General features: G+C 41.3%; 1 protein-coding gene and 1 pseudogene across 6 annotated transcripts in view; both read left to right on the top strand.

The window, feature by feature from the left end:
- Nucleotides 1-1128: 1128 nt before the first annotated feature.
- On the top strand, nucleotides 1129-54464 carry LOC112255706 (annotated as a pseudogene).
- A 22585-nt stretch (nucleotides 54465-77049) lies between these two features.
- The window catches only part of LOC112256336 (glutamate receptor 2), a 64418-nt gene continuing 19571 nt past the window's right edge, over nucleotides 77050-121896 (top strand). For 4 of the 6 annotated variants that reach the window (XM_024429510.2, XM_024429509.2, XM_024429511.2 and 1 more), the window contains exons 1-3: nucleotides 77050-77460; nucleotides 77656-77796; nucleotides 104341-104580. In XM_024429510.2, coding sequence (XP_024285278.1) covers nucleotides 77328-77460; nucleotides 77656-77796; nucleotides 104341-104580 — 514 coding nt within the window. In that variant the 5' untranslated portion in view covers nucleotides 77050-77327. Of the gene's footprint in view, nucleotides 77472-77655; nucleotides 77797-104340; nucleotides 104581-121896 lie in introns of all 6 variants that reach the window. The other 2 variants (XM_024429513.2, XM_024429514.2) reach the window with 1 other exon arrangement.

The raw sequence follows: 121896 nt of genomic DNA, 5'->3' as shown, positions 1-121896 counted from the left end.
AGACAAACACTTTTTTACATTTAAACTGACGCTCTGACGACGTGTTAAATTCAGGCACAGCAGAAAGAACTCTATGGTTATGTTTACGTGTAATTTCGACTGGGTTAGGTTAAGGTACGGGATTGTGGGGGGGATTTGCCCCTATTGGCCAGTTTTGACAGCGTCTCCCAACGTTTGCAGTGATCCCTCTGGTGTGTGTGTGCGTGTAATATGTGGGCGTGCGTGCGTGCATGCATGGTGTGTGTAGGTGAAAACGTGCATATGTGTGTGGAATCAATGATCATGTGTGAGATAAGCTAGCAGAGTTTTTAGTTCTGAGGTACAGAGTGATCTGAAGTCAGGCACAGTTCTGCTGGAACTGATGATGATCAATGTTGAGGCAAAGAGCAGACCGGGATTTCCTTGTGCAGCAGCAGCAGCAGGGAGCAGTGTCTAGACTAGACAATGAACTGGAATACCTTCATTCTGGCAGAGGAACTGTCTGAAGATCGGGTTGCAATATCTTAAAGTAATAATGGGTCTAAATTGTGTCGGTGGCATCAATAAATACAATTGTAGATTTTCTTTTGACTAGTGCTTTAAATATAGTAAAAGTACTTTCAAACCAACCATTTCAGCAAGAGTAAGACGTTGATATTATACTTTAAGAATGCTGTGATATGGGTATTAAGCAGAAACTCGTATATGAAATGACAGCATAACAAATTTGAATACATATGCAGTAGGTGGCCTATGTTGGAATCAAACACACAACTCTTCTCCAACCAACTGAGCCATAAGATTAAGAATACACTCAAATGTATGAATCGAATCAGAATATATTGGATACAGAGTCTGTCATATCCATGGAGTACCAGTCTGCTGACAGAAACATTTATTTTCTACAGGAAAGGGATTTAAACCAGAGCATGCAAATATGTGCCTACTGTGATTGCAATGGGTTAGGAGAATGGGCTTTAGTTTTATATAACTAACCAATGTGGTAGCCTTGCTCCATATGTGCAAATCATCTTCAAGGTTCATTGGATGGGGAAAAGACAACATTTGTAGAGCGATCACGAATGTCAATGCGTTCGAGTCCGTTGAAGAGATGTCATTTTTCTTTTCTCTCGACTATTTTCAGGCTCAGGAGTTGACCTAGATGCGTGTCAAGAAGCTGGCCATCTTTCTCCTTGTCCTCTTTGTTTGGATAGATGGAGGATCCGCCAAAGAAAAAGGGACAAAGAAGGGAATGAAGGGGAAGAAAGTCTACTGTCCTTCGTAAGTGCAGAATTTCACCCCACCTCATGAGATTCCCAGCAGCATTGCCTATATTGGCCAAACTCAAATATACGAGTTACTCAGATCATTTGCAAATGCTTAGTCTTTGAGAATGTAGTCCAAGTAGAGACAAGTTTGGTGCATTAGAAATCAGGGAGTGGACAGCTGGCCTAAAAAAATTAAGAGAGTGAGATTTGTCATCCATATCCCTGCTGTAGCTTCAAAGCCTAATTTGTCATGCAATGTTTGATGTCTTACTCTATTAATTCTTAAAGGGATCAGACATACAAAGATGATTGAATTTGAAGGGAAACATTTAATTTCATTACAATATTCACTACATTCTGTACATTATATATGATGTTCTTGGAATAGGCCCCAGTGTGCTTTTGTGGACCCAGAGATCCAGTTGGTTCCAGTTTAGCTTTGGCCCTCTAGGTTGTCAGTGTACTTCAACACAATGGTGGAGCAGAGAGGATACATTTTGATCAAGGGAACTGCAAACACATGCACACAAATTCCTGCTGAGCACTTTTACTCATCCTTAGTGCCTGATAAGGTTTACAGAATCGTATGTAAAGTGCTTTTCGAGTCGAATTCCTTGGCAGAGTTCAGTTGCCACCCACGTGGAGCAGATTATCCCTCTCCTCTGCCAAGTTCTGCTCCCTCCATCCATCTCTCCTCGGGTCATTGTTCTTTCAGCAAATCAGTCTCAGAAAGCAGAAGACATTCCTTGAACATTGTAGGTGTTCCCTAGAAAATTCTTGAAAGGTCACAACTGATGTTGATCTTCCACAAATACACTAAGAACCTTTGCGATTTGACAGAAATGCAAATGCTTCTCACACTGTTCCAATAATGTCATGCAATGGTTGCTAGGAATGTTATGCAAATGTAATATTCAGCAACATTGGGGATGTTGCCATTTAGTTGCTGACATTAGAGCAACCAATCATTGTTTGCTGGATAGGTCCTATTACCAAAGCTAATTAAATCCCCAATAGGTAGTTCTCAGGTTATGGTTCAATCAAACAGTACTGTTCAATAGAAACGCATACTTCCATCTGTTGTTTATCCAGGAGAATTTGATGTGCTACGTAATGTGGTTTAGAGTTTCCTTTCTTCTTCTTTGTAGACAGCTGACACCTGAGGATCTTGCACGAGTCCCTGAGAATACAACCAGTAACATCTTGAACAGATTACTGATCATCTATGATCCCCGAATCAGGCCCAACTTCAAAGGTTATCCCTCTTTGTCTCCACTCCATGTTGAGGAAGCTACTTTAAAGACAGTTATTGGATTAGACCTTTACAGTAATTCACATTTTGATTCAAATCAATCTATACACACTGTCGAAAAAACCAACCCCCGCTCTCCTCCCCCCAGACTTTTAAGATGTTTTGTGCCCCAATAGAAAACCCACCGTATGATGTTATGGGTCCAGGTTGGTCGTCTTTAGATCATCGCAGGCCCATCCTCATCTCCCAGACTTGAATGTTTGATGTACAGAATGACCCATATGGATTTTTTTTAGGGCTGATACACATTTTTGCGGGTCTTAGAAGGCCGATGGACGATATTTGATCATTAAATTTGTTACTGACAACAGCCAAACAATGAATTTGACTTTGTTTTGACCAATCTAACTACATAACATAATGGTAATACTTTTATAAACTGGGTAAATTTAAGATGGCATAGGCCTTATCACCTTATAGGTGAATGCATATTCAAAAGGAGTGTGTGCATGCATTGAGTTATTGAGCTTGTTTTGACTGATCAGTGGAGTCTATGATGCTACAGATGGCCTTCCATTTGGGACATATTATCCTACTGATCAACAACATTTGCATAGAAGAATCACTCCAGCATGTCACACCTGTTTTGAAGGACATCATATCTGAACTGTTGTTTGTTTGAGACTATAAAATAACATTATTTAATGAAAATGGACCCAACGTAATGTCATGATTTGTGATCACTGATCACAGATGTTTATGAAACTAGTATTTGTAGCAATTTTTCGTGATGGGGATTTTATTTATTTCACTTTTTTTGTACCCCCTATTTCTCCCCAATTTTTGATCTTGTCTTATCGCTGCAACTCCCCAACGGGCTTAGGAGGCAAAGGTCAAGTCATGCATCCTCCGAAACATGACCCGCCAAACCGTGCTCCTTAACATCCGCCCACTTAACCCGGAAGCCAGCCGCACCAATATGAAGGAGGAAAAAAGGTTCAACTGACGACAAGGTCCTCCTGCAGGCGCCCAGCCTGCCACAGGGAGTTGCTAGAGCGCGATGAGCCATTTAATGACCCTCCCATCCAAACCCTGCCGTAACCCTTGACGACGCTGGGCCAGTTGTGCACCGCCCTATGGGACTCCCGTTCACGGCCGGTTATGACACAGCCTGGGATCGAACCTGGGTCTGTAGTGACACCTCTAGCACTGCGATGCAGTGCCTTAGATTGCTGCGTCACTCGGGAGGGCCCTGGGAAACTTTTTCATTTTCAGTCAGTATGCATCTCTAAACAACTCAGCTGCAAGGACGAAATTCTAAACATCTAAGTTGTTGAACTAGCCAACTTGTCACAAAATGGGCGGATTGTAACTTTATCCTACTTCTACAATTGGATAGAGCAAAGCTTTTAAATTAGCTCCCTTTCACATCTCCTCACATCTCTCTTCATTGTTCAAATCACTTGCTGCTGTTTACTGCTACTATGAGAACTAGATCATTGGCGATGCTATTTGCTGCCAAGTCATAAATGTGCATGATATCTAACAAGGAGAGTGACTGTAGAACCTGCATTGTCGTTTCATTTTTTTTTGTCTCAATATCTCAAAAATGCCCATTGTTTGAGAAGTGAGGGTGCACACACATGCACGCTGATCTACAGCTTTCTTGGTCTGTACACATGCAGGAAGATTCTTAGGTAGCTAAACCTATTGCCAACCTTTTTATTTAGGCATTTTAAAACACTTCCTCCTTTCCCTATTACGACAATCATCTAATCCGACAATCAACATTCAATTTACTGATACGATTGCGGCTGGTCAGGTCAGCACACCAGTAAATTGATAACGTTACAACACAAGTCAGATGGCCCGTTGCCGAAAATGGTGCATGTTCAAGATGATAAACAGCAAACGTTAGCTTCTGCTTGCTTCTGCTGCTGATTTGGCCAGCTAGACATTCCTCGGCATTGTACCATGCTCGTGGTTCAGGTGGTGACTAGCGGCTGGCTTAGCAGCAGTTTTGCAATGTAGAGGGACTATTGGCAAAGCCGATGGAGAAGGACAAATAGACTCAAAGGCCAAAATCGTTCTCTAGTTTGATGTGGTTCGTGCCATGTGAACTCTCTCTATGACTGCTTGCTTATTCCTCCCACTTATCCTATATCTGGATTTCATATCAAGGTGAGATGAAAGCTAGATCTTACATTAAAGCCAGCATTTTAATCTCAGAAATTTGAAGCTGTTTCTTTGGCATCCCTTCGCCCAGGTCCATGAAATATCGACCAGTTTTATGTTATATATATTTTATCGTGACACGTTAAGGTTTTCTGAATATCAACTGAGTTGGCTACAGTCACAGCTGTAGGCTGAAATTCTGAAATCTCTGTATACATGATTCCATGGATGGATACGTCTCCTGTCGAATGCCATGGTTGCCCTTAGTTGGAATGCCATGGTTGCCCATCTCCTTAGCTATTATACTCAAATTCCACTGATTTCAAAACTTGGTCCTCCAGAAAGTGGAGAGCAACACTTATGCAGTTTTACTTACACGAAACAAAAAAAAGCAGAGTTAGACAGGATTACCTAGACATACTGACCAGCTCAAATAGACAGAAGCGTGCTATATGGCAGACCAATCCAAACTCATCTTTTGGCATGTCCAGCCCACTCATTGTCTCAGCCAATCATGGCTAGCGGGAAGGCTGCTGACTTTTTCTGAGTCTTAACCACCTGGGTTCATAATTTAACAATTTTATTCGTATTTACAGATGGCATACAAGTTTGTTATTAAGGCACATGAAAGTTCACATGTTCCTGAAGGCATTTCTGCTCTCCTATGAAGCAGTGACCTGCGACATGCGCCTAGTTTCCTGAAATGGGTAACAATTGGAACAAAATAAATATAGTGAACCGGCGATACTCAATGTTTGAATTGATTATTGTGTGATGGCACCGGAGAGGATGGCTGCCATTTTATTGGCTCTTAGCCAACCGTGCAGTTTTTTTAAATTTTTTTCCGCATTGTTTGTAGCTCATTTTATACATAATGTTGCTGCTAACATTTCTTATGACCTGAAAGAGGTTCTGGACATCAGAACAGCGATTACTCACCTCAAATAATTGTTATTTAATGAGTCGGATGGGAAGGATTTACTCTAAACACCTAAACAGGCCCTCATCCCAGTCATTCGCAGGAGAAAGAAACTGAGATTTTGCGGAAGGAGATCGGGGTACCTTGTGAGGATCAGGCGACGAGTGGCTAATCAGCCTTTGCCATCCGTACTGTTAGCCAACGGTCAATCGCTGGAAAATAAATGGGATGATCTAAGAGCACGTATATCCTACCAACAGGACATTAAAAACTGTAATATCTTATGTTTTACTGAGATGTGGCTGAATGAAGACATTAACATACACCTGGAGGGTTATACACTCTATCGGCAGGATAGAACAGCAGCCTCTGGTAAGACACGGGGTGGCGGCCTATGTATATTTGTAAACAACAGCTGGTGCACAATATCTAAGGAAGTCTTGAGGTTTTGGTCACCTGAGGTAGAGTATCTCATGATAAGCTGTAGACCACACTATCAACCTAGAGAGTTTTCATCTGTATTTTTCGTAGCTGTCTACTTACCACCACAGACCGAAGCTGGCGCTAAGACCACACTCAATGAGCTGTATACCATCATAAGCAAACAGAAAAACGCTCATCCAGAGGCGGTGCTCCTAGTGGCCAGGGACTGTAATGCAGGCAAACTTAAATCAGTTTTACCTAATTTCTATCAGCATGTTAAATATGCAACCAGAGGGGAAAAAACTCTAGACCACCTTTACTCCAGACACAGAGACGTGTACAAATCTCTCCCATGCCCTCCATTTGGCAAATCTGACCATAATTATATCCTCCTGATTCCTGCTTACAAGCTCAACTTTAAGCTGGAAGCACCAGTGACTCGGTCCATTAAACAAAGTGGTCAGATGAAGCAGATGCTAAACTACTGTTTTGCTAGCACAGACTGGAATATGTTCTGGGATTCCTCCAATGACATTGAGGAGTACACTACATCAGTCATTTGCTTCATCAATAACTGCATCGAGGATGTCGTCCCCACACTGACTGTACGTACATACCCCCACGATAAACCATGGATTACAGGCAACATTCTCACTGAGCTAAAAGGTAGAGCTGCCGCTTTCAAGGAGTGTGACTCTAACACGGAAGCTTATAAGGAATCCTGCTATGCCCTCCGACGAACTATCAAATAGGCAAAGGGTCAATACAGGACAAAGATCGAATCGTACTACACCGGCTCCGACGCTCGTTGGATGTGGCAGGGCTTCCAAACTATTACACACGACAAAGGGAAGCACAGCTAAGAGCTGCCCAGTGACACGAGCCTACCAGACGAGCTAATTCACTTCTATGCTCGCTTCTGGGCAAGTAACACTGAAACATTCATGAGAACTTCAGCTTTTCCGGTTGTGATCACGCTCTCCACAGCCAATGTGAGTAAGACCTTTATACAGGTCAACATTCACAAGGACGCAGGGACAGACGGATTACCAGGACGTGGTCTCCGAGTATGCGCTGACCAACTGGCAAGTGACTTCACTGCATTTTCAACCTCTCCCTGAGTCTATAATACCAAAATGTTTCAAGCAGACCACCACAGTCCCTGTGCACAAGAACACTAAGGTAAACTTCCTAAATGACTACCGACCCGTAGTACTCACGTCTGTAGCCATGAAGTGCTTAGAAAGGCTGGTCATGGCTCACATCAACAGTATTTATCCCTGAAACCCTAAACCCATCCCAGTTTGCATACTGCACCAACAGATCCACAGATGAAGCAATCTCTATTGCACTCCGTACTGCCCTTTCACACCTGGACAAAAGGAACACCTATGTGAGAATGCTATTCATTGACTATAGCTGAGCTTTCAACACCATAGTGCCCTTTGCTATCTTGGGCTGTTTTGAAATATATAGGTATTACAGACTCGGTCAGTGAGAGGTTGAAAATTCCTATCGGCATTTTGAATGTTGATCTGTTTAAAGGTCTTGCTCACATCGGCTGCAGAGAGCGTGATCCCACAGTCGTCCGGAACAGCTGGCGCTCTCATGCATGCTTCGGTGTTGCTTGCCTCGAAGCCAGCATTAAAGGCATTTAGCTCATCCGGTAAGCTCGCGTCACTGGACAGCTCGTTGCTGGGTTTCCCTTTGTAGTCCGTAATTGTTTTCAAGCCCTGGCACATCAGATGAGCGTCGGAGCCGGTGTAGTAGGATTCAATCTTAGTCCTGTATTAGTGTTTTGCCTGTTTGATAGTTCTCTGAGGGCATAATGGGATTTCTTATAGGCGTCCGGATTACCGTCCCACTTCTTGAAATTGGCAGCTCTAGCCTTTAGCCTGGTGTGGATGTTGCCTGTAATCCATGGCTTCTGTTTGGGATATGTGCGTACGGTCTCTGTGGGGATGATGTCATCGATGCACTTATTGATGAAGCCGGTGACTGAGGTGTTATACTCATCATTGCCATTGGATCAATCCCGGAACATATTCCAGTCCGTGCTAGGAAAACAGTCCTGTAGCGTAGCATCTGCGTCAACTGACCACTTTCGTATTGAACAAGTCACTGGTATTTCCTGCTTTAGTTTATGCTTGTAAGCAGGAATCAGGAGGATAGATTTTTGGACAGATTTGCCAAATGTAGGGCGAGGGAGAGCTTTATATGGGTCTCTGTGTGTGGAGTTAAGGTGATCTATAATGTGTTTCCCCCTCTGGTTACACATGTGACATGCTAGTAGAAATGAGGTAAAACTGATTCAAGTTTGCCTGCATTAAAGTCCCCGGCCATTAGCAGCACCGCTTCTGGATGAGCATTTTTTTGTTTGCTTATGGCCTTACACAGAATGTTGAATGCTGTCTTAGTGACAGCATCAGTTTGTGATGGTAATGGCTATGAATAATATAGATGAGAACTTTCTTGGTTGATAGTGTCATCTACAGCTTATTATGATGTATTCCCAGGCAATCAATACCTCAAGAGTTCTTTAATATTAGGCGTAGATGCACCAGCTGCTATTGACAAATGGACACACACCCCTGCCCTTCGTCTTTCCAGAAGTCGCTGCTCAGTCCTACCGATGCACGGAGAAGCCAGCCAGCTCTATATTATTTGTGTCGTCGTGTAGCCACGTCTCGGTGAAACATAAGATATTACAGTTTTTAATATTCCGTTGGTAGGATAGTGTTAATTGTAGATCATCCAGTTTGTTTTCCAATGATTGCACGTTGACCAATAATACGGAGGGTAGTGGTGGTTAATGTATTCGTCTGCAAATCTTTACAAGGCATCCCGCCCTCCTCCACCTCCCCCCCCCCTTTTCTTGACACGAATGATGGGGATTTGGGCCTCGTCTCGACAAAGCAATATATCCTTTGCGTCGGACTCTGACAGAAAAAATCTTACACCAGTTCGTGTTGAGTAATCACCGTTCTGATAAGAGACGGTAGCAGCAACATTATGTGCAAAATGAGTTAAAAACAATGTGAAAAAAACGAACAAAATAGCACAGTTGGTTAGGAGCCCGTAAAATGGTAGCCATTCCCTCCGGCGCCATTATCGACATAGCAATCGATGCAAAGCAACCACCATAGCCTCTTACCACTCATGGCACCACTGTTTTGAATGACGACCCTCTGGCCGCAGGGTACTGGTGCCTTCGCTGGGAGAAGGCCCGGTTCAACAGGAGCTTCATCCCCACAACCCTTAACAGCTAATCGACTATATTCCAATGTTTATGTTCTGTCTGTTTTATCTGCTGTAGGGAAGTTTAGTATTGTAAATGGCAACACGTGTGGAAATGAATTTCCCTCCTTGCAGGATAGTACAATTTTATCTAATTTAAAACACAGGTTAAACCTGTACAGTTCAGTAGCATTGGGAATGAGAGGTCCTCAGGCTGCCTGTTTTCCATTTCTGCTACTCTAACTTTTCTTTTTTTCAGGCATTCCTGTGGAGGATGAAGTTAACATATTCATAAACAGCTGTGGGTCAATCCAGGAGACCAGTATAGTAAGACTTCTTCACTGTATTAGAAATTCCTCCTAGGCACGGAACTAGGGCTCTATTTTCGGCTGGCATTAAGGTGGCGCTAGTGTCAAACGTAAGTTCGTTTGCAATTTTGTCATGTGGAAACTAGCGCACTGGCATTTTCCAGCCCTTATGTCAGGTTTGGCAATTTACCTGTCTTATATCAGCTCGCTTGTGCTCAGATGGGCAGGGTGGAAATATTTGAGGTGTGTCCTTAAAAACGTGATTCAAAGTGCTAATTTCAGGAAGCGCTGATATGGATATTTAAGACCAACCAAAACCTTGTTATAAATCAAATAAAACCATATTTGTCAAATGCTCTGAATACAACAAGTGTTGACTTTACCGTGAAATGCTTACTTACAAGCCCTTAACCAACAGTGCAGTAACGCAGTTTGTTATAGCATGAATTATGACAGCGGAAACACAGCCTATCCAGCCATGACACATGCTGCCCATATGCAGATGGAACAATTGTAGCCTAATGTGCATTTGGTGCCTGTATACTTGCCTAAAAGCTCATGTTTTTTTTCCAATTTTGTTTTTATTTAAATGATTAAAAACCAAGCATAGCCTCTAAATGAAGGCTGCCCAATGCAATTTGCGAAATAGTCAAGACTGTCAACTGTAGGCCGTCATTGTAAATAAGAATTTGTTCTTAACTGACTTGCCTGGTTAATTAAATAAAAATAAATACAATTAAAATAAAGGGTTTGGCTGCTAAGACGATTTGGAAATAAATATTAATCACCAAAGCTTTATTAAAATATAAAGTTTGTGATGAGCGGACATTCCCTTTTTATCTATGCGTTGTAGGCAGGCCCACATTATTTTAGCTATGCAGGTCCTGCTTTGGATGTGCGTAAAACCCTCCATAGTCTGCGTTGTTTTAATATTATATGCCCGCGGGGAGAAATTGTGGTTCCTTTAAGTAGCCTATTTAAAACAACAAATTGTTGTTTTGTTTAGAATTTGATAAAATTATCTGTTCTCTTTTTAGGCCTTATCAATAATGAATTTAATCTTGCTTATTGACAATGTTTGCCATGTCCATGCTCAGCCAGAATGCAATTACAGTAGGCCTAGCCCCTATATCAGTGTGAATGCTATCGAAGCCATGCAATTACTTAGAACAATGTGGACTGCAAATGGTTTCAAGTTAACCTATTTAGTAAAGATGGGATATGTGTGCATTTTGTTTCTGTAAGCCATTTAACAAACTATAGCCGACTAACATTGGAATTGGAGTTGATTCCAAGGCAATACATAAAAGACCATAAGTACACAACCTGAAGCAATCAAATATTTTGCCATGCAGCACCCTCAGATTGGCCAGTGAGAGGCCAATCCTCGACACACCAACAACTTGTTTATTCATCATGCACTTTCGGTACAACGCCAGCAATAATTGTGATTGTGAAAATAGTACAAATATTTCACACACCACTGAACCTATAGCACTACCGTCTACGCTTAGATTTATCATTGCTTTAGTGTTTTTTTTAACTAGAGCCGCTAGGATCAGTTTACCCTCCCCAAATCCTGACCTTAACCATTAGGCTAAATCACAACCCTAATCTTAGATCAATATTTAGGGCCATCTTTAACCCACTCCAACCACCATGGTCCAATTCCACTTGATCAACATATAATTTCATCAATCGCCAACATAATAGTACATTATTAATCAGCATGGGGCGGCAGGTAGCCTAGAGGTTAGAGCGTTGGACTTGAAACTGAAAGGTTGCAAGATCGAATCCCCGACCTGACAAGGTAAAAATCTGTGGCAGTTAACCCACTGTTCCTAGGCCGTCTTTGAAAATAAGAATTTGTTCTTAACTGACTTGCCTCGTTAAATAAAGGTAAAATACAATAAAAAAAATATGTGAATTGGGAAAAAAAGCCTTCTTCCTACATGTTTGGGAAGATGCAGTGCAATGCATCAGATGATTTAATGTTGGATCGTTATTGGAATAGAGGCTTTCATGGCTCATTTATCTGATGGCTTAATTTTTGAAAGAACTGTGTTTCCAAATGCTAATGAACATATATTAAACTCAAGAACGAGATTTGACCCTGACTCACTTTTAGAGACATTAAAGAGAATGCTGTTTAAACTTCTTAATAACCTACCTACTTTCTTTTCAGTCTTTTGATTCCACATATGGGAGGAGCAGAATAGTTAACAATCTGTTCCTTAGCCACTCTGGGCCTACAGATGTAGGATCTTCATTTGATCACCCTGTTGCAGGAAACTTGTAGTGTATTTGATAGGGCTGGGCGGTATACTATATACCAATATTGATGCACGGACTGGTTTGTTTTTTTACTTTACCATCTATAACGGTATTAAAATGTTTGGTTTGTTAAATGTGATACGCTACATGTAACGTCCATTTTTATAGTTTACTCCGCTACTTGAGTCGTCCGCTCCCTCTCTCTCTCGCTCTATGCCGATTTACACACAGACCTAGCCCCGCCCCCTGTCACTCAAGGAGCGCAGTTGTTGTTACTTGAACTCAAGACCACTTGTGTATACAGTCATTGGTCTTCATGGTCAATGTAGTACATGCAACAAGATGTTGATAACAACAATGCTGTTTCTACTTTGCTTTTTAATATAAATCCACAAGGTTTCTATAATTACACGATTTGTTTGTGTTTCTTACGGTCTTCAAACAGCTAGTTTGTTTTTTCTTAGCAAATTGTGACTAAATCATGTTAGCTGCTAATGCTAATCCTGCCATGGAGCTGAGAGAAATGAAGTTTTACAGCTAATTTCCTGGAATTCTACAAAGTTTTCTGTAGGGTAGAGGCAAATGTTTGCAGTTTTTAATATGATAACTGATGTTCAATGGGCCCCAACCCGGTTGGTAATTTGACCATGCTTATTACAAGTTTAGATAGCTGGGCGCTAAACCAATGTACCAATCACAAAAATAAAAATGTTGACATGGGCTAAATGAGTGACTGATGTGACTAAATTGCACATTGTGTATTGTATTATTCTGACTCTCAACAATAAGTTGAGACCCCTACTGAGTTCTCAAAAACATTCTTTATAAAATACATTTTTGGGGGGTTTGAAATTGGTCTGCAGGCAGCCCAATCCTTGTTCTAAATCAGAGGAATAGGTGTGAAGCATAAATATTTCAGCTATCTGAAGATTATAGGGTCCTCTAGTAAAAACTGAGCAACACTTTGGTTCCTACATTACCCTGTATACATTACCCTGTCACAATAACGCTTCCCTGGATTTTTCATTTGTTTTATATAAAAAAAATATATACAGTTGAAGTCGGAGGTTTACATACACTTAGATTGGAGTCATTAAAACTCATTTTTCAACCACTCCACAAATGTCTTGTTAAAAATCTATAATTTTGGCAAGTCGGAGAGGACATCTACTTTGTGCATGACACAAGTAATTTTTCCAACAACTTAAAGTCAGATCTTTCCAGAACTTCATATGTGTGATTAGGCAACCCTCATGAACTGCAAATCGGTCATTTCTCCCATCAGATTTTCAAGAAACACACACACACACACACAGCAAGGATGGAGTGACACAGTGTGGGGCTTACAGACACACAGAGCCTGCAAAAGTTACCTTCGTTCAAACTATCAAAGAACCGTCAGACCTAGAGCTCTGAAACGTTAGAAACCTGTTCTAGAGCTCAAGTGTGAGTTATGTGGCTCTAGAAGGGTCTCGGACCGAGAAACAACCACTTACATTTGCAATAACTTAAATTTATTTTGACCATTGCGAAAATGACAACATTTAGAAAAGTCCCAGAGTCACAAGACTAGGTGCATTGAAACAGACTCGGCCCGCAGAGACGGACCCTAACATTTCTGTCCGATAGCTCATTCAAGGACGCCGTAGCAATGCCCGGAAAAAGTGGATTTTTCAGCACCAATTAAGGTCGCTGCTTGGGCTCCAAATGACCTATCGAGACGAAACTCGGGATTCAGGGTCGCCTCAGCTAGCCCTACACATAATGTCAACTGGACCCGTAGGTAGAACGTAACTACGTGGTTTATGTTTTTACTATGGTTAAAACAGAAGGCGCTGTGAATTCTGAGCCTGCTCTGAAATATGTGATAGTTGGCTTCTAAACCGAGTTGGACAAAGTGGGTTTGGTGTCAGTTTGTATTAGTTTGGTGTCAGAATCATATTTTATTGACTGATGGACGCTGACTTGCTGGCTGACTTTTGGACATAAATACTTATTTTCCACCATAATTTGCAAATAAATTCATAAAAAATCCTACAATGCGATTTTCTGGATTTTTTTCATATTTTTTTCTGTCATAGTTGAACTGTACCTATGATGAAAATTACAGGCCTCTCTCATCTTTATAAGTGGGAGAACATGCACAATTGGTGGCTGACTAAATACTTTTTTTGCCCCACTGTATCATTTGGCCAGTATTAAGTCCATTTGGACATGGTTCACTGACTTTTGGGTTCGGAAGCCAACTTCCTATAATCATATATGGCAAATGGACATAACATTCTGATTTGGCACTTTCAATACTTATATATTGCATTTGGACGTTTCGTATTGCATTTGGCAATGGTTCACTGACCTTTGTCTTTGACTTTCAGGCTTCCTAAGGGAGGTAAGGGAGGTATTCCCTTACCAATGTCTTTGCACTTCATGGGGAGTGACACTCATAACAAAGCCTTAGATTTTGTATTCTGGAATGTTTTGTCCAATGATCAGTCTTGTGTGTCTACGGTCTCCTGGCGCACTTAATGCTAACAGTGGTTTTTGCCTTTTTTTCTCCAGAGTTAGCGTTTGGCTTTTTGGGAGGGAAAAGAGTGAGAAAGACAGACAGAGACAAAGTCATAAAGAAAGAAGACACAGACAGGTGCTCATCTTTTTCTTTTCTTTCATATTTCCACTTAGCTATATCCAAGCATGGAAAAAGAGAGGATGGAAAGAGAGTGGGGTGAAGAGAGACAGCTGGTTCTCCATTTATCACTCAACGGTGCTTCTGATCTTTTTAAATACTAGTCGGTCATTTACACCTCGGCTGAATGCTCCTCTCTGCTGCACGCCCACCATAGTTAATACATCCATTTTCACTTTGAGGCACAGTTGCCTGGAGAAGATGACTAATTTGATGTTGCAGTGGACAATAAATTCCCACAATGTTTTATAAGGCATCTCCGACTCTAGTTTTCCTCTTTGATTACACTTGGTGGATGTGTTAAATCTTTGCCAAATTCATAGTGGCAGACGTGTGGTTGATACCCGGCCGTGGAGAATACATTTCATCTTTAGAGATATACAAAAATCAGGTGTGAAATTTGGAATGCAACAGATGTTGGTTGAGTTAATGTCAGGGTATAGTTAAAGATAGGCCTGTTAAACATACTATTATGGTAAGTTGTTAAAAGGCCCAGTGCAGTCAAAATTGTTATTTGCCTTTATTTTATGTACTGTATATTTCCACACTATCTGGTTGGAATAATACTGTTAAATGAGGATAATGCCCATTATTGTAAGAGCTTTTTGGAAAAAAAAACACCTGAAAGTTCAGCCTGTTTTGGTGGGATGGAGTTTTAGCCTGCCTTTACTTCACCAGGCTGGCTCTGCCAATGACAGCTAGTTTTCCCCTCCCCTTTCTGACCACTCCCTGACAGGCCGAGCAAAATTCTTGCTTTAGAAAATTGCTTTGAAGTTACAGTATTTTTGGTTTATTTTCGAACATTTTAATTGAAAACAATTACAGTAAGGTACTTCATTTTTACCCGGAAATTATATGTGACTGACCGGCTCGATTCACCATTTTGAAATTGTGTTTTTTACAATGGATAAAAGTAGGGACTCAGAGCTAGAAAATGGTATATCATACATTAAAGTTGAGGAACAATGGGAAAGTAATTCCGCTTTGAAAGTTGATAACTCTTTTGCAGTTTTACTATGTGATATCTTTTATAAAAAGCCTTGTTTGAAAGGATTACCTACACATACTGTCCAGCTCATGTTATAGACGACAGCATGCTACATGGCAGACCAATCTGAACTCATCTCTCGACATGTTCAGCCCATCCATTATCTCAGCCAATCATGGCTAGCGGGAAGGTTCTTGACTTTTTTCGTGTCTAAATTTACTAGGCTCGTAATTTAACAATTTTATTAGTATTTACAGATGGCATATCCTGTTGAGGCTAGGGGGCAGCATTTTCACTTTTGGATGAAAGGCATGCCCAGAGTAAACGGATGGGAATATATGCAAATTATTATTACTGGTGGATAGAAAACACTCTGAAGTTTCTAAAACTGTTTGAATTATGTCTGTGAGCATAACAGAATTCATATGGCAGACAAAAACCTGAGAAGAAATCCAAACAGGAAGTGAGAACTCAATTTAGAAAACAGTGCCATTGGATGTCCACCTTAGATATGGATGAGCATGCACTTCCTAGGGCTTCCACAAGATGTCACCGTCTTTAGATTCTGGTTGTATGATTCTACTATAAAGGTGGGGCTCATAATAGCTCTTTGAGTGGGTGGTCTGGCAGAAAGCCTCTGTCTCATTAAGCGCGGTCACGAGAGAGTGTCCTCCCATTCCTATGCTTTTCTTCAGACAATGAAATTCTCCGGTTGGAACCTTATTGCTGATTAATGTTTAAAACATCCTAAATATGGATTGCATACATAATTTGACTTGTTTCTACTACCTGTAACGGAACTTTTTGAGTTTTTGCCTGGAGGAATTGCTCATGCTTTTTGAGGATTGAATGCTGGGCTGAACAAGCTAACAACAAGTGGCTAAATTATGGGCGTTTTAGAACTTTATGAAACAAATCAGTCATTTATTGTCGAACTGGGATTCCTGGAACTGCCTTCTGATGAAGATATTCAAAGGTAAGTGAATATTTACAGTGTTTTTTGTAGCTTCTGTTGATGCCAAAATGGCGGCTATTTCTTTGGGTTCTGAGCGCCGTTCTCAGATTATTCTTTTTCCGTAAAGTTAAAAAAATAATCTGACACAGCGGTTGCATAGAGGATACATTTATCTTTAATTCTGTGAATAACACTTGCATCTTTTTTCAATGTTTATTGTGAGTATTTCTGCAAAATCACCTGATTTTTTGGGATCAAAACATTACTGCACGTAACGCACCAATGTAAACTGAGATTTTTTTTTTTTATATATATATATATATATATATATATATATATATATATATATATATATGCACATTATCGAACAAAACACACAATACATGTATAACATGATGTCCTATGAGTGTCATCTGATGGAGATAATCAAAGGTTAGTGATTCATTTTATCTATATTTATGCTTTTGTGACTGAAATATCGCTGTGTGTGTTTTTGAATTTGGTGGTCATCTAACAAATACAGTGCCTTGCGAAAGTATTCGGCCCCCTTGAACTTTGCGACCTTTTGCCACATTTCAGGCTTCAAACATAAAGATATAAAACTGTATTTTTTTGTGAAGAATCAACAACAAGTGGGACACAATCATGAAGTGGAACGACATTTATTGGATATTTCAAACTTTTTAACAAAAACTGAAAAAAACTGAAAAATTGGGCGTGCAAAATTATTCAGCCCCTTTACTTTCAGTGCAGCAAACTCTCTCCAGAAGTTCAGTGAGGATCTCTGAATGATCCAATGTTGACCTAAATGACTAATGATGATAAATACAATCCACCTGTGTGTAATCAAGTCTCCGTATAAATGCACCTGCACTGTGATAGTCTCAGAGGTCCGTTAAAAGCGCAGAGAGCATCATGAAGAACAAGGAACACACCAGGCAGGTCCAAGATACTGTTGTGAAGAAGTTTAAAGCCGGATTTGGATACAAAAAGATTTCCCAAGCTTTAAACATCCCAAGGAGCACTGTGCAAGCGATAATATTGAAATGGAAGGAGTATCAGACCACTGCAAATCTACCAAGACCTGGCCGTCCCTCTAAACTTTCAGCTCATACAAGGAGAAGACTGATCAGAGATGCAGCCAAGAGGCCCATGATCACTCTGGATGAACTGCAGAGATCTACAGCTGAGGTGGGAGACTCTGTCCATAGGACAACAATCAGTCGTATATTGCACAAATCTGGCCTTTATGGAAGAGTGGCAAGAAGAAAGCCATTAATTAAAGATATCCATAAAAAGTGTTGTTTAAAGTTTGCCACAAGCCATCTGGGAGACACACCAAACATGTGGAAGAAGGTGCTCTGGTCAGATGAAACCAAAATTGAACTTTTTGGCAACAATGCAAAACGTTATGTTTGGCGTAAAAGCAACACCCTGAACACCATCCCCACTGTCAAACATGGTGGTGGCAGCATCATGGTTTGGGCCTGCTTTTCTTCAGCAGGGACAGGGAAGATGGTTAAAATTGATGTGAAGATGGATGGAGCCAAATACAGGACCATTCTGGAAGAAAACCTAATGGAGTCTGCAAAAGACCTGAGACTGGGACGGAGATTTGTCTTCCAACAAGACAATGATCCAAAACATAAAGCAAAATCTACAATGGAATGGTTAAAAAATAAACACATCCAGGTGTTAGAATGGCCAAGTCAAAGTCCAGACCTGAATCCAATCGAGAATCTGTGGAAAGAACTGAAAACTGCTGTTCACAAATGCTCTCCATCCAACCTCACTGAGCTCGAGCTGTTTTGCAAGGAGGAATGGGAAAAAATGTCAGTCTCTCGATGTGCAAAACTGATAGACACATACCCCAAGCGACTTACAGCTGTAATCGCAGCAAAAGGTGGTGCTACAAAGTATTAACTTAAGGGGGCTGAATAATTTTGCACGCCCAATTTTTCAGTTTTTGATTTGTTAAAAAAGTTTGAAATATCCAATAAATGTCGTTCCACTTCATGATTGTGTCCCACTTGTTGTTGATTCTTCACAAAAAAATACAGTTTTATATCTTTATGTTTGAAGCCTGAAATGTGGCAAAAGGTCGCAAAGTTCAAGGGGGCCGAATACTTTCGCAAGGCACTGTATATGTTGTGTTTTCGCTGTAAAACATTTAAAAAATCGGACACGATGGGTAGATTAACAAGATGTTTATCTTTCATTTGATGTATTGGACTTGTTAATGTGTGAAAGTTAAATATTTCTAAATAATATTTTTTTTCAGCTGAATGGGAGGGGGTGTTCCCTTTAGGGAACTCCTTGTGCCCCCCTAGCCCCAGCATTAAGGCACTTGAAAGTTCACATGTTCCAGGAGGCATTTCTGCCCAAATGTGTTTATTTTTTTATTAAAATATGCTTTATGTTCGAATGGCTCACATATGATATTGAGATAAAAACGGATGCATTGGACCTTTAAGGCCATAATGTATTGCAGGGGTGTCAAACAAACTTTGCCCCAGGCGCCGCATTCGGTCTTCAACGAGGGCCACACTGAAAATTGGTTATACTTTTGTATATATAGTGTATGTGGACACCCCTTCAAATGATTGGATTCGCAATTTCAGCCACAACTATTGCTGACAGGTTTATACAACTGTGCACACAGTCATGCAATCTCCACAGACAAACATAGGCAGTAGATTGGCCTTACTGAAGAGCTCTGTGACTTTCAATGTGCCACCGTCATAGAATACATAATTTCCAACAGGTCAGTTCGTCAAATGTCTGCCCTGCTAGAGCTGCCCCGGTCAACTGTAAGTGCTGTTATTGTGTAGTGGAAATGTCTAGGAGCAACAATGGCTCAGCCATGAAGTGGTAGGCCACACCAGCTCACAGAATGGGATCGGCGAGTGCTGAAACGAGTAGTGTGTAAAAATCGGGGGTCCTAGATTGCAACACACACTACCGAGTTCCAAACTGTCTCGGGAAGCAACGTCAGCACAATAACTGTTTGTCAAGAAATTTGTTTCCAAGGTCGAGCAGCCGTACACAAGCCTAAGATCACAAATATGCTTTGCCAAGCGTCGGCCGGAGGGGTGTAAAGCTCACTGCCATCGGACTTTGTAGCAGTGGAAGCGCGCTCTCTAAAGTGATAAATCACGCTTCACCATCTGGCAGTCCGACAGACTAATCTGGGTTTGGTGGATGCCAGGAGAACGCTACCTGCCCCCAATGCATAGTGCCAACTGTAAGGTTTGGAGGAGTTTTCATGGTTTGGGCTAGGCCTCTTAGTTCCAATGAAGGGAAATCTTAACGCTACATCGTACAATGACATTCTAGATGATTCTGTGCTTCCAACTTTGTGGCAACAGTTTGGAAAAGGCCCTTTCCTGTTTCAGCATGACAATGCTTCCATTCACAAAACGAGGTCCATACGGTGTGGAAGAACTTGACTGGCCTGCACAGAGCCCTGACCTCAACCCCATCAAACACCTTTGGGTTGAATTGGAATGCTGATTGCGATCTAGGCCTAATCGCCCAACATCAGTGCCCGACCTCACGTGGCTGAATGGAAGTAAGTCCCCACAGCAATATTCCAACATCTAGTGGAGTCTGTTATAGCAGCAAAGGAGGGACCAACTTCATATTAATGCCCATGATTTTGGAATGTGACGTTCAGCGAGCAGGTGTTCACATACTTTTGTTCATGTGTATTTCCTCTCTGTCAGTTTTCGATACTCCCTGACTGTCTAGCTCTAATTTAGGTGATTATTAGTGAGCTGGACACAGTCAAACAGTATAAATGTAGGTCCATTATCATGTCTACACAGTTTCAAATTGGTTTTAGTCATTTTAAAGTATATTGAGTGAGCTCCCCCTCAAAAGAAAAAATCAAACCACCCGCTTGCCGCATTGAATACCCTACAGCTGAAGAACTATTGGACATTTTGTTTATGAATTTATACTGTTAATGAAGATGGTTAAAAAAACTGTTAATTAAACTGATTAAAAAATTAACCAGGCACTCATACATAGACACAGCTAGTGTGTTTGGAGATTATTTGACAGGTCATCCGTCTCCATGTTTTGCACTAATAGCCCCTCCCTACACCTGCTCTTCAACAGAATTTGGCATACACCACAACAGAATGTTACATAAAACGTCACTGAGTGAAATGTTCTCGTAAACAATTATGGTCTGAGCTCTTAATTAGGCTTTTGCATCATTCCTTGTTGCTGTATTGATAACCCTTTGAACCATTGCAACACCCCTACCTAAACAGTTCATTTCATGTTACCATTGTATTGATTGCTCTAAATGAAATACAATACAATTTCTCTGCATCTGTAGAACCTAAGAATATCAAGTTGAAGTAACTTGGTCTATGTTTACACAGGCAGCCCAATTCTGATTTTTTTTAATTCTCCCATTAATTGGTCTTTTGACCAATCACATCAGATCTTTTCATATCCGATATTCTTCAGAAGACCAGTTAATAAATAAAATATCAGAATTGGTCTGCCTGTGTAAAGGCAGCCCAATTCTTGTTTGTAATCAATTGGTAGAGTTCGTGGGAAGAAGTCAGCCATGTTGTTAGCAGTCTGAACTACCTGTTAACACTTCCAATTGACTAACGATGAATAGTAATCACACTTTTTTGACATTTAACTCCAGAAAGTCAGGTTTGCTTGTCAAATATTAATCAGAGCAAGTCTGACTACTTGTTGCTGCAGATTCTGGTTCAACAATCCGTGCCGGCCTCGACTGGGAGATCCATGAGATGACTGCAGGTTTTTAAAAAACAGAAATAAATCATTCAAAATAACAAACGGGCTTTATTTAGAAGTTAGTAACGTCTCACCCCATGTTCTTGAATGGCCTTTTTTCTCGCTCATTTTATGTTATTTGAAAACGAAATCTCCAAAATCTTGTTATTTTTTTAACTAAGTGGCTATTATTAATTTAGAATTATGTAAAAGCCCATTTGATATTCTCACATGTATATATATATTATTAACTCCGTTATTAGCAGGACAACAAATTCAGCAAAAAAAGAAACGTCCCTTTTTCAGGACCCTGTCTTTCAAAGATAATTAGTAAAAATCCAAATAACTTCACAGATCTTCATTGTAAAGGATTTAAACACTGTTTCCCATGCTTGTTCAATAAACCATAAACAATGAATGAACATGCACCTGTGGAATGGTCGTTAAGACACTAACAGCTTACAGACGGTATGCAGTTAAGGTCACAGTTATGAAAACTTAGGACACCAAAGAGGCCTTTCTACTGACTCTGAAGAACACCAAAAGAAAGATGACCAGGGTCCCTGCTCATCTGAGTGAACATGCCTTAGGTATGCTGCAAGGAGGAATGAGGACTGCAGATGTGGCCAGGGCAATAAATTGCAATGTCCGTACTGTGAGACGCCTAAGAGAGCACTACAGGGAGACTGGACGGACAGCTGATCATCCTCGCAGTGGCAGACCACATGGATTGGTACATCCGAACATAACATCTGCGGTACAGGTACAGGACGGCAACAACATCTGCCCAAGTTACACCAGGAACACACAATCCCTCCATCAGTGCTCAGACTGTCCACAATAGGCTGAGAGAGGCTGGACTGAGGGCTTGTAGGCCTGTTGTAAGGCAGGTCCTCACCAGACATCACCGGCAACGATGTCGCCTATGGGCACAAACCCATCGTCGCTGGACCAGACAAGACTGGCAAAAAGTGCTCTTCACTGACAAGTTGCGGTTCTGTCTCACCAGGGGTGATGGTTGGATTTGCATTTATCGTCAAAGAAATTAGCGTTATATTGAGGCCTGTACTCTGGAGTGGGATCGTTTTGGAGGTGTCATGGTCTGGGGCGGTGTGTCACAGCATCACAGCTTGTTGTCATTGCAGGCAATCTCAACGCTGTGCGTTACACGGAAGACATCCTCCTCCCTCATGTGGTACCCTTCGTGCAGTCTTATCCTGACATGACCCTGCAGCATGACAATGCCACAAGCCATACTGCTCAGTCTGTGTGTGTTTTCCTGACAGGAATGTCAGTGTTCTGCCATGGCCAGCGAAGAGCCTGGATCTCAATCCCATTGAGCACGTCTGGGACCTGTTGGATCAGAGAGTGAGGGCTAGGGCCATTCCCCCCCAGAAATGTCAGGGAACTTGCAGGTGGAAGAGTAGGATAACATCTCACAGCAAGAACTGGCAAGTCTGGTGCAGTCCATGGGGAAGAGATGCACTGCAGTACTTAATATAGCTGGTGGCCACACCAGATACTGACTGTTACTTTTGATTTTGACCCCCCCCCTTTGTACAGGGACACATTCATCCATTTCTGTTAGTCACATTTCTGTGGAACTTGTTCAGTTTATGTCTCAGTTGGTGAATCTTATTATGTTCACATAAATATTTACACATGTTTAGGGGGATACCTAGTCAGTTGTATTAGCGGGATAAGGTTTGGTACGGGCCTCATTTTCCCTTCATCACATAGTACATAGTCGGGTGGTTGTGGATGGGTTATTAGCAATTGCGGGCAGGTGTGGATGAGCAAACGGCTGACCCGCGCACCACTAACACACACACAGACACACATTATTGCAAGCATGCCCCCGCCTTCAGATGCCCACCATTTCCACTCTACCAGCTGGTTACAACTACTCTACTAGCTGGGTGGTCTTCCCTCACCCACTCTCTTTTTCTTCTCTCACTGCTAGTTTGTATTTTCCCACAGTACTCCACTCCGCTTCACCCAGCCCAAAGATTAGCACATTAAAAATGCTTTCCCCCACTAATACAGTCCGATGTTCATCTCCCCAGTCAGTTCTCCCTCTATTTGCTCCCCATCTGTCAAGACTTAGCCTCTGCTGAGTCCCCAACAACCGGATGTTCTGTTTTTTGGGGGAAATGTAATGGGAGCCTGTGACACGACTTCTACTTTTGGACGTTAACAAGGTGACAATCCATCTTAACAACCAATTTACTAGATTGGTTGAACAGTGCAGAAGTGAACCTCCTCCAACATTTGTCTTCTTGTCAAGACCAGTATGTTGGGGATCTAGTTTCAGTCGCTTCTTTTACGCCTGCTATGTTAGGGTAGTGTAGACATGACATTAGTATGTTCCTTATAAGTCACCTGACAAGGTGGCACTAGCTGTTGTAACTACAGTATCTGGGTAGGATGATGTTTAGTTTTGAACCTCACACTCATAAGTACTGAAGCTTGGCTGCTTGACTGCTTAATTCCGCTCCGATATTGGATGCCCCACTCATGTATTTTCATGTCACTCAGGGCTAAAAACTCGGAGTCACTCCCTAAGCTTACTGTGTATGTGATGATCTACTGTAATGTGTGTACTGTGTATAAACAGGATTGGATGGAGAAAGCTGTAAAAATACTAAAGTAACAACACCCTTTTCAGTGGTGTTGCATACCTCTAGAGTCTGGAGCACCCAAAAACAAAGCTTTCATGTGCAAATGGAAGGCTGGGAAATAAATATGCAACTCCGTCTCTGCTCATGCACAATAAAGGTGTCGCTTGCATAAAGAATTTATTTCCGGAGCCGACAAAAAAGCTTTTAAGAGAGGGAGGAACAGTAATTTTCAATCATTCAGCACTCTCCATTGTCTCTGAAATGATGAAATAGAGGCTCTAATTCTGCTGAATAATGTAGCTTTGCGGTATTCATGAACAGATTTTGAGGGAAAGAGTTTTAGAAGTCTGAATCCCCAGCAGCTCTATCTCCATCTAGCTCATACTTAAATTCAAGGACACTGACATTTTTTTATACATTTTTCACGTCAGTTTGACCAGTCAATACCATTTTAGAAACAATTGCAAGAAACAGACGATAATTCCATTTATTTGCATAATTGTGGTTCTGCATTTTCTGTTCCCAGGTTGTCTGTCACTCTATCCTGTCCCCTGGACCTGACCCTGTTTCCCATGGATACGCAGCGCTGTAAGATGCAACTGGAGAGCTGTGAGTAACTGATAATGACTCAGTTTTACATTACCATATATGGTATCCGTTAGAGAAAAAGCTCGCTATAGTTATTCCTGAATTCATGTGAAAGGAATCTTTCAGTTAGAGACAAGGGTATTTTACAAATGTTCCATCCTGAGAATAAATCACTTTCCCCCCGGTTAACCCGGTATTTCCCGCCAAAACCGTAAGTGTCATGAAAAAGCATTATAAAGCATATAAATAGGCCTATGTCTGGATTTGATTAGAGCTTTGATCGAAAATTCAAGCCTGATGCTAGCGGAGTCTTATGAGAAATACATTAAATATATTTAATGAGCCCAAGCCCAAAAAAGCCCAAATGATTGTGCCGTTATCCATTAAATACTGTATATGTTGTAGGCTACTGTACATAGTCTATCGGTAAATAGCCCACCCAATTTTACCTACCTCATCCCCATACTGTTTATATTTATTTACTTTTCTGCTCTTTTGCATACCAGTATCTCTACCTTTACATGACCATCTGATCAAATCAAATCAAATGTAATTTGTCACATACACATGGTTAGCAGATGTTAATGCGAGTGTAGCGAAATGCTTGTGCTTCTAGTTCCGACAATGCAGTCATAACCAACGCGTAATCTAGTTAACAATTCCAAAACTACTAATCTAAAGGGTTAACATAAAGATATATGAATGAGTCATAGGCAAGATGCAGTAGATGGTATCGAGTACAGTATATACATATGAGATGAGTATGTAAACAAAGTGGCATAGTTTAAAGTGGCTAGTGATACATGTATTACATAAAGATGTAGTAGATGATATAGAGTACAGTATATACGTATACATATGAGATGAATAATGTAGGGTATGTAAACATTATATTAAGTAGCATTGTTTAAAGTGGCTAGTGATATATTTTACATCAATTCCCATCAATTCCCATTATTAAAGTGGCTGGAGTTGAGTCAGTGTGTTAGCAGCAGCCACTCAATGTTAGTGGTGGCTGTTTAACAGTCTGATGGCCTTGAGATAGAAGCTGTTTTTCAGTCTCTCGGTCCCAGCTTTGATGCACCTGTACTGACCTCGCCTTCTGGATGATAGCGGGGTGAACAGGCAGTGGCTCGGGTGGTTGTTGTCCTTGATGATCTTTATGGCCTTCCTGTGACATCGGGTGGTGTAGGTGTCCTGGGGGGCAGGTAGTTTGCCCCCGGTGATGCGTCGTGCAGACCTCACTACCCTCTGGAGAGCCTTACGGTTGTGGGCGGAGCAGTTGCCGTACCAGGCGGTGATACAGCCCGACAGGATGCTCTCGATTGTGCATCTGTAGAAGTTTGAGTGATTTTGGTGACAAGCCGAATTTCTTCAGCCTCCTGAGGTTGATGAGGCGCTGCTGCGCCTTCTTCACGATGCTGTCTGTGTGGGTGGACCAATTCAGTTTGTCTGTGATGTGTACGCCGAGGAACTTAAAACGTACTACCCTCTCCACTACTGTTCCATCGATGTGGATAGGGGGGTGCTCCCTCTGCTGTTTCCTGAAGTCCACAATCATCTCCTTAGTTTTGAAGACATTGAGTGTGAGGTTATTTTCCTGACACCACACTCCGAGGGCCCTCACCTCCTCCCTGTAGGCCGTCTCGTCTCGGTGATATGGTCCTTGACTAGTCTCTCAAAGCACTTCATGATGACGGAAGTGAGTGCTACGGGGCGGTAGTCGTTTAGCTCAGTTACCTTAGCTTTCTTGGGAACAGGAACAATGGTGGCCCTCTTGAAGCATGTGGGAACAGCAGACTGGGATAGGGATTGATTGAATATGTCCGTGAACACACCAGCCAGCTGGTCTGCGCATGCTCTGAGGGCGCGGCTGGGGATGCCGTCTGGGCCTGCAGCCTTGCGAGGGTTAACACGTTTAAATGTTTTACTCACCTCGGCTGCAGTGAAGGAGAGTCCTTATGTTTTGGTTGCGGGCCGTGTCAGTGGCACTGTATTGTCCTCAAAGCGGGCAAAAAAGTTATTTAGTCTGCCTGGTAGCAAGACATCCTGGTCCGTGATTGGACTGGTTTTCTTTTTGTAATCCGTGATTGACTGTAGACCCTGCCACATACCTCTTGTGTCTGAGCCATTGAATTGCGATTCTACTTTGTCTCTATACTGACGCTTACCTTGTTTGATTGCCTTGCGGAGGGAATAGCTACACTGTTTGTATTCGGTCATGTTTCCGGTCAGCTTGCCCTGATTAAAAGCAATGGTTCGCGCTTTCAGTTTCACGCGAATGCTGCCATCAATCCACGGTTTCTGGTTTGGGAATGTTTTAATCATTGCTATGGGAACGACATCTTCAACGCACGTTCTAATGAACTTGCTCACCGAATCAGCGTATTCGTCAATGTTGTTGTTTGACGCAATACGAAACATATCCCAGTCCACGTGATGGAAGCAGTCTTGGAGTGTGGAATCAGATTGGTCGGACCAGCGTTGAACAGACCTTGTTTTAGCTTCTGTCTGTAGGCAGGGAGCAACAAAATGGAGTCGTGGTCAGCTTTTCCGAAAGGAGGGCGGGGGAGGGCCTTATATGCATCGCGGAAGTTAGAATAGCAATGATCCAAGGTTTTACCAGCCCTGGTTGCCAGCCCTAAAATGCTGATACATTTTAGGGAGTCTTGTTTTCAGATTAGCCTTGTTAAAATCCCCAGCTACAATGAATGCAGCCTCAGGATATGTGGATTCCAGTTTGCAAAGAGTCAAATAAAGTTTGTTCAGAGCCATCGATGTGGCTACTTGGAGGGGAATATATACGGCTGTGATTATAATCGAAGAGAATTCCCTTGGTAGATAATGCGGTCGACATTTGATTGTGGGGAATTCTAAATCAGGTGAACAGAAGGACTTGAGTTCCTGTATGTTGTTGTGACCACACCACGTCTCGTTAACCATAAAGCATACGCCCCCGCCCCTCTTCTTACCAGAAAGATGTTTGTTACTGTCGGCGCAATGCGTGGAGAAACCAGCTGGCTGCACCGACTCTGATAGCGTCTCTCGAGTGAGCCATTTTTTCGTGAAGCAAAGAACGTTACAGTCCCTGATGTCCCTCTGGAATGCTACCCTTGCTCGGATTTCATCAACCTTGTTGTCAAGAGACTGGACATTGGCGAGAAATATGCTAGGGAGTGGTGCGCGATGTGCCCGTCTCCAGAGTCTGACCTGAAGACCGCTTCGTTTCCCTCTTTTACGAAGTCGTTTTTTTGGGTCGCCGGCTGGGATCCATTCCGTTGTCGTGGGTGAAAGGCAGAACACAGGATCCGCTTCGCGAAAGTCATATTCTTGGTCGTACTGATGGTGAGTTGATGCTGGTCTTATATTCAGTAGGTCTTCTCGACTGTATGTAATGAAACCTAAGATGACCTTTGGTACCAATGTAAGAAATAACACGTAAAAAAAATAAAAAACTGCACTGTTTCCTAGGAACGCGAAGCGAGGCGGCCATCTCTGTCGGCGCCGGAAGTATATAATTTATCACTCCAGTGTTAATCTGCAAAATTGTAATTATTCGCCTACCTCCTCATGCCTTTTGCACACAATGTATATAGACTCTCCTTTTTTCCCACTGTGTTATTGACTTGTTAATTGTTTACTGCATGTGTAACTCTGTGTTGTCTGTTCACACTGCTATGCTTTATCTTGGCCAGGTCACAGTTGTAAATGAGAACTTGTTCTCAACTAGCCTATCTGGTTAAATAAAGGTGAAATTAAAAATTAAAAATTACGCACAACAGAAAAAACATAAAAGCCCATAGATGTAGCTAGTATATGCTCTTTTGTGTAAATAAATGAAACTACTGTAGCTCCAGTAGGCTAATCCTTTTCAGTGTGAACTGTATTACTGTACTAGATTGTATTATATGGACTGGAATTATGCACTGTTCAAACCATGATAAAGCACGGAGAGAAAGAACATGGGATTCTGGTACAGCACATGCGGCCTACAAAGTTACAAGTATAGGCTAGCAAATTTTAATTTCATTTTGTAATATAATAGGGCCTATTTGTATAATTAGTAGGCTGACGCATGTATAACTTTCATAATATTTCCCTTAATGTTATTAGTCTAGTAGGCTCTTTCACTCTTATTATTGCTTCATTCCATCCTTGCTTTCAACAGTTAAATGAAATCAGGTCCGTTGTCCTTATCTCCATCATTCAAACGACATCCTTGAATATTATAGGACTATAATTAGATGGAGAAGGCTTTAACTTCTCTTCACGATTCAATAGTTATGGGCCTGAATAAATAACTGCTATAGCCTAAAGCCATCGCATGTTCGCTCTTCTTTCAAAGTACCTGTGATTTCCTATTGGCTGCTGTTTTTAACATTCATCAAACAATCGTCTTTTGGTATAAGAAATGCTAAAAATGTCCTGCACACTATTCTAGTCTAGCTTTTCCTGCATGTGACTCCAAGAGCTAAGGAGCGTTTTTTAAGGAGAGGCCAGCGGAGCACAGGTAAATGCATATTGCTCAAGAGACAGAGGCATGCTATCAGTTAGAAGCCTATTATGCATAACTCATCATTAATTAGATCATTATAAGGCTAATACTGAATTGAATGGATTACCTGAAAGAGGTAGGCTAGGACATCGATATATAGGGCTATATATCAGTAGAACGTGATGCTCTATTTTGGATGCAATTTGAATGGAATTGATGGAGAGAGAAAAAGACTGCGAGAGAGTGCTCGTGCGTGCACTGATTTTAAAGCTACGATATTCGAGTGATAGGCTGTTTTTAAAACTCAGCAGCATCCATTTTTTAAAATTATAATCTTTACAACAACAAAAAAGATGTGACCCCCGAAAGCCAGACGGAGATGGGTAAATTAAATAAACATTCTGTCTTTATATTATAGACCAGGGATCATCTAGATTCACCCTCCAGCCAATTTTTCTTGAGCAGATGGTCGGGGGCCGGAACATAATAAAACAAATATTTTTAGACTGTAAATTGACTGCAAGAATTCTAAACAGATATTATATTTGACTAAATCATAATCATTTCAAACCTTGATTACATTTGGGGACATCGCCCTGTGTAGGGTGCTGTCTTTTGGACGGGACGTTAAAAGAAGTGTCCTGACTCTCTGTGGTCATTCAAAATCCCTTGGCACTTATTGTAAGACTAGGGGTGTAATTGCTAAATTTCCAACCTGGCCACATTCCATCATTGCCACCTAATCATCCCCCTCATTCCTAATTGGCATACACTGCCGGTCAAAGGTTTTAGAACACCTACTCATTCAAGGGTTTTGAATGAGTAGGTGTTCTAGAATAATAGTGAAGTCATCAAAACTATGGAATCATGCAGTAACCAGAAAAAGTGTTAAACAAATCAAAATATATTTTATAATTGAGATTCTTCAAATAGCCACCCTTTGCCTTGATGATAGCTTTACACACTTTTGGTATTCTCTCAACCAGCATCACCTGGAATGCTTTTCCAGCAGTCTTGATTTTGCACATATGCTGAGAACTTGTTGGCTGCTTTCCTTCACTATGCAGTCCGACTCATCCCAAACCATCTCAATTTGGTTGATGTCGGGGGATTGTGGATGCCAGCTCATCTGATGCAGCACTCCATCATTCTACTTCTTGGTCAAATAGCCCTTACACAGTGGACATGTGTTGGGTTATTGTCCTTTTGAAAAACATATCATAGTCCTACTAAGCCAAACCAGATGGGATGGCGTATCGCTGCAGATTGCTGTGGTAGCCATGTTGGTTAAGTCTGTCTTGAATTCTAAATAAATCACAGACAGTGTCACCAGCAAAGCACCCCCACACCACAACACCATCTCTTCCATGCTTTACATTGGGAAATACACATGCAGAGATCATCCGTTCACCCACAACACGTCCCACAAAGCCACGGCGATTGGAACCAAAAATTTCACATTTGTGCTCTAGACCAAAGGACAAATTTCCACCGGTCTAATGTCCATTGCGCGTGTTTCTTGGACCAAGCAAGTTTCTTTTTCTTATTGGTGTCCTTTAGTAGTGGTTTCTTTGCAGCAATTTGACCATGAAGGCCTGATTCACACGTTCTCCTCTGAACAGTTTATGTTGATGTGTATGTTACTTGAAATCTTTGAAGCATTTATTTGGGCTGCAATTTCTGAGGCTGGTAACTCTAATGAAATTATCCTCTGCAGCAGAGGTAACTCTGGGTCTTCCATTCTTGTGGCGGTCCTCATGAGAGCCAGTTTCATCATAGCGCTTGATGGTTTTTGTGACTGCACTTGAAGAAAGTTCTTGAAATGTTTCATTATTGATTGATCTTCATGTCTTAAAGTAATAATGAACTGTCATGTGTCTTTTCTTATTTGAGCTGTTTTTGCCATAATATGGATTTGGTAATGTACTAAATAGGGCTATCTACCCCCCCCTCCCCCACACACACACCTTGCCGCAACACCTTGGCTCAAACTCATTTAAGAAGACACACCTGTTAATTGTTATGTGTTCCAGGTGACTAAAGTGGTTCCTCCTTTAAAAGGTTTGTCATACTGCGGCACACCTTGCGGGCTGCTGCAGAATTCTATGGCACATTATTTAATTGTCAGCCATTTTGACCATTAATGCAAGTTAGTGCTAGTTTTACCACCAGAGGGCATCTTTGAGAAGCATTTGATAGTCTTCAATAATGGCATTACTAGAGAATTGAAAACCTTTTTTAAAAACTTTTATTTAAGTAGGCAAGTCAGTTAAAACCTCTTAGCGCCACACGACACCCAGGCGTCCCATCTAGCCATCAGGAAATGTAAATGTGCCACGCCAAATGCTAATAGCACTCGTTAAAACTCAAACTTTCATTAAAACACACATGCAAGGTACTCAATTAAAGCTACACTCGTTGTGAATCTAGCCAAAATACTTTTCGGCGAAAGCATGAGAAGCTATTATCTGATAGCATGCAACACCCCGAAATACCCAAAGGGGACGTAAACAAAAGAATTAGCATAGCCGGCGCTACACAAAACGCAGAAATAAAATATAAAACATTCATTACCTTTGACGAGCTTCTTTGTTGGCACTCCTATATGTCCCATAAACATCACTATTGGTTTTTTTTTTTTATTAAATCAGTCCATGTATACCCAAAATGTCCATTTATGAAGATTGTGTGATCCAGGAAAAAACACTGTTTCAAAACGCAACGTAATTTTTTTAAATAAAAAAAAGTTGTCTATAAACTTTGACAAAACACTTCAAACTACTTTTGTAATCCTACTTTAGGTATTAGTAAATGTTAATAATCTATCAAATTGATCACGGGGCGATGTGTATTCAATAGCTCCAAGTCTTCAAATGATGGTCGAAAATGTCTCCTCCAAAACATCCTGTCGTGGACCGGATGACATGGGGTGCCTCTTCTTCATTTCACCAAGGAACAAACTCAAGGCAATTGCCTAGACTGGCGACATCGTGTGGAAGCTGTAGGATTTGTAAACTGGGAGCCATCTATTTTGCCTTGCCATAGACAATACAGGGAGCTGGCGCATAGATTATTTTTTTTTCCTTTTTGGTGATCAGTTTTCCTTGGGTTTTTCCACGAAACACACGTTCTGTTATAGTCACAGCCGTGATTTAACCAGTTTTATAAACTTCAGAGTGTTTTCTATGCACACATACTAATCATATGCATATACTATATTCCTGGCATGAGTAGCAGGACGTTGAAATGTTGCGCGATTTTTAACAGAATTTTCAAAAAAGTAGGCCTAAGCTTAAAAGGGAATTAAGAACAAATTCTTATTTTCAATGTCGGCCTCCGAACAGTGGGTTAACTGCCTGTTTAGGGGGAGAACGACAGATGTTTACCTTGTCAGCTCGGAGATTTGAACTTGCAACCTTTTGGTTACTAGTCCAACTCTCTAGCATCTAGGCTACCCTGCCGCTATGAACATAGTATATGGTATTGATTTTAATAAATCTAGCTTAATGAATTTGATTAATGTTATGGTGTTTCTATTCCAAGAAAAACAAAAAACAAAACCCTCAGGGTTTCCGTCAAATGGAATGGAAAATGTGGCGCTGTACAACGTAACGGTCGGGAGTAGGCTACAGTACTAACAGCATAAGAGGATTCTAAATTCATATCCAAGGGGCATAACATTTCCACGCCCTAATTGTAGTCTAACCAATACCCAAACGGAGATTCAGTGAAAATAAAAATCGAATTGATTTATCAAGACCAGAGCACTTTGCTTCAAATCCTATTGCTTCTAACTTCAATATGCTTTTTAAATAAATATGGGTGGAACAGAAAATATGGCGCTGTTCAATGTGACGGTCGGGAGTAGGCTACAGTACTGGGCTATTCAGCTAAAGAATCCCCGTGTTGTGTGGGCACGCGCGAGACCGGGGTTCTTCCCCTGATTGTGAGGAAAGAGTAGGCTGTCCTTGTAAATAAGAATTTGTTCTTCACTGACTTGCCTAGTTAAATAAAGGTTACACTAAGAGCATAACATTTCAACACTATAATTGTAGTCTAACCAATAGCCAAACGGAGATTCAGTAAAAATAAAAATCTCTTTGATTTATCAAGACCAGTCCCCATGCTTGTCTCAGCGCAGCACAAAGCGGTGCTAAAATAGTTGTAGGCTATTGCTTTAAATCCTATTCCTTCTAATTCCAACGTGCTCTTTAAACAAATAAGACCTACACCACTTTTAATATTATAAGATAATATACAATGATACTTGAGGTTATTTCGTTGTTTTTTTTTATGAAAGTGAGCGATTGTAATATGAATAAAGGGTCAAATAATATTTGTAAGGGCCAAAACATTATTTCTGTTTTTATTTAACCCTAACCCAATGGGACTCCCAATCACGGTCGGATGTGATACATAATAATAATAATTATATTTTTGTTTTTTGTTTTATGTTTTGTTTTGTCTTTTCTGTTGGATTAAACTGAAATTTCAACCAATCATGGCCAGTTGTGATACAGCCAACCTAACTAAGAAATACATTCTCTCTCTACCTTTCTTCTATGCAAGTCTATTGTCCAGCTACCTGCTAATATCCATAATGGCGCTGTACAACATGACCGTGTGTGTTTTGAAAAGTATTTTCCAGTAAGCAACCATTTGTTTACCTTCATTAGACAACTTTGTTCCAATATTTGTGTAATTCATTGGTATTTATTACCTTAATAATTCGTTATGGATCCATAACTGAATAAACATCGGCATTTCGAAAGAGTATTTTAAAAAATAAAATATTAACGAAAGCATAAAGATTCTGATGAAGAAATACATTACTGTACAGTATATGCTTTTACATTTGGATAATAAAGCATTTAAAGCATTTTTAAGATATAAGCCACCTGCATTTGTTTATTAGCCTATAGCAGAACAGCATAACGGTCCGGACGGCTCTTGCTGTTCCTGGTGAGCAGTTGGTCAAGTTCTGTTGTTAGAAGAGGACTGGAAATTTCAGGGTGAACCGACGACCTGATGAACCCGCCAGGTATGTTGACTCTGCCTGTCGGAGTTGGAGTTCCAGAGCTCACAGTTGTGCCTGGCATGGATTGTGACTCCATCTCATTCCTCGCCCTCTTCAACGCGTCATTCTCTGCCTGGCTCTGGACCAATGGATCAGCTGTCACCCGTATCTCTGCCCTCAGATAATGTTTCTCTTTCTGCTGGTCTGCCTTCAATGACTTGATCTCGGTCTTCAAAGTTTGAATCTGATCCATGTGCAGCTTCATCAGATGAACAGAATGGTACCGCCCTGAGCCCCCATCTATTATAGTGGCCTATGATAGAAACGGTAGATCAATTAAGAATGAAATGTCACTCCAACACACAAATGCTGCATAAACATTTTAAGAGTCTAGGAAAAACAAACCTTTTTCTTGGCAATCATGCAGGTTTTTTTTCGGTGTGGCCCGTTGTCCAGCCCTTTGTCCACTTATCTCCACGGTTGGTTGTCGGCATGGCTGTATGCTCTGAAAAAATACACTTTCACACCTACAGTAGCCGGGCTATAAAGAGTCTATTAAGAGTCCTGCTAATCAGTCTACAAGTGTTTGAAATACCTGTTTTCAAAATGCCACCAGCTGTCCATCACTACTGTAAATAAAAACATAGCATCTTGTTTAATTTCTTTGTAACCACAATGTCACAAATAATTTGTATCTACGTTTCCAATCACTTTTAGAGTTTGGATTTAAGTATAATGTGACGCGTTTAGTGAGAGGTCTAATGAGCTAAAAAAAATATATATATTATTTGCTCTCCGAATTCATATCTAAAGGGCATTTTTCACACATTTTTCACACCATTATTAGTTACATTGTTTTAGTTTGAAAATGAAGACTGGCACTAAGAACAGCGGGTACATTTCCCAAGTCAGTGCCATTATTAGTGCAATGCCCCCTTAAAGTGTTGCTCTGTGCTACCCAGTGGGGCAGGGTGGGGTTCCACCACCGCCTGCTCTGCGATGCAGTGTCTTAGACTGCTGCGCCACTAAAGGCGCAGTACAACGTGACTGGCCGGGAGTAGGCTACAATACTACAGAGACACCGTAGTGCCTTGGGACCCAATAGCATAATCAGTGCTCTAACTCCCCCTTGCGCTGGTCTGGAGCAATGAAGCAGTGACGCAGGGTAACATACTAAACCACAAATTACCTCTCAGTCCCGCAGCATAATCACAAAACTTTTAGTGGAGCAACCACTGTACCTCCAAAAAAGCTGGTTGAGGGAATGCCAAGAGTGTGCAAAGCTGTCATCTAGGCAAAGGGTGGCTATTTGAAGAATCTCATTTATAAAATATATTTTGATTTAGAATTTTTGGTTACTACATGATTCCATATGTGTTATTTCATAGTTTTGATGTCTTCACTATTATTCTACATTGTAGAAAAGAGTAAAAATACAGAAAAAATGTTGAATGCGTAGCTGTTCTTAAATCTTTGACCGGTAGTGTATATTACTCCTCACCTCTCCACCTGATGGCTGATGTGTGGTGAGCGTTCTGGCACAAAATTGGTGGTGGATGAGGTGAGTTTCCCTCACCTATGTAAAGCGCTTTGAGTACCTCAGTTGATAGAAAAGCTCTATATAAATCTAATATTTAATTATTATTATTTCTATACGGTCACATATTTCTGTACTATGCGTGGGAAAACTTGGGAACAGAGTTTCCTAAACTAAAATCACTTGGAGCTGAAATCCTGGTGTTTTTATAGTATTTTATGTACAACAATGAAAATGGCCAAATAAAACCACACGCGGGCCAAATTCAGCCTGTGGGGCCACCAGTTGGTTAACCCTGTTATAGACTATGCTGCAGCAAATGTAGGCTTACCTGTCACAAGAAAAAAAGTTACCATGGTGATAGATCTACATGCATTGTGAACTGCGCTCCAATCTCAGATGGGCTGTCTGTCCCCCCCTGATGATTCATCATGCAGATGCCGTAGATAAGCCAGATTTAGACATTGCATATAATTTAACAGTTCCATTTCACGCCCATGCTCTCCATTTAAATAATTGATTATCATGCCCTGTTATCTCGCTGTTATTTATCCCAGGGAAAGGGAGTGGTTTTGGGTCTCGTTAACCGGGTTCCCGCCATTCACCCCGATTTAGAGACCAATTTGTTTAATTTATATCCAGTTTGTCACTGTTTTAGTATGCATTGTTGTTACTGTCTGTACTGTCTTATGTCTTGTGATGTCTTTCCTGTTGTCTCTTCCCTGTCTTGTTTTAATTATTTAGAGCTGCACTTGCCCTTCACCACTTCTCAGGCAGTAATCGTAAATAATAATTTTTTTCTTAACTGACTAGCCTGGTTTAAAAAAACAACACTAGTAAAATCTATAGGACATGTAAATCTGCCTATATTTCATGTTTGTACGTAATTGAAAATGACTACTGGAAAAAGCATCTTCTTAGCAGAGTGTGATTACTATTATTTGAAATATGTACTTCAAACAACATTGACATATAGTGTAATCATGCCTGGATGGAGATTTATATATAGTATTAACTGTTGTTGATGATGACGATGTGTGTGGGTGTGTTTGCATGTGCGTGCGTGCGTTTTCCTGTGTACGCGTGCCTATGGATGCTTCTCTGTGTGTGAATTTGTCTGTCTCTGTCTACAGTTGGCTATACAACAGATGACCTGCAGTTTATGTGGCAGTCAGGGGACCCTGTCCAGATGGAGGAGATCGCCCTGCCCCAGTTTGATATCAAACAGGAGGATATAGAGTATGGCAACTGCACCAAATTCTACGCAGGGGCAGGTATGCTCCTCATATGCATGCATATGTGAAACTGTGCTAACTACAGGTATAAGTCATGATTACTTGTCATATGCATATATGTATAAGTGCCTTTATTTTTAAGGAATATGCGAATGAAACCATATTGGTCTAATTGATTTTACTTATGCCAGATTCCCCCTTGCATTTGGTTGCACAGTGAGAAAGCCTTTGAACCAATGAACTTCAAGTCTCCTGATTAAGCTTTGCCATAAATTGGAGTGTCAGAGACCTACATGTGCTTGGCTTCAGAATGTAAAGGCTCTGGATTTTCCCTTTTCATCTATTCATTAATTATTCCCTGTGAGTTCAAATGTTTTACGTGGCTCAATACTAACGCTAATAATAATAATTTATTCAACTTTTATAGCGCTATTCAATAAATAAATCTCAAACTGTTAAAGAAACACAAAAGACAAGCAATATAGAAAAACAACGATATCATTCATGAGATAGAAGGTAATTGTGAGGGTCGGGAAAGTGCATGCTTGAGTGGTCAACGGCGGGAGGTGTTCAAAGGAGGAGAGCAACCAAAGATAGTCTCTGTAGCAAGGGGCGGGCAGGCAGCATGGTGTCATTTAGGTGTCTCTCCACCCTGTGTGGCTTCTCCATAGTAGGACTCAGATGAAGTTTGAGCTCAGCCACTGCAATTCATGGAATCCGTAGCTTTTGAAGAGGGCATGAAAAACCTATTCCCCCTAAGGAGACTGAAAAGACTTGGCATGGGTCCTCAGATCCTCAGAAGGTTGCATCACTGCCTGGTGTGGCAACTGTTCGGCCTCTGACCGCAAGGCACTACAGAGGGTAGTGCGAACGGCCCAGTACATCACAGGGCCAAGCTACCTGCCATCCAGGACCTCTATACCAGGAGGTGGCAGAGGAACGCCCAAAAAATTGTCAAAGACTCCAGCCACCCTAGTCATAGACTGTTCTCTCTGCTACCGCACGGCAAGTCTAGGTCCAAGGGGCTTCTAAACAGCTTCTACCCCCAAACCATAAGACTGCTGAACATCTAATCAAATAGCTACCCAGACTATTTGCATTGCCACCCCCTTCTCGCCCTCTTTTACACCACTGCTACTCTCTGTTGTTATCATCTATGCATTGTCAGTTTAATAACTCTACCTACATGTACATATTACCTCCACTAACCAGTGGCCCCACACATTGACTCTGTACCCACCTGTATATAGTCTCGTTATTGTTATTTTACTGCTGCTCTTTAATTACTTGTTACTTCTATTTATTATTCTTATCCATATTTTTTTAACTGCATTGTTGGGCTTGTAAGTAAGCATTTCACTGTAAGGTCTACACCTGTTATATTCCGTGCATGTGACTAAAATTTGATTTGATTTACTCCTTCACTTTTACCAAACTAAAGCACCTACTTAGTTGAAGCCACGGCAGTCACGTGGCGCCAAAACACAAACCACATTTCAATAATAATTCAAGAGTAGCCTTGTAACTTAGTATTCCATACGATCCTCATCACTGCATCACTGTATGTAGCTAACTAGCTTTGGCCAAAGCTTTATTGGTGTTTTTTTTACACTTGTCCTGCACTTGCACATGGAAGAAATATATAGTTGCCCTCATGCTCAATACCTGGAGATATTAAAACCTTGATAGGTCACACTTCTCTAATGCACTTTGAAAACCCAGGCCTTTTTTTCACTTGTCAGTGTGAGAACCAAAATGCTAACACTAAAAACAAAGCAGCGATTGTCACTGCAGACTAGCATAGCGCCAATAGCGAAAGGCCTACACAGTTAGCACTCAGTTTGAACACAACCCCAGCACACTCACACAGGGGAGCAACGCAGCTGGCAGTGAGGCTGACCTTTTTAATGGGATTGTTGTGACGAACCAGTGAGACACAAAGATTACCGTTGTCTGTGACCGGTGGGAGCCTGTTCTATGGCAGCCCCCCCTTAACATGGCATGAAGATCACACAGTGAGACTGGAGGTGGGTGAACAACCTCAGTCTGTCCTCCCGAAACCCCCACAGGGTCTCAAAGCCTGGTTCAAGTAGGATTCCTTCTCTTTCAAATACTTTGTTTGATTGAGCCTGTTTGAGTGCCAGAAGGGCAGGGGTTTGCACTTCTGTGACTATTCCATTGGTTCCATTTCTCCAGGCAAGCTACATTCCAGGCAAGCTGTTTGGACCCCAGGAAGAATAGCTTCTGCCTTGGCAAATGCTAATGGAGATCCTAATAAAATACTAAAAACAAGCTCTATTGAAGGGAAAGGTAGAGCGAGTAGCCAGGAAACAGGGTGTGAAAATTAATAGTTATGAATATAGCCAGCCTAGTCTCAAACTAGATATATCGTAGTAAATGTACATATGTGTCACTTAAATTAGTATTTTTTTATTTTATCTTTATTTAACTAGGCAAGTCAGTTAAGAACAAATTCTTATTTTCAATGGCAGCCTAGGAACAGTGGGTTAACTGCCTGTTCAGGGGCAGAATGACAGATTTGTACCTTGTCAGCTCAGGGATATGAACTTGCAACCTTTCAGTTACTAGTACAACTCTCTAACCACTAGGCTACCCTGCCGCCCCAAGTATGATGTGTTAAGTTTGGTATGGTTACATAAGACAAATGGTTACTTAAGCAAAGGGTGGATGGGTGGGCGTATAACGCAAACGTCAAGGAACCCAAAAGTTGCGAGTTCAAATCTCCTCACGGATAACTTTAGCATTTTAGCTAATCAGCAACTTTAACTACTTAATACTTTTTAGTTACTAAGCAACTAGTTAGCATGTTAGCTAACCCTTCCCATAACCTTAATCCTTTAACCTCAATCATAAACTTAACCCTAACATTAACCCCTAACCCAGCTAGCGTTAGCCAGCTAGCTAATGTTAGCGACCTAGCTGACCTAGCTAGAATTCGTAACACACTCATACGTTTAGCAACATATCATATAAAATGGGTGATGGACATCCACAAATTATTGCATGACATACAAACCTAACATATCATACTAAATTAAGTCTTCGATTTACATACAGAATAATACTAAATGCCTTGAGACCAGGTTGATATATATAAACTGTGGGGCCTTATAGACAGGTGTGTGCCTTTCCAAATCATGTCCAATCAATGTAATTTACCACAGGTGGAATCCCAACAAGTTGTAGAAACATCTCAAGGATGATCACAGGATTTACCTGGGCTCAATTTCGAGTCTCATAGCAAAGGGTCTGAATACTAATGTAAAATATTGTGGGAGGTCTTTTGTTAGACTTCAGTACGGCTTTTGACATTATCGATCATAGTCTGTTGATGGAAAAACTTGTGTTATGGCTTTACACCCCCTGCTATATTGTGGTTAAAGTGTTACCTGTCTAACAGAACACAGAGGGTGTTCTTTAATGGAAGCCTCTCCAACATAAACCAGGTAGAATCAGGAATTCCCCAGGGCAGCTGTCTAGGCCCATTACTTTTTTCAATCTTTACTAATGACATGCCAGTGTCTCTATGTATGTGTATGACTCAACACTATACACTTCAGCTATTACAGTGACTGAAATGACTGCAATGCTTAACAAAGAGCTGCAGTTAGTTTCTGAATGGGTGGCAAGGAATACATTTGTCCTAAATACTTCAGAAACTAAAATCATTGTATTTGAGACAAATCATTCACTAAACCCTAAACCTCAACAAAATCTTGTGATAAATAATTAGGAAATTGATCAAGTTGAGGTGTTTGTCATGGTCAAAACATGTTAATACAACAGGAGCTGAGACGGGTATAAGTCTGTTCATAATAAAGCATTGTTTTGCCTTTTTAACAACGCTGTCAATAAGGCATGTCACACAGGCTCTAGTTTTGTTGCACCTGGACTACTGTTTAGTCGTGTGGTCCGGTACCACAAAGAGAAACCTCAGAAAATTACAATTGGCTCAACACAAGGCAGCATAGCTAGCCCTTAAATGAACACGCATGTCAAGGTGGAGGAGAGATTGACTTCATCACTACTTGTTTTTGTAAGAAATGTTGACATACTGAATGCACTGAGGTGTCTGTTTTTAAACTATTGGCACCTAGCTCAGACACCCATGCATACCCCACAAGACATGCCACCAAAGGTCTCTTCACAATCCCCAAGTTAAGAACAGACTATGGGAGGCGCACAGTACCACATAGAGCCATAACTATGTGGAACTCTATTCCAAATCAAGACATACACACAGGCACAGACACACATACACATAAGATACTCTACACACACGTACATATGGATGTTTTATTGTAAAACTGGAGTAGTGGCCTGAGGGAAACACTAAATGTATTGGGTAAAGTGTTATATACAATTTTAAATATTACATTTCATAACTGCCTTAATGTTGAAGGACCCCAGGAAGAGCAGCAGCTAATGGGAGATCCTTAATAAATACAACAACAAAAAATACCAATCGTCATACCCTTGAACTATGCTCAAGTAGCCGCCACACCTCTGGTGGAGTGAGCATGCACACCGCTAGGCAACCCTTGTCATTTGCTGTCATATGCCCTGGGCTGATGACCCTCAGAATCCAATGAGAAAGACGCTGCTTAGAAAGCCGCCTACCCCGAGCTGGATTAGCGAAACAGACAAAAATCTGGCCAAGAACGCGGATATCCTTGGTTCTATCCATATCCGTGCATAAAGTGCATGCCTGACCCAAGCGAGGTGAGAATGGGAACAGCTCGAAAACAAGGGACCTGTAAAGACATAAGCATTACCTTGGGAACAAAAACTGCATTATGCCATAACATCCCTTTTGGAGTAACCAGGTGCAAACTCCAAACAGGAAAGGTGTACGTGTGGAGAACCCCCAACATGCTTGGCCGACACCAAGGCCATGAGAAAGGCAGTCTTGTATGAAAGGACTTTCAGGTCCACAGACTCCAATGGTTCAAATAAAGGCTCACACAAAGCGTCCAGGACCAAAGCCAGGTTCCAGATCAGTGCCATAGGCTTAGACACTGGTCTGGGCCGACGCACGCCTTTCAGGAACCACACCACCAGTGTCTGAGGCCCCGGGGTAGCACCCTCAATCCATACATGACAAGCTGAGATGGCTACCAAATATACCTTAAATGTGGAAAAAGAAAGGCCCTGTTCAAAGAGCTCTTGCAAGAACAACAAAATGTACACCAAAGGAGAAATTCCTTTTCCCTGACACTAACCCTCAAACGTGCCACTTATATGTATACAACACCCTATACACTGACTGTACCGTCGTAATCATATTCAAAGGAAAACCCTTAGCCGTCAAATTCAACCTTTCAGGGGCCAAAACCCACAGATTCATATCTGCAGTGGTGGGTGCCAAACTCTCCCGTGCCCCCGACACAATAGATCCCAATAACACAGAACCCTCCACAGAACCCCGCCCAACAGGTGGATGATCTCCGGGATCCAGGGTTGTCTGGGCCAACAGGAAGTCACCAGAATCAACAACAGACCCTCTTAACGTACCTTCCGTTCTAATATCCGGCCCACACCGTGGTCGGGGACTTCGGCAACCAGTAACTTGCCCCCATTGACACAGTAAATGCTTGGGGACGAGAGCGCCGAGAACATGCCTCCTACCTCGGCCTCCAGCTAGGGTCACAAGGTCTGCTTCTTCCCCCTGCGCCATTGAAGAGTCTACTTTCACCCTGCTCTCCTTTGACCCAGCATGGCATATGTGCCAAGATGTCCACCGCTGCCCAGAAGCACCAAAACAGTCAAAAACTGATCTTGAAGCCCCCCCATCACCCATCATTTTGTTTCTCCTCGAAACGGCCTATAAGGACTCCATAGCCGAGCCAAACAACCTTATTGGCATAACTGGCCCATCCAAATACATCCGCCTGTCGCTCCTCTGGAATCCGGGACAACGTCAATCAGGGGTGGCACTGAGCCACTACCGTCGCCCCCATACTTTCCCACAGCCAGGATAATACAGCGGGAAAGATGCGGCACTAAATCAGCCATAGCACGGATTGTGTCGGGTAGCTCTGAATCCGGCTTCTCCACCTCCATGGTCCAATTCAGCTACTGCAGCAAACCAATATGATACATCTGCAGCATTGTAACCACATTCAACATTCAACGACCTGGCCGCCAACGCTCATCCTGATACACTTTGTCCAGCTGATCTGCCGAGAACCGGCACTGTTTATTTGGAAGCACCATGCTAGGATTAGCCCCCTTCTTAACCTCTGGAGTTAAGTAAATTGCTTTCCATCCATCGGCTGTATGTAAACCAGTCCCGCCACCTCCATACCCTCTATATTCATGAAGTCTAAATAACCTGGTAGCATAAACATGGCTGAATGAAGGGAATCCCAGGTTGACTTTAGCTCATCAGGCTAAATCTTTAAACAGCGGTAAGCTACGCTTCACCACTGCAGGTCACAAGGTAAATACATTCCCCCAAACCTGGAGGAACTTCACTCTGGGGGAGAAGATGGCCAATCCGCCCCCAGGTGATCTGCTGCCCTATGACAAATCAAATCAAATCAAATTGTATTTTTCACATACACATGGTTAGCATATGTTAATGCGAGTGTAGCGAAATGCTTGTGCTTCTAGTTCCGACAATGCAGTAATAACCAACAAGTAATCTAACTAACAATTCCAAAACTACTGTCTTATACACAGTGTAAGGGGATAAAGAATATGTACATAAGGATATATGAATGAGTGATGGTACAGAGCAGCATAGGCAAGATACAGTAGCTGATATCGAGTACAGTATATACATATGAGATGAGTATGTAAACAAAGTGGCATAGTTAAAGTGGCTAGTGATACATGTATTACATAAGGATGCAGTCGATGATATAGAGTACAGTATATACGTATGCATATGAGATGAATAATGTAGGGTAAGTAACATTATATAAGGTAGCATTGTTTAAAGTGGCTAGTGATATATTTACATAATTTCCCATCAATTCCCATTATTAAAGTGGCTGGAGTTGAGTCAGTGTCAGTGTCAGTGTGTTGGCAGCAGCCACTCAATGTTAGTGGTGGCTGTTTAACAGTCTGATGGCCTTGAGATAGAAGCTGTTTTTCAGTCTCTCGGTCCCAGCTTTGATGCACCTGTACTGACCTCGACTTCTGGATGATAGCGGGGTGAACAGGCAGTGGCTCGGGTGGTTGATGTTCTTGATGATCTTTATGGCCTTCCTGTAACATCGGGTGGTGTAGGTGTCCTGGAGGGCAGGTAGTTTGCCCCCGGTGATGCGTTGTGCAGACCTCACTACCCTCTGGAGAGCCTTACGGTTGTGGGCTTTCTAGCTTTCTTGGGAACAGGAACAATGGTGGCCCTCTTGAAGCATGTGGGAACAGCAGACTGGTATAGGGATTGATTGAATATGTCCGTAAACACACCGGCCAGCTGGTCTGCGCATGCTCTGAGGGGGCGGCTGGGGATGCCGTCTGGGCCTGCAGCCTTGCGAGGGTTAACACGTTTAAATGTCTTACTCAACTCGGCTGCAGTGAAGGAGAGTCCGCATGTTTTCGTTGCAGGCCGTGTCAGTGGCACTGTATTGTCCTCAAAGCTGGCAAAAAAAGTTATTTAGTCTGCCTGGGAGCAAGACATCCTGGTCCGTGACTGGGCTGGATTTCTTCTTGTAGTCCGTGATTGACTGTAGACCCTGCCACATGCCTCTTGTGTCTGAGCCGTTGAATTGAGATTCTACTTTGTCTCTGTACTGACGCTTAGCTTGTTTGATAGCCTTGCGGAGGGAATAGCTGCACTGTTTGTGTTCGGTCATGTTACCAGTCACCTTGCCCTGATTAAAAGCAGTGGTTTGCGCTTTCAGTTTCACGCGAATGATGCCATCAATCCACGGTTTCTGGTTAGGGAATGTTTTAATCGTTGCTATGGGAACGACATCTTCAACGCACGTTCTAATGAACTCGCACACCGAATCAGCGTATTCGTCAATATTGTTATCTGACGCAATACGAAACATATCCCAGTCCATGTGATGGAAGCAGTCTTGGAGTGTGGAGTCAGCTTGGTTGGACCAGCGTTGGACAGACCTCAGCGTGGGAGCCTCTTGTTTTAGTTTCTGTCTGTAGGCAGGGATCAACAAAATGGAGTCGTGGTCAGCTTTTCCGAAAGGAGGGCGGGGCAGGGCCTTATATGCGTCGCGGAAGTTAGAGTAACAATGATCCAAGGTTTTTCCACCCCTGGTTGCGCAATCGATATGCTGATAAAATTTAGGGAGTCTTGTTTTCAGATTAGCCTTGTTAAAATCCCCAGCTACAATGAATGCAGCCTCCGGATAAATGGATTCCAGTTTGCAAAGAGTCAAATAAAGTTAGTTCAGAGCCATCGATGTGTCTGCTTGGGGGGGGGGATATTACAGTGCCTTGCGAAAGTATCCGGCCCCCTTGAACTTTGCGACCTTTTGCCACATTTCAGGCTTCAAACATAAAGATATAAAACTGTATTTTTTTGTGAAGAATCAACAACAAGTGGGACACAATCATGAAGTGGAAGGACATTTATTGGATATTTCAAACTTTTTTAACAAATCAAAAACTGAAAAATTGGGCGTGCTTGGGAGTGGTGCACGATGTGCCCGAGTCTGACCAGAAGACCGCCTCGTTTCCCTCTTTTTCAGAGTCGTTTTTTTGGGTCGCCGCATAGGATCCATTCCGTTGTCCTGGTTGAAAGGCAGAACACAGGATCCGCGTCGCGAAAAACATATTCTTGGCCGTACTGATTGTGAGTTGACGCTGATCTTATATTCAGTAGTTCTTCTCGACTGTAATGAAACCTAAGATTACCTGGGGTACTAATGTAAGAAATAACACGTAAAAAAACAAAACACTGCATAGTTTCCTAGGAACGCGAAGCGAGGCGGCCATCTCTGTCGGCGCCGGAAGTAGAGCTCCAACAGCTCCATCATAGGCGCATTAACCACCAATGGTTCACTCTCCCCCACCGAATCCAAAGCCAGGGCTTTAGGCTGCCCCGGACTGATGTCATCCAATTCAGACTCTGAAAACTCTCTAGAGCTAACCAGAGATAGTATATTATCACCAGAATCCAGACTCTGAACAGTGCCAGAGAAACTGGAATGAGCCTCACCTCGGCTGGGATGACACCCCTATCAACTCCGACAACCACTGCTGATCCCTCCTGGCCTCACTCCTGAGTGTGTTTTCACCCCAGGCAAACAGGACCGCACTCGCGAGTATCTTAAATTGTCATTCTGAAACCACATGCCCTAAGGCGCGGTTGGAGGTCAGCCTTTTTGAACTTAGTCTTACGCTGGCCATCTTACTAAAGTAAGGAAGCATTGGCTACACAAGCAGAGCAGCAATTAATGGGCTTTTAGCAAACACAAATCCTACCCAAGTAAGGAAGCTTTAGCTACACAAGCAGAGCAGAAAGTTGTTGCTTTTTTATAAAGCAAAAACCAATACACAACACTCACAACATCTAGGGCAGAGGTCTTCAACCTTTTCTAGCATGAGAGCTACTTTAAAAAAATTAAACATGTTGCAAGCTACAATATTTTTTCGAGACATTTAAATTGGCACATTCTTCTCTTCTATTCTCCCCTGCAACTCTTCCCCAGGTTCTTAGTGTACAAGAGAAAGTAGTGCACTATTTTCTGCCAATATATCTGGTAGAATAATGGTTAATTAATGACTCTAAGGGGGGCCCTATAAAATCTGTGGATTTTCTTCTCCCTAATTGTTATATTTTCCTAAATAGTTTTTTCAGTTGAATTTTTCCTGGTTTTATGTTGTTTTTGACTCTCAAAATTACAATTGTTCAGAGAGAAAACACTTGGAAGTACTGAGTCCATGTCAATGCTGAAATGCTGACTTATTTTTTTGTAGGTCTGGAAGAAAACAAAAATGTATTTTTGAGTGTAATTCCCCTTTTAATTGTGCATCTAGCAAGTGAGGAAGGTGCCATCTAATGGGCTAGTCTAATGATGAGTCTGAACTGCTACTGCTCATATCACGGCATACTTTGCCAATAACAAATAATAGATACAAATGATGTACTTACTCATGATATATTTCCGCCACGTAAACCTACTTTGCAGTTCACATTTAATTGCGAAGGTTTGGGGGAAAGTATTTCTGTCAATCCACAAGACCCTTATCACATCAACACACGGAGTGACAGACAAACGCGCGCACCACACAGACCGACAGGGGCAATATTGCTGGAAATGTATTTGCAGATATTGTGTTAGGTTTGGCTTTTTAATCCAATAGTGGCTAACTAGGGCTGGGATAATATCAATGTTGCATTGTTTAGATAGTAGCTGGGAGATTGCAGTGTCTGATACTGTACTTGTGAGATTTGTTAACAAAATTTGCGGTGGGACACGTGAAATTTGGATGTACTTTCAGAATTGTTTGGCGAGCTACTCATGGGTGGGCTGCAAGCTACTTGGTAGTTCACAATCGACATGTTGGAGACCCCTGATCTAGGGGGGGAGTACGCAATGTTCCCACTAACAGACAACTAAGTCGGAGCCAAATCTTGTTGTCTTCGTGTGCTTGAAAAGTTTGGAAATTGCGTGACAGGAGCTGAAGAGCGAAGAAATTAGGAAATGAGTGCGAGCCCTGATTTATTATAGCCATGAAGGGGGCGGGCTCGGCATCCATTGGGCGTGATTTCAGTTTTCTTAAGGTGAATACGATTGGTCGTTGACTCCCCTAGTGTGTTATACCGAGTGACCGACTGAAGGGGAACATGAGAGAGACGTGTTTCAATGACGTTACTCCAAAGCAGATAACAAGGGAAAGAAATGGTGAAACAGCAGTCTGTCTAGGAAGTGAGATACCATGGTTATTCACAAATGCAATTAAACAGCAGAGCTTTAGCAGATAGGGGGAAAGAGAGAGGAATCTGACAAAATGGAACACGCCAGGGGCTGCCCCTCCTGTTCTGCTTCTGAAAAAATATCCAAGAGGAAATAGCCTCCGGTATTAGACGAGTGTGAGAACATACACATTTAGCCTGGTATATAGGGTATCTTGATGATGATGCGTTCTCTCCCTCTGCTTGTCCTTAGTCAAACTCTTGGAAAAGACGTGTAGTTCATTATTATGATTTCATACATAGACCGATGTAATGCAATGGTATTTAGCAATTATAGTTAGTTATCACAACAGTCATTTAGTAGTCATATTATTTTATACCCAAATACATTTTTAGATTACTTCGTTATGAATGTGTGTTACCCTAACAGTAGCTTGAAAAACTTGGTACACTTTAGTTTGTGAATGTACATACTTATACAAGGGATGGCAAACATTAATCTGGTTGTGCAGGCTTTTCACACTCCTCTGCCCCCCCCCTTGTCTTTACTTCTCTAGGCTACTACACGTGTGTGGAGGTGATCTTCACCCTGAGGAGGCAGGTGGGCTTCTACATGATGAGAGTCTATGCCCCCACACTCCTCATCATGGTCCTCTCTTGGCTCTCATTCTGGATCAACCCTGATGCCAGCGCTGCCAGGGTCCCTCTGGGTAAGACCTCTGATCCCTATCCTAACCACTGACCGTAAAACCCCTATCCTAGCCTTACCCTGAAAGCAGTGATTTCTTGGTCCCTTTGGGTAACAGACAAGCCTGCTTTAGTCTCCCATGTCACTATGGTGTTGTCTGTGGTGTTCGCTTCCAAATCCAAACTGAATCACACCAAGTTTCACTATTGTTTCGCTTCACTAATTGAAGCAATAGTGAAACGTAGTGTGATTCAGTTTGGATTTCGAGGCTAGTCTTGACATATCGAGGCATCAAATGCAGCCTAATATTAGCCATCACTGCATGATGACATGATTGCTTTCCATTTTTTCATATAATCTAGTCTCCCATGTTACTTTTTCACTGTCTGTCCGAGGGAGTGCAATGTGAATGGGACCACCCATTGTCCTTCCACTGTCGCCCCTACATGATACATAATAGATAATGATACCTTTTTATTTTGTATGGGTAACTCGCCTGGTCCATTGTCAACAAGCCTGCATGAGTCGGAAATGTCAACTTCTCACCCATTTGACGTCACGTCACACAGTCCGATGGGTCTGGAAAGAGCTGTGTGGATAAGAGGACCATTCACCTCCAGCTGTTTGTCACTTTCATCCCATGTGTCATTCATTCATCTCTGTGAGCGTGTGTGTATGTTTGCGTACATGTTATTAAATGTATGGAATACTTCCATACATGCTTCCTACTATGTGGGTCGGTTTCAGACTCATTTTGTTCCCACAATAAAGCGCCCCATCGGGGGCCAAGCGTCGGCAAACAAAGCATTATGCTGTTTCAACAGAGCCAACATCTTCCTTGTCTTATGTAAAAATAGGCCATCTTACGTGCTGTGATGAAAATGATTTTGGAGCAACGGTGAACTCGAATGGGGTTAGATAATCATCCGAAATAAGGACACCGCTTTTATATGAAGATTTTTATCCATACAACAACCTAGATTAATTGTTCATTTGGAGAAAAAAAATCAGTGGCTATTTGAACCATCTTCATCACTAGAATGAGAAAGGTAAAGGAGGTTTATAATTGGGCCCTTTGTACTGTAAATCCTGGGATATGGGCTTGTGAGTGTTTCATTACCACTGCCTAGTTTAGGTGATTCATATATCCATTATTATGTACTGTATTCCAGGGGTATTCAATTCCAACTCTCAAGGGCTGCTGTGTCTTCTCCCTGCTATTTACCACTCACCTGGTTTAGATCAAAGTCTAGACCTCTGATTTAAAGGCAAGGATGAAAACTAATAAAATACTGCGATCCTCATGGTCTGAAGTTGAATCTCCTTGTCTGCTGTGCATTTTATGTCGCGCATTAGAGAGTCCAGAGGTCAAATGCTAATTTGAGATCCTAAGACAAATGTAGAAGTATCCCCAACGCTAAGCTATGCTCTCCTTCCTTGGATGTTTAATTGACAAGGCCACATCTTCACTCCCAGGGATCCTCTCGGTGCTCTCCCTGTCTTCTGAGTGCACGTCCCTGGCCTCAGAGCTGCCCAAGGTGTCCTATGTGAAGGCCATCGACGTCTGTCTCATCGCATGTCTGCTGTTTGGCTTCGCCTCGCTGGTGGAGTGGTGCAGGTGGTGCAGGTGATGCTCAACAGCCCCAAGCGCATTGAGGCAGAGAAGGCCAAGATGGCGTCCAAGGCAAAGGGGAAGGAGAAGGCGGCGGGCAGGAACAACACAGTCAACGGCACCAGCGGGACACCCTGTCATGTCAGCATGCTGCAGGTGGGTGAGGGTTGGTTGTGTGCGGCGGGTGAGGGAAAGGTGAGGAAGGGGATGGGCTTGTTTCTGGTGAGTGGGGGGAGGTTTGTGTGATTTTAGAAATAAGTTGCCCCCAGACACTGATCTAAGGTCAAGATGAAGTTGTCCCTAACCACTTCCCTCACAGTTGAATGAGGAATGGTTATTTAACCTTGCGTATATCTTTAGGCATGATGAGAGGGAAGTTAGAGATACCAATAGATGGCATTTATGAGTGATTGAATTGTCATAACGTCTCCTGCACTCTGGCCTTGCATGGAAAAAAGATTGACACAGGTACAGATTTAGTTTGTGAAATATTATTTTCCATTATACACTTCATAGAAATGTATTTACATCGTCATGTATGTTAGTCAAGACTTGTGCAGAGTATTGTGCTGAGCGATTTGCGAGAAGATGACTCTAGTGGAATATGTTCCAATCAAACGCAAATCGAATTAACGCCAATTAATGAGCTTAATGGTTGAGTGAAAAAGTAGCAACTGTATGATTAGTATCTAATTTCCCCTGTAGCCGATGAGAAAGATTGAAATGTGTGTTTTCAGAAGTTACTTCCCACTGATTCTGTTGTAACATAACAGCATGTTGATTCACCAAAGAAAAAAATAGAAAATCCAGATTACAGCTCCAAAACATCAACATTAGGGACATTCTGCCATGCATGAGGTAATTGTGTATCTGTTGCATTCTCATCTCTTCCTGAAAGAAACTGCCAGTTAGCATGAAAGTAATACCGTGGTTTGACAACAACACCACTGCACAACACCACTACACTGTCAAAATTTTGCACCCTTTGTATATGTCGAGATTTACACATTAGAGGTCGACCGATTATGATTTTTTTTCAACGCCGATATCGACTATTGGAGGACCGAAAAAAAAAAATCGACAATTTTTTTTTATATATATATATATATATATATATCTGTAATAAAGACAATTACAAAAATACTATTTGAACTTAATATAAATCAATTTAGTCTCAAATAAATAATGAAACATGTTCAATTCGGTTTAAATAATGCAAAAACACCGTGTTGGAGAAGAAAGTAAAAGTGCAATATGTAAAATATGTATGTCTAAAAGCTAACGTTTAAGTTCCTTGCTCAGAACATGAGAACATATGAAAGCTGGTGGTTCCTTTTAACATGAGTCTTCAATATTCCCAGTTAGAAGTTTTAGGTTGTAGTTATTATAGGAGTTATAGGACTATTTCTCTCTATACCATTTGTGTTTCATATACCTTTGACTATTGGATGTTGGCAAACGCAGAAAAGTGCTGTTTGAATGAATGCTTACGAGCCTGCTGCTGCCTATCACCGCTCAGTAAGACTACTCTATCAAATATCAAATCATAGACTTAATAATATAACAAACACACGAAATACGAGCCTTAGTTTCCAGATTTGACCATATTAATAACCTATCATTTTGAAAACAAAACGTTTATTCTTTCAGTGAAATACGGAACCGTTCTGTATTTTATTGAGCTGGAGGCATCCATAAGTCTAAATAATGCTGTTACATTGCATAACCTTCAATGTTCTGTCATAATTATGTAAAATTCGGGCAAATTAATTACGGTCTTTGTTAGGAAGAAATGGTCTTCATAGAGTTCGCAACGAGCCAGGCGGCCCAAACTGCTGCATATCCCCTGACTCTGTTTGCACAGAACACAAGAGAAGTGACACAATTTCCCTAGTTAATATTGCCTGCCAACATTAATTTCTTTAAACTAAATATGCAGGTAAAAAAATATATACTTGCGTATTGATGTTAAGAAAGGCATTGATGTTCATGGTTAAGTACATTGGTGCAATCACAGTGCTTTTTTCACGAATGCGCTAGTTAAATCATCACCTGTTTGGCGAAGTAGGCTGTGATTCGATTATAAATTAACAAGCACCACATTGATTATTTGCAACGCAGGACAAACTAGTTAAACTAGTAATATCACCAACCATGTGTTGTTAACTAGTGATTAATTTAAGATTGATTGATTGTTTTCTATAAGATAAGTTTAATGCTCGCTAGCAACTTACATTGGCTCCTTGCTGCACTCGCGTAACAGGTGGTCAGCCTGCCACGCAGTCTCCTCCTGGAGTGCAATGTAATCGGCCATACTCGGCATCCAAAAATGGCGATTACCAATTGTTATGAAAACTTGAAATTGGCCCTAAGTAATCGGCAATGCCGATTTAATCGGTTGACCTCTATTATACACATATATAGATATATGTACAGTATATATATGGACGTGCACGAGTGATCATCTCCATATGTCTCCATCCTACCCTACAACCACCCTAGAACCATAGGAAAAAACTGAACAGATCTGACCGAAACCACACCAAAGAGTCCTGACAGGGTTGGCAAAGCACCGCAGTCATAAATCAGCTCATGTCAGAATGGCACACGAATGAAGGCCTGATTCAATTGGAGGTGCTTGGAGGACAGGCTTTGAGATGTACAATGGGTATGGCAAGCATCATCACCATTCCTTTCCAAAGTCGAGTCAGGCAAGTCCTCAATTCTTCCATTGTCTCCTCTTTCCCCTGGTAATAAGGGCCAGGTGATCTGTGGCACCCATTTGCGTTCCTCCCGCGCTTCCCCGGCTCCTTAAATGTGAGACTGTGAGTCGCTGGGTATGACAGAAACAGAGCAGGGCATTTGTTGATTTTTTTTCTCCCCACGTTGAGTCAGGCTCCTCTCAGGTTGGCTTAACACTACTGTCGACGTCTCTCTGGCTCTGGCCGCAATGGCTCAGAGTTGGCAGTAAGCTGCCATCTGTGGCAAGGGAGGAGGAAATGGGATGTGATTGGAGCTCTAGCTGACTCCTGTTGCATTGCCTGCCGAGATGTATGTTGCCGTTAACTGAGAGAAATTCAGAGAGCTGGAGAGTGACTGGACAGGAGTGTTTGGAGTAGTGGGACTAATGCAATGTTTTCAATTATTCCCATCACCACCTCACCACCCACTGCCATTGTGCACTTGAGCACAGCACTTAAGCAGTTAAGGGGTTAAGGGGCACTGCTCTTTGGCTGACCCTCTGCTCCTCCAATGATTGTGCAGCTGTTACTCTATCCACTTTTCCCTTTTCCAGGTGGGAGAGACACGGTGCAAAAAGGTTTGCACCTCCAAGTCGGACCTGCGCACCAATGACTTCAGCATTGTTGGCTCACTGCCGCAGGACTTTGACCTCTCCAACTTCGACTGCTATGGGAAGCCTATCACCTTGCCTCACGGCCTTAGGAAAAGCCAGGCCAAGGCCAAGAAACCGCCACCGCCCAAACCCGTCACCCCCTCGACCTCTACGCCCGAGCCCTCTTCCCCTTCTCCTTCCTCTTTTTCAACATCACCTATTGGTCCGTGTACTTGTGATCATGGAAGGAATTTAAGGATTTTGGGCACAGCCAGCTGTGCTTGTAGACCACATTTTCTACTAATTTCCATCTTTGCCCTGTGATCTCGTATTTTGATCCATTCTTCCTTAATTCAAGTTGTTTATGTATTTATATGAATCTATATATTATTAACTATCATTATTGGCACTAGAAAAAAATCACATCGTCCATTAATTCATGATTGGCACTTAGGAAAAGAAGAAAAGCATCACAGGTGTATTTCATGAGATGAATAATATACAAATGATTTGACAATAGATAGAATTACGAAAAGAATAATCAATGAAAAATTGATCAAGAATTACGTTTAAAAAAAATGTTTTAAGTATAAATTAAAATAGATCTAATTAATTATTTATTGAAAATATTAGTGTAAATAGCCAGGTCCTCTGCTTTTTGGTGCTAATTTGGTGCTAACTTGCTTGCAAGTTTGATAAGATGGCATTGGCAAAAAGTTTACAATTGCATGTAAAAAATTGCTTATATGAATATAGTATATTAGATCTATCAATGTTTATTAATATGACTTTTTTTTTCTCCAGTACTCCTGTTGATATATGAAACACCTTATCCTTGTTCAGATGGTTATACGACATTGCCACGACGATAATTGTAACTTTTGACCATCTCTCACATGACTACATATCATGTGTAAATGGGTTAACAAACTGACCATATATATATATATTATTTACAAATGTGCAATTTACAAACTAACCAATACATGTTGATATGAATCACACATTTATGTATTTGTGATATTTGTAGTAGTCTAAATCTGTCTGTCCCTAAACACATTTATCACAGATTTACTACAATAACTAAAGAAAGTAAGATTGATCTCATTTTGGAAGACCGTATACCCATTCTTCATTAAAATAAACTCAAGGATTTTGTCAGATACCTGAAACATAACCCCCATCCCACTAAAGTATTCACATGGTATAAAAAGATTAACTTCTACTCATAAAAACAGTCACATTTGTGAAAAATCATTCCCAGTAAGATTGATAATTGGGGAATATCTATCCTTCTTTCTCCTCCCTCCATGGGCCGACCCATATTTTACCAACATGCAACCTGCACATTAAGAACGCCACACAGCTGTTTCTCCCCGTTAGAGTCTTGCCCCTCTCCTAATCCACCAACAAGCCATTAATTATGCATTGGGAATGTGTTTGGATATTGACCTCAGAGTATCATTGCGAGACTCCTCAATATAAAATCTGTCTCCGACTGAATGAACCAAGATACATACCGACCTCGTGTCATGACAAATGACAAGCCATATAAAGGAAGCAGAAGGAGCAGAAGCAGATCTGGTTTGTTGAGGATGGAAAGGATAGAAGAAAATGAGTCATTTCAGTGGATATATTTCTTGGGGTTGGATTAGCCTAGTGGTTAGAGTGCTGGACTAGTAACCAGAAGGTTGCAAGTTCAAACCCCCGAGCTGACAAGGTACAAATCTGTCGTTCTGCCCCTGAACAGGCAGTTAACCCACTGTTCCTAGGCCGTCATTGAAAATAAGAATTTGTTCTTAACTGACTTGCCTGGTTAAATAAAGTTTAAAAAAACATGTTTTGATTATATGCTTATTTACCAAGCAAATAAGTACCATCATGACGACTTTCCTGTTGCTGTCATGGTAACAGACATAATGGAGGGAACATTTCAGTGGTCACTGAAGGCAACCAATCTCGCTGACTGATGTTACTGGAATGAGGACACGTGCCTGACGATAAAGTCTAGACAAAACAATAACAGCAGGTGAGTTAAAAATGAGCTCAAATAATCTCCTCGTTAAAAGGTATACTTATACTACTCTGGAGATGCACGGTTTTTAGGGCCGAAATGTGTTGGTTATCGAAATGTGTTGAAAATCTATCGGTTTGTCGTTAAAATCAACTGGTTCCCATGGAATATCCTCCCAAGGTTTTTAACCTTATTTTGAATGTCTCAGAGAATAAGATTGACCTCTGCCGTGCCCGCTAGAGAATATTTCTATTGCTGCCTCTAATTCAAATGGTTGGAGGAGATTCATTCACTCACATGGATCTAGAGTCTAAAGGTTCCCTTGGAACAGAAAATAAACAAGTGATTCTGGGGAAATATGTAGTCAAATACCACACCAACAAATAAACCAGAAGCCAGTTGATTAAATAGCCATTTTGATCACCTTTTGTGTATGATCCTTTTGTCTTATTCCTTCACTACAAATCAACATGCAATCTAGGTTATGTTGGGTCAGTCAGATGCCTTGTTCCCATAGAAACAGCATTATGAGACAAGAACTTGCCTCGTTTATCACTATTCTTAAAAACAATGTTATTGTAGTCAATGGCATTTGAGATGAAGGAAAGTATTTATGCTACAGTACTCATGGCTCGTCTCCATTTCACATCCTCTTTCATCACTGACGTAACCGTGATAACTCTTGAGTCTCCACCGCCCCCCACCCTCCTCCACCCCCCCTGCTGCTAACACATCTCTGTATCTGCATCACCCCCACCCTCCTCCACCCCCTGCTGCTAACACATCTCTGTATCTGCACTACTCCCACCCACCTTCAGCCTCCATGCCGCTAACACATCTCTGTATCTGCACCAACCCCAGCCACCTTCAGCCTCCATGCCACTAACACGTCTCTGTTTCTGCACCACCCCATCCTCCTCCACCCCCTGCTGCTAACACATCTCTGTATCTGCACCACACCCACCCACCTTCAGCCTCCATGCCGCTAACACATCTCTGTATCTGCACCACCCCCACCCTCCTCCACCCACCTGCTGCTAACACATCTCTGTATATGCACCACCCCCACCCTCCTCCACCCCTGCTGCTAACACATCTGTCTCTGCACCACCCCCACCCTCCTCCACCCTCCTGCTGCTAACAGGTCTCTGTATCTGCACCACCCCCACCTACCTTCAGCCTCCATGCCGCTAACACATCTCTGTATCTGCACCACCCCCACCCTCCTCCACCCCCTTCTGCTAACACATCTCTGTATCTGCACCAACCCCACCCACCTTCAGCCTCCATGCCACTAACACAGCTCTGTATCCTATAAGTCACAGACTGTCTTCTAATCCAACCTGACCTTTCACAGAGGGACAACCCCCCCACCCCATGGGACACACAGGTAACCAGCAGACCTGAGTGACAGTTGGAGCTGATGAGCTAAAATAGGAGCTATTCCCACACTGGATCTTATCTTAGAATTGACATGTGGTCAATTACCACCCCCACATAACCCTATGAGTGTCAGGTTCACAAGATGGTACAAAGTTAATTGTGAGGAACCAGGATGATAGTTATAGCTGATTAGCTCAAACAGGAGTGATTGCTGAGTTGTCTCTTAAATGTACTGTACACTATGTTCAATTATTCCTTCCACTTCACTCTATAGATTCCAGGTTATGGAACGTAGGGTTAATTGTGCTTAAGCTTTCCTGGAGCTCCCGAGAGGCGCAGCGGTCTAAGGCACTGCATCTCGTCCGGGTTAAGGGAGTGTTTGGCTGGGGTAGGCCGTCATTCTAAATAAGAATTTGTGCTTAACTGACTTGCCTATTTAAATCAAGGTAAATAAAAATAGGTGGTAATTTTGAGGCATTAGATCATCTTCAACTCTGAAATTATTATTACATTTTTTTCTGTAGCTCATCCTCTGAAATGATAGAGATTAAACCACAGATAATACTAATGATTGATGCACAGTGCATTTGGAAAGTATTCAGATCCCAATACTTTTTTTCAACATATGGTTACGTTATAGCCTTATTCTATAATGGATTAAAAAAAATGTCTTCTCATCAATCTACACACAATACCCCATATTTACAAAGCTATTTTTTTATTAAACATTTTTTCATCCAATGGAATTGAGGAATACACCACCTCAGTCATCGGCTTCATCAATAAGTGCATCGATGACGAGCTAAAGGCTAGAGCTGCCGCTTTCAAGGAGCAGGAGACTAATCCGGATGCTTATAAGAAATCCCACTATGCCCTCAGATGAACCATCAAACAAGCAAAGCGTCAATACAGGATTAAGATTGAATCCTACTACACCAGCTCTGACACTTGACGGATGTGGCAGGGCTTGAAATCTATTACGGAATACAAAGGTAAACCCAGATGCGAGCTGCCCAGTGACACGAGCCTACCAGATGAGCTAAAGGCCTTTTATGCTCGCTTCGAGGCAAGCAACTTTGAAGCATGCATGAGTGCACCAGCTGTTCTAGATGACTGTGTGATAACGCTCTCGGTAGCCGCTGTGAACTAAACCTTTAAACAGGTCAACATTCACAAAGCCGCTGGGCCAGACAGATTACCAGGACGTGTACTCAAAGCATGCGTGGACCAACTGTCAAGTGTCAGTTTAGACATTTTCAAACTCTCCCTGACCGAGTCTGTAATAACTACATGTTTCAAGCAGACCACCATAGTCCCTGTGCCCAAGGAAGCGAAGGTAACCTGCCTAAATTATTACCGCCCAGTGGCACTCACGTCGGTAGCCATGAAGTGCTTTGAAAGGCTGGTCATGGCTCACATCAACAGCATCCTCCCAGACACTCTAGACCCACTCCAATTCGCATAGCGCCTATCGCCCCAACAGATCCACAGATGACGCACTCAATCGCACTCCACACTGCCCTTTCTCACCTGGACAAAAGGAACAGCTATGTGAGAATGATGTTCATTGACAGCTCAGCATTCAACACCATAGTGTCCACGAAGCTCATCACTAAGCCAAGGACACTGGGACTAAACACACCCCTCTGCAACTGGATCCTGGACTTCCTGACAGGCCGCCCCCAGGTGGTAAGAGTAGGCAAGGGTGTGTACTCAATCCCCTCCTGTATTACCTTTTCACCCACAACTGCGTGGACAAACACGACTCCAACACCATCATTGTTTGCTGACGAGACAACAGTGGTAGGCCTGATCATCGACAACGATGAGACGGCCTATAGGGAGGAGGTCAGAGAACTTGCAGTGTGGTGCCAGGACAACAACCTCTCCCTCAATGTGAGCAAGACAAAGGAGCTGATCGTGGACTACAGGAAAAGGTTGGCCACATTAACATTGACGGGGCCCCCATTAACATTGACGGGGCTGTAGTCGTGTGCGTCGAGAGTTTGGAGAGGCATGGATCCCCAGATCCCCAAAAGGTTCTACAGCTGCACCATCAAGAGCATCGTGACCGGGTGCATCACCGCCTGGCATGGTAACTGCTCGGCATCTGACAGTAAGGCGCTACAGAGGGTAGTGCGTACGGCCCAGGACATTACTGGGGCCAAGCTTCCTGCCATCCAGGACCTATATAATAGGTGGTGTCAGAGGAAAGCCCATAAAATTGTCAGAGGCTCCAGTCATCCAAGTTATAGACTGTTTTCTCTGCTACCGCACGGCAAGCGGTACCAGAGCAACAAGTCTAGGACCGAGAGGCTCTTCAACAGCTTCTACCACCAAGCCTGCTGAACAATTCATAAAAATCGCCACCGGACAATTTACATTGAGAAGCCCCCTTCTTGTACACTGCTGCTACTCACTGTTTGTTTGTTACCTATGCATAGTCACTTTGCCCCCACCTACATGTACAATTTACCTCAACTAGCCCGTAACCCTGCACACTAACTCGGTACCGGTGCCCCCTGTATATAGCCTCGTTATTCTTATTGTGTTACTTTTTATTATTACTTTTTTATTTTAGTCTACTTGGTAAATATTTTCTTCCTGAAATGCACTGTTGGTTAAGGGCTTGTAATTAAGCATTTCAAGGTAAAGTCTAGACTTGTTGTATTTGGCACATGTGGCAAATACATTTTGAAAAACATCCCCACAGCATGATTCTGCCACCACCATCCTTCACCGTAGGGACAGTGCCAGGTTTCCTCCAGACGTTACGCTTGGCATTCAGGCAAAAGAGTTCAATCTTGGTTTCATCAGGCCAGCATCCCAGAGTCTCCTCTTTTCTGTTGATGTTGAGACTGGTGTTTTGCGGGTACTATTTCATGAATCTGCCAGTTGAGGACTTGTGGGGTGTCTGTTTCTCAAACTAGACACTCTAATGTACTTGTCCTCATGCTCAGTTGTGCACCGGGGCCTCCCACTCCTCTTTCTATTCTGGTTTGAGCCAGTTTGCGCTGTTCTGTGAAGGGAGTAGTACAGAGCGTTGTACAAGATCTTCAGTTTCTTGGCAATTTCTTGCATGGAATAGCCTTCATTTCTCAGAACAAGAATAGACTGACGAGTTTCAGAAGAAAGGTCTTTGTTTCTCACCATTTTGAGTCTGTAATCGAACCCACAAAATAAGGCAAATGTTATTGCTTCTTTAATCAGAACAACAGTTTTCAGCTGTGCTAACATAATTGCAAAAGGGTTTTCTAATGATCAATTAGCCTTTTAAAATGATACACTTAGATTATCTAACAGGTGCCAATTGGAGCACAGGAGTGATGGTTGCTGATAATGGGCCTCTGTACAAATTGTTATTTACAACATTATTAATGTCTACACTATATTTCTGATCAATTTGATGTTATTTTAATGGACGAAAAATGAGCTTTTCTTTCAAAAACAAGGACATTTCTAAGTGACCCCAAACTTTTTAACAGTAGTTTATGCAATTAAGGTATTTCTGTTTTGTATTTTTAACACATTTGCAAAAATGTCTAAACCTGTTTTTGCTTTGTCATTATGGGGTATTGTGTGTAGATTGAGGATTTGTTTTTATTTAATCCATTTAAGAATAAGGCTGTAACATAACAATATGGAAAAAGTCAAGGGGTCTGAATACTTTCCGAAAGTGCTCTCTTTGGATTTAACAACCTCAATTGCTGTATTCAAAAAGGTTAACTCACCAATTACTGTACCTTAGTCTGAATTTGAGCAAGGTTTACTTGTTAATTAGATGCAGATCAAATTAAGGTGTCTAGATTATGTTCATTGCAAGACTCAAGGAACTGTGGCCACTATGACTTCCTGTCACAGAATGGGACCGGGCTTGAGCTGAGCTGACTGAAGCAATTGCCAAGGTGTCCATGACTCCTGGCTCAGTTACCATGAGTGAACCAGTTAGTTCTGCTCAGACCTGAGAGTGAAGAAAGGGAAGGATGAATGGAGTTTGAAGGAAAGAGTGTTTGGGTGTCTGTGAGAGAGAGCAAGTTAGAGAGGAAGTGTGACAGCGTGCAAGAAGGAAAGAGAACACAAATCATATTGGAAAATATTACTGGAGTCACACAGAACGAGAGAGACAGAAGAAAAATTGAAGAGAAGAACCATCTAGAAACCTGGAAGTGTTGTTAAAACATGTTATTAATAAACCGTGTTAACCATCTCCAACCTCAGCCATTTACGCCCCCTCAACTCCCTGAAATAGTCTCAGGGCTCTTCTAGATAAGGCCGTTACAATCATCTCAAGCACTATTTTACTGTGAACAAATGATATTATAATTATAAGATATTATAATTATCCTATCTTAGGCATATGTACACTGAGTGTACAAAACATTAAGAACACTGTCCTAATATTGAGTTGCACCCCCCTTTTGGCCTCGGACCAGCCTCAATTAATTGGGGCATGGGTCATTCTTCATATACACGGGAAAATGTTGAGCGTGAAAAACCCAGCAGCGTTGCAGTTAGTTGCAGTTAGTGACACAAACTTACTACCATACCCCATTCAAAGGCCCACATACACAATCCATGTCTCAAGACTTAAACATCCTTCTTTAACCGGTCTCCTCCCCCTTCTGTGTAGATGAAGTGGATTTAAGTGACATCAATAAGAGATCAGTGTGTATATTCTGAGTGTGTTATAGTTCAACTATCGCTAATGTACATATTTGAGAACCATTACAATTCCAAGCACAGGGAAATTACATTAGAAAGAGTACAGTATTACACAATCTCTAATGCGTGATGCTTTTGATCCACAGCCCAGAGACCATGGGTGTTAAAGGGTGACTAAACTTCCTAATTTGGCCTCGTTTTAGATCTGGTTCATTAACAAGAAATGCTAGCAGCCATGACTGAAGTAAAATGTGAATTGTGTGTGTTCGCAGGTGGGAAGAGTTCAAAAAACGATTTAGCCCATTAGCTGCAGCCAGTTGGTGTGCGATTATGCCAACGTTGGTTTCTCGGGGGCTAGTTAATAAATGACACAATGTAAATAAGACTATTTTTATGTTGCACACCTTTCGGGTTCTCATTAAATGCTTTCAATATTTGTTAATTCATTTTTACAATGTGTAGTTGGTTTTGAGGTTAAGTCATTGAAAATTGGAGCTATTGGAATTGTAACATATTGTCCCGTGTACATTGTGTAATTTACCGGCAGTCCCTAACTAGCCTCAGGGATATCCAAAGCCAACCTAAACTTACCAGAGGCATTACAATTGGGTTGCATGCAGCTGTACTCCGAATTGATGATTACTTGTTTACTGCCAGCTGTGGGCAGGATTGAAACTAACCCAACCTACATTTACGTTGTGATGTAGTCACGACCACACAAAATTCTGTTTTGGATGAGACTGACTTTATGACCAAAATTATTCTATACTTTCTAGTCAATTTTGACAGTAGAATAAATGTTGGACTCATATCGGTGCCACATGATATCCATGATAGGTTGGGTCATGGGAATTGTCGCTGTTTGTCATATGCTTGGCCTAACACATTTTTCGCCTCATGACTATTTATGGATTCATGCCGCCACCTTGTTGTATACAGTATATGCTCAAGGAGCATTTTCGGTCACTGAGGCATCAGCGACTGCCATTAGAAGACAGTGGCAGATGCAGTGTCCTCAGGTCCCTCATCAATTGACAAGGTTGCTGTGAACTAAATTCTCCAAGAAGCTCAATTTGAAAGGACATTTCCTCAAAAGTGGGCCAGGAATCATTATCTTGTCGTCATCCATGGTTGTTAGTGACAACCATTAATATGCAAATATTTCTGTTTATTCTTCTATGAAATTATTACTCAGGGTTACAGATGTTCTCATTGGATTTCAGGTTGGCTGTTTGGGGTTTGTTATAAGCCTTGGTTTTTCTGTTTAAATTTAGAGGTTGACGTTAGTGTGTTGGGCACACTAATTGGTGTCACTTCATTGTCAGTATGTGTTACACCTGTGGTGACTTGTCATCTCGCTGGCACAGGTGATATTTAAGAGCGGCTGGCCCAGTGCTCCAGTTGGCTTGAGAGATGGGGAGGGTTAACACCTTTAGTTGGCTCTCCCTATTTGATAAAAAAAAACACAAAATCCTTCTTCCCTGTTTTTTTTTCCACCTTTTGATTTCATTTTGTTTGCATCTTGTTGGTTAAATTTAGTGGGAGCTTTGTGGTAGTTTGTCACAGACATCCAACCAGAGTGGTTATATGATTGGTGGAATTATTTTGAGACTTCATAAACAAAAATGCTGTGGACTTTAAGTTGGAAGCATTTGTGGAAACGCCTACATGGGAGATGCTAGTTAAGACAAAAACAGGAACGTGAGCATGCCATTCGATTAAAAGAGATGGTGCTGGTAGCATGACAAATAGAGATCGAGAAGTACTCTGAATCAAGTCGGGCCATCCTGCTACCTCAGCAAAGTTTGATCTTGGTCGGAGCAGCCGGCTTATATCACCTTTCAACGAAAACTAAGTGGATGTATATTTTACTCTGTTTAAACGGATTGCCACATCCCTAAAATAGCTCCTCAAGTTATCTTGTGGGAGAAGCTCAAAGTATATGCCGCTTTATGTCTTGACCAGAGCTCAGATTGACACTGTTAAAACGGCTATTCAGTTTACGAGTTGTTCCCAGAGGCATACAGACAACAGTCCCGTAAATTGTGAAAGACCAAATCATAAAGCCATGTGGAATTCGCAAGGGAACTAGCATGTACAGTGGGGCAAAACAGTATTTAGTCAGCCACCAATTGTGCAAGTTCTCCCACTTAAAAAGATGAGAGAGGCCTGTAATTTTCATCATAGGTACACTTCAACTATGACGGACAAAATGAGAAAAAAAATCCAGAAAATCACATTGTAGAATTTTAAATGAATTAATTTGCAAATTAATTCTTTCTCATCTTTTTAAGTGGGAGAACTTGCACAATTGGTGGCTGACTAAATACTTTTTTGCCCCACTGTATTTCATTGTGGTTTGGTTCTCAAGAGGTCAAGGGCCTTCAGGATTTAAAGACACTCATACTTCTCGAGCACTATTACCTTCACAAAAGGGTTGCTACCTACATGTTATGAGCACAAGAATCTTACTCTTGAGAAAGCTGCAGTCCTTGCAGATGAGGTTGCGTTGACACATGGAACTACCTTCACAAACAAAGCACTCAGTAGTTATCCCTAAACAAAAAGCAACCCAGAGAAGTCTCCTCCTACTGCAAAGTTTCAGTCTTTTCCCCCAGTGACCAAAGACCAGGATTGTCAGAAAACCTTTTTTTTGTATCCCCCAGGTATCTTTTATCACGGCAGTAATGACGCACATCGTCTCTGTGTCCTAAGTTGAAACAGAAAAATCAATGTATTCTTGTGGAAGCCCTTCAGCCCATCAAGTGGATAGGACTGGTGTATCTCCTAAACAAGATGTTGAATTAGATCCTTTGTTTCAGTGTCTGAAGAGTGGCGATGCAGTTAAGCAGCCAGTGAAGACACTGGGGCAGCCAGCCACTTCTTCCTTAATTTTGGAGGGTGTTCAGCTTTTTTTCTGACACTTCAGAAACTGGTTACAGTGTCTTAGTACAAGGTTTGGAGATGGGTTGCATGTATAATGTGGAATTCAAGTCTGATCTTGTTTCTGGTTCCATTGTCATTGGGGTGAGGCCTAGCCTACCAGTGGAAGGGGTCTCATTCATTTTGGGAAATTATTTGGCTGGAGGGAAGGTTGTGCCATATCCTGTTGTTTGTAAGCAACCCAGAGTGGAGTAACCTAATGGATTATCAGAAACGTACCCTAGAGTGTTCTCAGCATGTGCCATTACACATGCTATGTCTAAGAAAGTTGTTGGGGCAAGTCTAGTGTTGAGGAGGATGACAGCGGTCCTACCATGTTCGATCTGTGTGATACTGATTTTGGTCCTGAGCAAGTTTGTAGAACCACTGAAGGAAGAGCGGATCCCTACAGTTGACACTTCAATGACTAGGAAGCAGCTGATTGCTCAACAGATTAAAGAGGTTTCCCTTTCTCCTCTTTTCGCTGAGATGCATCCAGAGGAGGAGTTTGATACAGTTTGTGGGTTATTTTGTAAATAGGAAATGGCATTCCTACGCCACTTCTGGACAGACAATTGTCCTAGTGTATCTGAAATTGTTGTTCCAGTTACCCTTCTACAAGAGATATTGAGGTTGGCTCACAATGGTAGGATGTCAGGCCATCTTGGGGTCAACAAGACAAATGACCGTATCTTGCAAAACTTCTTCTAGCCTGGTCTGTAACAGGATGTTGTGATTTACTGTAAATCCCATCTCGTTTGCCAGAGGACGGGTAAACCGAGTCAAGATGCACCGGTTGCACTTTTTGCAGCCTCGTCCTGCTTTTGATTAACCTTTCTGCAGGGTTCTGGTGGACTGTGTTGGTCCTTTGCCCAAAGAAAATACTGCTAACTAGTTTCTCTTAACCATCATGTGCGCTGCCACTTGTTTCCCTGAGGCCATTCCACTGAGGAAAATTACGGCTCCCAGTATTCTTAAGGCCTTCTTAAGGTGACATTCTTTTCAATGTTTGTACATCCGCAGGTAGTGCAATCGGACCAAGGTTTAAATATCATGTCAAAGGTCCACTTCCAGCAAGTGTTACAGCAGTTGGGTGTTACCCGTTGCTCCCCAAGTGCCTACCACACAGTCTCAAGTTGTTCTGAAGTCTATGTTGAGAGCTTACCGCTTTGAGTTAGAGAAAGACTAGGATGAAGGGGACCCTCTTGTGCATTTTGCAGTGCAGAGGTTGTTCGGGAATCTCTTGGTTTCAGTCAGTCAGAATTAGCTTGTGTTTGTACATCATGTCAGAGACCCATTGAGCTTGCTGAGAGAGGGGTTGTTTCAGGACAACGGCCAAAAAAAACCAAATCTGTTGGAGCGTGTTAGTGTCTGTGAGTTTGCCAGTGGGATTCTGGAGAAGGCACAAACAGAAATAAAAATTTGCTACGATTGAAAGGCCCAAGCTGCACGTTTGATGTGGCTGACCACGTCCTGGTTTTGTTGCATGTTCTGGGGTCACTGTTGCAAGATGGCTTTCCAAACCGATACACCATAGTGAAAAAAAATCAGTAATGTGGATTATGTCATCGCCACTCCAGAGCTCAGGGAAAAATATCCTGACTGTGTCATGTCAACATGTTGAAACCATACTTCTCCCACTACGATCGGGCCGAAACCGCTAGTAATCTTCTGCCTGTGGCCACTGCTGTCACCGTTGACTATAGTCTTCCTCAAGAGCACAAAGAAATGCCAATATATCCTACGCCTGTGTGCCGGCCTGTGTGAGTAACTCAGAGATTCTTGAAACCCTTGATGTCTTTTTGTCACACTTGTCTCCGGAGGACAAAGGCAACATTGTTGCACTTCTTTTGGAATGTCTGGGTTTGTTCTCGGATGTACCAACTCAGAGAAATGTACTAGAACATGACATTGATGTTCGGGACACTTCCCCAATCAAACAACATGCCTATCAAGTGAATCCTTAAAAGAGAGAACTCCACAGTGAGGTTGCACATTGTGGTAATAGTCTGTGGAACTCGCCCTGTACATTAATACCTAAGGTGGATGGGTCTCTGCGGTTTTGTTTCCGATTTTCGCGAACTCAATACCGTTACTAAGTCAGACTCTTACCTTTTACCCAGGGTTGACGATTGTGTGGACTGTATGGCCCTGCTAAGTACATTAGTGAATTGGATCTGCTGAAGGGATATTGGCAGGTCCATTTAACTGAGAGCGCCAAAGGGTGGTTTCCTTTCCTACCTTCGTCTCTCCTGTTCAGGTTTCAAAATGCTGGGACCCTTTTGGTCTCTACACCGGTGCTGGCTGCTCCGGATTTCCATTGTCCATTTGCTTTGTATACCAATGCCAGCGATGTAGGAGCAGGGGCTGTGTTCCTGCAGATAGATGATAAGGGGTACTTTTCAAAAACACTACTCAACTATCGAGAAGGAAACGGTCGCTTTTGAATCATTATTGTAGAATAATAGTGAAGACATCAAAACTATGAAATAAAACATGGAATGATAATAACCAAAAAAAGTGTTAAAGAAATCAAAATATATTTCATATTTGAGATTCTTAGTTGTCATGTGACAATGTATGGGTGGTATACAGAAGATAGCCCTATTTGGTAAAAGACCAAGTCCATATTATGGCAAGAACAGCTCAGACAAGCAAAGACAAACGACAGTCCATCATTACTTTAAGACATGAAGGTCAGTCAATTTGGAAAATGTCAAGAACCTTCTTCAAGTGCAGTCACAAAAACCCTCAAGCGCTATGATGAAACTGGCTCTCATGAGGACCGATACAGGAAAGGAAGACCCAGTGTTACCTATGCAGGGGATAAGTTCATTAGAGTTAACTGCACCTCAGATTGCAGCCCAAATAAATGCTTCACAGAGTTCAAGTAACAGACACATCTCAACATCAACTGTTCAGAGGAGACTGTGTGAATCAGGCCTTCATGGTTGATTTGCTGCAAAGTAACCACTACTAAAAGACACCAAAAATAAGTTGAGACTTGCTTGGGCCAAGAAACATGACCGGTGGAAGTCTGTCCTTTTGGTCTGATGAGTCCAAATTTGAGATTTTTGTTTCCAACCGCGGTGTCTTTGTGAGATGCAGAGTAGGTGAACGAATGATTTCCGTATGTGTGGTACCCACCGTGAAGCATGGAGGAGGAGGTGTGATGGTGTGGGAGTGCTTTGCTGGTGACACTGTCCATGATTTATTTAGAATTCAAGGCACACTTAACCAGCATGGATACCACATCATTCTGCAGGGAAACACCATCCCATCTGGTTTGCACTATCATTTTTTTTTCAACAGGACAATGACCCATCACACCTCCAGGCTGTGTAAGGGCTATTTGACCAAGAAGGAGAGTGATGACGCTGCATTAGATGACCTGGACTCCACAATCACCCTCCCTTAACCCAATTGAGATGGTTTGGGATGAGTTGGACCGTATAGTGAAGGAGAAGCAGCCAACAAGTGCTCAGCATATGTGGGAACTCCTTCAAGACTGTTGGAAAAGCATTCCTCATGAATCTGGTTGAGAGAATGCCAAGAGTTTGCAAAGCTGTCATCAAGGCAAAGGGTGGCTACTTTGAAGAATCCCAAATATAAAATATAGATTGATTTGTTTAACACCTTTTTGGTTACTACATGATTCCATATGTGTTATTTCATAGTTTTGATGTCTTCACTATTATTATACAATGTAGAAAATAGTAAACAAAATAGTAAAAAAAACTTGAATGAGTAGGTGTCCAAACTTTTGTCTGGTATTGTATTTGTTGTGTTAAGGGGAAGGTGTTACACGCCTTGTTTTTTCATTTATATTTAGAGTTTGGACTTTAGCACGTTGGGTGCACCAATTGGTATCACCTCGTTAGTCAGTGTGTGTTACACCTGTGCTGGTTTTTCATCTCGTTGGTCAGAAAGTGTTTCACTGTGGCTGGTCCGGTGCTCCAGTTGCCTCGAGAGATGTGGAGGGTTAACACCTTTAGTTGGCTCTCTCTATTTGATTTCTAAATAAACAAATCTTTTATCTGATCTTCCCTGTTTTAGTTTTCCTCCACCTTTTGGTTTGCTTCCTGTCTTTAAGCTTGGTGTGGGTTTTAATTGTGTTTGCCTCTTCTTGGGACTAATGTTGTGGGCACTCATGGTGGGTGTATTTTTGGTCCCAGTTGTTGCTTGTCAACTTTCAGTGAACAACCCCATGAGTGTCTCTGAACCCCTCCTAGAACCCCACCTCTTTTGGTTGTTGTTAGTGACTGTTAATTCCCCTTTCTGTTTGAGCCTTTATTTTTAGTTTCTTGCTGGGGAATGTTTGATGCTCAATCCTGTTAGGTTCTAATTCTCAGAGTAAAAAACTCTACGGACACTATGAAAGCTTAACCAAGTTTATTCTCCCAGAGGGTCAATATAGCTGCATCAGACAAAACATGTTTCCACCAACACAAGTATATATACTCCAATTTAGATGCACTCCCCCTTCTCGCAACCCTTACATCTTTTAGGGTTCGACGGGAAGATGAAGTAATGGGGTAATAACTGTTCCGTCTCCCTTAAGGTGACCTGACCTGACCTCAACCGCCTTGATGCCTAATCCAAAGCTCTCCGACCGGATCACCTATAGCAATCATGTGACTCCCTCCACTCTACTCATCAGTACATTCCAAAGCCATCTGGCTCCTACAGATAATCATTAACTTCTATTGTGAAAACCAGTCTCTATCACTCCTCATATACTATAGTATTACTCCTGATGTATCATGTCTCTAGTATAACAAGTCTCCAAGTTTAACCCAGAATCTAACAATCCAGTACCTCACAAAAGGTTATGATTTCACAAACTTGGTCAGTCTTAGGTTGGCAGTGTTACCCAATTCTTCTCAGATTGATTTAGCCTATTCCTTTCTCAGTCAATAAGGGATTATCTTGTTTTCTGTTTCATGCAGTTTCTGCCTAAGCAGACATCACATAGTTTAAGCTCTTGTGCAAGTTATTGTGTGTGTATCCATGTAATATCATCATGCAGCCATGAGCCTGAGGGAGTATGAACACTTCATGAAAATATCTGCTATAGAAGCTCAATTCACCCCAGCTACTGTACTGCCACTGTACCACTGTGTAACAGTGCAACATATGTTTTTATTGCACAACCCCCCTATCACAATTGTCTCACTATAACTAATATAACTAATAAGCAAAGATGGTTAGATGCCTCTTGTATCTAGTCCCCCTCTCAACACAAATTGCATGAACTGTCAGTCAGCGATCACTCTAGCCGCTTCTTGTTTTAGGAATTATCAACCAAAGTTGCATGTGTAAGCCTACTGAACCTTATGTCAGTTAATTTCTAAAGCTATTCCCTCTCACTTTTTAACATACAAGATACTGTACAGTATATTCCACCAGGCATTTAACTTGACCAATATTAAGTAACAGGCCAATTTGACCCCCCTCTCCCATAATATACCATGATGAGTTTGATTGGGGGGAAAATCGCCACTGTTAAGCGCCAGGCAGCTACTGGCTTTATGTTGCTTTGCACCACAGTGACTAATTTCCTCATTTTATGATTGCACCCCCCCGCCGCCAAATACACTTTTGATCCCCAGAGGCTGTCTGCCCAAAACGCACAATTTCTCCTCTTTCCCTTTTCAGCAGTCTGTGATGTATTGCTTCAGTCTGCAGTAACAGTTCAGCAGCGCACACTACGCGTTCTGTCGTCCTGGGGAAAATATCTATATTTTCTGGGACAGTTCAAACCCGACTCAGGGACAGTTAGAGAGCCAAAATTCATACAACCACTTGTTAAGGGAATTTGATTCCTATATGTTCATCAACCAATTCAATTAAAACACTCTGCCCATTGCTAAGTATTTTTAAGATAATTATTTGCATAAAATGGACAGAGACCAGTCTCAAAATCAATCAATAGCGTTTATTCTCGAGAGTACTCATCATAATACAATGTACATGGGTTTATATCACATTTCGTTATAGCGTTTTGAATGCTGCTCCTCCTTCTCTCCGATATAATGGCAATATAGTTCACAAGCCTTCCCACATTGTCTGCCACCTGTTAAACAATCTACCACAAGCCCAAGGTCTCTCCCCTCCCTGGGTAGAGACAGGATGTCCTGTAAGGAACACAGCATTCCAGCCAGTCTGATGAAAGCTCCATTCGTTTCTAGCAAGGAACGGACAGTCCTTCTAATTCTGGACAAAAACTACACACATTACATTCAGTCATATGATTATAATAAGATTCATACATCCATACAGTAACATAGTAGTATTCTGTTTAGTCATAGTTCTGATTTAAATGTATACGTAATTTAGTCATTATTCATAAAAATCCCTTAACACCACTGTACATCAAACAATGTTAAAAAGCAATGAGGTTGACGCAAAAAACGAGAATGTTTAGCTTAAATGTTGATAAACTATTATTTCTTAATATAAGTGCAGCAATGCACACATGTCAGTAGGATACGCGCAAATGTTCCAAAATGCCATTAGCAGAAACACACCTTCCTAATAAACAGCACATCACACATGCAAGCAGTGTATTTTTAAAAAAAAATATTTTTTTTTACCTTTATTTAACTAGGCAAGTCAGTTAAGAACAAATTCTTATTTTCAATGACGGCCTAGGAACAGTGGGTTAACTGCCTGTTCAGGGGCAGAACGACAGATTTGTACCTTGTCAGCTTGGGGATTAGAACTTGCAACCTTTCGGTTACTAGTCCAACACTCTAACCACTAGGCGAGAGATGAAGTCATCTGTTCAAAATGTAAAAAGAGGGGAGATCTAAAGATGCAATGACTAGCATGGGTTGCTTATATGACTAGGATTGTGTCTTTGGCTGCTGGACAATGAAGGAAAGTTGATTTGAAAACCAATAGAACATGAGAGAAATGCTGGTTTCAATGGAATAAGGAAGTGTTATTTCTATGGTCTGTTTTTGGCTAGGCTACTTTGAAACGAGATAAGACGTGCCTCCAGGTTTTAAATGTTATTGTCAAGCAGTTTCAAAATGCTGGTGCTGACTGCCTCCCCTCAGATTGTAAGGTGAGTGATATGCGGTACACAACAGGGCACTGGCCTTTCTCTCTTTTTGGACATTAATGTTAATTACCTTATACGCTGCGTGTACAAAAGGGTGAATGGGCAAGACAAAATATTTAAGTGCCTCTGAACCAGGTATAATAGTAGGAGCCAGGCATACTGGTTTGTGTCAAGAATTGCAATGCTGCTGGGTTTGTCATGCCCAACAGTTTCACATGTGTACAAAGAATGGTCCACCACCCAAAGAGCATGGGCCAGCATCCCTGTGGAAAACTCCTGTCACCTTGTAGAATCCACGCCCCGACGAATTGAGTCTGTTCTGACGCCAAAAAAGGGTGCAACTCAATATCATGAAGGAGTTCTAAATGTTTTGTACACTCGGTATACGTGTAAAACATACCTGGCATTTGTCCGGTGTTTGTGTAATTAAAAGTCTCATTAAACTTTGTCTACATGTTCCGGTGCCTCCCTCAGGTCAGCATCGGTGTGGGCATTTCACCTGGGCTACACTAATTATTTATGTACAGGGAATTGCTAAAGGAAACACTGACATAGAGTGTCGTAATAGGGCTCGGGCTGCCAGAACAGCTTCAATGCACCTTGGCATAGATTCAACAAGTGTCTGGAACTCTTGGAGGGATACGACACCATTCTTCCATCAGAAATTCCATTATTTGATGGTAGTGAAAAAAAGCTGTATCAGGGTCCGCTCCAGAATCTCCCGTAAGTGTTCAATTGGGTTGAGATCTGGTGACACACACAAATACACACACTTTAAACCCCCTATGCTCCTTTGAAATACCTCTTTCAAAGCCACTGAGATCTTTTCTTCCATAAATGGTAGCCAAAATAATGGGAAACTGGACATTTATATACTGTACATTACCCTAATAAATAAACAAAACATTTGAATTTGGAACAGATCATCTTCAGTTTGGGACAGTTGAAATTACACTTAATGACAATTTTGGGACAGTGATGAAAAAAAGTTTGTGTCGACCACTGGCGTAGCGGAACAGAGCGCTCCTGTGTACAAATGTTTTGAACGTTAAAAAAAAATGAATAAAGGTTCATTATCATTTCATAAATGCATTCCTGTGTTGTGTAACTAGCAAACTATTGGTGATAAGATAATCATAACCACCACTGATAATGTCATCAGTGCTCTGTTTGTGTGTGACTGACCAGTAACTTTGAGGGGCCAGGAGCTGATCTATGCTGCTATGCACATCAATGGGGCTCTGACAAAGACCTCACCTCTTGCCTGCTCACCAACTGTCGTCGAATTAGGTAGGTTTAGTCTGACTTGTTCAAACGTCAACATAGTATATGTTTTGTGTGTCAGATATTACCTATCATAATTGCCATTGGTAATATAAATGTGACTATGTGTTCAGAGAAACATGGATCTAACACATGACGACTGGCAAGATGATGTGATGAAGTCTAGACTGACAGACAGGCTTGATACTGATGTATCTGAATAAAGAGACCTGCCACTCATTTTCAACATTTTACCAGACTATTTTTACTTGTATTGTTTTAAAAAAAATATATTGTTGAAAAGATTTAGTGTCAGTTAATATGGGGATGGAGAAACCCTGCACGTTCTGCACCAAGATCAGGGAACTCATGTTGTAGACGGGCACACCACACAGGAAGGTATGTTTGCCAAGGTAGTCCCATTGAAACTAGACAAAATGCAGATAGGCACAGTATCTGTATCAGCAGGGAACGACAATGAAAGGTGCACATTGTTAAATTGACACTGGTTCTATGGTATTATGTAAAGGGTTGTTTATTTTACATGGACCTGTTACTACATTTGACAGTTATCAAAACCCTAGTTTAGAATATCTACATAAATTAAGCAATTATATTTTTCTCATATCTGCCTGTAGTTAATGTAACCAACCTGCAAGAGGTTTGTTTGTTGTGATTGATTGAGGGGAACCAGCTGTGGGCAAGGTTCTGAAAGATGGTTGTGTCATGGTGGTGGCAAGGACACGCTCAAATCAAATGTTATTTGTCACATGCACCGATAGCAACAGGTGTAGACCTTAGTGTAATGCTTACTTACAAGCCCTTAACCAACAATGCAGTTTTAAGAAAATAAGTGTTAATTAAAAAATGTAAATAACAAATAATTAAAGAGCAGCAGTAAAATAACAGTAGCAAAGCTATATACAGTACAGGGGATACCGGTACAGAGTCAATGTGCGGGGGCACAGGCTCGTCAAGGTAATTGATGTCAGTTATACAGCGCCATATTTTTCTAATGAAACCCCGAGGGTTTTGTTTTTCTTGGAATAGAAAGACCATAATTTTAATCAAATTAATAAAGCAACATTTCTTAATCAATCCCATATGCTATGTTCTTACGAAAAAAGCTTTGAAATTCTCTAGTACAGCCAATATTAAATAAGGTCAAATGCTTCTCAAAGATGCCCTCTGGTGGTCAAACCAGCACGAACTTGCATTAATGGCAACAAAGGCTGACACTTAACGTGCTGCAGCCCGCAAGGTGTGCTGCTATATGACACAACTTTTACAGGAGTTAAAGTGACTATGCATAGATAATAAACAAAGAGTAGCAGTAGTGTAAAGGAGGAGGGGGGAGGTGAACAATCCAAATAGTCTGGGTAGCCATTTGATTAGCTGTTCAGGAGTCTTATGGCTTGGGGTAGAATTATGAGATTTTTGTTGTTTTGAATTTGGCGCCCTGCACTTTCACTGGCTGTTGGCGAGATGGGACGCCACATATCCCAGAAGACTTTTGAACCTAGACTTGGCGCTCCGGTTCCGCTTGCCGCACGGTAGCAGAGAGAGCAGTCTGTAACTGTGTTCGAATACTCATACTAACCGCACTAACCGTACTATTTGTGACATAAATTGAGTATGTAGTATGCTTATTGGTCATAGTATGGATAGAGTTGGTATGCCAAAAGTTCCTGGATGTCGTACTACATTTGCCAAAATACGAAGTATACACGCAGGAGACACTATTTCTGTACTTGTAGGGCCCATAATGCAATTCTTCAGGAAATGGGCGTGGCTTTACAACGTTTTCAGATTTTGAAGAAAATCGTAGAAAATATGCAGCCAAAGTCCGAGAGAGGATACAAATTAATTTATTTAACTAATTATGACAAATGTGAAAATGTTGAGCAATGTAATAAAGTAATGACTTTTCAAATGATTTACACTACACGTTATGTTGGTTGGCAAAGCTAACTTTATGAACCGCATAGCATATCATTACAGCACTAGGTACTTCCGGTATGTTAGCTAGCTAACTCGTTAGACTCCCTCCACCTACCCAAGGACGTCGGAGTACAAACATCGGTTAACCACCAAACTGAGGATCTAAATTTAAATAGCCTAGATGTAGTCCCACCTCTAAAAACAAACAACATTTGTCACAAGAAATTAGCTCCCTGGTGTACAGAAAATCCCAGAGCCCTGAAGCAAGCTTTTCAGAATTCATCGTTGCTGAAGTGAGGCACATCCTTTCTTGAGGAATTCTGCTTTTTAGTTAGCTTTGCGACAGTATCAAAAATACATTATGTTTTTTGTAAATTGAAATTTACAAAGCTACAAAGCGAAGCAGATGAGAAAATGTGTCCTAAGGTCAATGACTTACTTGATATTTACTTGACAGTAACACTTGGGCATAAACCATACATGGGTGGCTGTGTAATGGGTCTTTTGTATAAAAATGAAATGTTCGGATTTGGCTTTTATCACAACACAGTGTACAGAGTAAAACCTCATCTGACATTTCTGGTTTATATATTTTCGTAAACACTGACTGGACTATAAACTTATTTGCATCTCTAATTAGGTCATGTTTTATGCAAAAACATAGCTTAAACTCACTAAACGTAGTATAACTTCATATCTACTGCTACAGTGTATGTGTGAACCAAACAATCCCTTATTTAGTTATGTGGAAGGGATTCAGATCCCCAGCTGTTGGTGACGATATATATGTAATGTAGTCAAGGAGGAACATGACTTAACACTATAAACACAGAAGTGCACCCATACACACAGAAGTGCACCCATTCACATCATAGACACCCATAGATACATCAACCCCAGCAAGGTCAAGTAGTTAGCGAGTGAACCACTATCCATATTGCTGAAAGCTATGAGAGAATATAATTTCACCCCTGTCCATGTTGCTGAATGATATGCGCCCATTTAATTTCCCCTCCCACTGTACTGCCTACAACATCCCACCACTGCCAACATCCTAACCTCCTGTACTCTCAATCTTATTAGCTTCTTACAACTAACATCTTGCAGCTCCCATTGATTAATATGTATATGTCTCTGGAAGCTGAGGTGTCAGCCAGGTCACCCGTGATACAATATTCAACATCTGAGGACGTCAGGAGATGACATGGAAACTGGCCACTAGGGGCAACAGTGAGCGCCGTTACCTTCAGGTAGGTTTCGGGGGGGCGTAAGAATCTGCCTCTGATTACAAAGGTTGCAAATTCAAATCCAGTGATAGAAAGTTGGATTTGTGATTTTTGTTTAAAAACCTATCCCAAACCTTAACCCGTTCCTTAACCATTCGGAGTCCATGCCTAGCCTTAACCTTAAACACTTGGAAATTTGACGTTTGCAACTTTGATATTTGAGACGTGGATGAACGTCTAATTCTGATGTAAGACTGTGAGAGAAAGTTGCAGCTATAGCCTGTATATCATAAACCGGAAAACAGGGATGACATTTATTTTTATTGACAGGAGGGAGCTCCTGTTCCATTTTACCCTGTGTAAAATGGCAATAACAAGCGCCACACAGATTCGGCTCCAATTAGTATGCATGGAATAGTGGAAAACAAGCAATAGATCAAAGGTAAAGAGCACATTCATTTGGTAGTTAATCCCAGCGAGATGGGAGTGGAAGGAAACACGTGTTCATGCACACACACGGGGCCGTTGAGCACACATGGACGCACGCACACCCGCACGCACGCAAATACACGCACACACATTTTCGCATGTATGTACACACACATACCTGCACACCCGCTCGCATATACACACACACCTTGACAAGATTCACTCGACGAGCTACAAGTGAAATGCATCTAAATGTCAGCCTGTACAAACCGTTATTGACTGGAGGGGAGCTCCTGTTTGATTCAATCTTGAATACCTTCAGTTTGTTGTTTGTTCCTTATATTTTGGTTGGAAGGTATGCAACAGTATTGTTTTTTTGGGGGGGGGACAAGCTAGATAAAGTGAATCTTGTTTAGTTCATCAAGTGCAATTTAAATGTCTCCGAGACATAGACAGAACAATGCATCAGTGTTTCAGGCCTAAGAAGCAGGCGTTGGATGGCACACACTACCCATGGAATAAGTGAGATGCCACTCAAACTGGCATGGCTATTATTCGCTTAACTGCATGATTTGTTTAGTTTTTTTTGTGACTGAGTCTGATTATCAGCAGGGCACACACAGGTTAATTAATACAAGATGTATTGATGCCATACTTTTCCATGTTAGTGCAGAGTGATACAGTGAGGGCTGAACCGTCAAATAATGACTTGTACAACACAAAGCAAACCCCTGAGATAATGAGATTGTCTCACGGTGTGCCATGACTCGTAGCAGCTTCAAAAATGTAAAGTCAAGGGCACATATTGCATCTATTATATACATGCTGAACAAACATGTACACACACACACTAATGAGTCGCGAGGCACTGAAGTGGAGCGCACGCTCGGCTCCTCTCGTGTCTTTACGCTTCTCATTCACATTCGTCACTTGTCCATGATGCTGAAAGGATCTCCAGCGCACGGAGCGAAGACGAGCATTGTTCCAGTGCTTAAAGGAGGTATCTACGACTCGCAGGCGGACAGCGCAAGGAGGAGGACCGGAAGAGACGGTTAATTTACATTATAGCATTCCTTCACTGCTGGACCTGGAGCAGGAGCCCTCGTTTTCTATTAAAAAAAACACCTGCAGAAAATACTCACCAGTGCATTTTTCCTGACATCAAGTCGCCGATATGTGTCGGATCTAACATAGACTATTGTTGAGAAACAATGAATATCTCCATTCTTGGGAGGATGTGGGCACTTTTTTTCATGGAAATGCCTAAGTTTATGAATTTATCGGTTTTCGTTCTACCTGTTTTATGGGGTTTGGTGCTTGGTGGCTCTCAAAGTGTACAAATTGGTATGTATCAAGCAAATTCGTTCATTTGAAGGATAGCCTATATTTTTGGGACATAGGTCCCGCAAGTAGGCTAGTGATTTTGCCAATGCATGATGAAAGCTGGTCATGCAAATTAAATCAAATAAATCAACAATATAACATTTTGGAAAATGCTATACACAAGTATATTGAGATGTCCAATTGTTTCTATTACAGGTGGACTCTTTCCAAGGGGTGCTGATCAGGAATACAGTGCATTTCGGATAGGAATGGGTCTATTCGGCACACCCGAATTCAGATTGACGCCCCATATTGACAATCTGGAAGTAGCAAACAGTTTTGCTGTCACCAATTGTTGTAAGTAACAAATGTAGCCTATGTCAGGTCTCTTTACAAAGTTAACAATGAAATCAATTGTCATCCCCTTCAAATATACCAATAGAAAACACAGCAAAACTATAAATTGATGGATTCAATTAGGCTACTTAGAAACGGTGCATGGAACCACTCAATTAGCGCGTAATTTGTGAGCTTATTTAAATCGGTGAAACCACATCTGTTGTGGAAAGACATGGACAAGTAGGCTGTTTGTAAAATAATATCTTAGGTGGATTAGTGTTCATCTTCTCTGTGTGAGAAATGACAAGGTAAAGTTGGTTTCCACAGTAACAGTAAGTCACAGTGATGCTCCATTGACACAGGCGCGCGTAATGTCTTGCATGACAAGTAGGCACTGGGAGTATCCATTGTAAATACGTATTTTAATCAAATTCAAGACAGTTCTATTATCTTTTGTCAAATATGGTCTCCATTTGCAATAGCTTTTCATCTCTGTGATAGACATGACCTAGGTTAAAATACATTCACGCCCGTTAATTGAAAATGAGTTTATTAGTTTATTGTTCCACATATTTAATAGGCATTTATTAACCGTATTTAGTAAAGGAACGAATCTGTATCAGGTAGCCTATGCATTACATGTAGTTCTGTGGATGAGAAAAATAGGCCAAGTGTAATAATTCAATCATTAAGGTTTCTTCCCTCTGGGTATTGAGAGGAGGTTATAGCCTTCTGGACCAGCCTATTGCCTACCACTTCTTGGCCCACATTCGTTATGTTATTAGGTTCTTCAACACAATTTCTTTATATATATATATTGAGAACAATCAACTGAAACAATATATATATATAAATATACATAAATATATATATATATATATATTTAAACTGACAATATGTAATAGTAAAAAAAATAGGTTCGATTTGATCTGTTCACTGAGCTATTAATGAGCGCAGCTCTAAAATGGATGGGCTCCCCATTTCATCTAGCTGTTGCCAAGCGACAGTTCGTTTGAAAAAAACGTCTCTGAGGTATTTTATATCAAAACTCAAGGATACTTTTATACCATGTGCATCGATTATAATCACCGTTTCCACACTTTCCATATAAAAGCTTGTTGTGTTGAAGAACCTCAACGCGTCAGATGCCTGATGATGCTGGATCAAGAGAACAGCGACATGTCAGTCACCGTTTGGGTTCTAAGCAACAACATCAATGCCCATAACTGTTATGCCAGAGGTTGTTCTTATGCAATAGTGTTACATATGGCTTCATTCAGTAAGTAGTCTACTGTAAATGAGAATCAGATGGAATCATTGTAACTTACACATTTGCCTCACTTATTATGCACATATGTACTTTACAAAAGAGTAACTTTTAGGAGAACTATTTCTAAACTCTTCGGTAGGGAAAAGGCTGAAAGCATGTTCTTTGGACATAGGCCTACTGTATCCTATTATTGATAGGTGTCATCATTTATTTGAAAAGAATAGGGACAATAGATCTCACAGTTGGCTGGTCACACCTTAGTTGGGAAGGACGGGCTCCTAGTAATGGCTGGAATGGAATGGTATCAAGGACATGGTTCCATGTGTTTGATACCATTCCATTCACTCTATTCCAGCCATTATTAGCCGTCCTCCCTGCCCCAACCTCCTGTGATAGATATGTGATAACCTTGCCTTTAGTCGACGAATTGGTCACACACACACACACACATATATATATATATATATATGTGTGTGTGTGTGTTTCCTGTATGCAAACATATGTTATTAGAGAGTGAGAGGCTCTTCTCAAGCGTTTGACTATATAGGCTACTCTTTTAATCCAATAGATGACACTATACATTAGAAGGCGTTACAGTAATTCCCCTTCATATTGAAAACATACATTTACAGATGAGATAGCACCATTAAAAAACTGGGCACAGAGACATTTATAGAAGCCATATTAAACATTTGATGGATCATTTTGCTTGTACATTAGCTGAAACAATGTATCCAGTCAATGGGACATTTTTTTCATGGATAGAACGAATGACATCCCTGGGATGAAATACACTCTGATTAGCTAAATCACCAAGCTGTATCGTAGCCCAAAGTACAGTAGAATCCAGGTCAAATTGAAGGCATAAGCTCCCCTTACACGTCTGCCTTGTGGGGATAAGCTAATTCATAAGGAAGTCGATTGACATTTTCTCAGACAATTCTGGTTACAGGTTATGCAATGAAACAGATAATAATTCCTTTACTCTGATATTGTTGGATATGCTTTTATAGTGACCATAAGAAAAGACAAGAACTTGTACATTTTTATTCAAGAAAGTCTTGTTGGGCCCCGAGTGGTACGTCTACGATGTATGAAAGCAATGCCAGGAGAACCTCCTCCTGCCTTAGCTACATTGCGCCATCATCGAGTGCATTTGGTACCTTCTGGATCTGCTGCCAACTCCAGGAGAGCGGATGGAGGCGGCCACTGTGTGTGACCTCTTTCAAAAGAATCCACACTCCCTCTCTGGGGACTCCTAGAAGAGATATAATGTTGCATGTGAGAAATGGTTGATTTAACCCATCAAAAGTCCCTTATTTGACTCATTGTATTGTAATTTCCTACATTTACCTGCATCTGACCTCGTTATGATGTACAGGTAACTGCCAAAATAATATACTGAACAAAAATATAAAACGCAAAGTGCAACAATTTCAAAGATATAAGAAAATCAATCAATTGAAATAAATTAATTAGCCCCTAATTTATGGATTTCACATGACTGGGAATGGAGATGGCCCTCAGGATCTCGTCACATTATCTCTATACATAAAAATTGCCATTGATAAAATTAAATTGTATTCATTGTCCGTAGCTTATGCCTGCCCATACCATAACCCCATCACCACCATGGGGTACTCTGTTCACAATGTTGACGTCAGCAAACCCCTTGCCCACACGACACGTGGTCTGTGGTTGTGAGTCCGGTTGGACGTACTTCCAAATTCTCTAAAACGACGTTGGTAGAGAAATGAACATTCAACTCTGGCAACAGATCTGGTGGACATTCCTGCAGTCAGCATGCCAATTGCATGCTCCCTTAAAACTTGAAACATCTGTGGTATTGTATTGTGTGACAAAACTGCACATTTTAGAGTGGCCTTTTATTGTCCCCAGCACCAGGTGCACCTGTGTAATGATCATGCTGTAATCAGCTTCTTGATAAGCCACACCTGTCAGGTGGATGGATTGTCTTGGAAAATTTGAAATGCTCACTAAAAGGGATGTAAACAAAAGTGTGCACAAAACTGAAGAGAAATACACTTTTTGTGCATATGGATCATTTATTGGAACTATTGTTTTAGTTCATGAAACATGGGACCAACACTTTACATGTTGCGTTCAGATTTTTGTTCAGTGTAGAAACACTTGAGTAAATGATGGCTACAAAGTATATTGAAAGCAGGTGCTTCCACACAGGTGTGGTTTCTGAGTTAATTAAGTAATTAACATCCCGTCATGCTAAGGGTCATGTATTAGAAATGCTGATCAGGTCATTATTTTGGCTACCATGGCTTCCAATTGGCTCATTCATCCCCTCTTCTCCCCTCTGTAACTATTCCCCAGGTCATTTCTGTATGTGAGAATGTGTTCTCAGTCCACTTACCTGGTAAAATAATGGTGACACAAAAATACCCCCATAGGATGACAATGCCCCCATCCACAAGCCACGAGTGGTCATTAAATGGTTTGATGAGCATGAAAACGATGTAAACCATATGCCATGGTCGGCTCAGTCTCCAGATTTCGAACCAATTGAACAAATTCTGGAGCTGCGCCTGCAACAGCGTTTTCCACCACCATCAACAAAACACCAAATGACGGAATTTCTTGTGGAAGAATGGGGTTGCATCCATCCCTCCAATAGAGTTCCAGACTCTTGTAGAATCTATGCCATGGTGTATTGAAGCTGTTCTGGGTTGTGGTGGCCCAATGACCTATTAAGACACTTTATGTTGGTGTTTCGTTTATTTTGGCAGTTACCTTGTTGCAATCATGCCATTTTATATGTTCCCTTATGATCAAATGCAAAAATCTCAATCATGCAGAAAGCATATTCCATGGTCAGTTTATTGTACAATCTTAATTAAATACATTTAAATGCCCTTTTATAGAAGACGCTGTAAAATATTAAGTAGGCTAGCAAGTTGGGCCTTTCATAAATCGAGGCTAGACAGCCCTCTGTGGACCTTAGCCTGCCCTGAATACTCTCCTTAACCTAGAGTGCATTCGAAATGTCACCCTATTCCCAATGTAGTGCACTAGAACCCTATGGGCCCTGGCCAAAAGTAGTGCACTACATAGGGATAAGGGTGCCATTTGGCACACACATCTCCTTTTAATAATCCTCCATCCACACATACTGTAAGTGGGGTGTCTTTTTAAAAACTACACAGAGCTGAAATATCAATTACACACTTGTTCAAAGACTTCACGTCTAGTCTAAGTCGTCTCCTCTTGTCTCATATCACATTGTTTAGCCCGCTCACCGCTTCCGAGGCAGCGAGGTCAAATCTATTCACGTTGATGTGCTCTATATGGAGTCACAGTGCATACACTGTATGTCACTTGTCCGTCAAAGAAAGTTAGATTTGCGAAACAATAATGAGCTTGATGTTATTGCTTTCTTGCATTTGTAGGCTGCTAGTATATGTTCAACTAGTGAGAGGACTCAGCCGTGTTTTGTAATAACCTGTAGCTCAAGTTAAAGTCGCAGATCTCAAATCATCATCCCCTTCCCCATTCCTAACCTTAAATAGTATAGGTGGAAACAGAAAACGGACCATACTGTCGATCAGCGTCAACTTCACCCTCTTCCTCGTTCCACACCACGTCAACATGTCACCCTTATCCCACAGGATGCGATCTTGATGTGTTCATTCAAATAAAGATGATCTTTAATCTGATCTAGGACCTGATAAAAAAAAACACGCCTGGCTCCTACGCACGTCCAGTATCGCTCATCCTTTATCAAACTGTAGCTAGGCTTACGGTACACCAAGGGCACTGTAGCGACACCTATTTACTGTTCCACTCGAGACTCTGAAGGCAGAAGATGGAGCACAATTATGATTGTGTACCAGCCGCCCTTGACATCTGAGACTTATCACCATTATAATAAATAGCTACACTTCAAAACAGCATCTACGACACAAGGTAAAAACAATGCGGGACTTATTGTCCTGCCTGGACCCAGTCGGCAAGACGGCACCAAACAAATCTAGTACCAGGTTAATATTGCCCACTTCACCTGATCGAATTCTGTCACAGTTGGGCACAGAGGTACACGTGTGGTGGACAGATCATAGCCCTATATTTATTTGAGTCCGTTGGTAGATTTTTGTGTTCAGAGCCACTTACGGTGAGTGATATGTAATACAATGCATGCCTTAAGTGGGTTCAGTCATAGAAATATATTCTATAGCTACGGGTTCAGCAACAGCATATTCATTATATGCATCATAATTCTCTGTCTGGTTTTACCCCTTGATATGCAAGGTAGCTCAGAATTTGGAAGATGCAGTGAAATCCTCAGTACTCCATTAAAAAGGTGTGGAAATGAAGGTCATAAATCAACAAGTAGGTGTCTTGTTATTTTTTAAATGTAATCTTTATTTAACTAGGCAAGTCAGTTAAGAATGAGTTCTTATTTACAATGACAGCCTACCCTGGCCAAACCTGGATGACACTGGGCCAATTACACACCACCCTATGGGACTCCCAACACTGGCCAGATGTGATGCAGCCTGGATTTGAACCAGGGACTGCAGTGAGGCCTCTTGCACTGAGAAGCAATGCCTTAGACCCCTGCGCCACTCGGGAGCCCCAATAACACAATATTTGTATAGTCAATTTGATGCTGGATCAATTTGGAAAACGCATATGATTTATTCTGTTTGTTCTAATCGGGATATTTGCTGTAGGGGTGCATTTATTAGAAACACTAGATGCCGAGCTCACTACCCCTCTGATGGAGAGGAATTTTTAGTTTTTATTTCTAATTAGTGGAGAGTGGGGTAAGTGGAGCCAAAGGGGTGTGTTAAGCCACCCTTGTTGCTAGGAAACCATACACAAAATGTATAATTTCAACAAATATTTTGGAAGATGTCCTCGTTTCACGGAGTCTGTGAAGGAAGAAACCACATGGAAAAAGTGGTAAGTGTTAAAAGTGTAAAAAAAACTAAAAAACAGGTACAATGTTGTTAGGTGTTAAGCCTGTGTTAAAATATGCTTAAAATTATTTAAAGACAAAAGCGATTGTGTTTGGTAAGTAAAGATAGACAAAAGGTAGTGGTAATATTTAATTCAGTGAAGAAATTTGTAGGCGTAAGATCTGACAAATGACCACTTTTTTTGGACAAGCTATGTTTTAAAAACGTCAAAACTTACATGAATTCTGATTATACACAACATCCTGAAATACTGTACATTTAAATATCTTTGTTAGAAATAATAATATATTTCCCTTGGCGGAGTGATGATGAATGTAAAAAATGTCTCAACTTAGCCCACTCTCCCCTACCTGTTCTCATCAAAAAGCCTGACATATTTGTGTGTGTGCATGCGCAAGAGAGAGAGGAGAGTGAAAGATCATGATGGGCAGAGAAAGTGGGCAATGGAGGATGGACAGAGCAAGAGGCAGTGAGATAGAAACCCAGCCAGACGTAGAAAATAATTGTGAGAATTGTGTTATTCTCTATTCAAGCAACCTATTAAACAGGCTTTACGTAATGCCACATATGAGATAGACAAGGAATCTGTGTGCAGCCGAGCAACCAAGGTCCATTAAAGGAGACAGGATGATTCATACCTATCCAAAACCACCATAAGAGGTCTAATCGATAGGGGCGGGGTCTCCTCTGTCACGATATGTTTATCTAACCAGCACTCTGCTCCCCTCCCCTTGTACTTGACAGTGATATTCAATCCTATTCAATTAAAGAGACCTTGGGTGTTCTTTTTCCTGTGGAACCCTGCAATGCCGTAGGTAGGCGGTAACTCTGTTGCATCTGTCACTCTAGTTGCGGGGAAAGATTTCTGATTGCACCTGCTGCGAGGGGAAGAAAGGGTGGCTGGCTGTGTGTGTGTGTGTGTGTGTGTGTGTGTGTGTGTGTTTGAGAGAGAGCGACAGAGAGCGAAAGAGTGTGTGTGTGTTCTGTTCTTGAAGAGGTACTGTAGATTTCCTCCGTTTGAGACTTCAGAAACATGTAGAAGCTGGAAGATATGTCACACAGACCAGTACAATGAGCTAGAGTGCATACATACAGTACTTTCATTCTGTCTATTTATTATAAGATCTATTTATTCTCCTTCTGTGGCTAAGCAGCGACTGGAGAGCGTGGGAGTTGGAGAGAGAGCGATGCATAAATTATCTGACAGTTCGATTTCCGCTCGCCTCTAGAAGTAATTGTGCTCCAGCCAATAAAAGGCTTCTAGTACGACTTGACCACAGTTGCGGTGGCAGACAGGGCATGCATGTAAAGGCTTGGTTGGAGGGGGTAGAGGACAGCCCTCTAAGCATGCTTCTTCTCACCATTCATTTCCAGTTGTTGTTTATGTTGTCTATCAATTGTTTATCAATGCAGTGGGACCCTTCGTCAGGGTTGTTTTTCATTTGGTCCTTGAAACGTTAGAGTCAAAACTATATCCGCCTGTTCTAACCCAAAACGACACATGCATGTATGGTTTGCTGTAACTTAAAGTTGATGGGTGGTACAGTATTTGTACTGTAGGAAAGGGAGACAACAAAAATCTGATGTCAGAGACATATACGACCCATTTCACAGTGTTTTAGTAGCTCGACACAGCCAAGTCTGCGCCACTGTTACCATAGCAACGTGGTGCCAGGCTAGCTCTCTGTTGATATATGAGTAGACTGAAGTTGCGTTCGTCTTTCTGTAAGGCTTATGCGCCTGAACGTTCCCTGACATCGGTGGTGTTGTTCTTCAAATTACCCAAAGCACAGCAAGTGGAATGACTGATGCACGATGGCGCAATCATCTTTCAGTAATGATCCAACATCATAATAACTTGATTAGTATATCTCTATGGTGACAAAGGGAAAATTAGCCTTTTGGAATGAACATATGATTTAATTTGTATCTAGCGATGTGTTGTGATCTATTCTGAACATTACTGCATGAAAATACTATATTGTATATGTGTTAAATGGTTTGACCAATTATATGTGGTTGGTGTCTTTACAGCACCATAGCAATGAAATGAGAATGCTACATCACGCATGCATGATAAACCAATTTGAGCAGGTATAATTGAGACAATGTGCCCTGAATGTAACTGCAATCATATCCAATAAGGCTTGGGGTTATTTTTGGTAGAATCGACAGAAAGAAGTGTAACACAGGACATATAGGTTAACAATGGGATACCGTTTCTTATTCTTACCAACCAATGTACGTTCTGTTCTAATAAACACTGCCAAATCATTGGACAACAGATATTGTCTCAAACCCAGAACGCAAGTGTCACGTTGTCCACAGTATGCCTTTCTATAAATTAAGCGGAATGTCTCGCCATTTGTCCATACATTATCCCTTTTCTTTGTGTTTGTAATGTTGTTGTTCCATCCTTTTATATGCACATATTAACAGACAACGCTGAAGGAGTAAGCTTTCACACACATTACTTACAGTATTCAGACATTCAGCGCAAGCAAACAGGGAAAGTGTTTGGTTTCCCTGGCAACCTGGCTATCTGGCTCATTGGATGAATCAGTCTTTCTATAAACGCAGTAGTGCAGTAGTAGCTAACATACCAACATGCCAAGACATCATTAAAGAGAGTACTGCTTGGCCAAAACCTATGTGTTGGTGGTATATGAATGAAAGGTAATTGTATATATAGTAAGTCAAAAGTTTGGACACACTTACTTATTCCAGAGTTTTTCTACATTGTAGAATGATAGTGAAGACATCAAAATTATTAAATAGTACATATGGAATCCTGTAGTAACCAAAAAAGTGTAAAACAAATCAAAATATATTTTATATTTGAGATTCTTCAAATTAGCCACCCTTTGCCTTGATGACAGATTTGCACAATCTTGGCACTCTCTCAACCAGCTACATGAGGTGGAATGCATTTCAATTAACAGGTGTGTCTTGATAAAAGTAAATGTTTGGAATTTCTTTCCTTCTTAATGTGTTTGAGCCAATCTGTTGTGTTGTGACAAGGTAGGTGTGGTATACAGAAGATAGCCCTGTTTGGTAACAGACCAATTCCATATTATGGCAAGAATAGCACAAACGAGCAAAGAGAAACGATAGTCCATCATTACTTTAAGACATGAAGGTCAGTCAATCCGTCAAATTTGTGCAGTCGCAAAAACTATCAAGTGCTATGATGAAACTGGCACTCATGAGGACCGACACAGGAAAGGAAGACCCAGAGTTACCTCTGCTGCAGAGGATACTTTATTAGAGTTACCTGCCTCAGAAATTGCAACCCAAATAAATGCTTCACGAGTTCAAGTAACAGACACATCTCAACATCAACTGTTCAGAGGAGACTGATGAATCAGGTCTTCATGGTTGAATTGCTGTAAAGAAAACACTACTAAAGGATACCAATAAGGAGGAGAGACTTGCTTGGGCCAAGAAACATGAGCAATGGTGAAAATCTGTCCATTGGTTTGATGAGTCCAAATTTGAGATTTTTGTTTCCAAACACTGTGTCTTTGTGAGACGCAGAGTAGGTGAACGGATGATCTCTGCATGTGTGGTACCCACCGTGAAGCATGAAGGAAGAGAGGTAAAGGTGTGGGGGTGCTTTGCTTGTGACACAGTCAGTGATTTATTTAGAATTCAAGGACCACTTAACCAGCATTGCTACCATAGCATTCTGCAGCGCCATCCCATATGGTTTGCGCTTAGTGGGACCATTATTTGATTTTCAACAGTACAATGACCCAACACACCTGAAGGCTGTTTAAGGGCTATTTGTCCAAGAAGGAGAGTGATGGAGTGCTGCATCAGATGACCTGGCCTCCACAATCATCGACCTCAACCCAAATTAGATGGTTTGGGATGAGTTGGACCGCAGAGTATAGGAAAAGCATCCAACAAGTGCTCAGCATATGTGGGAACTCCTTCAAGACTGTTGGAAAAGCATTCCTCATGAAGCTGCTTGAGAGAATGCCAAGAGTGTGCAAAGCTGTTATCAAGGCAAAGGGTGGCTACTTTGACTAATCTAAAATCTCAAAGCCACCACCAACTTCGTTTTAGAGAATTTGGCAGTACATCCAACTAAGCTCACAACTGCAGACCACTTGTAACCATGGCAGCCCAGGATCTTCACCTCAGGCTTCTTCAACTGCGGGATCGTCTGAGACCAGCCTCCCGTGCAGCTGATGAAACTGAGGAGTATTTCTGTCTGTAATTTTTTTTTTTTACTAATTAAAATTGGCTGGGCCTAGCTCCCCCTGGCTGCACCCCTGCCCAGTCATGTGAAATCTATAGATTAGGGCCTAATGAATTTATTTCAATTGACTGATTTCCTTATATGAACTGTAACTCAGTAAAATCGTTGAAATTGTCACATGTTGCATTTATATTTTTGTTCAGTATAGATAAGTGACACATACTCAGGGAAGCGCAGGGAACGGGTGCAGCTTGCAAACAGTGACAACCCCACTTTTCATAAAAGCCTTGTAGCCGTCATAAGGACAAAGATTCAGAAGGAGGGATGCAGGATTAGATACAAAGGGTGGTTGGTTTTCATTGCACAGTGCTGGTGATGGGACACATTTACAATAAAAACTGCTGACTTTAAAATGTCAGTAAACAAAATGTAGTCTTCAAAAGCAAAAACCCCTATAATCACAAAACCTGTCTTTACCAACAAGATGAGTCTACCAGGCTCCAATACAACCTCCCCTGGCAATTACCAAAACCCAAATGAGGATAGCATACCCAAATGGGCACGTAAATACATTTGGCCACACCTTTTCTGGCACACAGGCCAGGAGCACGCTGAATCAAATCACACATGTTCACAGTGACAAGACAGAGACTGAGAAGCTCCCAGGACTAAACAGCAAACAAATACATCTTATCAAAAAACAATTATCTTAACTTTCACCTTGTGAGTGTTGCTCATGTGCACTATAAACATCACGTCCACTCAGGATGGTAAGAAAAGGTCAATTAAAACGTAACAATGTAGCCTGTATCAAACATAAATCAGAAATGTCTTAAATGTTGCAATAAACGGTAAGGGAATGGTGAAACCCGAGCAACTATTGTAGTGTAGTATGGCATATGGATATAACACATATCCTTTAACTTGTGAACCCAACCGCAACTATTTCCATTGTGAAAACAAACTCTCTCAACTAGTATGAGTTTGGAGAGCACACAAGTGAAAAGACGTGCCAGTGCATCTTCAACCGAAAGTTTAAGTCCCCAGGCTTTCTCTGCACAAGTCAGAGCCTGGTTTCCCAAAAGCATCTTAAGGCTAAGTTCATTGTTAGAACCTTCATATGAGCATTGGTTAGAAAATTTGTAAGCGGTTTCCCCAAACCATTGTTACCAAAGTTTCACTTGAAAACGCTTGCTATTTACCGGCTGCCTCAGACCACTCGTAGAAAGGCCAAGTGTTTCCTTTGAGGCTTTTTTTTGTAGTTTATATAGCTACAGAAGATCTCCACTAAACACACAATCAAGATGTTCATCTGTCTCTTTGTGATCGCCGATAACTTCAGAACAAAGTTGACTAAAAATACAGTCATTACAAACAAGTGAAGGATAAAAAGATGAATCAAATGAAAACTGAGATGACTGCATTACGAAGAGAAATACAGCATAGGGTACATAGACCTTTATATTTAAATCATATTGAAATCCATTTCACATTCATTCAATTGAGCTCCATTTTTGCTAAATGTAGACTAGCCTACCGTCTGTAAGTTTTGCCTCAATATATTTTATGATTGACGACACCATTCTGTATACTTCTGGCCCTTCTTTGGACACTGTGTTAACTAACCTCCAGATGAGATTCAATGCCATACAACACTCCTTCTGTGGCCTCCAACTGCTCGTAAACGCCAGTAAAACTAAATGCATGCTATTCAACCGATCACTGCCCGCACCTGCTCGCCCGTCCAGCATCACTACTCTGGACGGCTCTGACTTAGAATAAGTGGACAACTACAAATACCTAGGTGTCTGGTTAGATTGTAAACTCTCCTTCCAGACTCAGATTAAGCATCTCCAATCCAAAATTAAATCTACAATCGGCTTCCTATATCGCAACAAAGCATCTTTCACTCATGCTGCCAAACATACCCTCGTAAAACTGACCATCCTACCGATCCTCGACTTCGGTGATGTCATCTATAAAATAGCCTCCAACACTCTACTCAACAAACTGGATGCAGTCTATCACAGTGCCATCCGTTTTGTCACCAAAGCCCCATACACTACCCACCATTGCGAACTATACGCTCTCGTTGGTTGGCCCTCGCTACATGCTCGTCGCCAAACCCACTGGCTACAGTCTCTGCTAAGTAAAGCCCTGCCTTATCTCAGCTCACTGGTCACCATAGCAGCACCCACTCGTAGCACGCGCTCCAGCAGGTATATCTCACTGGTCAACCCCAAAGCCAATTCCAATCTTTGGTCGTCTTTCCTTCCAGTTCTCTGCTGCTAATGACTGGAACGAACTGCAAAAATCTCTGAAGCTGGAGACTCATATCTCCCTTACTAGCTTTAACAGAGTTACACATTATTATAGGCAAGAACACTTTTTTCATGATTTCTGGTAGATCTCTTGTAGAAAAATCCTATCGGATTTTGCAACCAGTCCTGTTGGATTCCTATGGGATTCTACCCAAAATGATTTTATTTTATAGGATCCTATTTTTTATTTATTTTTTATTTCACCTTTATTTAACCAGGTAGGCTAGTTGAGAACAAGTTCTCATTTGCAACTGCGACCTGGCCAAGATAAAGCATAGCAGTGTGAACAGACAACACAGAGTTACACATGGAGTAAACAATTAACAAGTCAATAACACAGTATATAAAAAAAGAGAGTCTATATACATTGTGTGCAAAAGGCATGAGGAGGTAGGCGAATAATTACAATTTTGCAGATGAACACTGGAGTGATAAATGATCAGATGGTCATGTACAGGTAGAGATATTGGTGTGCAAAAGAGCAGAAAAGTAAATAAATATAAACAGTATGGGGATGAGGTAGGTAAAATTGGGTGGGCTATTTACCGATAGACTATGTACAGCTGCAGCGATCGGTTAGCTGCTCAGATAGCAGATGTTTGAAGTTGGTGAGGGAGATAAAAGTCTCCAACTTCAGCGATTTTTGCAATTCGTTCCAGTCACAGGCAGCAGAGAACTGGAACGAAAGGCGGCCAAATGAGGTGTTGGCTTTAGGGATGATCAGTGAGATAAACCTGCTGGAGCGCGTGCTATGGGTAGGTGTTGCCATCGTGACCAGTGAACTGAGATAAGGCGGGGCTTTACCTAGCATGGACTTGTAGATGACCTGGAGCCAGTGGGTCTGGCGACTAATATGTAGCGAGGGTTAGCCGACTAAAGGGTAGGCTACGCATTAGAATAAGACTCCTCAATATTTTCAGCCATAGTTGATAATATCTCTCTAGAATCTGATTCATCGTCAGTATAATGGAATTATTCTAATTATAAAGTAAGATTTGAAAGCGAGAAAGCTGATCCGAGAGCATCGCTGCCTGCCTTTCGATCCTTTAAATATCAACACATGCCTCAATGACGTACTTAGTGAACGTTTTCATTGTGTGGTGGTTTGCAAAGTGAATGTTACATCTCAAATCAAATCAAATTAAATTTTATTTGTCACATACACATGGTTAGCAGATGTTAATGCGAGTGTAGCGAAATGCTTGTGCTTCTAGTTCCGACAATGCAGTAATAACCAACAAGTAATCTAGCTAACAATTCCAAAACTACTGTCTTATACACAGTGTAAGGGGATAAAGAATATGTACATAAGGATATATGAATGAGTGATGGTACAGAGCAGCATAGGCAAGATACAGTAGCTGATATCGAGTACAGTATATACATATTAGATGAGTATGTAAACAAAGTGGCATAGTTAAAGTGGCTAGTGATACATGTATTACATAAGGATGCAGTCGATGATATAGAGTACAGTATCTACGTATGCATATGAGATGAATAATGTAGGGTAAGTAACATTATATAAGGTAGCATTGTTTAAAGTGGCTAGTGATATATTTACATAATTTCCCATCAATTCCCATTATTAAAGTGGCTGGAGTTGAGTCAGTGTCATTGTCAGTGTGTTGGCAGCAGCCACTCAATGTTAGTGGTGGCTGTTTAACAGTCTGATGGCCTTGAGATAGAAGCTGTTTTTCAGTCTCTCGGTCCCAGCTTTGATGCACCTGTACTGACCTCGTCTTCTGGATGATAGCGGGGTGAACAGGCAGTGGCTCGGGTGGTTGATGTCCTTGATGATCTTTATGGCCTTCCTGTAACATCGGGTGGTGTAGGTGTCCTGGAGGGCAGGTAGTTTGCCCCCGGTGATGCGTTGTGCAGAACTCACTACCCTCTGGAGAGCCTTACGGTTGAGGGCGGAGCAGTTGCCGTACCAGGCGGTGGTACAGCCCGCCAGGATGCTCTCGATTGTGCATCTGTAGAAGTTTGTGAGTGCTTTTGGTGACAAGCCGAATTTCTTCAGCCTCCTGTGGTTGAAGAGGCGCTGCTGCGCCTTCTTCACGATGCTGTCTGTGTGAGTGGACCAATTCAGTTTGTCTGTGATGTGTATGCCGAGGAACTTAAAACTTGCTACCCTCTCCACTACTGTTCCATCGATGTGGATAGGGGGTGTTCCCTCTGCTGTTTCCTGAAGTCCACAATCATCTCCTTAGTTTTGTTGACGTTGAGTGTGAGGTTATTTTCCTGACACCACACTCCGAGGGCCCTCACCTCCTCCCTGTAGGCCGTCTCGTCGTTGTTGGTAATCAAGCCTACCACTGTTGTGTCGTCCGCAAACTTGATGATTGAGTTGGAGGCGTGCGTGGCCACGCAGTCGTGGGTGAACAGGGAGTACAGGAGAGGGCTCAGAACGCACCCTTGTGGGGCCCCAGTGTTGAGGATCAGCGGGGAGGAGATGTTGTTGCCTACCCTCACCACCTGGGGGCGGCCCGTCAGGAAGTCCAGTACCCAGTTGCACAGGGCGGGGTCGAGACCCAGGGTCTCGAGCTTGATGACGAGCTTGGAGGGTACTCTGGTGTTGAATGCCGAGCTGTAGTCGATGAACAGCATTCTCACATAGGTATTCCTCTTGTCCAGATGGGTTAGGGCAGTGTGCAGTGTGGTTGAGATTGCATCGTCTGTGGACCTATTTGGGCGGTAAGCAAATTGGAGTGGGTCTAGGGTGTCAGGTAGGGTGGAGGTGATATCGTCCTTGACTAGTCTCTCAAAGCACTTCATGATGACGGATGTGAGTGCTACGGGGCGGTAGTCGTTTGGCTCAGTTACCTTAGCTTTCTTGGGAACAGGAACAATGGTGGCCCTCTTGTTAAAACACTCGTAAGCCCTAATGCTGTGTTTAGATGGTATAAGGTAGACAGCAAACCGGATGTTACTGTTTAGAATGAGAGCACAAGGATAAATGCAGTTGTGGCTGGCTGTGAATGCCGCCAGAGTTAAAATATTTAAACTTTGCCGTATGCCGTAGCGTTGTTTTCTTCCGGGTGTTGTTCGGCACTTTTTGTTTACTGAAATCACCATAGCTACGCATACCGTCGTGCTGACTTGCTTTTGCCGTCACCGTCTTTCTTGCTTTCTTGTCCTTCTATGCCGACTGGTATTGCGGCTCTTGCGTCCATCATCTAAATGCAGCATTAGTTCCATCACTATCGGGAAATCGGCCCAGAGTGGTAGAGCAGAGTTATATCTAACAACTATTCCGCTAGGACTGAACTGATGATAATGATGTGGATGAGTGTGTGTGTGTGTGTGTGTGTGTGTGTGTGTGTGTGTGTTTGTGTTTAGCGTGTGCGATGATAATCATTTGTCTCGTCAGTGCTGCTTGTCTGGGGCTAATTCAATCCCAAACACTTGCAATTAAAGGGCAACATGAACATATTCAAATGACAGGTAGATAGATATTTAGAAAAGCAACATCACATTGTACAACAATGCAGATGACAAGTGTGATTAATTTCAGATAGCAAAAGGAGCAATCGATTTGGGGTGGCCTTTTCATCACCACATCAAACAGAACAGGCCTAAATAAACAAATGTATTTCCCCATCAACTCAAAAAATTGTACTTCATTATATGCCTAGCTGCAGTCCATTTGAGCGAACTTCCATCTGTCAAGTATGATTGATCGTGATATTAACACAGTCCAACAGTCTGCTTCTCAAATCCAGTGGCTGAAAAGGGAAAAGCGACACTCTAAAAAGCCACACTCGTGGAGCAGGAAATGAGGCCAGTTAATTGGGACAGCTAAATATACTTCATAGGGTCTACCCTCTCCTAGTGTAACTGCTGAAGGTTATACAGTACAGATCGCTGGAGCCGGCATAGCACTGACATATTTTATGGTTCCTATCTATCATCAGTTATGAGGTGCTCATGGCCCTGACCACGGCTGACCAGCTCAAAAACACAATGTACAGTGCTGTTTTGTTTCCTGGGTGCAGATTCAGCCTAGGCCTGCACTAAAAAGCATAAAAATGTGTAAACTATAATTCAAATACTGAAAATATAAAATGTGTGATTCTGTTGTTTGTTTTCAATGATTCACAGTGATTTGTGTTGCTGTGTTTTGAAATACTGGACATAAACAGTTTTTTTCTAGTCCAGGCCAGTCAAGGTTCATTGGTTACCTTTAAAAAATGTTTGTAAGTAAATATAGAGGTATATACAATACTGTTAAAAAGTTTGAGGTCACTTAGAAATGTCCTTGTTTTTGAAAGAAAAACACATTTTTAGTCCATTAAAATAACTTCCCGACTCCGGGATGCTGGCCTTCTAGGTAGAGTTGCAAAGAAAAAGCCATATCTCAGACTGGCCAATAAAAATAAAAGATTAAGATGGGCAAAATAACACAGACACTGGACAGAGGAACTCTGCCTAGAAGGTCAGCATCCTGGAGTTGCCTCTTCACTGTTGATTTTGAGACTGGTGTTTTGAGGGTATTATTTAATGAAGCTGCCAGTTGAGGACTTGTGAGGTGTCTGTTTCTCAAACTAGACACTCTAATGTACTTGTCCTCTTGCTCAGTTGTGCACCGGGGCCTCCCACTCCTCTTTCTATTCTGTTTAGAGCCAGTTTGCACTGATCTGTGAAGGGAGTAGTTTATTTGTATTCTTATTTTATTTCAACTTTATTTAACAAGATAGGCTAAATAAACTGTCACATTTACAACTGTGACCTGGCCAAGATAAAGCAAAGCAGTGTGACACAGACAACAACACAGAGTTACACATGGAATAAACAATAAACAAGTCAATGACACAGTAGAATAATAGTAGCATAATTACAATTTAGCTGATTAACACTGAAGTGATAAATGAGTAGATGATAATGTGCAAGTATAGATACTGGTGCTGTCACGTTCGTTATAAGGATCGGACCAAGGCGCAGTGTGGTATGCGTACATTCTTTATTTAACGGAATGAACACTGAACAAACTAACAAAATAACAAAACGAAATGTGAAGCTATACAAACGAGTGCTCACTGGCAACTACACATAGACAAGATCGCACAATCACCAAAGGGAAATGGCTACCTAAATATGATCCCCAATCAGAGACAACGATAAACAGCTGCCTCTGATTGGGAACCATATCAGGCCACTATAGACATACAAATCACCTAGACCTACAAAAACCCTAGACAATACAAAAACTAGCATACCCACCCTAGTCACACCCTGACCTAACCAAAATATAAAGAAAACAGAGACATCTCAGGTCAGGGCGTGACAGGTGTGCAAAACCGCAGAAAAGTAAATAAAAACAGTATGGGGATGAGGTAGGTAGATTGGGTGGGCTATTTACAGATGGACTATGTACAGCTGCAGCGATCGGTTACCTGCTCAGATAGCTGATCTTTAAAGTTGGTGAGGGAAATATAAGTAGTAGTACACAGCGTTGTACGAGATCTTCAGTTTCTTGGCAATTTCTCGCATGGAATAGCCTTCATTTCTCAGAACAAGAATAGACTGACGAGTTTCAGAAGAAAGTGCTTTGTTTCTGGACATTTTTGAGCCTGTAATTGAACCCACAAATACTGATGCTCCAGATACTCAACTAGTCTAAAGAAGGCCAGTTGTATTGCTTATTCAATAAGGCACAACAGTTTTCAGCTGTGCTAACATAATTGCTAAATGTTTTTCTAACGATCAATTAGCCTTTTAAAATGATAAACTTGGATTAGCTAACACAACGTGCCATTGGAACACAGGAGTGAGGGTTGCTGATAATGGGGCTCTCTGTACGCTATGTAGATATTCCATTAAAAATCTGCCGTTTCCAGCTACAATAGTCATTTACAACATTAATAATGTCTACACTGTATTTCGGATCAATTTGATGTTATTTTAATGGACATTTTAAAAGACATACATATGTGTATATATATATATATATATATATATATATATATATATATATATATATATATATATATATATATATATATATATATATATATATATATATATATATATATATATATATATATATATATATATATATATATATATATATATATATATATATATATATATATATATATATATATATATATATATATATATATATATATATATATATTATATATATATATATATATATATATATATATTATATATATATATATATATATATATATATATATATATATATATATATATATATATATATATATATATATATATATATATATATATATATATATATATATATATATATATATATATATATATATATATATATATATATATATATATATATATATATATATATATATATATATATATATATATATATATATATATTGTGTGTATATATATATATATATATATATATATATATATATATATATATATATATATATATATATATATATATATATATATACACACACACACATCTTTTAAAATATATTTTCCTTTATTATTTTCCGCTAACACATCTTTTAAAATATATTTTCCTTTATTTTTTTCCGCTAACCCTACCACCCCTCCCCTAATTGGAGTAAACTAACAAACAACAATAAATAGGTTTCTACTTCCAACTTATACATACTATATACATTAAGGGCACAATCCATTTTACAATAGTTATATTTTGTTTGTTTTTAGCCTTGTCCTTCCTCTACCCTAAACCTCTCACCTCTATTTCTGATGTCCATCCAGTTTGATTTCCATTTGTCATATATTTTTAACTGTGCTGTTTCACAAAAGTTCTGAACCTATATAAATTTTACATACACACTATATTTTACGTTTGTATCTTGATTGCTACGCATTGGTTTAATTGTGTAGCTGCTGGGCTGGACATAAGCCTGCACTCCCTGTAGCTCTCCAGGACCTGAGTTTATAACCACTAACTGGTGTATCCGATCTGGAAAAATCTACAACAGCTTGGCTAAAGTCAACCTTTGAAAACATGCTTGCATGTGAATATCCTTTTTACTTCTATTGAGTCACACATCATTCACATCATACTAACATCTTTGGCTGTTATGAAGTGAATATCTGTGGTGACCTCCAAACTCAATTACCCATCATTACTATGAACGTCTAACAAGCTGAAATGAGATGACATGCTTGGGGTGTAGGGGAGTACGGGTCTGGACAGTCTTCACAGGGAGATGCAGACAGCTAATCAATTAGGGCTGAACACACAACTCTCCCTCTGCAGTTAGGGTAATGACTCAATTTTATAGATTACTCCTTAGCACTCAATCTCACAGAGCAAGTTTCCCTTCCACTGTCTGTGCCTACCTGCTCTGGGCACAGTTTACTGAGCTAGCAGATGTTGCCTCAACACTCTAGAGTGTCCTCCTGTCCTGGGCCCGGTTTTCTAAAGCATCTTCAAGCTAAGTTAATCGTGAAAACTATGTAATAGCGTCTTAAAACTTCCGAGCCGTTTCCCAAATCCGTCTTTATTAATGTTGCACTTGAAATCGCTCGTAATCTAGAATAGCTCAGTGTGTCGTTAGATCACCATTTTCCAGCCCATGTCACTTTACACACAGACACTCTCTAAACATAGAATGAAGATGTTTATATGTCTCTGTGATTTCTGAAAACTTGATCGTTGAATATAAATAGCCTAAAAAGTTAACAATGTTATAAACAAGCGAAGCAAGGATAAAATATTTTTTTTTAAATGGCAAATTATATTATAGTTAGATTATAAGTCTAAATATTGAAATCCCCTTCATGTATGTGGAATCAATAGACCTACCTAGTATTAAGCCTTTACACTACATCTGAGCCTCTTATATATTTGTATCTATTAGGCCTATAGGCTACTATTAACTAAAAGCTCACACATTTTAGTGTAGCCTAAACAATAACTTAAAGGTCAACACATTAGGTCTATGGCAATGTAGTTTAACTTGCTACTTCATGTTTAATTCTTTTAATTGTTTAATTATTTAATTGTAGAATATATGTAGGCCTACTTAAAGCGAGATTCCTGCCTGCCATTAGGCTATGATTTGCTGAGAAATTATGAAAACCATTGTCATCATATCCTATTTTTAGTTTACATGGATATTTTCTAAATAGTGAATGAGGGAACGAACGACTTTGGAATGATCAATTCTTGCTCACAGTTTGTACAAACTGAAAAAATGCAGAATTTACACAATCAAGCTTTGCATACAAAATAGCATGAGAATACATTCAGAATACATAAGGTTAATACATACAGTTGAATTCGGAAGTTTACATACACCTTAGCCAAATACATTTAACCTCAGTTTTTCACAATTCCTGACATTTAATCCTAGTAAAACATCCCTGTTTTAGGTTAGTTACGATCACCACTTTATTATAAGAATGTGAAATGTCAGAATAATAGTAGAGAGAGTGATTGATTTCAGCTTGTATTTCTTTCATCACATTCCCAGTGGGTCAGAAGTTTACATACACTGAATTAGATTTGGTAGCATTGCCTTTAAATTGTTTAACTTGGGTCAAACGTTTTGGGTAGCCTTCCACAAGCTTCCAACAAGAGGTTGGGTGAATTTTGGCCCATTCCTCTTGACAGAACTGGTGTAACTGAGTCAGGTTTGTAGGCCTCCTTGCTTGCACACGCATTTTCAGTTCTGCCCACAAGATGTCTTATTGTTGCTTCAATATATCCACATACTTTTCCTTTCTCATGATGCTATCTATTTTGTGAAGTGCACCACTCCTTCCTGCAGCAAAACACCTCCACAACATGATGCTGCCACCCCCGTGCCTCACGGTTGTGATGGTGTTCATCGCTTGCAAGCCTCCCCCTTTTCCTCCAAACATAATGATGGTCATTATGGCCAAACAGTTCTATTTTGGTTTCATCAGACCAAAGGATAGCTCTCCAAAAAGCATGATCTTTGTCCCCATGTGCAGTTGCAAACCATAGTTTGGCTTTTTTAAATCGTGGTTTTAGAGCAGTGGCTACTTCCTTGCTGAGCGGCCTTACAGATTATGTCGATGTAGGACTCATTTTATTGTGAAAATAGATACTTTTGCACCTGTTTCCTCCAGCATCTTCACAAGGTCTTTTGCTGTTGTTCTGGGATTGATTTGCACTTTTCATACCAAAGTACGTTCATCTCTAGGACACAGAATGCATCTCCTTTCTGAGCGGTATGACGGCTGTGTGCTCCCATGGTGTTTATACTTGCGTACTATTAAAACTTGTTTTTCAACCCCTCCCCCCCAAAAATTTAAACAAACTATAGTTTTGGCAAGTCGGTTAGGACATATATATATACACAGTGCCTTGCGAAAGTATTCGGCCCCCTTGAACTTTGCGACCTTTTGCCACATTTCAGGCTTCAAACATAAAGATATAAAACTGTATTTTTTTGTGAAGAATCAACAACAAGTGGGACACAATCATGAAGTGGAACGACATTTATTGGATATTTCAAACTTTTTAACAAATCAAAAACTGAAAAATTGGGCGTGCAAAATTATTCAGCCCCTTTAGTTTCAGTGCAGCAAACTCTCTCCAGAAGTTCAGTGAGGATCTCTGAATGATCCTTTGTTGCCCTAAATGACTAATGATGATAAATACAATCCACCTGTGTGTAATCAAGTCTCCGTATAAATGCACCTGCACTGTGATAGTCTCAGAGGTCCGTTAAAAGCGCAGAGAGCATCATGAAGAACAAGGAACACACCAGGCAGGTCCGAGATACTGTTGTGAAGAAGTTTAAAGCCGGATTTGGATACAAAAAGATTTCCCAAGCTTTAAACATCCCAAGGAGCACTGTGCAAGCGATAATGTTGAAATGCAAGGAGTATCAGACCACTGCAAATCTACCAAGACCTGGCCGTCCCTCTAAACTTTCAGCTCATACAAGGAGAAGACTGATCAGAGATGCAGCCAAGAGGCCCATGATCACTCTGGATGAACTGCAGAGATCTACAGCTGAGGTGGGAGACTCTGTCCATAGGACAACAATCAGTCGTATATTGCACAAATCTGGCCTTTATGGAAGAGTGGCAAGAAGAAAGCCATTTCTTAAAGATATCCATAAAAAGTGTTGTTTAAAGTTTGCCACAAGCCACCTGGGAGACACCAAACATGTGGAAGAAGGTGCTCTGGTCAGATGAAACCAAAATTGAACTTTTTGGCAACAATGCAAAACGTTATGTTTGGCGTAAAAGCAACACAGCTCATCACCCTGAACACACCATCCCCACTGTCAAACATGGTGGTGGCAGCATCATGGTTTGGGCCTGCTTTTCTTCAGCAGGGACAGGGAAGATGGTTAAAATTGATGGGAAGATGGATGGAGTCAAATACAGGACCATTCTGGAAGAAAACCTGATGGAGTCTGCAAAAGACCTGAGACTGGGACGGAGATGTGTCTTCCAACAGGACAATGATCCAAAACATAAAGCAAAATCTACAATGGAATGGTTCAAAAATAAACATATCCAGGTGTTAGAATGGCCAAGTCAAACTCCAGACCTGAATCCAATCGAGAATCTGTGGAAAGAACTGAAAACTGCTGTTCACAAATGCTCTCCATCCAACCTCACTGAGCTCGAGCTGTTTTGCAAGGAGGAATGGGAAAAAATTTCAGTCTCTCGATGTGCAAAACTGAGAGAGACATACCCCAAGTGACTTACAGCTGTAATCGCAGCAAAAGGTGGCGCTACAAAGTATTAATTTAAGGGGGCTGAATAATTTTGCACGCCCAATTTTTCAGTTTTTGATTTGTTAAAAAAGTTTGAAATATCCAATAAATGTCGTTCCACTTCATGATTGTGTCCCACTTGTTGTTGATTCTTCACAAAAAAAATACAGTTTTATATCTTTATGTTTGAAGCCTGAAATGTGGCAAAAGGTCGCAAAGTTCAAGGGGGCCGAATACTTTCGCAAGGCACTGTACATACACATACACATACATAAACTGGCATCACACTGCACAATAACAACTGCACTACATTGTTGGGATTACAGCATACAATTCCCCGAAATCTGTGTTACAGTTATCTTTCCTAAACTGATTACCCCTAAGTAAGTGTCCATTGAATGTTTCCCTCCAAAACAACAGAGATATGAAGTAGAAACTTGGTTGGAAAGCATAGCGAGTGGACAGCACTGAAATAATAGTGTGATTTTCATTTGTCTGAGAACAAACCTCTGTTTTTTGGGGCAACAATCAAAACCATTCTATGCTAAACCAGAGCAGAGAGACTGCTTTTAAACTTATTCTGACTTCCAAAGCCCAACTGCTGTCAAGACCTGTCAGTTAACTGCCAAAAGCCTGACAATGGACATACCCTTGAGAGACTCTGGGAGGAATCTCCTCTGTTCGAAAATGCTGTTTGTGGGTAATGGTAGAGTCAAAAAACACTTAAGAAACGATGCATCAATATCAATGGAAAACATTTACAGATCTCAAGTTAGAATTTGTCCTTCAATGATTTAACATTTCATCATCAATACATACATGTACATTCTTAGCCAACAGCATTGGATATTTTTTATCTAGTTGTAGCAAAAGCGTGGGTGGGTTTTACAGTACAGCACAGCCACTCAGGGCAAGATTACCGTAGTTAGCGTGTGATACAAATCGGATTTGATGAGTCAGGTTGCACCCGTGGAGGCCACATCAATGGCCTGCTGGCAGTGTCTTCAACTAAAAGGATTAGGTTTGGTGCCACAAATCGACAGTGATCAGACTGCCTTAACGATGCTCTCCCATTGACCCCTGAAAAACCTTTAATTGCTGACTTGACAGATCAGTCAGGATTTGGTGGGATATGAATGTGGGGCTGTTAATTGGAGGATTCAACTGAAGTGGCTTTTAAAGTGGTGTAAGAGATGTGAAAAAACGTCAGTGTTAAATGAAGTTGAGTAATTCTGTGGCAAGATACTTGGTGGTGTCACTGTTTTGCCTTGGAAGCTCTATATTTTCGAAGTAGCTTGGATGTCCATCTTTTCAAAGTAGCTTAATTATGAATGTCCACATTTTCTCAAGGCTTCGCTTTTTGCCCACTTGCAAGACATGGTGGGAATTGTATCTGCCAATAGATTATACATTAAATTGGGCCCAACAACGAATCACAAAGGCTTAACCTGATGCTATTCATGCCTGTCCAGCATGTTTAGATCAAAGATGGCCGTCACAGCCTATGTGGTCCCGTGTGGCTCAGTTGATAGAGCTTAGCGCTTCCAATGCCAGGGTTGTGGGTTTGATTTCCATGGGTGACCAGTATGGAATTGCATGCACTCACTACTGTAAGACGCTCTGGATAAGAGCGTCTGCTAAATGACTAAAATGTAAAGCAGCAAGGCGAGCAAGCTAATGTCTAATGTATAGACTCCAATCCTCCAGTTTCAGAGGGAAATTAGTCATTGGATGGATTACATTGGAGAGACATTTATGTCCAAGACAATAATCCTGATTAACCTACATTTGATCGAAAAGCATTTACAAGCGACACCTGATTTGGCTGACCTTTGTCGAAACGACATAGAAATACCACTTAGCCATTCAATATTCATATTTACCTTTGATCAGCTACAGTCGCTCTGCTGCGCATTAGCATAGTACAGGACTTGCGTTGGTAATGCATGTGATGATAGATGGATTATACTGTACCAATCGCTAACATAAGTGATTATACGAGCCAACTTACAAGTCGATCGATAGTTTTTAAAATATTTATAGAAACATGAGGGAAAATGAGACAGAAACTGCCACGAAACCAACAGAAACCCACCACAATAGAGAGTTAAGCAACGAAATCATAACTGTATATGAATAAAAGCCAGTCATTCAAGTTTTATGGTATCCCAGCACAAGATCTCAAAAGGACAATAGATATGTCACAGCTGAGCCATACGGGGTAATAGATAGGCCACAGCAGAGCCAAACAGAAAAATAGATAGGCCACAGCAGAGCCATACGGTGTGTATAGATCTCAGTGCCATAGTGTAGCCTTGTATTGTACTGAATCTTTCAACTATCACACAGGAGATGTGTTTGACCCTCAAACGGTCTCCCTATTAACGTAACTCAAGCAGAGACTACAATGTCTCAGAGTCTAGGACTTACATAGAGTGGGTCATATACATGACCTTAGATATAACCCTATTAACGTAACTCAAGCAGAGACTACAATGTCTCAGAGTCTAGGACTTACATAGAGTGGGTCATATACATGACCTTAGATATAACCCTATTAACGTAACTCAAGCAGAGACTACAATGTCTCAGAGTCTAGGACTTACATAGAGCGGGTCATATACATGACCTTAGATATCCAACATGAAGATCCAGCAATTGGTTGCACTGATACGGAACTTTCTTCTCCATACATTCCCACTGTATTGAATTCTATAATAGAAGTCCATTAAAGTTTAACAAGTAGCTGGCAAATATTTTACTGTTGGAAGTAAAAACTCCCCAGGCAGTGCTTATGGACATCAATAATACATTCATCAGCTAAAACCAGCTGCTCCAGTGGCAAAGGCTGCTTTAGATATTAATGTGCGATGCCAGACATTACAAGGTAGCAATAAAGTTCATGAACGTTCAAACTTTCATTTGTTACAGCACTTTTTGGAAGCCAAATGTTTCACAGTATCGGTCATTTCTAGTATCTTCCATTTTATGTCCTGGGATGTGCTTGTTTTAATGGCACAAAGAACATTTCTGTGAAAACAGACAATACATCTTATCTAAATGTCACACTGTCACCCAAGACTTAAGCATACATAACCCCATGAGTGTTTTGCATCTTCTCTCGTTTCAGTCTGTTCCCAGTTCTCGAGAGGAGTTTACGCCATCTTTGGATTCTACGACAAGAAGTCGGTCAATACGATTACTTCGTTTTGCGGGACTCTCCATGTGTCATTTATCACCCCGAGCTTCCCGCTGGACGGAACTCATCAATTCATCATCCAGATGAGGCCTGACATCAAAGGACCCCTACTCAGCCTTATCGAGTACTACAAGTGGGATAAGTTTGCCTATCTCTACGACAGTGATAGAGGTAAGAGGTACTACCTTAAAAAACAGAATCTACCCCTATTTAAATGAAAATGCCACAAGTATGGAAAGTTTTGTTCAAATCAAAAGGGGTGCGGTCATAGAGGTGATTGATTTCATGTGGAATGACCCTCAGGACAACAGGTTTGACTCATCAATAAATCAAACCCTTGATTGGTTGAGTCAGGTGTGGTAGTATTGGGTTGGAACAAGAGCTTTGACATTCTATAGGATTTATGACCTTCAGTCAGGACTAAACCCAGCCCTACAAAGCTCGCATCATATGATGCAAATATATTAACTGGCAGCAGTAGGCTACATCTGTGTCAGTGTGTCTTTCTGTGTTCTTCCTACCTTGACTGCACTGTCCTCTGCAGGAGTAGCTGATCTGTCTGTGCTAAACACTAATCTCTTACAGACACAGTCAGCACTCAGACCATCAGAACCAGAACTTGTAGAAAAAGTACTTTTAGAAAAGGAGTAGGTTAATTTCAAAAATCTAGCAGTGTTGAGCTATTTTTTGGCACCTCCTTTGTTTAAAAAAAAAAAGTTTTATCCATAATCTTGGCATAATAATGACAGAGTCAGAGCGGGTCTGTTGCTGATGCGCATTTGAATGTGAATTCACGCGACCTCAGAAAACCGCCATTGCCTACTGATCAGCCGAATGCTCATTAAATATTATTATGACAACAGAGAAATGGCACAAAAATCATAAAAATAATCTTAAAAGGCCCATGAGCCGCCGCCGTTCGCGTGTCCCTTTAATTTTTATTTTATATAGCAAAGTGTTGTTTTTTATTTTATGCCTCGTGATTTGTCAACTGGCGCACAATTTCTCTGTCCTTCACATCGGAGTGCTGCTGCAATCCCTGTGCATGGCTTGACCAATCTGGTTCATGGAAATCGCAGCTCGTTGGGGCAGGGCACAATGCACAAAGCTTAATGCGCGCCCTCCACTTTCCTCCGGTACTTAGCGAACGTGATAACATATCACTCTTGACAGACACAAGCACAACGTCTTTAAATAAATGTTGTAGCAGCCTACACCTAAACATTAGCGATCTGACATGTTGTATTGCACGAAAAAAGTGATGATTGTTTAGTGTAGTCAATTGTAAGCTTCTAACAAAAACAGTTGCATACAGTTTACTATGCTCTGGCCAGTAAACATAGCGGTAACGTTGTATATGTACAGCCCATTTGTTTGTGTCAGGAGACAATGTGAATGGGATCAAATTTCGTTTATATTCAAACTTAGGCTGACTAGGCTACCTAGACTTTTTCCAATGCAAAAGTATTGACTGGAATTAATCAAACAATAGTTGACATATGTAAATTCATTTTTAATTAGGCCTACAGTTGCAGAGGGCAAGTCTACACGATGCAAACCTGCATAAAGAAAGCTCAGCCCACTCCTGTTGCTGTCTCTGTGTCTGTGTAGAGTAAACCCCCTGTTATTCTAGCTTTAAAATATAATTATTTTGAACAAGTCTACATTTTTATGCTCTTTTACATGGTTTTCATCCTCCCCAAGGCCTGGAGTTTTTCTAAGATTTAAAAAAAAAACTATGTGACCTGATTAGAAAAACTGTGGTCCCATCATATCCAATATTAAACCTTTTTACAACTGATTAATAATGTCCTACCGTATAAGATCGAGAGTTTTAGCTGGTTAGTTTACCAGATTAGGCCCTAGATGCATTTCCCCCCACCACTCTGGGACCTGTGGTGCTACCGCATTTGCCACATGGCCAATCCACCCCCATTGGTTAAGTCTGAATCACAAATGAACTCTAACTCAAGTCTCTGTTTCAGTTGAGCAACAATGTCCAATGAAATAACATTTTAAATTCAGTTCAGTCCCACAATCCAGCAAGAAATCCCAAATGTGGTCCTTAGAAGCTATAGTCCACAGCGGAAACCTCTTGATAGTAAATACAATATCCCTTAAAGAAGTCTTTGAAAATGTTCTCACTTGTGTGGAGTTGAGAAAACTAGGCTTTAAAAATATTCATCATTTCCTAGTTACAACAGAAAGGAAGAGGCAAAGCGAAAGGGTTTACTCCACCCAATGTCTGCCAAAACGAATCCCATTGTTAGGGAGGAGACATAGTCAACGCGTCACCATATCCAGTATCACTAGTTACAAACATTTCAGTCAAGATGGCTTCCCCATTCCTAACACTCAAACCAGAAAGTGACTATGGGTGTGGCTAGGGACTGACCGGGGCAGAGCCCACAGCCTATATACATCTCAAGGAACTGTGGAACCGTATGGGTTTACAGATTTTTAAAAACACTGCTTTTTGCCTATATTTAAAGTTGACATTGGAGTTACTGTATATTCAAAAAGGCTATCAAAAACTGAAGGTTGAAGAGAAGACTACATTACAAGATAAAATTACATTACATTCAAATTACACCTCCACAGGTATTTGTGGAGCGACCGCCCTCTGGTCAACACAACTAAGGCCTAGATTCAATCAGATCAAGCGTTTACCGGCAATAACAGACACCCGCATAGCAGATGTTTTGGCGGTGTCAGAGGTGGAACTGTGTTGGAGCTGTCAAATCGCTGAGCAGCTGCTCTTGCGACCGTTGTCACGAAGCCACACCTGCCCCATTCATGTTAAAATTCATAATGAGAAATTGTAGGCTATATAGAAATAATTACGCTCAAATTGAATAAGCATTAAACAAAATAATGAGGATTTATAGAGATTCTAGAGTTCAAACTTGTAAACAAGGCTGCATGGGATATTTCTTAATGCGACTTCGTGCAGCCAATTGTAATGTCCGCTTTAGGTAGCCCTAAATCTAATTACAAAGCACTCAAACACGAGAGAAGATAAGAACGGTATATGCTCTGCAAAGGTTATGTTTCTAGGCTGTTTGCCATGTGCTGGATGTGACATGTTACATGCACATAAACCACCATGTTTTCTAGACAGAGGGTGTTCATATCAGTTCCAAACAGAGCAAGATACTAGAATGACACTTTGTACAGGTCATTGTGGTGCATGACAAACAACTTGTCAGATAGTATCAGCTAGGGCCATCGCACCTCCTGTGTAAGAGCTTATCATGGCTCGCAGCAAAGTAGGGGGGAAGTTACCTGACATTGAGGGATTTAGACAATTTGGCAGTGGCATCCACTGGTCCTGGGGAGCTGCTGGGTTGTGAAGAAAAAAAAGAGACTTTTAAACTTTTAGCTGTTCCCATTTTTTTTTACCTGCACAGCTGCCCATGATTATATCCGTTAACAAATTCCTCAGCAGCCTATCAAAGAGTTTATATCTACCACCCATTGTCATTTCTTAAAATAGGTCAACTTGGTCACCAGAGGGACAACCTCAAAATTCAAGGTTTACTTTTGTTCCCCTTGGTCTGTAAAGTGTTGTGTCCCAATATTAAATGATGAACCCTTGACTTCAAAAGGCACATTTTCACATATATGAGGAAAATCCCATGTTTTTGCACACCTTCACACACCTTCATGTGCTTTCACAGCAATAAAGATGTAGGAGGATTACACAACATGTACCTTTATATTCGTACATCATTAAAAAAAAGAGTCTAAGACACTTGTGGTCTTGTCAAATACCTGTAGTTCATCCCATTACTGCTTTCGTTAATTGGTGGTGTGCCCATAGATGGCAAGATATGACAAGATATGACAGCCGCAAGTTCTACTCCCCTTTAGGGCAAGGTTTTTATTTGAAGAAGAAATGCCCCACTGTTGATCCTCGAGTCAAATAACACATATGTGACAAAGTAGATGATTGTAAAAAAATAATAATAATATAAAACGTTGCATGCCTACATTTAGGTGTACACATCCATGTAGCCTATGCAGCATGCATATTAGGCCACAACAGTGTGTTTATCTGAATGGCTGTGCATTATTTTATTATTAAATGTATTGTAATCTTCATGTTCAAGCTGTTGGCTTTGCTTCCCTTCTCAACACACTAACAATAAATGTAATTCTACATTTCTAAGAAGAGAATACTCATGTGGGATTCAAACCCTTGCAACAATTACAGTGAGCCAGACGCTTGTTCTACACTGTGAGCCAGACGCTCGCTCTACACTGTGAGCCAGACAAATGCTCTACACTGTGTGCTATATGACCAGTCAGTCAAATGCATGTGATCTAATTGTTTTGATTAACAGATCGTGCTGTTGCACTTCTGTTAAGTATGCTTTCATGAAGTGTTGGATCACGTCCAACTACATCGACTATTTTAATTGGCTGATATGGAATATGTTACTGGATAAATCACGGCCAGCAATGCAGGTTAGCATACAGTATACAGGGCTAAATGTGGCAGGTTATCTAATGGGAACAGCTAAGATGTAGCATGTTATCACATGTAACTACGTCAGCCATTTTAATTGGCTGATGCACATTTTGAGACAGAGAAAAAGTGATATATTTTTAACTTTTTCTAATGTTGGTTCCTGTTGTGTAGAACTCCTCATTAGAACACTCGTTTTTAAATATCTTGCTAGAGAATGACTTTGCATTTGAATTGTCTAAAACTTGGGAATAGGTCTATTCACTCCAGAAATGTTCAGGTGAAGTGATTGTTATATCCCCAGCAATCTTTGTCTATCTGCATGGAGGCTTTCAGCCTTGTTGACGTTTTTCAGTATTCCTGTTTTCTGTTTCATGTAGTAGACTAAGTGTGATGCATTGAGTTGCTACTCTGGAGGACATTGCAATGTCAGACAGTATTTACCCATTTTGATGACACCACTTCGTATGACACTACTTTGAAAAGGACACATGTCTACACTCTTAGAAATAAAGGTGCTATCTAGAACCAAAAAGGGTTATTCGGCTGTCTCCATAGGAGAACCCTTTGAAGAACCCCTTTTGGTTCCAGGTAAAATCCTTTCCACATGGATTCCAAAAGGTTTAGCCACAGAACCCTTTTGGTGTGTAGATTTCCCCAAAAGGAATTAGATTTCATGTGACTGTCCTGATAGCAAGGTTACAAGGTCTAGAACAAAGAGTTCCATAGTCTCATTTAAGTACCGGGGGCAAAATTAATTAGCCTCGCAAGCCACTCTGATCTTGCAAGCTTACATGAATTGTCCCTGCACAGATTGTGAGATCAAGGTGTCTTGCGAGGCCAAATTGGAATATGCATAATATTATTGGAGTTGCATAAGGATAGTTGAAAGGTGAAATAAGATAAACGTTTCATTACATGATGTTATTAGTCTTCATTTCCAATATGACTAAATGAGAGTGAATTAGATTGGAAGTACCGGTAAGTGATAATACCTGATGATAAAAGCTAAAGGCAGGCTTGCCATAGTCACACAGTAGAATGCAAGACTGACCTAATAAAGAGAATAGGTGGGAATATTACCACTGTGTGTAAGGACTACGTTACAGGGTATTATAAACTGGGTTGTTTGAGCCCTGAATGCTGATTGGCTGACAGCCATGGTATACGGTCTGATATAACACGGCTGTCAGTCAATCAGCATTCAGGGCTCAAACAACCCAGTTTATAATACCCTGTAAAGTAGTATGACAAAACATTTATTTTACTGCTCAAATTACATTGGTAACCAGTTAATAATAGCAATAGGCACTTCGCCTGGACACACCCCTTACTGGCCATATACCACACCTCATTGGGCCTTATTGCTTAATTATACCAATGGAATTTTTGAATACTTGTTTCTGATTTGCTTGAAGGCTTTTTAGAGCCTGCGTTATTTCCCGATAACTCCTGGTATATTTGCATGGTAGAATTCAATGGTGGTAGTTCATTCTTACATGTTTGAGCTGCTTTTGAGAGCAAAAGTCGAATTGAAAACGTTATTGGCATTGTTGAATTCGATTTTCACAATGGTAAGCTAGGACTCATGGTTTGATTAGTTAAACTAGCAAGCTACTTCAGTGGATGTTGAACACATTTCTACTGGCAAATGTGTTAAATTACAGCCATGGTATAAAAGGGATAGTCAAATCGGGGCTCTACGCATGCTCTGGAAAATAATGCAACTCCGTGGAAGGTCAGTTCACACTTTCCATGTTGTTCATTATTTTCCATAGAACCCATAGCCCCTTTTTGATTCTCCCTTGCGTCGTGCCACTGGCTAATACAGGCTTTACTCTATTTCTACGTTTATTTCATTCACCGCCACCTCTCCCTATACTATGTTTCATCCCCCTTCATTTCATGATCTTATATTCTCTTTCGCTCTTTCTCACATTGATTCTCACATTGATCCTCTTAAGGTGTCCGCATACATGGGTTTGGTTTGCTCCTAGCAGAACTCTGCTAGGCGAAGTGAACGTCTGTGCTCGCATACTCCCATAAAACATAAGAAAAAAAGCAATATTACTTTTTGTCCCTCTGAAGACGTCGTAAACCAGTACACTTCTTCAAAATAGTCAGAATTAAACTAAGATGACGCAAGAAACACGTAGTTAATTTTGACGATTCTGCCGAGAAGGTTTTAGTCCTGCAATTAAGATGTTTGGTGTGGTGTTTCTGAAGTGAAAGAATGTGCATGAAAAGTAGTCATCTGTCTTTGAGTGACAAACATTTAATTGAAGAATCCCTCCTGTAGACCAATCACAGATGAAAGGGCGTAGATTCCGGCTACCCAACTTCGACTAGACTCAAGATAAACATTGCCGACGCTGCCAAACACCAATACAAACACAAACGTCACAAAATGTCGTCATAATATATGCCCAAACTGTTTCAAATCAAATGTTCTTTGTCACATGTGACTATTACAACAGTGAAATGCTTAAGGTACTTACAAGCCCTTAACCAACAATGCAGTTTTAAGAAAAATAATTGTTAACTAAAAAAGACAGATGTAAAAAATAAACGTAACATAATTAAAGAGCAGCTGTAAAATAACTTTAGTGAGGCTATATACAGGGGGTACAGGTACAGAGTCAATGTGTGGTGGCACCGGTTAGTCGAGGTAATATCTGTCACGTTCTGACCTTAGTTCCTTTATTATGTCTTTGTGTTAGTTTGGTCAGGGCTTGAGTTGGGGTGGGTAGTCTATGTTCTTTTTTCTATGTTGTATTTATGTGTTTGGCCTGGTATGGTTCTCAATCATAGGCAGGTGTCGTTGGTTGTCTCTGATTGAGAATCATACTTAAGTAGCCTGTTTTCCCCATTTTGGTTGTGGGTGTTTAATTTTCTGTTTAGTGTTTTCTGCACCTTACAGGACTGTTTCAATTCTTTTGTTTATTCACGTTGTTTTGTATTTCAGTGTTCAGTTAATAAAATCATGAACACGTACCACGCTGCGCTTTGGTCCACACCTTCTTCCATCTATGAAAACTGTTACAATATCTACATGAAGGTAGAGTTAAAGTGACTATGCACAGATAATAAACAAAGAGTAGCAGCAGCGTAAGGGTGGGCAATGGAAATAGTACTGGTGGCCATTTAATTAGCTGTTCAGGAGTCTTATGGCTTGGAGGTAGAAGCTGTTTAGAAGCCACTTGGACCTTGACTTGGCGCTCTGGTATCGCTTGCCGTGTGGTAGCAGAGGAAACAGTCTATGGCTAGGTTGGATGACAATTTTTAGCGCCTTCCTCAGACACCGCCTGGTATAGAGGTCCTGGATTTCAGGAAGCTTGGCCCCAGTGATGTACTGGGCCGTACGCACTACCCTCTATAGTACCTTGCTGTGGGATGCCGAGCAGTTGCCATACCAGGCAGTGATGAAACCAGTCAGGATGCTCTCGATGGTGCAGCTGTAGAATCTTTTGAGGATCTGAGGACCCATGCCAAATCTTTTCAGTCTCTTGAGGGGGAATATGCTTTGTCATGCCCTCTTCACGACTGTCATGGTGTGTTTGGACCATGATAGATTGTTGGTGATGTGGACACCAAGGAACTTGAAGCTCTCAACCTGTTCCACTACAAGGTAAAACATCTGTCGTTCTGCACCTGAACAAGGCAGTTAACCCACTGTACCCCAGACACTGATGAAGTGGCTGTCAATTAAGGCATCCCCCCGCAGATTCTGAGAAGTTGGGTTAAATGTGGAAGACACATTTCAGTTGAATGCCTTCAGTTGTACAACTGACTAGGTATTCCATTTTAGTTGGAGTGTCATGTCTGTCAGCATTGACTTCATTGAATAGAGCTAATGAAATTCATGTCCACAGAAGGTCCGATGTTATGAAGAAAGTTATGCTAATGCTACAATGCTAGCTGTAGTGGAATGTGTGCCAGCGGTGACTGCATTGAATAGGGCTCAAGAGAATCTCCATAGCCATAGACATTCCGGTAGAATATGCTATGATGAATGAGGATGCTATTGCTACAATGCTAGTTACAGTGGAGTGTGTGCTAGCATTTACTACATTGAATAGGTTTTACCATAACCATGGTCTCAGAAGGTCCAATTAGCACCTGGGAATGCAGATGCTAATGCTACAATGTTAGTTGGATTGGAATGTGTGCTAGCATTGACTACATTATATGAATCAAGAGAAACTCAATGGTCTCAGAAGGTCCAATTAGCACATGTTATATGTGGGAATCAAGATGCTGATTCTACATTGCAAGTTGAAGTAAAATGTTGTGCTAGTGTTCGCTACAGAAAACAATTTTAACAGCATGTTTTATTGAAAATGCTAATGTTATAATGCTTCAGTCCCTGGTTGAAGAGCCCTCTCTGGCTCTCTTTGCATATTTCATCATCACATTGCTATTTCTAATTAGGTCAAAGATGCACACATACAGTACGCATAGCAACCGATTGTGTAGTGCGTTCACTGGTGTGTGGTGGCTCGTTGGTGTGTGTGAATTGGCGTGTGTGTGTTTAAGGAAGAGCCATGGTCTCCATGGCCGGGCAGCCGCACACAAGGCTAAGATCACCATAAGCAATGCCAAGCCCTGGCTGGAGTGATGTAAAGCTCACCACCATTGGTCTCTGGAACAGTGGAAACGCGTTCTCTGGAGTGATGAATCACGCTTCACCATCTTGCAGTCCAACGGACTAATCTGGGTTTGGCAGATGCCAGGAGAACGCTACCTGCCCCTATTATGCATAGTGCCAACTGTAAGGTTTGGTGGAGGTGGAATAATGGTCTGGGGCTGTTTTTCATGGTTTGGGCCCCTTAGTTCCAGTGAAGGGACATTTTAACACTACAGCATACAATGACATTCCAGACTATTCTGTGCTTCCAACTTTGTGGTAACAGTTTGTGGAAGGCCCTTTTCTGTTTCAGCGTGACAATTTAAAAAATATATATATATACACTGCTCAAAAAAATAAAGGGAACACTTAAACAACACAATGTAACTCAAAGTCAATCACACTTCTGTGAAATCAAACTGTCCACTTAGGAAGCAACACTGATTGACAATACATTTCACATGCTGTTGTGCAAATGGAATAGACAACAGGTGGAAATTATAGGCAATTAGCAAGACACCCACAATAAAGGAGTGGTTCTGCAGGTGGGGACCACAGACCACTTCTCAGTTCCTATGCTTCCTGGCTGATGTTTTGGTCACTTTGAATGCTGGCGGTGCTTTCACTCTAGTGGTAGCATGAGATGGAGTCTACAACCCACACAAGTGGTTCAGGTAGTGCAGCTCATCCAGGATGGCACATCAATGCGAGCTGTAGCAAGAAGGTTTGCTGTGTCTGTCAGCGTAGTGTCCAGAACATGGAGGCGCTACCAGGAGATAGGCCAGTACATCTGGAGACGTGGAGGAGGCCGTAGGAGGACAACAACCCAGCAGCAAGACCGCTACCTCCGCCTTTGTGCAAGGAGGAGCAGGAGGAGCACTGCCAGAGCCCTGCAAAATGACCTCCAGCAGGCCACAAATGTGCATGTGTCTGCTCAAACGGTCAGAAACAGACTCCATGAGGGTGGTATGAGGGCCCGACATCCACAGGTGGGGGTTGTGCTTAAAGCCCTACACCGTGCTGGACGTTTTTCATTTGCCAGAGAACACCAAGATTGGCAAATTCGCCACTGGCGCCTTCACAGATGAAAGCAGGTTCACACTGAGCACATGTGACAGACGTGACAGTCTGGAGACGCCGTGGAGAACGTTCTGCTGCCTTCAACATCCTCCAGCATGACCGGTTTGGCGGTGGGTCAGTCATGGTGTGGGGTGGCATTTCTTTGGGGGGCCGCACAGCCCTCCATGTGCTCGCCAGAGGTAGCCTGACTGCCATTAGGTACCGAGATGAGATCCTCAGACCCCTTGTGAGACCATATGCTGGTGCGGTTGTCCCTGGGTTCCTCCTAATGCAAGACAATGCTAGACCTCATGTGGCTGGAGTGTGTCAGCAGTTCCTGCAAGAGGAAGGCATTGATGCTATGGACTGGCCCGCCCGTTCCCCAGACCTGAATCCAATTGAGCACATCTGGGACATTATGTCTCGCTCCATCCACCAATGCCACGTTGCACCACAGACTGTCCAGGAGTTGGTCCAAAGTTAGTCCAGGTCTGGGAGGAGATCCCCCAGGAGACCATCTGCCACCTCATCAGGAGCATGCCCAGGCATTGTAGGGAGGTCATACAGGCACGTGGAGGCCACACACACTACTGAGCCTCATTTTGACTTGTTTTAAGGACATTACATCAAAGTTGGATCAGCCTGTAGTGTGTTTTTCCACTTTAATTTTGAGTGTGACTCCAAATCCAGACCTCCAGTGGTTGATAAATTTGATTTCCATTGATCATTTTTGTGTGATTTTGTTGTCAGCACATTCACCTATGTAAAGAAAAAGGTATTTAATAAGAATATTTCATTCATTCAGATCTAGGATGTGTTATTTTAGTGCTCCCTTTATTTTTTTGAACAGGGTATATATTTTTTTCACATTTATTTAACCAGTTAGGCCAGTTGAGAACAAGTTCTCCTTTAGAACTGCGACCTGGCCAAGATAAAGCAAAGCAGCATGACACAAACAAAAACACAGAGTTACACATGGAATAACAAACGTACAGTCAATAACACAATAGAAAAATATATATATACAGTGTGCGCAAATGAGGTAGGATTAGGGAGGTAAGGCAATAAATAGGCCATAGTGCCGAAGTAATTACAATTTAGAAATTAAACACTGGAGTGATAGATGTGCAGAAGATGAATGTGCAAGTAGAGATACAGGGGTGCAAAGGATGAGGTAGTTGGATGTGCTATTTACAGATGAATATGTACAGGTGCAGTGATCTGTGAGTTTTTGACAGCTGATGCTTAAAGTTAGTGAGGGAGATATGAGTCTCCAGCTTCAGTTTCAGTTCAGTTAGTTTTTGCAATTTGTTCCAGTCATTGGCAGCAGAGAACTGGAAGGAAAGGCGGCCAAAGTAGAAATAGGCTTTGGGGGTGACCAGTGAAATATACCTGCTGGAGTGCATGCTACGGGTGGGTGCTGCTATGGTGACCAGTGAGCTGAGATAATGTGGGGCTTTACCTAGCAAAGACTTATAGATGACCTGGAGCCAGTGAGCCATATTTGTCGACGAATATGAAGCGTGGGCAGCCAACGAGAGCATACAATGCCCCCATGCAATGGCATACAATGCCCCCATGCACAAAGCAAGGTCCATACAGAAATGGTTTGTCGAGATTGGTGTGGAAGAACTTGACTGGCCTGCACAGAGCCCTGACCTCAAGCCAGTCTAACACCTTAGGGTTGAATTGGAACACCAACTGCAAGCCAGGCCTAATCGCCTCACTAATGGTGTTCGGGCTGAATGGAAGCAAGGCCCCCGCAGCAATGTTCCAACATCTAGATGTTCGACGAGCACATACTTTTCACAATGTAGTGTATCTTTAACTCTAGAAAAGGACCCGTAAGTATGCATTTCACTGTTAGTCGACACCCATTGTCTACAAAGCATGTAACAAATAACATTTGATTTAAATCCCTTCAAATCTATTGAAGTGCATACTACTGCCTCGGAAGCAGGGGCTAAATAAGGGTGTATTTGGAACTCATACCACCCTAGATCTGTAGCTGGAAAACAGATTTAAAGATTTGACTTGATGTATATGCAAACTTGTTCATGTAAGACTAACACTTGATCGTGATTTACACAGATTGTACCACGAAGATGTAATACACCCCATTTCTTATTGACTAAAGCTACAACTGGCATTCTTTGGAAGTCAGGGATAATCCTCTCACTGAAGTGTTTTGTGATGACATGGCTTTGTCATTGTAGATTTTGTTTCCCATCTCCCTATGGTTGCCTGGGGGCATTAACCCACCCTTTATCATGCCGTTAGTTGTCTTGTTTTGTGAAACACGTTTCACGTTTTAAAAAGAATGTCACCAAACCACATTGATGAGAAACAATAAGGTCAACACCTCCGATACATTACTTTAACATTCAAAATGATCCCGCAGTGCACTTTATCTCTATCTGCAATTGTTTGAATTTGAGCTTTAGTTGAGAGAAAGAGGTACTGCAAGTATAGGTGCACACCTTGAATACAGCATTTTATATTCTGACTGAACTCACAGCGTGGTTGCCTCTATTTACAATGGATTGAATATTGAATTAGTCTAGACTCTAGAGAGAGGTTCTGGATGTGTCTGTATGTTTTGTGGTTGAGAGCGCTTCTCTGACTGTCCTTCCTCACCCCCCTTCTCTCCGAGGGTGCTAGCTGTCTCCACAGCCCGCCTGTCAGCCACCAAATGACAGCTGACACACCATGATGGAAGGTGGCTCCGTGGGACATCTGCTCAGCTAGACATGCCCAAACTGTTTGGGAAATGAAACATGAAGGAGAAACTCCATTGGTCTATTGTTTTTTTTAGTTGGTGATGGCATACAAGGCTGTGACGATTTGGAACGATGGGAACATTTTCACAGAAATGTTGAATACCAATGTGTATGGTGTTTCAACTTCACTTACAGTATGTTACATAGAGATATACTATTGGATGATCTGTGTCCATTACAAAGATCAATACAGGAGGAGGAGAAAGAAGGAAATGGAGACCCTAATGTGTAAAAACAGTGAAAGTGTGAAGACAGTAGAGCTGCAAACATGTAAAACAAAGGGGAAAATACCATCATTACTGACCCAATATTTGACTTACAGTACCAGTCAAAAGTTTGGACACCTACTCATTCAGGGGATTTTCTTTATTTAAAAAAAACTATTTTCTACATTGTAGAATAATAGTGAAGACATCAAAACTATGAAATAACACATATGGAATCAAAGTAGTAACCCAAAAAGTGTTAAACATGTCAAAATATATTTTAGATTCTTCAAAGTAGCCAGCCTTTGCCTTGATGACAGCTTTGCACACTCTTGGCATTCTCTCAACCAGCTTCACCTGGAATTATTTTCCAACAGTCTTGAAGGAGTTCCCACATATACTGAGCACTTGTTGGCTGCTTTTCCTTCACTCTGCGGTCCAACTCATCCCAAACCATCTCAATTAACACATATGGAATCAAAGTAGTAACCCAAAAAGTGTTAAACATGTCAAAATATATTTTAGATTCTTCAAAGTAGCCAGCCTTTGCCTTGATGACAGCTTTGCACACTCTTGGCATTCTCTCAACCAGCTTCACCTGGAATTATTTTCCAACAGTCTTGAAGGAGTTCCCACATATACTGAGCACTTGTTGGCTGCTTTTCCTTCACTCTGCGGTCCAACTCATCCCAAACCATCTCAATTGGGTTGAGGTTGGGTGATTGTGGAGGCCAGGTCCTCTGATGCAGCACTCCAGCCTGGATGTGTGTTGGGTCATTGTCCTGTTGAAAAACAAATGATAGCGCCAACCAGATGGGATGGCGCGTATCGAATGCCAAGAGTGTGGTACTGTATAAGTATGTGGTCAGTATAAGATATCATCCTGTCCATAACGATTTTGATGCTACATGAGTTCTGTCATGTTGTTTACGCTTTATACATTGTGCATTCGAAGATTAACCTCTGACATTTGTTATTGAAAATGTCATATATGTTTGACTCCCAAGAATGCTTATGACTTCATACATTATGTTGGCTTTGAATTTCTCTCTCTTGATTGAAGTGTTCCGTTCCAACCAAAAGGGAATTCCAAGAGGGTTCTGTAGCATTCATTATGAATGGAGTGTGTCAATCCATTTGAGTTTGTTTTGCTTTGAATGTTTCTAAATGAGCTAGGGAATGTGTGTTTAATATATATTTGACGGATTAATTTGTTCTAAAGGTGGTATCCTATGACGGTGCCACGTTGAAAGTCACTGGGCTCTTCAGTAAGACTATTCTACAGCCAATGTTCCCCTATGGAGATTGCATGGCTGTGTCCTTGATTTTATACACCTGCCAGCAATGGGTGTTGCTGAAATAGCCAAATCCACAAATTTTAAGGAGTGTCTACATCATTTTGTCTGTGTATAGTGTATGTCTTTGATGGTAGAACGGTATCAATTTATGGTAAAGTTGGTGGTATGGTAGGGTGTGGTTATTCCTAACTATCCCAGGAAGATACAAGTCTTTTCTAAAACCATAATGCGTGAAAATGCTTCTCGCATGCAATGTTGAGTACCCTCCTTTGAGTCAGAACATGCAATACACATGCATCACGAAGGATAAACCAAATCCATTCTACTCTGTGAAGATGTTTTCTGAATACTGTATATTTCCATTCTACCCAACGCATCGGCCTAACAACTTGCCATATTGAGCAATAAACGATATTCTCTCATCACCTCGCATTGCCCGCAGCGCATGTTGAGCGGAGCTTAAAATCAGAAAAAAATCGAATTATCTTATTTTAATGGGCATCAGAGAAACAGTCAACCTTAACTGAGTCATAATGACCATACAGTAATCATGACTTACAGTGTGTTCTGAAGAAAAACATTTGCTCGATTTTCTATCTTCACAAAGCCCCCACACCACCTTCATCTACACCAAAGAAGACTCGAGGCTGTAATCGCTTCCAAAGGTGCTTCAACAAAGTAATGAGTAAAGGGTCTGAATATTTATGTAAAATGTGATATTTCAGTTTATTTTTAATACATTTGCAAAACTTTCTAAAAACCTGTGTTTGCTTTTTTATTTTGGGGTATTGTGTGTAGATTGGTACGAAACAAAAACATATTTAATCAATTTTAGAATCATGGTGGTAATGTAACGTATATATACAGTGCCTTCGGAAATTATTCAGACCCCTTGACCTTTTCCACATTTTATTAGGTTACAGCCTTTTTCTAAATATGTTTTTTTTTAAATGTCCATCATTAATGGCCTGCAGCATACCACCCTGCATTCCACTGCTTGCTTGCTTCTGCAGCTAAGCAGCGTTGGTCCTGGTCAGTCTCTGGATGGGAGACCAGGTGCTGCTGGAAGTGGTGTTGGAGGGCCAGTAGAAAGCACCCTTTCTTCTTGTCTAAAAAAATAAATATCCCAAAGCCCCAGGGCAGTGATTGGGGACATTGTCCTGTGTAGGGTGCTGTCTTTTGGATGGGACGTTAAATGGATTTCCTGATTCTTTGTGGTCACTAAAGATCCCATGGCACATATTTTAAGAGTAGGTGTGTTAATTAACCCTGGTGTCTTGGCTAAATTCCCAATCTGGACCTCATACCATCACGGTCACCTAATCATCCCCAGTTTACAATTCATCCACCCCTCCTATTCCCCAGATCTTTGGTTTAAATGAGAATGTGTTCTCAGTCAACTTACCTGGTAAAATAAGGGTAAAAAATATGAATAAAAATCTACACAAAAAAATCTATAATGTCAAAGCAAAAACAGGATTTTATACATTTTTGTAAATGTATAAAAAAAAAAAAATGAAATAGCACATTTACATAATTATTCAGCCCCTTTACTGAGTACTTTGTTGAAGCACCTTTGGCAGCAATTACAGCCTCGAGTCTTCTTAGGTATGACACTACAAGCTTGGCACACCTGTATTTGGGGAGTTTCTCCCATTATTCTCTGCTGATCCTCTCAAGCTCTGTCAGGTTGGATGGGGAGCTTTGCTGCACAGCTATTTTCAGGTCTCTCCAGAGATGTTAGATGTTAGATCGGGTTCAATTCCGGGCTCTCAAGGACACTCAAACTTGTATAGAAGCCACTCCTGCATTGTCTTGGCTGTGTGCTTAGGGTCGTTGTCCTGTTGTGAGGTGAACCTTCACCCCAGTCTGAGGTCCTGAGCGCTCTGGAGCAGATTTTCATTAAAGATCTCTCTGTACTTTGCTCCATTCATCTTTACCCCAATCCTGACTAGTCTCCCAGTCCCTGCCGCTGAACAACTTCCCCACAGCATGATGCTGCCACCACCATGCTTCACCGTAGGGATGGTGCCAGGTTTCTTCCAGAAGTGACGCTTGGTATTCAGGCCAAACAGTTCAATTTTGGTTTCATCAGACCAGAGAATCTTGTTTCTCATGGTCTGTGAGTCTTTATGTGCCTTTTGGCAAACTCCAAGCGGCTGTCATGTGCCTTTTACTAAGGAGTGGCTTCTGTCTGGCCACTCTACCATAAAGGCCTGATTGGTGGAGTGCTGCAGATATGGTTGTCCTTCTGGAAGGTTCTTCCATCTCCACAGAGGAACTCTAGAGCTTTGTCAGACTGACCATCGGGTTCTTGGTCACCTCCCTAACCAAGGCCCTTCTCCCCCGATTGCTCAGTTTGGCTGGGTGGCCAGCTCTGGGAAGAGTATTGGTGGTTCCAAACTTCTTCCATTAAAGAATGACGGAGGCCACTGTGTTCTTGGGGACCTTCAATGTTGCAGAAATGTTTTCGTACCCTTCCCCAGATCTGTCTTCATCACAATCCTGTCTCAGAGCTCTATGGACAATTCCTTTGACCTCATGGCTTGGTTTTTAATCTGACATGCACTGTCAACTGTGGGACCTTATATAGACAGATGTGTGCCATTCCTAATCATGTCCATTCAATTGAATCTACCACAGGTGGTCTCCAATCAAGTTGTAAAAACATCTCAAGGATGATCAATGGAAACAGGATGCACCTGAGCTCAATTTCGAGTCTCATAGCAAAGGTTCTGAATACTTATGTAAATAAGGTATATCCGTTATTTAATTTTACTAATGTGCAAAAATGTGTATTAACCTGTTTTATCTTTTTCATTATTGGGTATTGTGTGTATATTTGCTGAAGATGTGTTTTTTATTTAATACATATTAGAATAAGGCTGCAACGTATAGAAATGTGGAAAATGTCAAAGGGTCTAAATACTTTCCGAATGCACTGTATCTATTTGCATTCATTTAAAACCCTGTAAGGATCTGTATTCTCAGATGTACTATGGCAAATACTAAGTGTGTCCTATCCTGGGTCAGCTTCATTAGAACA

Source organism: Oncorhynchus tshawytscha, linkage group LG08 (genome assembly GCF_018296145.1).
Source record: "Oncorhynchus tshawytscha isolate Ot180627B linkage group LG08, Otsh_v2.0, whole genome shotgun sequence".
NCBI lineage: Eukaryota > Metazoa > Chordata > Actinopteri > Salmoniformes > Salmonidae > Oncorhynchus > Oncorhynchus tshawytscha.
Note: the sequence above shows the minus strand (reverse complement) of the source record. Positions and strands in the feature narration are given on the sequence as shown.